The following is a 123,823-nucleotide window of genomic DNA, read 5'->3' on the forward strand; positions in this document are numbered from 1 at the left end:
CTTCGTTGTCCATGAATACCACTCATGTACCCACTACTTTGCAGTTCCTTACCCACCTCAACTGAAATGACCTTTGCCCTCAACTGGCCTACCATCATACCCTACACGTGTCTTCTCCCCAGTTGCTCCATTCTTGAAATCTTATATTCAGACAGCCCTCATGGACATTCAGACTCTTGCCCTCTCTGCATTCTCTCTGTTACAACTCCATCTCCACTTCAATCCCTCAGCAATCTGGACTCCATGGACTATTACTCTAATCACTTTTTGAGTCCTCAACATCTTTACTTTGTCATCCTTTTATTCACAAAGCAAAACCCCAATCCTGGGTCAACCATTTCCCATCTCTATTCCAACAACAAAATGCTAAGTGTTGCTATAGGAAATCACTCAATTGTTCTAAATGTAGCCACTACAAGTTCAGTCTCTTTTTACCTTAATACCTGCAAGATAATCATACTTTTCTCCCGACAAAATGTTAAGATACGCACTTCTGCCACCTAAGGCTAAAATCTCCAGTCATGTGCTTCATCTTATCCCTCTGGGTCTTCATAGGGATCTTGCTCCATTATATATTCCTTCTCCTGAATCTTCACATTGCCCTCCCTCCTTTCTGGCTTCTTCCTATAGTACTTCAACATGCTCAAATATTCCCCACACCCTCCCCCACCAAATCCTCACCACAATCTCATGTCCTGTCTTCTACCTCCAGCTTTAGCTTATTTTTCTCTATTCACAGCCAAATTTCTGAAAGAGGTGTTGTCTCCCATTTCTTACTTAACCCACTGCTAAATGGCTTCTACTCTCAATACTCTTATTAGTATGCTTGCTGCTGTGTCAAAAGTTTCCTTTTTGCCAAATCTAATGGCCTCAGGAGAGGCTCCTCTTCTGGTTCCTTTGAAAACTAAATACTCCTGGGGTTTCTGCCATCTTCTCATTGGGATCCCCTTTCTTCTCTGTATTAAGTACATTGGTGTGTCTCTGGCTTCCTTCCTCAGTCCTCTTTTCTAACTATACTTTCCATCAATAACCTTGTCTACTATCCTAACCACAATTATCATTTATTATTATTCCAAAACCTATATCTCTAGAACAAATCTCTCTCCTGAGCTTCAGACCTATCATCCAGTTCTCTATCCTTTATTTCCTCTTCCATATCTTATGGACTATTCAATATTAAAATATTATTTTCAGTAATCCTGAACTAATCATATTCCCACCTCATCTCCATATAATTTTTTTTTTTGAGACAGGGTCTCACTCTCTTGCCCAGGCTAGATCACAGTGGCATCATCACAGCTCACTGCAGCCTCAAACTTCTGGGCTCAAGCAATCCTCCCACTTCAGCCTACTGCGTAGCTGGGACTATAGGAGCATGCCACCACACCCAGTTAATTTTTCGTAGACACGGGGTCTCACTATGTTGCTCAAGTTGGTCTTGAACTCCTGGCCTCAAGCGATCCTCCTGCCTAGACCTCCCAAAGTGCTAGGATTACAGGTGTGAGCCACCATGCCGGGCACCCATATAACATTTATTGCTCTTCCTCCTAGTACCCTATCTCAGTGAGAGAAATATAGATTTCATTCATCTGCCTCTCTCTCATCTTCCAACACAATATCTGAGTCCTAACAATTCTATCTCCTAAAACCTCTGTAATCTATCCATGTTTGTCAATGTCCACTGCCACTATTTAGCACAGTGGTTAAGAATGCTGGTTCAGAAGCTAGACTTTTCTGGGTTTAAATCCTCATTCCACTACATATTATCCAGCTGTGTGATTCTGGACAAATAACAACCTCTCAAGTGCCTCAGTTTTCATCCCTCAAAATATGTTACTAGCCTTAGTTCAGATCACTACCATCTCTATCTTAAATTACTCCTACAGCCTCTTAAGAAGTCTCGTGGCCTCCAGCCTGGCCTTTCTCCAATCCAGTCTCCTCAGTGTAGCCAGCAATCTCTCTAAAATGTAAATCTAATCATGTTACACCTTATTTTAAACCCTTTAATGGTTCCCCACTATCTTCAAGAAGAGTTTTAAACTCCATTAACAGTGCATGTAAAGCCTTTAAAATCTGGTTGCTGTTAAATCTTTCTCTCTTATTCCTGTCCTCTGCCTATCACATGAAACCCTACTGAACTAACTAAGTCTTCAGACTTATGTTATTCTTTGCTTCTAGGTTCCACATACAACTTGTTCTCTCTGCCTACAAGCACTTTCCCTTCTAAACTCCCCTTCCCACCTACATATACATGTGGCTTATCAACTGATACTTCTGCTTTGTTTCTTTGTTACCACTTCTAAAAAGTCTTCCTTACTCCTAAAACTGGCTAGGTGCACCCCAACTAGGTCCTTAGCATTCCATACCTTCCACTGTCTTGGCCTTTGTTAATCTGTCCTAATTGCTTGTCTGTTAGACCGTAAGTTCCTTGAGGACAGCTATTATATCTTGTTCACAACTATATTCCCCAGTGATTAGCATAATGATGGACACATATAGTAGAAATTCAGTATCTGCTGAATACATTAATGTGTGTGCACTGCTTGCACACCCTTTTAATTATATTTCGAATTTAAAATGCTACACTTAATTAACCATGTCACCAGTTTATACAGCCCTTTAATGTAGAAGGAATTTCTTATTTTCTGTCACATAAGCTATGGAAGGAATGATCTGAATATAAATACACCACATTTTGTAAAATGCAAGTAACCTTAAGTAAGAGTAACTTGACCGCCAAGATTAGAAGAAATTCTAAAAGATTACATTCAGAAAATTCTTAACGCGTAGTAAAAAGAGACAATAAAAGGAGGTTTTTTTTATTCAAAGGTATAACTGGATAAGTAGATTTGTTTACAACCATTCTTGTGAAATACTTTTTAAAAAAATACGACCAACTTCTTTGCAAATAGCATACACATACCTCAACTATGATGACCTAATTTTTGGTGGATAATGTACATGATTAGGCAGAAATAGGCAAGCTCACACTGGTAGATTAACTATCCAATACTCAATCAAAACTCCGTTTGTGGCCCCCGCTTCTTGATCGATTTCTATTCCCACTTCGTCTTCTACCATCTTGTCGACTTCCTGAGCGACTTCCCTGTCGACTCTGTCTACCTGACCGGCCACCAGATCGACCACCTGACCGGCCTGACCGGCCCGACCGTCCACTTGACCAGCCACTCCTCTGTCTGGAATTAGAAGATGTGTTTCCATCATAATATTCTTCAATTTCAGGCAGTTTGGACGGCACTGAGAGTATCCAGTCTGAATCATGCCACTCTGCCTGTTAGAGGAATTTACAGGATTAATATGAATACAAAATAGAAACCATAAGCAAGCACATGAGTATGAGACACCTTTTTCATATCTGTTGTTTATTGGCTAAAGGCTATTTACCTGTTAAATTCAAAGTGTCTGGAACAAAAATGAAAACCGGAAAATAAGCAAAATAAAAACATGTTCAAAACTCATTCACTAAAGTTCCTACATTTTAGTCTCAGAAGAAACTCTCAGGCCCATTTCAAGACTTTAAATTCACATTTACTTTTTACATTCTCTTAAGATAGTACTACTATCTGGTTTCTCAGCACAAAGCAGATGGGCCATTAATAAGTAGTGCATTGTTTTCAGCAAGTGTACTGACAGAATCAAGAAGTAAACAAACTAATGATTGAGATTAAACACCTGTCAATCCCAGCCAAGTACCATAAAATGTAGCCATTGGAAATAATTTGGTACTGGAGTAAACAAACTCAAGATATACAAATTAGTAGCTCATAAAAGCATCACTTTGTTATATCTTGCTATTATATTAATACATTAACTGTTCTTCATTGTAATCATGAGTTGCCAAGGAAAGTTATATTAAGACAATCTGTTGGTAAAGATGGGAAGAGACAAACATCTACACACACTAGTGGTGGGCTTGGCAATATATGACTAAAGTCTTAAAAATGTACAAACCCAATTCCTCCACCTTGAAGCTGTGTTTCCTGAGGGGGACAGTACCTCCCACCTGCTCCCAAATTCTTGATCCTTCCCCCCACCCCAACCCTCTCCCAGTTTCAGATGGTAATATAAAACACAGGCAAAAAAAAAAAAAAAAATGCACAAACTTTTTGGCCAAGCAGTCACTTTTAAAAATTTATCTTAAAGAGATTAACATGGCAATGCATAAATAAGTAGCTATACCAATGTTCAGGGCAGTCCTGCTTATATAATATATATAAATTACATATATATTATATATAGGCCGGGCGCGGTGGCTCACGCCTGTAATCCTAGCACTCTGGGAGGCCGAGGCGGGTGGATCGCTCAAGGTCAGGAGTTCGAGACCAGCCTGAGCAAGAGCGAGACCCCATCTCTACTCAAAATAGAAAGAAATTATATGGACAACTAAAAATATATATAGAAAAATTAGCCGGGCATAGTGGCGCATGCCTGTAGTCCCAGCTACTCGGGAGGCTGAGGCAGTAGGATCGCTTAAGCCGAGGAGTCTGAGGTTGCTGTGAGCTAAGCTGACGCCACAGCACTCACTCTAGCCTGGGCAACAAAGTGAGACTCTGTCTCAAAAAAAATAAATAAATAAATAAATAAATTACATATATATTATATATATAAATAATATAATCTAAATTTCAGAAAATAGGACATTAGTTAAGAAAATTAGCCACCCATATGGCTAAATGCTAGGGAGTCGTTAAAATTAACCTTAGCGTGTCCCTGTAGTCCCAGCTACTAGGGAGGCTGAGGTAGGAGGATCACCTGAGCCCAGGAGTTTGAGGTTGCAGTGAGCTATGATGACACCACTGCACTCTAGCCCAGGCAACAGAGCGAGACCCTCTCTCAAAAAATAATAAAAGTAAAAAAAATAAGTAACCATAGTGGTGAGCACCTGTAGTCTCAGCTACTGGGGAGGCTGAGGCAGGAGGATCACCTGAGCCCAGGAGTTCCAGGCTATAGTGGATTGTGCTCATTCCTGTGAATAGCCACCACACTCCAGCCTGGGCAACATAGCAAGACCTGTCTCTTTAAAAAAAAAAAACTGTATAGTTGACACAGAAATGTGTCCTCAATATATTCTGAATTTTTACAAAGACTTCAAAAACAGAATAATCCCATTCTTGTTTCAAAATATGTACATAAATATGCACAGAGATGCAACAAATTCTTCACTATGGGAATCCAGGGGACAACTTCTTTAACATAAAATACAAGGAAATTTTTTAAAAAGAGAGTGAGAAAGGAGGGAGAACCTATAGATTAAAAGAGATAGAAACATCACATTACAATGTATGAGCCCTTGGTGCATGCCTGTAGTCCCAGCTACTCGGGAGGCTGAGGCAAAGGGATTGCTTAAGCCCAGGAGTTTGAGGTTGCTGTGAGCTTGACGCCACGGCACTCTAGCCTGGGCAACAGAGTGAGACTCTGTCTCAAAAAACAAACAAACAAACAAACAAAAAAACAATGTATGAGCCTTGTGGACCTTATATTAAAGAATATTTAGAGAACAATGAGAAATTTAAACACAAAATTGGATTATATTAAGAAATTATTATTTGAGGGAGTTCAATTATGGTATTGTGATTATGTCTTTTTTAAATTTTGTTATATTTAAAAAATTAACCAGGGATGGTGGCACATGCCTGTAGTCCCAGCTACTCAAGAGGCTGAGGTGGGAGAATCACTTGAGCTCAGGAGTTTGAAGCTACAGTGAGCTATGATTATGCCACTGCACTCCAGCCTGGGCAACAGAGTAAGACCCTGTCTCTAAAAAAATAATAAAATAAAATTTTTTATATTTAAATATGTGGAAATATTTATGGTTGAAATGATAGAATACTTAGAATTTGATTTAAAAGAATACAGAGCGGAGAAGTAAACAGAAGTTAAGACGAAACAAAGCTGGCCATGAATTGATAATTACTGAAGCTGGGTGACGGGTACATGGGGGTTGGTTATACAAGTCTATTATTTTTTAAATATGTTTGAAATTATTTATAATTAACAAATTTTAAATTGAGATATATTCACATTGGATATTTTATATTGACTTAGGCATGATAATAATGTGAATATATTTTTCAGAAAAATCCCTATTTATTAGAGAAACACACTCAAATGTTTAACAAATAAAATTTTTAAAATACCTGTAACCTTTCTGACTCGGCTGTGGGAACATCAAAGCAAACACCCTAAAAGCAAAATAAAAATATTTTTATTTAGATGCATGTGAGGTTTTTTTTTCCCTAATAAACTTATACTTGCTGATAATCTTATATTAGCTTTAAAAAAAAAAGGATTAAATGTGTCCCATGATTGCTTAGAGGACCAAAATAGATAACACAGTATATAATGCATGACAGAGAGTGACTGCTTAATGTATTGTCTAAATCTGAAAAGTAATTATAAACATAATATCTAAAAAGAAGCTACTATTACTAATAAAAATCTAGAGTATTCTCTACAAGAGTTTTTGTAGACACTATAATGTTGTGATACGTCCCTTGTAAAATGATCCTTCTAGTAGATTCCTTTGAAAATTAAATGCCAGAAAGTTTCTTGCCTGAAGAGCTGCAATGTTTATCAGATAATGAGACTGATGTAACCCAAGAAATTTCCTCTTTGGTCTCAGTTGCCAATAAATTGAAACTTAATTTAATACTCAAGTACAGCAACTAGTTTGCCTATTGATCTTGTTATATTTTCCTCCCCCTCTACAATTTTTCTGAATGTGTGTATTTTCTCATACTTGCCTCAAATCTTTTTTGAAGGGAAGTAATATTAAACATTGAGAGATGATTATTTCCAATAAACAATATAGCTAATAAATTCTAATCTAGAATGAACCTATGTAGTAAAGTTAGATGAATAAATATATCTTCACAAAACCATTAGAAGAAATCAGAGCCACTAAGATTACAGAGTTTTAATTTTGCTATACAAAGGTATTAAAATACTTATTTAATTCACATAATTATCCTCATTAACAACCAAGAGCAGGCCATTTAAAAACCAATACAGCATGTTCTCTAAGTTTTAGAGCTGTTTAATGTTGCAATCATAAGTTACATAGTCTTAAAGAATAAACACACACAACCACACATAATATGTATACAAGAGCAGAAACTTAGATAACTTGGGTATTAGTTAAAACTAAGCAGAATGACTTACAGCTCTGAGTTATATATAAAATTCCCCAAATTTATAAGTGGAAACAAATTAACACAAAGAGAAAACAGTATTATTCATCCTATTAAACTTCAAAAACAAGAACAATATTTGCTAGTCTTTACAAACATCTGTGATGGTTGATTAAACAGCTTTTTAATTGTCTAGAAAAGCCTACCATATTTCCTTTTAGGAGGCACATTCTGGTAATCTGGGACACAGCATTACTACTCAGCTTTCTGTTAAGTTCTTTCCACGCACAGCTGACATCCTGTATTTCTTCTAGGCTTTCCAGAGTCATGGTCACAAACCCCTTAAGGAATAAGAGTCATATTATATTCGGAAAAAAATCAGTAGCAGCAGGACAATGAAGTTCTAACTCTATAGCCCTTCATGATTTAACTGTGTATTTCTTATAAGCCAACAGTATTACATGGTTACTAAAACAAGTTCTTTGAAACTATATTAATAGAAGACTAATATTCACAGATCATTAAAAATACTATTCTTTTATGTATTACTGTAAAGATATTTAATTATAACCATCATGCTCTAAGAGAGAATTTAACCAGAACACTGAAGAAATAACAAGGTAGTGAAGAATTAAGGAAATATTAAAGAAGTCAAAGTTAGCTTGGAATGTCAACTTACAAGACGACATGAACCTATTTAAACTTTTGAAGGACTATTCAGAAGCAAAATTACTTGTTCTGTAAAACTTCACTGACAGAAAAACAGGAGGCACGTATAGTGAGGCATTCATCTAACAAATATTTATTGAGTGCCCCCTATACATGTGCCAAAGACTCTACTAGGTGCTAAAGATACAGCAGTAAATAGTCTTTTCTCTCATGGAGGTTACATTCTATGGGGGGCTAAGGGGTTGGAAGACAGTAAACAAATAACCAAATACATAAAATGTCCGATAGTATTATAATAAGCATCATGAAGAGAAATAAAGCAGGGCTACGAATAGAGAGTGGAGGGAGTGTCTATGGCCATACCACTCTGAATGTGCCCCAACTCATCTGATCTTGAAAGCTAAGCAGAGTCGGGCCTAGCTAGTACTTGGATGGGAGAGGAGTAAGCTATTTTAGAGTGATCAGGGTGATACTTGAGCAGAGATCAGAATGAAGTGAAGGAGGAAGCCACATGGTTATTAGAGAAGAACATTCCTGACAATAAAATTAATTGCAAGGAGGAGTAGGTTTATGTTTGAGGAACACCAAGTAGGTTAGGGTGGCTGAAACAAGCACGGGAGAGTGATAAGATACAAGGTAGCAAAAGGAAGACCCTGTGGGACATTCATTCACTGTAGGACATTTGTGATAAAGACTTTGGATTTTAGTTTAACCCATAAAAGAAATTTCAAACCACTAAAACCGTGTTTCTAAGATACTTAATCAGGTTAGATGATCCATCTGCCAAAGAGGGATTCTTTCATTGGACAAAGGCTAGGATTAAATGACCTCTTAGGTATTTCTTAGCTCTAAAATTCTATCTTAATAACTTCTTAAGAAATATGTTTTCAATACTGTCTTAAGAAGTATTTGGTAGATTATTAGGGATAGGATATTTGCTTGTTGCTAAAGTATCACCGCATAGCTTGCTTACTAATTACAGAGAGTGGAATATACCATTACAATGGGAATACATGGCAGTTTCCATTTTAAACAAATGATCAAACTAAGCATTACTAACTAGTACTGGAACATTCTGATGTTATATGCCTCCTAATATGATGCAGTATGAGGTACATGATACTACCTATAAACTACTCTTACCAGAAACGTTTAACCTGAATATAAAATCAAGCTCTGACATTAAACTTCTAGTTTACAGGAAAGACTCTGGATAAAGGCAAAAGTTAAATGATGCATGAAGAAAGAAAATTCAGACAAATCCAGAAGGTAGGATATTCTACCAGACAGCTGACCTAGACCCTTCACAAAATCAATGTCATAAAAACTAAAAAAGATGGGAAAACAGTTCCAGACTAAGAGACGTAATAGCTGGCAGGCATGGTGGCTTATGCCTGTAATCTCAACTACTCAGGAGACTGAGATAGGAAGATGGCTTGAGGCTTGGAGTTCAAGACCAGCCTGGGCAACAGAGCAAGACCCCATCCTCCCCACCCCCACCAAATTTTTTTAATAAGCCAGGCATGGTGGCACATTCCTGTAGTCCCATCTACTTAGGAGGCTGAGACAGAGGGACCACTTGAGCCTAGGAGTTTGAGAAGACCAACATGGGTGATACAGTGAGAACTCACCTCAAAAAAACAAAAAAAAAAAAGAGTGACATAATAACCAAATGTAACATAAGAACCTTAACTGGATCCTGACTTTTATTTATATTTTTTATTTTTTTAAGAGACAGGGTCTCACTCTGTCACCCAGGCTGGAACACAGTGGCATGATCATACCTCACTGTAGCCTCAAACTCCTGGGGCTCAGATGATCCTCCTGCCTCAGCCTCCCTAGTATCAAGGACTATAGGCACATGCACCAACAAACTCAGCTAATTATTTTGTTTTTTGTAGAGACAGGGTCTTGCTATGTTGCCCAGGCTGGTCTTACAACTCCTGGCCCCAAGCGATCCTTGGGCCTCAGCCTCTGAAAGTACTGGGATTCCAGGTGTGAGCCACCACACCTGGCTGAATCCTGATTTTTAAAAAACATATATACACATAGGTAGGGGTGTGTGTGTGGATATATACACACATATATGTATATATACGTGTGTGTATAGAGAGAGAAAGAGGGAGAGAGAGAGAGTGACAGAGAAGAAACAAAGTTAGGCCCCAGAAGTCACTCCCAGTAAAATGCCATTTGGCTGAACTATTAGCACATGCCAGGTGGAAACTATCAAATGCCCCATTGCACTAATTTGTGCTACACCAAATAAGTTATATGCAAGTTAACCTACCTGGCCCTTTTTGTTCCCTCTTCTCTGCCAAATGGGCTGCCCAAAATTAGTCTGTCCTGTCATTATTCCAAAATCCTGCCAGCAGGCTCTCATCTTATAGATGTCCCCAGGACTAGGCTTGCTCGCTCTCTATACACCCACACATAAAAGAGGTCTTTTATTGATAGGTCCCCTCACCCTGGAGCTCCCCTCACTTTTACCTGAATAAGTAATAAATCTTTGAATTATCTGCAACCAGTGACTCTGGTATGGTATGTTTTGACATCTGGTACCAACCTGGCAATGGGCCAGGTCAGATGGTGTTACACACACCCCTCCACAAATACAGGCAGTCCTTACTTTGCATGCTACTGTGTTAACTCTGCAGAGTCTATTTCTCACTTTGCATGGTTCCATGGCAACTTATAAAATGAAGAATAGGTTCTGGTATGTAAGTTTCAGTTAACAAAGTTCTGTGCAAAGTGAAGATTTCCTATATTTCTTTCCAGATACACAGACATACATTTTTGGGATGAGGAAAAATCTGAATATGGACTAAATATTAGATAATGATATTGACTTATTAATTTTCATAGATGAGATTATGGTATTGTGATTATGTAGGAGAATATCCTTATTTTCAGAGGATGCATGTTGAAATATTTAGGGATGATATTATCTTTCAACTTACTTTCAAATGGTTTAGCAAAACAAAGTATACACATATAAAGATATAAAGCAAGAAGAAATCTATCAAACGGTTCCTAACACAAAGAAATGATACATGTTTGAGTTGGATATGTTAATTAGCCTAATCGGACCACTGCACACATTGTATGTATCAAAAGATCACCATGTACCCCATAAAGATGTACAATTGATACATGTCAATTAAAAAAAATTTAAATTAAAATAAAAAACAAATTTTCAAAAAGCTAAAAGAAGTGCTATAAAGCAAATATAGCACAATATTAACAGCTATTGAGTCTAGGTGGATGGTATATGGTTATTTATCCCACTATTCTTTCAATTTTTCCATAGGTTTAAAAATTTGGAAGAGGTGGCTGTCAAAAAAGTATTTATTGAGGGGTCAAGGAAAATAAGGAGACCAATTTCTCATACAGCAAGTTTTTTTCTGCACAGAAAGCACAGTATATTGAAGGAGTAAATGCAGTACTCAGTAATTCACTATACAATATCTACTACGGTTCAATTTTAACCTTTTCTCAACCACATGCAATTTTCTCACAGATTTCTACCTTATCAGAGGTGATTAAAGATCGTGGTTCAAAGTTCGATGCACCAGAAATGTGGGCTAATGCTGCAGCCAATGCATCCACTGCCCCTTTCTCTTCTATCAGTCTCTGAGCTGATGGTCGGAAAAAATCAACAGCAGCATAAGAAACAGAAGCCAGAGACCTGTGGTTTAAAAACAGTAAATTTTTTTGGTCAAGATACAGGGAAAAAATGAAACATAGAATGAATGGGAAAAGAAAGAGTAACATTTTCATATTTTAAAATAACTGCTGATAAAATTGGTGATTAAAACTTTCTGATATTTCAATTAGGAAAGCTTAAAGATGAATTGCCTAATACAAAAGAAAAAATTATTCAGCAAGATCAGAAAGCATACCTGATGGCATCCATGCTTTTAGATTTAACTAAATCCATTGTGGAAGGAACACCTACACGTTTAAAAGTAATTCCCTGAAAATAAAAGAATTACATTAAAGAAAAATGGAAGTCATTACAATGAATTCCTAAATTAATATAGTTTGTTGAATTTCCATTTCTAGGACTTAAAGATTTCCAAGCCCTAGCACATTAAAAGATCTGCTTTATTTCTAATAAATCATCATTTACAAACTTTGGAAAGAGAAAAAAATTTCGGACTACAGGCACGCGCTACCACACCTGCCTAATTTTTTCTATTTTTAGTAGAGACAGGTCTCATTCTTGCTCAGGCTGGTCTTGAACTCCTGACTTCAAGTGATCCTCCCGCCTCGGCCTCTCAGAGTGCTAGGATTACAGGTGTGAGCCACCATGCCCACCCAGCCTTACACCAAGACAATGTTACAGTCACCCATTTACAATGCTGGACTAAGAGGTACTGAAACCACAATGCACTTTTGATTTTAGGCTCAAGGGAAAAATGAGAAAGTCAGCTCTTCTGTCTTCACAATAACAGCTGTATTAAAAAAAAGTCTTGCAGCTAATATAAATTTAGATCTCCACATGCTTCACATCCAAATGCAGCTTAAACTGAGAAGTTATAAAGACCTACTTGTAAGAACAAATATAAAAAGAGTTAGCTCTTTCCTAAGGCACCATTTAGATAATAAGCCCAAAATAATTTAATTCTACTTACTGCTTTTTGTTCCACATATCTTAGTTGACCTCTTTCTCTTGGTTGATAAAAACATATACAAATCCCTGTGCGGCCAGCTCTACCTGTGCGTCCAGAGCGATGGATATAGGACTCAACATCCTAAAGATAATAGAGGTAAAACTTTAAAAAAAATATGGCAATTCCAGTCATTCCAGCGCCCAAATAGTAATGCTAATAATAATAATAACATTTTTATTTCAATCCTATTGCTCTTTTCAACATCTCAAAGAATTTACATGTGTGAATTTTGGGGTAAAGACCACATGATTTAAAAACTTTTGATCTACTTCATCTTAGGGTTCTTTATATGGCAACTTTTTGCAATTCCCTTACATGATTTTGTTGTTCCACACTCCAAATCCAAACAATAAAGTTAATCATTTCCAAAGATTCTGATCAATTTAACACACTAACAAAAAATGGCTAAGAGCAAGAAGAGATGACATACTTTTCACATCCCAAGCAATACCTTGTAAATAAAATGGAAATTTATAAAATTACTCTTATTTTCCCCAAATCAAATCCCATTTCATACCTGAGGAGGAGAACTTTGGATCACCAGGTCAACCTCAGGAATGTCCAAACCACGAGCAGCCACATTGGTTGCCACCAAAACTTTAAAACTACCTTCTCTGAAGCCTTTCAGTGTAATTTCTCTTTGTGATTGTGCAATGTCTCCATGTAAACACTGAGCATTCTATTTGGAAAAAAGGGGAAAAAATGAAGTATATAGCTCATACTTACAATTCACAGCACCCTAACACCAGTCCGTGCCTTTCTGTATTGTTTTTTAATCTTGTTTTTTGATAACTATAACAGTGCATACTTATTGTTATTAAAAAAAATCAAACATTACAGAAAATATTTAACACAAAATGTAAAGGCTTCCCTAATACCAGCCTCTTAGAAATAATTCACTGCTAACGAGGATATTCTGTCAGATTTTTTAAAAAATATACACATACACACACATTATCACAGTACTCACAAATATTACTATATACTATATAAGTTTATGTACTCATGTATAAAAATGGGGTCATACTATATAGGTACTGTTTTCTAACCTACTTTATAAATTTAGTATATTTTAGCTATTTATCCACATCTGTAGATGTAACTGTTTGTTTTTAAGAGAGAGTCTCGCTCTGTCGTCCCAGCAAGAATGCAATGGCATGATCATATCTCACTGAAACCTTAAACTCCTAGATTCAAGCTATCCTTCTGCCTCAGCCTCCCAAGTAGCTGGGACTGCAGGCATGTGCTACCACACCTGGCTAATTTTTTCTATTTTTGGTAGAGACGGGGTCTTGCTTCTGTTCAGGCTGGTCTCGAACTCCTGACCGCAAGCAATCCTCCCGCCTCAGCTTTCCAGAGTGCTAGGATTACAGGTGTGAGCCACCATGCCTGGCTTTTTTTTTTTTTTTTTTTAAATAGGGTCTCACTCTGTCATCTGGGCTAGAGTGCCATGGCATCATCATAGCTCACTGCAACCTCAAACTCCTGGGCTCAAACTATCCTCCTGCCTCAGCCTCCCAAGTAGCTGAAACTACAGGCACATGCCACCACGTCCAGCTAATTTTTCTGGTTTTTTTGTAGAGACAGGGTATCGCTCTTGCTCAGGCTGGTCTCAAACTCCGCCTCAAGCAATCCTCCCAGCTGGGCCTTCCAAAGTGCTAGGATTACTGGTATAGAAGAATATGAACTTTATCCTGAGGACAATATAGAACAACTGAATGACTGTAAGCAGAAAAATACTATGAACATATTTACATTGTAAAAGGAATACTCCGGCTACAATGTATAGACTACATTAGAAAAGGACAAGATAAGGCAGGGGCACCTTGGCTCAGGCCCATAATCCCAGCACTCTGGGAGGCCAAGGCAGCAGGATCCCTTGAGGTCAGGAGTTCGAGACCAGCCTGAGCAAGAGAGAGATCCAGTCTCTACTAGATAGAAAAAATTAGTCAGGCATGGTGGCACGTCCCTGTAGTCCCAGCTACTCAGGAGGCTGAGGCAGGAGGATCACTTGAGTCCAGGAGTTTGAAGTTGTGAGCTAGGCTGATACCACGGCACTCTAGCCCAGGCAACAGAGGAAGACTCTGTCTCACAAAAAAAAAAAAAAAAAAAAGAAAGAAAAGAGAAAGAAAAGGGAGGTCAAGATAAAAGCTAGGGCAGGCATGGGGAACCTGCGGCCTTAAGGCCACATGTGGTCTTCTAGGTCCTTAGGTATGGCCTTTTGACTGCATTCAAATTTTACAGAACAAAACGTTTCATTTTTAATACATTTTTGTTTATCTTTTATATTTTTATTTTTTTAATGAACATATTTAAAATACCAAAGAATAAAGTAAGTTTCAATGAAATAATCCTCCCAGATTGGCACAATTACAACATACAGCATCAATTAGCCTTCAACCTAACAGTACAACTTCATGTAATACTTCAAAAGGAAAATATATATTATACAATCACTTTGGATGAATCAACTGCTGACTTTGAGCAGGTTTTATACTTCATTCGGGTCATAACAGAACATTTTTCTTTGCTATGAAGAGTTACTCGCTTTGGGCACTCTTGGAAACAGAACACAGGGAATAGATACCTTCAATAACTTTCAAGATAAATGTCCTGAAGTTGGACTGAATTTGGTAAATTTAGTGAGTGCATGTACAGATGGTGCACCTTCCATGACAGGAAAACATGAAGGGTTTATTGCACAGATAAAAAAACTATTAACAGATCCTGATGCTCTTCTTTCTTTTCATTGTTATCTTGCGTCAGCAAAATATCTGTGCTGAAGCTACTATTTTAAGTGACACTTTGCAACAAGTTATAAGTATGGTTAACAATATTTGTGCAAATGCAACATAGCATCGTCAGTTTCATAACATGCTGAAGTTGAACAATGAGGTATTCGGTGTGGATTTGCCATATCATTCTAAAGTGTGCTGGCTATCACAGGGACAGGTGTTGCCAAAATTTTATCTCTGTGAGAACAGATAGTTAAATTTTATGAAGAACAAAATCAGCAATGTGAATTATTGGAAGAAGATTTCTATAGGAATGCCACATTTCTGTGTGATATGTCAAATCAAAATGACTTGAATATTTCTTTGAAAGGTAAAATTGGGTCTATATATGATATGTGGCAAAAAATCCATGCATTTCAAGAAAAGCTATTTTTTCAAAACACTTCTTCAAAAGGAAATTTCCGATGAACATTTTCCCCAGTTAGGAAAGGTCACTGATAAACAGGATGATATATGAAAATCATTTGAAGAATATGCAGCTGTTATAGACCTATTAATTGGACAACACAATTCACTGACTTTGAGAATCATGACATCACACTCAAATTAGCATTTCAGCCTCACATAATTGATACCACCAAAGCATCTAAAGAACTACAGATGGAACTGATTGAGCTCTCAGTAGATGACATTTTAAAGTCATTGTCTGATGCTAAAAAAGATCCAACTGAAATACGGAAAAATGCAGAATACCCACGCCTTTGGCAACATGCCCAAAAAATGCTTTCTTGCTTTTCAACCACTTATTGCTGTGAATCTACATTCTCCTACCTAACCCAAATCAAGATGCCCTTAAGGTCACAAATGACTGATACCTATCTACAGGATCAACTGAAACTATAGATGTCCATGCTGTGACCAAATATTCAAATGCTTTCCAACAAAAAGCAGACAAAACAAAGTCATTAAAAGTAACTTTAAATTTAAATAGTTTTCATTTTTTGAAATTAAGTACACAGTAGTTAGATTTTTACAAAATAATGTACATTTTTAAGTATATCTAATTGAAGTTTCTTGAATGCAGCCTTATTTGATTACAGCTAAATTAATGCAGCCTTCCAACATGAAAAGGTTCCCCACTCATGAGCTAAGGAGACCCAGTAAGCAGGCTGGTGTAGAAAGTCAGAAGAGAGGGGAGTGGGGGCGGAGGGAGTCAGAAAAGATATCGACGGCCTAAACAAGGTAGTGGCAATGATGATCTATTTACTCAACAATATTTAGTGACCTATAGCATGTCAGACACTAGGGATAAAATGGTCAACATAAATAAGAATGCCTCTGTCCTCATGGTCTTTATACTCTGGTTGGGGAGACTGAAATTAATCAAATAATTAAGCTTGCAAATAAATTTAGTAAGGAAGTGTAACGGATGATGCATGGGTCTAAGCAGCAATGAACATCTGTAAGAGGACATCCTGACCCAGTTTTGGGCAAGAAAGGATTCCCTAAAGAGTGATGCTTTGGCCTAAGATCTGAAAGATGAGTAGGAGTCACTAGGCAAGGCAACGATAAATTCAAGAGCCCTGTGGTGAGATCAAGGATAGCATGTATGGGGAGAGGTCAGAACTATTCATTGATGAAATTGAGAGGACCTGAATGGGATGGAAATGAGGTGGAAAGGAAAGGGATATATTATACATGATTCCCAGATTTTGAGCTTCTGCAACTGAAGTAGGAAATAAATGGACCATTTTAAACCCTAGGAAATACAATCAAAAAATACTCTGTAGTTAACTGGATGGCAAGTGGTGAGGAATAAAAGGCAAGGGTACATGGCCGGGCGCGGTGGCTCACGCCTGTAATCCTAGCACTCTGGGAGGCCGAGGTGGGCGGATCGTTTGAGCTCAGGAGTTCGAGACCAGCCTGAGCAAGAGCGAGACCCCATCTCTACTAAAAATAGAAAGAATTATATGGACAGCTAAAAATATATATAGAAAAAATTAGCCGGGCATGGTGGCGCATGCCTGTAGTCCCAGCTACTCGGGAGGCTGAGGCAGGAGGATCGCTTGAGCCCAGGAGTTTGAGGTTGCTGTGAGCTAGGCTGACGCCACGGCACTCACTCTAGCCTGGGCAACAAAGTGAGACTCTGTCTCAAAAAAAAAAAAAAAGGCAAGGGTACATAAATTTCTGGCTCAGCCCATGGATAGATGTATTATTCAACACTAGGGAATGAATGGTGGAGACAGAGTAGGTATAGGAGTGTAAAAAAGGATGAATTTAGTTTTAGGAACATAATGGGTTGGTGTCTACGGTTAGAAGGATAAACACAATCTAGTATTCTGGAGGCAGATCTAAGTGGGAAAAAGACTTGAGCATCATCAGCATATTCAGAATGACTAGAGCTACACAAGTGATGAGATACATGTATCTGTATATACATAGCTATACTTCTATATTCCTATACATATTGACAGCTTGCTTTAAGAAAAGCACCATGCTAACTGCTTTAAATAATTTACAATTTTAACAGTATACATCTTAAAACTGTAAAAAAAAAAAAAAAAGTAATGTTTAATATCACTTAAAAAGAAGAAACACAGGCACAGAAATATGAAGTGATGTCTACAGCTATACCACCCTAAACACATCTGATCTCATCTGATCTTGGAAGCTAAGGAGGGTTGGGTTTGGTTACTACTTAGATTAGAGAAATATGAAGTGACTTGCCCAAGGTTACACAGGAAGTAAGTAACACAACTGGGATTTAAACTCCAACCTGACCTTAAAATCTGTGCTATTAATCACTATCCTTTTTTTGTTTCCAGGAGAAATATATAGGGTATAAATCAGAACTGTGAGGAATGCTTTAAAGCATAGACAAGAATACAAAAAGACCTATGCAGAAACTGGAAAAGGTTAGCCAAAGAAGAAAAAAAACTTGTGTCGTTATCAGGCTGGGCGCGGTGGCTCATGCCTGTAATCCTAGCACTCTGGAAGGCCGACGCAGGCAGATGGTTTGAGCTCAGGAGTTCGAGACCAGCCTGAGCAAGAGTGAGACCCCGTCTCTACTAAAAAGAGAAAGAAATTATATGGACAGCTAAAAATATATATAGAAAAAATTAGCTGGGCATGGTGGCGCATGTCTGTAGTCCCAGCTACTCAGGAGGCTGAGACAGTAGGATTGCTTGAGCCCAGGAGTTTGAGGCTGCTGTGAGCTAAGCTGATGCCACGGCACTCTAGCCCAGCCAACAGAGCGAGACTCTGTCTCAAAAAATAAAAATAAAAAAAAAAGAAAAAAGAAAACTTGTGTCGTCATCATAGAACCCAAGTTGAAAGGAGTATTTCAGGAGAGAAAACATTACCTTATTTTTTTAAAAAAGTTATAAGCAAACATATTTTTTTTATTTCTTATTTTTTTAGAGACAAGATCTTGTTCTGTCACTCAGGCTAGAGTATAATGCTGTGATCAGAGCTCATTGTAACCTTGAATTCCTGGGCTCAAGCGATTCTCCTGCCTCAGCCTCCTGAGTAGCTGGAACTACAGGCACATGCCACTACAGCCAGCTAATTTCTTATTTTTCGTCGAGACAGAGTCTCACTATGCCTGAGCTGGTTTCAAACTCCTGGCCCCAAGGGATCCTCTAGCCGCAGCCTCCCAAGAGTGCTGGGATTACAGCTGTGAGCCATCATGTCCGGCCAAGCAAACATACTTTAAATAAGTTGGATAGTTTTTCATAGTGAATTTTTCAAACTCATCTTTTTTTTTTTTTTTTTTTTTTTTTTGAGACAAGGTCTTGCTCTGTCACCCAGGCAAGAGTGCAGTGGTGTCATCATAGCTCACTGCAACATCAAACTCCTAGGCTCAAGCAATCCTCCTGCCTCAGCCTCCTGAGTAGCTGGGACTACAGGTACATGCAATCACGCCTCACTAATGTTTGTATTTTTAGTAGAGACAGGGTCTCATTCTTGTGCAGGCTGGTCTTGAACTTCCAGGCTCCAGTGATCCTTCCACCTCGACTTCCCAGAGTGCTATGATTATAGGCGTGAGCCACTGCACCAGGCCTTCAAATTCACTTTTTAAAAATTCAGTGCAACACAAATTTTTTACTTGACAATTAGTCCTAAAAGGAACATACTACATTCATGATATCAGTGATGGTTTATTTGTCTCCAACTTTTGAATAAAATTTTTTCCAAAAGTTAGTGTGCGTATGTGTGTGTATGAGTGAGCGTGAGACAGAGAGAAAAGAGAGAGAGAGATGGAGAGAGACAGAGATCTTATTTAAAATTTAGAAGGCACATTCCTGAGGAAATCAAGTAAAACTTGACCTTAAAAGTTAAATTAAAATTTAAAAATAAAAATACAGAAACTATTCAGATTCTCTGGTTAGTCCATAAAAATCCTGTATCAGTCATAATGAGATGTTACAACTTTCTACCTAAATAACAAACATCACCCAGCAGAGGAGAAATTCCATTATTCCCAACCACAGAAACTGATTATTATCTACTGAAAGGGGAATTCTCCCCCAGCTTTTGCAGCAACATTAATTCCTCCCTCTGTGATAAAGCTTCTCCAACACAGCTGCTACTGAGTGTAAAGTAATAAAAGGAAGGGTAAATCAACTACCCTCCAACTCTTTCATTCTTTAGCATCTGTTTATACTGGACATTTTCTTTCTTTCTTTCTTTTCTTTTTTTTTTTTTGAGACAGAGTCTCGCTCTGTTGCCTGGGCTAGAGTGAGTGCCGTGGCGTCAGCCTAGCTCACAGCAACCTCAAACTCCTGGGCTCAAGCAATCCTTCTGCCTCAGCCTCCCAAGTAGCTGGGACTACAGGCATGCGCCACCATGCCTGGCTAATTTTTTCTATATATATTTTTAGTTGGCCAGCTAATTTCTTTCTATTTTTAGTAGAGACGGGGTCTTGCTCTTGCTCAGGATGGTCTCAAACTCCTGAGCTCAAACAATCCGCTCTCCTCGGCCTCCCAGAGTACTAGGATTACAGGCATGAGCCACCGCGCCCGGCCTATACTGGACATTTTAAGTATCAAAGCTTATGCTACACGATTAGTTAAAATGACACTGGGGTAGATGGTGACAGCATAGTCTTTGAATCCCCAGTTCCCACATAAGAACATAGGGCATAACATGGATAACAAAATTTAAAATCCACAAACAACATATATGACAAATAAATGACAAGGTATTTTCATGATTTCTAAAACATGAGCAGGTAGATAAGGATAAGACCTGTATGTATGTGGTAGGAATGTGCTAGTCCTAAGTACAGATGCTTCCTGGAAAACATATTCTCAAATTGTTGAGAATAACAGCTAAAACTGGTGGATTTTTAGACACTCAAGGGTGATTATGAGGAGCCAGAGGAAAGGTGTGCAGGGACTGGAGCAGGCTGGGCCCTATATAAACTTTCAAAAGTAACAGCCAATGCTCCCATTCCTGGACAAAGCCCCATACTGAAGAGAAACTGCTGGGCCTAGAATCTAAACTAAGGATGCCAAGGATAACAGGATCAAAGAAAAGAAAAGATCCAGATAAAAGTGAAGGAGGACACAGCTGGAGTTCAGAAAGTAGGAGATCTTTTTTAAAAAAGTTTTATTGAGATATAATTTACAGACTACATTTTTAAACACTAACAAAAGTAAAAGAAGCAGCAGCTCTAGAGCAGTGAAGCTAGAAAACTAGATGCTTCCCCATCTAAAGTTCAAAAATATTAATTTCATCTAAAAATGAACAACAGAAAAGATCACAGCCTACTGTCATAGAAAGTAATTAGGAAGGGGAAAAAAAGAACAAGAAGTAGGATAACATCCCTGAAAATAATTGAAGTGATCTAGAAAAGCGTGGCCACAAAAGTGTAGCATTATATTTCTGAATGAACTAAAAGAAATTGTTCAAATGCTAATAAGAACAAAAATCAGAATAAGGAAAACTACCATATGAAGTGAAATAAATGACTCAGTAAAGAAGAAGAGGCCAAGCACAGTGGCTCACGCCTGTAATCCTAGCACTTGGGGAGACTGAGGAGGGAGGATCGCTTGAAGCCAGGAGTTCGAGACCAGCCTGAGCAACACAGCAAGACCTTGCCTCTACAAAAAACAGAAAAATTAGCTGGGCATGGTGGTGCATACCTGTAATCCCAGCTACTCAGGAGGCTGAGGCAGGAGCTTGAGACCAGGAGTTTGAGGTTTGCAGTGAGCTATGATGACACGACTGCACTCTACCCCAAAGAAAAGAGCAAGACCCTATCTCAAAAAAAAAAAAAAAAGAAAGAAAGAAAGAAAAGATAAAACCTTTTCACAGATGACTACTATACTAGAAGGAATACAAGATAGTATATACACAACAGAAGCCTTCAAAATAGGAAATTTTGAGCCGGGTGCAGTAGCACATGCCTTTAGTCCCAGCTACGTGGGAAGCAGGAGGATTGCTTGAGCCCAGGAGTTCAAGGCTACAGTGAGCTATGATTGCACCTGTGAATAGCCACTGCATTGTAGCCTAGGCAACACAGCAAGACCCTGTCTCTTAAAAAAAAAAAGGAAATTTTGAAAATTGCAATAAAGAGGAAAAAGGTTTGCGATAGAGTGACAAAGGAGAGTAGAAAAGGAGAGCCAACATATGCATAACAAGAGTCCTTAAAGAAAAAAACCAAAGCAATTAAACAACCCAAATACTAAAAATTATAATTCAAAAAATTTTTAAAATTACATCTGAAACTACAGATTGAAAGTGTAAACCTAAACTTTTGTACCCCCATAATAAGCTGAAATTTAAAAAAAAAAAGTGCACATTGTATACCCAGAAAAACTGACAAAGAACGTCACCAAAATATATTCTAGTAAAACTACTGATTTTTAAAGAAAGTCACTTATAAGCAAAAAAATTTTTCAAGAAAATCACTTATGAGGGGAAAAAAATCAGACTGGCATTTGACTTTTCATAGCAATGATTTATTCCAAAAACAGTGAAATAATATATTTATTTACCATACTGAAGGAAAGAAAAATGTGAACCAAGATTTTTCTTTTTTTTTTCTTTTTTAAAGAAACAGGGTCTCACTCTGTCACCCAGGCTGGAGTGCAGTGGCATGATCATAGCTCATGGCTTCCTCAAACTCCTGTGGTCAAGGGATTCTCCTGTCTCAGCCTCCTGAGCAGGTAGGACTTTAGGCATGCACCACCAAGCCTGGCTAGAAACAGGGTATCACTATGTTGCCCAGGTTGATCTTGAATTCTTGGCCTCCCAGAGTGCTGGGATTACAGGCATGAGCCACCATGTTTCCCGGCCTGTGAACCAAGAATTTTATATACAGCCAAAATAATTTTCAGGTATAAAGTCACAAACAAACAATTATCAATGGCAATATGCTTCCATAAGCCCCTTCTCAGGAATCTACTAGGTAACAAGTCATAGACAAGAAAAATGATTGGAAAGACATTGACATAAAGACTGATGGTGTTATCAGTAGATATAAGCATCACAAAAAGTAAAAGAACTATATAATACCTTCTGCTGCAAGTACACCATTATGAATCAGTTTTGCCATAAACAAATAATCAAACTTGAATATTCAGGAAATACAGAAGACAGAAGAACATGTTAAATGATATCATGCAGAAGCAATACTCTGTATTTATGGAAACTTAGTTTCTTAAACAATAATAAAAAGAGCTACCAAAAAAAACAAAGGAGAAATCCATATATTAAAAGAGACAAGAAAATCACATGATGTAAGAATCTTATTTGGATCCAGATTCAACAAAACAAATAAAAGAAAAAAGCATTTATAAGACAATTGAGGATTTGAATACTAATTGATACCTAAGAATATTAATTACTATTAATTTTTTAGATGTGATAACAGTATTATGGGGTTTCTTTTTAAATTCTTTTCTTTTGGAGATACAATATTCAAATATTTATGGACATAATATGGTATCTACGGTTTCCATCAAAACAATTCTGAAGGAGGAAGTAGGTGGGCATACACATAAAATAAGGTAATTATTAAAGCTAGAGGATGAATACATAGGGGTTCATTACATTATTCTGTCAACTTTTGCACGTTTAAAATTTTCTACTATAAAATGTTTTTTAAAAAAAGAAAAAAGACACATGGATTTACTATTCTGATTCATTCATTCAATAAATATTTGTAATTAGTTTTATTACACAATTTACTATTACCCTCCCTTACAAACAGAAATTCATTTTGTTTTTGTTTTTGAGTCAGGGTTTCATTCTGTTGCCCAGGCTGCAGTATAGTGGCCCAATCATAGTTCACTGTAGCCTCTAACTCCTGGGACTCAAGCAATCCTCCTACAGTTTCCCAAATAGCTAAGACTACAGGTACTTGCCACCACACCCAGCTTTTTTTTTTTTTTTTTTTAATTGGTAGAGATGGAGTCTCACCATGTTGCCAGGCTGGTCTCGAACTCCTGGCCTCAAGAGATCCTAGTTACCTTGGCCTCCCAAAGTGCTGGAATTACAGGCATGAGCCACCACACCTGGCCTAGAAACTCACTTTGTCAACCTTTGTATTTTCCAGATCACATTTTCAAAGACTTAAAATAATTTTGACAAAAAGTGATAGAATCCTATTCTGACTTAATAAGTCATAAGACGCTGGCTGTAACTTCTTTGTCAATTAGACCCAATTTTGAGAATGACTATCAAATTTGGTCCACAAAGGACAGTATGATTTTTGTTCGGTGATTCACCCCCATAATCTCAATTAGAGAAAGCATTAGAAAAGACTTACCTGTTTTATGTGTGGATTCATGGCCATTTCAGTTACATTCTTCTTGGTCTCGCAGAAAATAATAGCCCTCCCTTCAGACCCACTGTAGACTTGAAGGACATCTCCAATAACTGCTGGCCTCTGAGACCAATGACACTGGATTGCCAAATGCTTTGAGGAAAGAAAATGTCAAATATCTGCTTCATTAAAATGATTTAAGAAGATTTCTCTTGTACATTTTTTCTATCAGGTCAAGAATTAGCCTTCCTGGGAGACTTATACAAAGACTCTCCTCAACTCCATTTAAAAACAATATACAAATGACCATCAAATAGGTGAAAGGATAAACAAATCATAGTATGTTCAAATAACAGAATACTATCTAGCAATAAAGAAACCAACTACTGATACACAAAAAAAATGGATGAATCTCAAAATATATGCCCAGTGAATAAAGTCTTAGAGCAAAAGAGTAAGTGTAGTGTGATTCCATTTATATGAAGTTCTAAAATAGGGAAAACTAATGTATAGTGAGAGAAAAATCAAAACGACGATTATCTCCAGATGGGGGAAAATGACTGGGGAGGAGCATGGGTTGGTGGTAATATTCGCTGCCTTGATAAGGGTTTGAGTTAAAAACACACGTATGAACTTTCAAAACTAGGCAAATGTACACTTAAAATTTTGCATTTCATTGTATGTAATTTTTTTTTTTTTGAGACAAAGTCACCCAGGCTGGAGTGCAGTGGTACCATCATAGCTCACTGAAGCCTGGGACCCCTTGGCTCAAGCAATCCTCCTGCCTCAGCCTCCCAAATAGCTGGGACTATAGGCACACACCACCACATAAGACTGACTTTTTAAAATTTTTTTGTAGAAACAGGGTCTCACTATGTTGCTCAGGCTGGTCTTGAACTCCTGGGCTCAAGTGATGCTCCTGCCTAGGCCACCCAAAGTGCTAGGATTTACAGGTGTGAGCCACCACACCTGGCCTCACTATACATAAATCTTATCTTAAAGAATTGTAAATATTATATGGATGAACCTCAAAAACATGCTAAGTGAAAGAAGCCAGAAACAAAGTCACATATTATATGATTACATTTACAGTCACGCGTTGCTTAACGACAGCAGTATGTTCTGACAAACGCATGGTTAGGTGATTTTGTCATTGCGTGATCAGAGAGTGTACTTACACAAACCACCTAGATGGTATAGCCTATTACACACCTAGGCTATATGGTATGGCCTATTGCTCCTAGACTACAAATGTGTACAGCATGTTACTGTACTGAATATGTAGGCAACTGTAACACAATGGTAAGTATTTGTGTATCTAAATGTATCTAAACATAGAAAAGATACAGTAAAAATATGGTATAAAAGATAAAAAATAGTACACCTGTATAGGACAGCTCCATTATAATCTTATGGGACCACCGTCGTATATGCGGTCCATCGTTGACCAAAACATCGTTATGCGGCGCATGACTGTATATGAAATATCCAGACAGGCATATCCATAGAGACAGAAAGCAGATTGGTGGTTGACGGGGCTAAAGAAAGGAGGGAATGGGGAGTAACTGCTTAATGGTTATGGGGTTTCCTTTTGGGATGAAGAAAATGTTTTGAAACTAGATAGAAGTGATGGTTGTACTGTAAATGTACTAGGTGACACTGAATTGTATACTTTAAAATGGTTGGTATTAGTTATATGAATTTTGCCTCAATAAAAAAATTGTAAATATTGCGCTCTAAAGATGTGCATGCTAAAATACTTACGGGGAAGTATACTCATTTCTGCAATTTGAAATGAGTCAAAAAATAAGATGGATATAGGGATGGATAGACATGTAATAAAGGAAATACAGTAAAACGTAATGTAGAATGCAAATGACAGTGAACACTGTAAAATTCTTCCAACCTGTGTGTTTGAAAAGTTTTACTATAAAATGTTGGGAAAAACTTATATTGTATATTTTAAATCTGTGCATTTTAACATACACCTCAATAAAATTGTTTTTAAAATAACTGTAACATATATTAATTACAGAATACCTGAAAAGCAGAGAAAAGCACAAAGAAAACTAAGAATCACTTATACCACCTACAACAAAGTCTTGCTTCTTCCCCACCTCAAAAAAAAAAAACCCCAAAAAACCTGAAACTGATCAGCCCACAATCTAACTAACCATCAACTCAAAGGAAAATGAAGGCATAGCAACATGTCAAGTAACACCACAGGGATGCAAATAAGCAAAATTGAGACTATGGAAAACTTGTAAGACAAATAATGAGTTTTTTCAACAAAAAATTGCAAAGAAAAATAACTTGTAGATTAAAAAATATGTAAGACACATATCAAACAGTTGAAACGTAAGGATCTTATTTGGATCCAGAGTTAAAAAACTTTTTTTTTAAAAAAAACAAAAAGGCAGCTAGGGTAATGTGCACACTAGATATTTAATGATATTAAAGAATTATTGTTTTTCTTCTACTGTGATAATGACTGTGGTTGTTTTTTTAAAAGAGCCTTTATCATTTAAAAAATATAGACAATTAAATGAAGATGAAATGATGACTGGGATTGCTTCAAATGCAGGGGTGAAGAATGTATTAGGGTATAGAAAAGATCACTATTAAAGCCTGGTGATGGGTACATCATGTTCCTTATACTACTCAATTTTTGTATAGATTTGAAAATGTCCTCAATAACTTTTTTTCCCACTGATACATTTTACACCCTTAGTGTAAAACTTTCAACCATTACAAAATATACAAAGCTTCCTTTGACCATTCTGCACTGCAACAGTCCCCTTTTCTAGAAGTAATCATTATTTGATGTTTATTTTTCCAGCCTATTTTTGCACGTTTACATAAATACATAAAGAATCCAATTAGCATTATTTGTATAATTCTTTAAATAGTGTGATTTTGTACATATCATTCTGCAATTTGGTTTTTATCACTCACTGTTAATTCATTCTTTTTAAACACTACATTGTATTCTATAGATAATACTATTGTTCACTTACCCTATTTTTTCCTACATACACACATCTATGAAATGGAAAAGTGACGTATATGGTACATACCTGTCATAAATACTACAAATATTACCTTTAATTTTTTTTGGACATACTATTAGTTTGATTTTCATGAAGTCAAAATTATCAGCCTTTTCCCTTATGGATTCTTCTTCTGACTTCTGTTTAGAAAAGAGTTCCCTTTCCTGAGATCAAATAACTACTCACTTGCATCTGCTTTAGCTTATTTTATGGCTTAATTTTTAAATCTTTCAGAAATTTTTTTTTGGTGTAGGATATGGGATAAGGATCTTCTTTCCCTAAGCTTTAACAAATTATCCCAGCATTATTCTTTTCTAGTCAATATGAATCACCTTCTTTATTGCATTCTAAATACAAGTCTTTCTTTGAGCTGCTTTAAATAAATAAATAAATACTTTAAGTCTATCTCTATGGCTGCTTGTGTGTCTACTATTAGGATGTGCCTGTTGACATACCATTTTTTCCCTATTTATTCTATTCTGCTCTTCAGTCTCAGACTATAGAAACATACATAGTTATCTTATCGACTAAGAGCAGAAAAGAGAGATTAGGCCTGAATAGGTACCCAAAGCTTAAGTTTAGCTTCAACAAATTCCAAAAGTAAATACCAACTAAAAGCTAAAATCTATCATGCTGGAAAGCTACTTACTTCCACAGTAGTTGCAGCCTTTTGAGTCATTTTTCCAACAAGGTCAACCTGTTCATATCTGGATTTCATGTATTTTTTTGCAACTTTGTATACCCACTGTGGGCAAGTTGCAGAAAAAAGTAAAGTCTGAGGATTGTCTTCAGAATCTTAAATAAACAAAAAGAATTCAAATGTTTTCTTAATATCCCATGATGTAGCCAGCTCTTAAAAATCCCCCCAAGCTTCAAAGAAATAATGAAAAATTTAAAACTTGGGGTGAATTTTTAACATACAGACTTCATTGCAATTATTGAAACTTTAAACTTTCAAAACTAGGGGACAATATGAAGAGAACTGAACCCGGAAGGAAGGTGAGAATTTAAGGAGGAACAATGAACAAAGAAATCAATAAAATGAGTTAGTAAATCTAAATATTCACTATAAAAAATCATATACGGAAGAAAACATAGAAAGCTAACAAAATAGTTAAAAGTATGCTATAGTACTTTCTTTTTCAGTGAGAGAACAGATACTAAATAACTTTAGTTTTATTAGAATACCAGGGGACAATGTTATGTAAATTATGAAATAAAAAACTCATACATTTTTAAGAACAAAGAATAATTGCTAATGTGCTTATTTTGAATTAGGATATACCAGTTTTGTAGGATTCGTGAATAATATCTTCAACTTGTTCAGCAAAACCCAAATCTAACATCTGATCCACTTCATCAAGCACAACATGGCGCAGTTTAGAAAGATCCAATCGGCCACTCTGCAGATGATCTTTGATACGACCAGGGGTCCCAACCAAGATGTCAATACCATTTCGAATATGATTAACTGGAGAGGAGAGAAATGCCAATAAAACATAAAAATCAAATAGATACTTTCACATTATTTCTTTAGACTTAAGTAGCAAATACATCTTTGCATTACTGTCATACATATTTACTCACTTTGGCTTTGATATGACGTTCCACCATAAAAACACGCCACGCTGAGTTTCCTTGTTATATCTTTGAAGTCTTTGGCTACTTGGTTTGCCAATTCCCTTGTTGGAGCCAAAACAAGTACCTGAGCAAGAGGTTTAAAAATCAAAAAAGATACTTTTCTAAAGACTTATGTAAATTCAAACTGAGAAGACTTTTTTAAGGAGCATTTAAACTAGGAGTCTCAATATTAATGTCTTAAGTATTTAAAGTCAGTACAAATAACAACAAGAACAATAGTTCATATTTATTACATTCTCCCTTACTTCCTTCAGGTCTCTTCAAAAGTCACTTTCTCAGTCAGGTTCCCTAGCCTCTTCATATCACCCCTTTTTACTGTTTCTACTCGGCACTTATACCACCTAAGATATTTATACTTTACTTATTGGCTGATTATCTATCTCACCCCCTAAAATGTAAGCTACACCAAAGCAAGGACTTATGTCAGGTTGGGTTACTGTATTCCTTACACTTCAAACAGTGCCTGGTACAGAAGAGAAACTCAAAAATACCTGTTAAACGAATGAATGAATGTTCACCATGTGCCAGGCACTAATGCTTTACAAGAATTATCTAATTTTATTCTTACAAAAACCCTATGGGGCAGCACTATCATCTCAATTTTATAGATGAGGAACTTATGTCTTAGAGAAGTTAAAAGTCTTACCCAAGATCAAACAACTAGAAGTGTTGGAGCTGGACTCACCAGTAACATTTTTCTAGCACAAAAGCTTTTGAAGGAACTGTTGAGACTGTGTCCTATCTCTATTACTTGCAGTCTTTCCTAATTTCACCCAAGAAATACAACTCTCCAAAAAACATTTATCCTGTAAGCCAACAGAGCCAACCTGATTTGGGATAGCTGACCTAAGACCATTCTGATTTAATTATATTTATATATGCGAATTTGCTTTTATATCACTTAGGAGTCTTTCAAAGAACAAACTACTCTCATTTAATTATATTTATATATGTGAATTTGCTTTTATATTGTAATACCACTTAGCAGTCTTTCAAAGAACAAACTACTTTCAGTCACACACCTGTTCAAATTATGACGCCGATTTTTTCTTCTTCACTTTTACAAATCTTAAAGTTTGCACAGCTTCTAAAAAGGTCAAATTTTAGGCTAAAATTTTACTAGTCTCCTTTGTTAGCTGATTTCACTATTTATAAATTAAAACAGATCTCCAGTACCCCAATAATATAGAAACTAGCAATATAATTTCCGTAATACTCTTAAGAAGCCAACCAGTAAAATAAATGATACTGAACCAAATAAATTAACCTGTTTTTAGAAAATTCATTTGTTTAAAAAGTAAAGCTCAGGACTGAAAAAAGAGAAGAAAAGGGTCACTAAATATATTAACCCTAAATACTACTATATTAAGACCTGCTAGCTTCATAATACAAAGTTATCAAAGACACCTATGGATTTATACATGTTACATTCATATGCAATAACTATTTCACTTTAGCTTTACTTGAAATTTCTTTCTCTGAAAATCAATATATTTTTGCTTTATGCCACAGGGCTGACTTTTCTACCTTTGAGCTTAGGTACTTGAGCTTTGAATGAGTATAATTCTTTGTTTCCCTTTCCATTAATGTTTAAAGCTTTTACTCCCTATAGTGATTACCTTTGGTGAGCGGCTTTTTTTAATTGTTTCTTGATTTCTTTGGAGTCTTTCAATCAAGGGGATGGCAAAAGAGAATGTCTTTCCTGTTCCTGTCCGTGCTTGAGCTATTAAATCTTTTCCTTCATATACAGGACCAAAGGTCTTAACTTGAATGGGAAAGAGATATGTTACCCCTCGACCTGTAAAATGAGATTTCATTAAAATATTTCCTTAAAACTAGCATTAGGAAAAAACATACTCATCTAAAAATGACAATACTGATTCCTCAATGTCTGCCTAAAGATACACCATCTAGTGACATTTACAGTTATTCCTACCGCAAACAGGAATTATTAAAAAACTGGACTGAGTACAGTGGCTAATGCCTATAATCCCACCATCTTGGGAGGCCAAAGTTGGAGGATCACTTGGGGCCAGGAGTTCTAGACCAGCCTGGGCAACATAGCAAGACCCCATCTCTACAAAAAAATAGAAAAATTAGCCAGGCATGATGGCATGTGCCTGTAGTCCCAGCTACTTGGGAGGCTGAGGCAAGAGGATCACTTGAGCCCAGGAATTTGAGATTACAGTGAGCTATGACTGGGCCACTGCATTTTAGCCTGGGTGACAGAGTGAGAACCTGTCTCAAAAAAAAAATTACAAAAAAAATTGGTCTTAAGCACGGTGCTGTGGCTCACGCCTGTAATCCTAGCACTCGGGATGTTGGGATGTTGAGGTAGGAGGATCGCTTGAGGTCAGGAGTTCGAGACCAGTCTGAGCAAGGGCAAGACCCCACTTCTACAAAAAATAGAAAAATTAGCTAAGCATGGTGGCACACACCTGCAGTTCCAGCACACCTGTAGTCCCAGCTACTCAGGAGACTGAGGCAGGAGGATTCCTTGAGCCCAGGAGTGGGAGGTTGCAGTGAGCTACGATGATACCACTGCATTCTCACCTGGGCGACAGAGTGAGACTCTGTCTCAGAAAAAAAGCTGGTCTAAACTTTTGGCAAATACATATAATTCTTTTTTTTTTTTTTTTTTGAGACAGAGTCTCGCTTTGTTGCCCGGGCTATAGTGAGTGCCGTGGCGTCAGCCTAGCTCACAGCAACCTCAAACTCCTGGGCTTAAGCAATCCTACTGCCTCAGCCTCCCGGGCAGCTGGGACTACAGGCATGTGCCACCATGCCCGGCTAATTTTTTCTATATATATTTTAGTTGGCCAGATAATTTCTTTCTATTTTTAGTAGAGACGGGGTCTCGCTGTTGGTCAGGCTGGTCTCGAACTTCTGACCTTGAGCAATCCACCCGCCTCGGCCTCCCAGAGTGCTAGGATTACAGGCGTGAGCCACCACGCCCGGCAATACATATAATTCTTAAGGCTAAAAACAGCAGAATACTAAAAAAGAAGATGTAGAAATAACTGCAAGTAAGAAACTGCTATTTCTCTATGCTTTTTATATTCTCTTTTTGGTCAAAAGAGGCATGAGAGTTCTACAAAATCTATTAAATTTTCAATTACATGTCCATTAAGATTCACAGTACCTTTCAGAAGCTTTATAGTTTCTTCAGAAATAGGAAAATTGGAGAAGGCTCCCTCTTTCTGTTCACGTGTTAGGGTCTGTCAAAATGAAAGCAAAGTTTTAAATAATACAGTTTATATTCAACTCTTCCTTGTTTACCATTTTTAATTTTAATAAACAAATTAACTTTCGTTAGTACTTACAAAAATTGTATAGATTAACTCAAAAGGAAAATTAGTGGGAAATTCTTTTAATTTCAAATAAGTATCCCTTTAAATAGCAAGCTTACCTAATACATTTTCCCATAGTAAATTTTTTGTTTTGTTTTGTTTTTTGAGACAGAGTCTTGCTCTGCTGCCCAGGCTAGAGTACCGTGGCGTCAGCCTAGCTCACAGCAACCTCAAATTCCCAGGCTCAAGCAATCCTTCTGCCTCAGCCTCCCGAGTAGCTGGGACTACAGGCATGTGCCACCACACCCGGCTAATTTTTTCTATATATAATTTTAGTTGTCCAGACAATTTCTTTCTATTTTTAGTAGAGACACGGTCTTTCTCTTGCTCAGGCTGGTCTCAAACTCCTGACCTTGAGTGATCCTGCCTCCCAGAGTGCTAGGATTACAGGCGTGAGCCACCGCGCCCGGCCTCCCAAAGTAAATTTTTAAATGTTTAACTCACCCATAAAACTCCCTTAAGAAATACATCTACTGTATAAATTTATACCTCCATTTGACTAAGATATTATAAAAGTTATTTAATAATATTATAATAATTATATAGATAATATTAATTATAAAGATTAACATAAGCCTCTAAACTAAGCTAAATTACATAACGAGGAAAGTATACTTTTTCAAAAAATGAAAGTTAAAAATTTATTCTATGGCTTTAAAAAGCTTTTTTTTTTTTTTAGGTCACTAACATAGGGGAAAGTTCCTGTAAACTTAAAGACTTCCCTAACATATACTCAAGTTATCATGATGTTATCATTTAACATTTATTGAAAACTTTGTGTACTAGTCAATGTGTATACAGAACAAAGACATTATATCTACCCAGTAAACTTTATTACTCATGTGTTTAAAGAAAGTAGTTTCAGAACCACACACAACAGCTATTTTCAAACTGGGAACCAGATAAAAGAAATAATTTCAAATTCAAATTGTAAGCCATTTAAACAAACCTCAACGCTGTTATCTTTTTAAGATTAAAAGAAAAAAATTATTACAAAAATAATACATTTTCATTGTAGAAATTTTAGAAACCACAAACACAAACAAATTAAAAAAGTTGGCCGGGCGCGGTGGCTCACGCCTGTAATCCTAGCACTCTGGGAGGCCGAGGCGGGTGGATTGCTCAAGGTCAGGAGTTCGAGACCAGCCTGAGCGAGACCCCGTCTCTACTAAAAATAGAAAGACATTATATGGACAACTAAAAATCTATATAGAAAAAATTAGCCGGGCATGGTGGCGCATGCCTGTAGTCCCAGCTACTCGGGAGGCTGAGGCAGTAGGATCGCTTAAGCCGAGGAGTCTGAGGTTGCTGTGAGCTAAGCTGACGCCACGGCACTCACTCTAGCCTGGGCAACAAAGTGAGACTCTGTCTCAAAAAAAAAAAAAAAAAAAAAAAAAAAAAGTTATCTATTATATAATCCACTCAGCTAAAGCCACACATGAAACATACCCCTCTAATCCTTACTCTATCCACACAAAAAATTTTTCAACAGAAATAAGATCATAGTGTATACACTGTTTTATAACCTCCTTTTTAAACAAAATAGACGGAATATCTTTCTAACATTTTGGTATATCCCTTGGGATAGCTGTATTCTATTGTATAGATAGCATACCTTATTAAACTAATTGCCTACTATCAGACATTTAGAATGTTTAAATTTTTTGCTATTATCAACAATATTACTGTGATAAGAATACTTATTCATAAAGCTCTGCATACTTCCTGATTATCTCCGTAGGATAAATTCCTAGAAATAGAATTCCTGAAATCTAATACGATCTAAACAAAATAATAAAGTTAAACCTATTATGATACAGAACATTGGACCAGGCAAAATCCCAACAGAGCAAGCAGCAACCTATACATTCTACTACTAGCAATACAGATTTATAGGGCCTCATTTAGCTCAAATAACATAGGCACTTTCTGACAAATAACAAACTCCTACAAACAAAAAACACCACATTATCGGGTGAGAATTCAGTATCTTTTCCCAAAGCTCCCTAAAGATTACCCATTAAATTAAGCTCAAATGTATTTAAGTATCAGATTTAAAGAATTACTGCTTATCAAGAATTAAGAATATCAAAGTTCTTTGTGAAGACCTGAGTAATTTACTAACAATTTCTAACACCTAGACAAACCTGTGAACTTTCATATAGGAAAACTATTAAATACTTTTAAACAAATTCCGTACAAGAAAATATCTACTCTAACAGTTACTAGCAAAAGCAGTGGGCCAGGAATGCAGATTCTATACTAAGCATGTTTACTGCACCTTCCAAAAAATTAATATTCAGGAGGACAAATTTCTTTTTTTTTTTTGAGACAGAGTCTCACTCTGTTGCCCAGGCTAGAGTGAGTGCCGTGGCGTCAGCCTAGCTCACAGCAACCTCAAACTCCTGAGCTCAAGCGATCCTCCTGTCTCAGCCTCCCGAGTAGCTGGGACTACAGGCATGCACCACCATGCCCGGCTAATTTTTTTTTTTATATATATTTTTAGCTGTCCATATCATTTCTTTCTATTTTTAGTAGAGATGGGGTCTCGCTCTTGCTCAGGCTGGAGGACAAATTTCTTTAGATCATTTTTATGGCTTTTTGTTCTTGTGACAGAGTCTCACTCTGTCGCCCTGGGTAGAGTGCAATGGCATGATTGCAGCTCACTGCAACCTCAAACTCCTGGGCTCAAGGGATCTTCCTGCCTCAGCCTCCTGAGTAGCTGGGACTATAGGCTCATGCCACGACATCTGGATAATTTTTCCATTTTTAGTAGAGACGGGTCTCATTCTTGCTCAGGCTGGTCTTGAACTCCTGGCCTCCACCAATCCTCCCGCCCCAGAGTGCTAGGATTACAGACATGAGCAACCGCTCATTTTTATGTTTTATTCCTGTTTTAAAAATGCAAACAGCTTTACACTAAGATACAGTTAAGATCTAAAGATCATTTAACGTTGCTATTGTTACAGAAGCAGAAAAAGCAGAAGGCAAAATATGCAAAGCCAAGAGGATTTCTGTACCTTGTTGCAGGAAGTCAGAAGTCAATTCACAAGTACTGGTAGGGATTAAAATAACCATAAGAAATGCAAGTAGGTGACTATCAATAAGCAATTGAGAAAAACTGTTCAGGAACCCAACTGTACAGGAAGGGTTTAAATTTGACTATTCCCCCACTCTCACACCAAGAAAAAGGTAATACAATGAAAGAAACAAGGGCCAAAGTAAAAAGGGTCAGCCTTCACCTCCTCAGAGACTCTCCAGTCCAACTAAGAGTGCTGGACACTAAGCAGAAAATGTTATAAAATCAATTCTAGTTAGCCTAAAAAATCAAATCAGCCCGTATTTTGAGGATAATGTCAAATGCAAAATAAAAGTATCCATACCTCCTCCAGTTTATTATCACTTGATTTATGAGTAGAACTATCCAAGGACGATACTCGCTTTGATTTTTTTTCATATTCATCAATATCTCCATTTGGTAGATCTTTTCTTCTTGACTTATGAGATTTAGAGAATTCATCTGAAAGTCTATTAAATCCTTCCTCAGTGTCTCCATTTAGCTTCTCTTTCATTTTAGCTTTTTTGGGCTTGGGAGCATCCAGGTTATCCACAACACCATTTTCTCTTGCTTCTGATTTCTCATCTGAGTCATAATGGTGCCTTGACTTCCTTCTATCACTCTGTGGATAAAGAAGCAGTGACAAGAGGCTCAAAAGGTCTCTTTTTAAGACTCTAGGGAAGTTAGAGCATGACTTCCCCACCACTTAAAAGCTCATTCTACAGTTATTTTGAAAACCTACCTGGTAGAAATCCAGACTAGTTACTAAAAGCCAAGCTCTAGGGCTCACCTGTTGCTATCTTTTTCATCCCATCCCTTGCATTCTCAAGTCTCACCCTCTAGCCCCTCTCTAATACCATCATAAGATTTAAGGGAATAGCTTCTCAGGAAAAGAATGACAATCCCAGAATTATAAATTAAAAAACAAACAAAACTAACATTTCCAAGAGAAAAAAATTAATATTTATTGAGTACCTACCCAGTATTGCATAATGTGTTTTCAGCTTATCTTGTTTAAATCTTCATAACAACCCTATAAGGGAAGTACAGGTCCATAACCCTTATCCGAAATTCCGATATCCATAAAGCTCTGAAAACCGAAAGTGTTTTTTGTAACTTATTTGGAGGCAAAACCTAACCTGACCTGAACTGATCTGATGGCAAAATTTACTTTTTTTTAAAATTTGTGCAGTCCTTCAGAAATAAAATGGCAAAATTTAACTTGAACTAATGTGAGACTATAGTCTATATTAATCCCACTTAGTATGACTAGTCATATTTAATATTAAGGTATTTGATTGTAAGTTTCGGGTCCCAAACCCTGCTGGGGTGTTCCCCTCCTAAAAATTCCCAGAATTCTGAATTCCAAAACACATCTAGTTCCAAGGATTTTGGATAAGGGATAGTGAACCTGTATCACCTTTTTACGCATGAAGAAACAAAAGTTCTAGGGGGTTAAGTAACTTGCCAAAGACCCACATATGGGATTGCCTGCAAGTGGAAGTGCTAGAAATTGAATCTAGCACTGTCTGACTTGAAAGCCTACGCTCTTTGCACATCACGCTTTCTCCCTGAACTTAAGAATTGACAGGTTTTAAAGAAAAATAAAACTATATAATTCACATAAAAGTCCAACTGCTATACTTTCATGGAAGGACAGTAATCCTGGAAATTTTTTTAAAATTTTATTTAGTTAATACAACTTAAAAAAATAAAGCAGGCTTCTGCAACTTCAGTTTTAAAATGACAAACTGGTGACCTGTGTTTAAATATTTGCAGAACACAAGAAATGATTCGGAAATTTAAGCAATTCTTCAGAATTACTTTGCCAAGATAGTAGTGATTAGTGATAGCAAAAACTACTACCACAAAATTTTCACCATGACTTACACAATTTTTAGTGTTCTTTCACATACAATTTTGTCATCTTTAAGATAGGAGTTGCTGTAAAAATTGAATAACACAGTATGTGTGAAAATGCTTTGTAGTTAACATGTTACATCATTTGATCTTTAGTTAACTGCACTAGCGCACATCTCCCCAAACTAATAGGTTCTATAGAAACAAGATTATTTATAGAGTTGGCTTTGGGGTTTGAATTGCTCCTGGGCCCTGCACTTCAGGGAGAAGTTGAAACAAGGCAAAGTGAGAACTCTCAGTCCAAGCCCAGCAACATGCCAAGGTGATGAATTACATCATTCCACTTTGGACCCACAGCACTTGACACTCTCCGTTTCTTTGGTTTCTTTTACACTTTATACGTCCTTCTTATTCTCTTACCTTTATCACATCTTCTTCAATGGTTCCTCTCCCTCCTCCTTCTGTGGATGTTCCTTAAATCTTTCTGTATTCTTTCATACCGTTTTCATAGCTTCAACACACACTTTCAGACTCCCTTCCTCACCTGCATTCCAATTCTAAGAACCTAAGGACCAGTTCCATATCTCAACACATCTAAACCAAAGTTACCTTCATCTCAATACCAGACCACTATTCTCATGCTCTACTTCTATTAGTTGGTATTCCAATCCAATCATTTCCTAATCTCCAGTAATCCTTCATAATGGGCAATCAACAAGTATTTCTGGAGAACTGACAACATGAAAGCCATCAACTTACAAGAATATAGTGAAATGTAAGGATGGACAAAGATAAGGTCATTTTCCTTAAGAATCTTTGAGAAATATTTGGGAAAGATACACACAGGAAAAATGAGCTAATTTTACAAGGAAGCACATAATAAATGCCAACTAAATGACAAAGATAGTCACTGGAGCAAGAATTCAAAGGGGAATGAGATTACTGTACACTAGAGTGGTTAGAAAAGACTAGACCTTGACAGATGGATGGGATTTGGATGCAAAAGGAAAGACAAGTATTTCAAGATGAGCCAAAATTAAAATAACTGCTTGGTGATTCCACTTACACTCTACTCTAGGTACCTACAGTAGTCAAATGCATAGAGACAGAAAGTAGAATGATGGTTGCCAAGGGTGGGAAGAGAGCTAAATGGGAGTTAGTATTTAGTGGGCACAGAGTTTCAGTATGGGATGAAAAAATTCTGGAGACAGATGGTAGTTATGGTTGCAGAACAATGTAAATATACTTAATGACACAGAACTATACACTTAAAAATGGCTAATATGGTCAATTTTAAGTTATGTATATTTTACCACAGTAAAAGAAAACTGGTTGGCTGCAATGGCAAGTTTACCTTAATAAGGTCAGAGGGGTAGGTTCTGCTAAGGCTATACGAAATAAAGCTCATTTTTTTTTTTTTGTCAAATGTCAGCCTTCAAATACTGCCACCTTAGCCTCCTCAGGTCTGTTTTCTTTTCTGTAGGTTAAATACCTGACCATTTTTCAGCACCATGTGATCCCCTAATTATTCTGGGATTTTTCTCCCCCTTTTCTTTTCTTTTTTTTGGAAGGCAGGGGAAGAGAAGTCTCTACAACTCCTCTACAGGCACCTTGAGGGCAGGGACCATTTCTTATATTTATTTAGTTTAAACTCCTTGGTGCTCAGCAAACAGTATGATATAAATTAAGCTCAATAAATACCTGCAGACTGAATGAAAATACTGACAGTGTGGGCTATTAATAACACAACCCACACAATCTCCATCACTGCCAAATCCTGACAACACTGACTGACACTTTTCCTTAATCCTTTATAGACCAGTTATCAAGGTTTGTAAAAAAAATCTTTCCTCAACATTCTTGCACACAGGACGGGGTGACAGAGAAGCAACACATATTGAAGGCAATCATTTTTCGTAATCATCTTCTAAGGCGCCAGTGAGAACCAATGACAGGCCTTGCTGCTTGAGAAAGAGGAAAAAGATTTCGTGGTGATGGGAGCTTGAGTCTGCCCATCTTTTAGGAAAGATTCAGGCGCCAACGGGAAGGGATGAGGGGCCACGGGGGGCCGGCCCAAAGCCCAGGACTGTCCTTCTCCAGGTCGGGAGCGTGGAGGTGGGAATGGTCCCTGAGCGACCTCACAGGGCCGAGGGCGGCGCGAGAGGAGGCCCTCGGATGCTCCGGCCGGGTTCTGACAGGCCATCATCAGGGATAGTTTCCCTCCCCGCCCAAGCCGGCGCAGCCCAAAAGGAGGCGCGGCCCTTCCTCAGCGCACCTTTTGCCTCTCCTTCCTCTGGCTCTCGGACTCCTCCAAGGGTGCTTCCAGCTCCATAATGTCCCCCCAGAGGAGTTTCCCAGGCATTACTGGCCGCCGCCGCCGCCTCTCTCCAGGCACAGTGGCCACAACCACCTACGGGCAGCGACGGCGTGAAAGGAAGCGGGGGTAGGCTGGCCGCCCGGCCAGGGCAGTACGTCACTTCCGGGACACGCACCGCACGGCGGGCGGGGGAAAGATAATCCCGGAAACTCTTTCTTTAAACTCTCCCCTAGCGCCGCAACCTCCCAGCCAATGAGTGTAAGAGATCTCGATGGGCCCGCCCTTGTTCTGAAGTGATTGGCTTCTAGAGTAAAACCCTGGCCAGTCTCCGTGAAGGACGTGCACACTGATTAGCATAAATGGTTCGGTGTCTCTTCCCCTCCCCCACTCCGAACACTTCGCTTCGGGACCTCGGATACTCTTTGGGGCGTCCCAGTGTGCACTGCCGGGGCTGGGAAGGCCCTGACGGCGGCAGAGAGGGGCCGGCGCACGCAGCAGGCCCGTGCCCAAGCGAGCGCGGAGCGCCACGCGCTGCCCTGCCATTCGCCGCCGGAAGTTGCAGCCCTTCCTCCCGCCCATTGCGAGGGGAGGCGTTAACGTCCAACCGCTTCGAGCGAGGCCAGAAAGAGGCCTGGCTTTGGTGGGAAGGGACTTCGTGCGGTCTGAAGTGGGGCAGATGGGCTTGAAGTGAAGGCCGGGACCGGATGGACATCCGTCCCTGAAGTCTTAGGTTTTAGTCACGCAGTTGGTCTTTGGTTCCTTTTAGTCCTCACGCTCCCCATTTGACATAAGAGGATACTAAATCCGAGAAAGGAGTTTACTTATCTGAAGTCATACAATCAGTTAATGGCATAGTCAAGACTAGAGAATCGTTATCTTCTGAATCCGAGATCAGTGCTTTCTCTGCCACGTCAACCTGAAAACTTGAGTTTCAAAAAAAGCGTTTTGGGGAAGATGCTCCCTTGAAACGAATGGTAAAAACCTGAAGAAACCTAACAGTTTCTGCTAGAAAGAAAACAGGCCTAAATGCCTTCGACAGATTATGTATTGGCAGTGAACTAAAAAGGGCTTAATTTTACTGATGGGGATTCACTGCCCCTGCATCACAATCTTATACAAAACTGAAACCTTTTACAATACTAAGGGAAACTTCCTTGGCATACGTATGCCTTTTCTTACATCACCAGTACGGCTAGTTGGCTTTCTTTTCAGAGCCATTTCTTTGTCTCTTCATGATCTTTTCTACCCAGCCACTCTACTCTTGAGTGGAGAACAAGAAACTAAACTGAGGTGTAGGCTCAGGAGTATTCTCACAAACTACTTCATAATGTCTAACACACCAGCCTTACACAACCTGAGCATCAAACTCGCATCTTAGCAAAATTACAAATCGCTATCATGTCGTGAAGTTTGAGAATTGGTCCTGAATAGCTGGAACCACAAATGTTAAGTCTGTGATTGCTTCAGGCCTTCTCCATAAGTATGGATTGGCCTGGAGTCAAGGGCTGTATGTTTAAACATAACCTTATCGATTCACCACTTATTAACACAAGGAGTGTTCAGCTAATGATAGAAAAATGCACCTCTCTCCCTAGATTATGAGGATAGCTGTGCATCTCTAGATCTGTCCTTTTCTAAATCCTTTTGTCCCAATACCTCACACCTACTCCCAATTTTCCCATGGTAAAAGTCTTTATAGCCCTACAACAGGGTATAATTTGTGATAAAAACACAGAGTAGATGTGGCTAAGAATGCCACACATAAAATTGGGATAAAAGGAACAGATGTTAGTATCTTGTAGTTAAAGGTCAAACGAGGATGAAGTAAAGTTTTAGCTCCTCAGAACTCTATTTTTGGCATTCACTTGTAAGTCAGAAGTCCTGAGATCAGGTCTGAAGAAGGAAAGGACTAAACTGTTCCATTCTCCTTAATCAAGTGACTCACAAGTATACTTGTGTTTTTCAGAATGACCTTCTGTGACTTGCAACACTATAAACTCTGCCTTTCTAAGCCCTAAACTCACTGAACCAAATCTCTAGCTGCTGTCTGTGTCAAGTGGAAAGGGCAAGTGTAAACTGATGCCTGAGTTACTTGACCAAGGCGTAGCTTAGCTGAAAAAAATTTGGGTTCTGCACTATAGGAGTTCTCAGTGGATATCATCTTGCCTCAGTCAGCTAGAAAACTTGGGACTGGAATACAGGCATAGAGAATTTTTTTTCTTCATATTTGCTCCCTCTATAAATCTCAAGAGATTTGTCTGATGAGATTTGGAGGCATAGGGGAAGGCATAAATGTACATGAACAATTAAAATGAACAGGCCGGGCGCGGTGGCTCACGCCTGTAATCCTAGCACTCTGGGAGGCCGAGGCGGGTGGATTGCTCAAGGTCAGGAGTTCGAGACCAGCCTGAGCAAGACCCCGTCTCTACTAAAAATAGAAAGACATTATATGGACAACTAAAAATCTATATAGAAAAAATTAGCCGGGCATAGTGGCGCATGCCTGTAGTCCCAGCTACTTGGGAGGCTGAGGCAGTAGGATCGCTTAAGCCGAGGAGTCTGAGGTTGCTGTGAGCTAAGCTGACGCCACGGCACTCACTCTAGCCTGGGCAACAAAGTGAGACTCTGTCTCAACAAAAAAAAAAAAAAAAAAAAAGAACAGTAATTCAAAATGTAATCTTAATAGAACATCTTTATCTTCCAAATATCTTACCCAAGTCACGGATGTACTTCCTTTCACAAAAAAGTTGGGTGCTTTACCTGCTATTCTTTGTTCCAAGGTTGAATAAAGATTTTCTTTGCTTTTGGCCTCAGCAAAATTAAACTCTGTAATCTTTAAGATATAAAAACAAGATGGCTATTTCCAAATTTGCCTCTCTGATCATTTTCAAAAATAAGGCTAGATTTTTATTTTTACTCCATGATTTGAAAGTAAAAGGTAAAAACAGCCACCAAATACAACACTTTACATCTGCATGCCAATATTATGTGACAAGAGAACCATTATTTTTAAATGCTATGACATGGAAATAGTTTAAGGGGCAATTATAAATTGACTAAGACATTGGGGGCACAGAATGAGTGTTGAGAGTACAGAGGGAAAGGCAGAAAGTATTATAAAAACAATGAGAGGGAAGAGGGTGTTTTTCCCATTGTCATGTGACCTTGGCCAACTCAACTCTAACATTTGTTGTTAGTAAAGTGAGGACAATAATGCTAACAGTGTAGGAAATTGGATCATTTGCTATAACAGCACTACAGAAGTAATGTACAGAGATGCTTACCTTTGCTTGAGGTTTTGACAGCATTAAAAGCAGCCATCTTTGAGCACATTTATCACACATATATTTATGTACGTATCTACCTCCTAATTCAAATCTTTAGAACAGCTTTTTAAATGTTTAACCGTTGGAAGAGTCCTTAGTCAATTACTTTGTAGATGTTTTGAATCCCGTGGTAGGAAAGAGGGTTTCAGAGTTACATCGGTCATCCCAGAAGAGGGCACTATTACCCAAGAAGTGTTTGGAAGCTGCTTGTTAAAGAGGGAAAATGCATCTAAGCTTTCCAAAGGGAGGAAGATATATGAGATGCCAGCAAAGTAGCCATGAGTTTGTATTTGATATACCCCCATTCTTGTTTCATGACTCTGATGTCTCTCTTCCCCGACCCCTGTTAAGCAATAGCCTGTTTTCCCCATTTCCCAAAAACCTTCTCAGGTAGCTATACAATGCAGTGGATCCCAATCTTTTCACTTCTATAGGCTCTTTCCATTATTTTTTCCCACGGATTTGACATTTGAACTATTTTGTCTGCTAAATTGCATTTAGTAATAATTGATTCATGGTGATTCTTCTAATCTATGAATAAAACACAAATGCAGTTTAACAGTGTCACACCAGCACGGGATAGGATTACATTAATGAGCTGGTGTAATTTCAACCACTGGCAAAGAAACTTAATGCTTTAGTTAGCAAGAAGTTAGATTAGGCAAAAGAAATGTACGATTTCTATTAGGATTTTTGAAATATTGAAAATAGCTTACAAAGAACTCAGCTACTCTTTAGGGACTTCTAGGAGTCTAAAATCCCAGATGAGAGAGGATAAACAGTATCTCACATTGTATGAATGTCTACAATAAACCCATAGTTTGTATATTTTATTCCTATTTATAAAATAAGGTATTAACTGTAAACTTGTTAGCTAAAAGCATAATATCTCCCTCAAGCATACATGGATTTTGATGGAAGATATATTTTGTAATCTTTACCCAAAGGACTAAATCTGTAATGGAGGAATTCCAGACAAACTGATAAAAACAGGGGATCTGTATAGTGGGCCATGTATTTACCTATCAGGCAAGTTTTGTGTCTATATAAATATATTAAAATTATACACATATATATTTGTAATAATATTAGGTACTTCCTACATTGGACACTTTTGATAGATCATCCCCAAATCTCACAACAATCCTGTAAGGTAGATATCATTACTATCTCCCTTTTACAAATAAGAAAATTGAATCAGAGAAGTTTCACAACTTGCTCCATCACACAGCTACCCAAGATGGGATTGGGATTCAAACTTCTGTCTGAATCCTAAGCTCAGATCATCAAGCTGCCTCAAGAAAACAGTTTTCTCATTAGAGAATAGACTGCAATAGGAAAGTGAAATAAAGAACTAACATTTCCACAAAAAAAAGCAATTATTGGGGAAAAAATGCAGGTCACCTATTTTATAGAATAATTTCCCAAATGACAATTTAATAGCACATATTCTCATCTTTACTATCTGTGTTTTATAATGAGTTTTATAGGAGAATACAAGTTTGTATTCTTGCTTCATTTAATACATCTAATTAGAGAGTGTCATATGCATCCAATGGCAAAATTAGATGGATTTCTTTGGTACCTAGATGTGGCTAGAGCCCCAAGAGACTTTGGAGTCCTCACTCTACTAAGAAAGTTGTCCAGTCCAAAAATCAAAGATGAAACACAGTTGTTGGTGCTGCTTTTTCCAAGGGTTGGCGGGGATAGGTGCAGAAATGGAGACCTGGAAGCAATACTCAGGATTCTTGGATGAGTTCAATATTTCACATGACCCTCACTAAATATTATAAACATAAATCCTTACAGTTGGAAGGATTCTTCAAAATCACATAGTTCAATCTGTTAAACTAAATATTAGAAATTCCTCTGCAACATACCAGTGAAGATATCACCAAACCTCTGCTTGAATGCCCTAAATAATGAGAATTCATTACTTTACAAAGCTGCCTACTTCATCTTCAGATAGTTTTGTCTAACAGGAAGTTCTTTATACCGCATTGAAATCTTTGTCCTAACTTCCATTCATTGGTGCTGATTCCATGCTCTAAGGCCCCCTAAAACAATTCCCCCACTCCTACCTCCCCTATAAGTCTTTTCTATGCCAGATTACCCCACTTGGTACTCTGAGCAGGGTTTACAATGTCCTTGTGACCAGGACAAATCTTGGAATGCCATGGTAGGTTGGTTGGGGCCCACTGAAAACCAAGTCAGGAGTAAGTGGTCTCACCACTGCAAAATAGAGCAGTGACTCCGACTTCCACTCCTTTGCACTCCCATAGGGCCTACATGCAGCTCCTCACGGTCCTGGGCTTTACCCTGGCTGTCATTGTTATCAGGATGGTGAGAGCTGGAAAGAGGTACTCTAATTATTCAGTTATCCTTGAGATCTAAGGCCTTGACAATCCTTAGAAACCTCTTAGAAAAAATATCACCTCAACCATAATACAGCACCATCATCTACCCGGTGTGCTAAAACCAGTCTTGATTTCTCCATGTTCCCCAAACCAAAGAGAACTGACCATTCCAATACTTGGTCTGAAAAGGCCTGCTGGAAAAAATTCTGGCAAAGCTATCTAGGTCATATCACAAGCAGCAATGGATCTAAATGTGGATGAACTGCTAAACATGTATCAGCCATCTTCCATCTTTTCTCTAAATCTCTGATTCAGAACCTCCGTTTTACTCATAAGCCATTTGGTAACCATTGTGCTTCTCTTCTATCTTCACTTTCTATCTCCACCATCTGACTTTTCATTGCCATGCAATAGAGAGAGCCTGAAATGTAAAATGTAGGGAGGAACCAGAGTGGTAGAGCCAGATGTCTACTGCCACAGGAATTTTGGACATTGTCAGTCAGTCACATTTGGAGCCATTTGTTCATGTCCAAGCTGGTTGAAGAGAAGATCCTGGGCAGCAATGATTGGATGAAAGGAATTCTTGTTGCAAAGTAGCAAACACCATTTATACACATTCTTTCTGATAACAAGACTTCAGTTCCATCTATACAACCCTCAAACACACACAGTTTTCTAGACTTTGTGTTGAAATTTGGTAAGATCCACTTAACATAGAACTCAGTATTAGTGTTGGTAAAAAAAAAGTTCACTACTGGGTAGTAAGTTAGTATCCTATATATTTGAGAAACTAATGAATGTCTAAAAATTCAAGTCAATTTACATTTAATTGGAAGGGGACTAATGATTCCATGTTTTTTATTGCAAACAATCTATACATTCCCAATAAATTCATAGTAAAATAAGCTTTAAAACACTTTAAAATACCAAACAAGGAAAAAAAGCCAGTAATTAGAACAAAATATGTAATAAGGTTAATTGTATATATGTACTTAGCTTTTGAAGATTCTTATAATACTCGGTTGAAAGAGTCTATAGTAATGCTGTACATTAAAAAAAAAAGTTTCCAAAGAAAATTAAACATTAATGACTGGAGTTAGTTGTAGTAAGGAATTGGATGTGAGTGTTTGACTGCTCTTTGTGCCTTCAAAGTTCTGCAGAAAATTCTGTCTTCTTTTTAGTCCATCCAAAATGACTGAATTATTGGATGCCAGACTCTGTGTCCTAAAGGTATTAAAAATAACAGAATTATTGCCTTCAAAAGGGAACTGGATTTCTAATCAAGGCATTATACTTTCATTTGTTACTGTTACTTTGAAGTGTACATTTGCTCATACTAAGGTGCACTTCTCAAGCAAGTTAACCTTTAAAAATCTAAAGTTCTCTACATTTTAAAGGCTTCACAATAGCACCTCAATTATTAGACAGCTGCTTTCAAAGAAGTTCATATTTTCTGAACAACATCTGTTCTCAGATCCAATATCAAGTATATTCTAGGCAAAGACAATATGTTCCCTAAAAAACTTCTTCCATACATCTGAAGTGGCCAGCATCTTCCTGTGTAATTAATTTTTGAGAAATCATATGAAAGGGAAAAGCCAACTATTATACTTTTCGTATTGATAATGTTCTTTTTCTAGGAGCTATAAGCTATGTTAGTCCCTTACCCATACATTTGCCTTGCTTCAGCCAACTCACATTACTGTTTGGTTATTTTTGCTTTTAACATTCCTTTTTTCTCACCTTGTTCCTCTCCATCAGTTGTCCATTATATTAAGATATATCTCAAAAGTGTGTCCTCCAATAAGTCTTCCCCCACATGGCCTATCACTCTTAATTTCACATCTCTTTGACTGTTATGATGAGTTTCCACTTCGTTCTTACATTCAACCTGTTTGTTGGTCTCCTGAACTGGACTAAATTGTAATCCTGTAGGTAGCAACAATGTCTTGTTCATCTCTGTCCCCCTAATCCTTAGAAGAATTATGGCACATAGCTGATGTTCAAATGTTATTTTCCTTCCCTTTTCCTCTAAATGTCTTTAATGATTATAGATTATACAGTCTTTCAAGAAAAATATGTAGGCAACTTTTAAGAAATTAAATTTCTGGCCAGTAGTTGGTGGCTCATTCCTGTAATCCCAGCACTTTGGGAGGCCAAGGCAGGAGGACTGCTTGAGGCAAGGAGTTTGAAACCAGCCTGGGCAATATAACAAGACCCCATCTCTACAAAAATTTTAAAAATGAGCCAGGCATGACGGTGCACTCCTATAGTCCCAGCTACTTGAGAGGCTGAGGCAGGAGGATCTTTTGAGCCCAGCAGTTTGAGGGTGCAGTGAGCTATGATTGTGCTGCTATACTCCAGCTTGGGTGACAGAGCAAGACTTTATCTCAAAAAAAAAAAAAAAAAAAAACCAAAATTTTGCAAATTAAAATTCTCAATTACATGTTAAGGAGTAATTTCCCTAATCTGTTTTTTTATTTTATTTTGTTTTTGCCAGAGAGAAAAAAAAAAAAAAAAAAAACCACGGCTTGTTGGTTTACACCAACATTGTTTGCTTTTAATCTTTTTTTTTTTTTTTTAACTCTTTAGAGATGGGGTCTTTGTATATTGCCCAGACTGGTCTCAAACTTCTGGCCTCAAGCAGTTCTCCTGCCTCAGCCTCCCAAAGAGCTGAGATTACAGGCATGAGCCACTGTGCCTAGCCATTGTTTACTTTTGAAGACAACATTTTTTTATTTTTATATACTTGATATGAATCAAATTATTGTTTCAAGCCAAAAAGACCTTGTTGCTCCAATAAAGATGTGATGATATGTTTAGAAAATGTAAAGTTCTAGGAATTTATCCTATGTAAATAGTCAAAAATGCCCACAAACATTTATATGTAAAAATAATTCACTGCAGATTGATTTATTAATAGCCAAAAATTAGAAAAAATCTAAATGTCAAAGAAAGGCAAATAATGGTTATAATAAATAATGGAGTCCACATAATGGAGTACTAAGCAACCATTAAAAATAATAAGCTAGATCTATATGTATTGATTGCAGGATATCCATGATAAATTGGGAGAAAAAAGAAAGCAATAGCTGTATATGATTTGTTGTTGAAAGTACTTATATATATAAATGCATATAAAAAAGTCTGAAAGAATATATACAAAATGGTTAACAATGTTTTGGTCACCTCTGTGGAAAGGGGATAGAAAAGGTCAGGGAGTGGAGACTTCTGGTGTGGTGGCATATGCCAGTAGTCCCAGCTACCTGGGAGGCTGAGGCAGGAAGACCAGTTGAGCCCAGGAAGGAGTTCAAGGCTGCAGTGAGCTATAACCACAGCTGTGAATAGCCACTGCACTCCAGCCTGGGCAGCATAATAAGATCTCATCTCTTAAAAAAATAAGAAAATTAAAAATTTTAAAATATTAAAAAGCAATGTAAAAATATCTAGATAGTACGATGATTATAGGTGTTTTATAAAATACTTTCCAGTACTTCTTAAATGTTCTGTCATGACTATATTACTTTTATCCTCCAAACAATATTATTTAAACAAATTAAGTGAAAAACATTAGTGGAAAATACATCCCTTCCTCAAACTGGGTAGACCCAGGAATGTAATGAAAACTTCCAACCCTCAGTTCAGAAAGTGCTTGGTTTATAGCAGTTCCTTTTTATTTCTAAAAATAATTCAAGATTTATAAGTAGTGGAGCAGTCAAATTTGGTTCACATTAAAAAATAATTCTATCCTGCTATGTAAGAGATTTCACTGTAACTTTATGCCATTTATTCAGTAAAGGCGGGAAGAATTGTATCATTATAAAAGTTTATTCAGGAGTTTCTCACTTGAGTACTCAACATGCCCTTGATTTTAATAATTCCTGTGGGACAGTAGCTAATGAAATACTTTTACATGCACTTACCGTGGAGAGTCTATTCCACTATCTCCTGCCATGCTGTGATTTTCTGTTCCTTCCAAGTGACTGTGTTCATGTTGGATATTCTGAGCCAACACTGGCACATGTGAAGTGCTGAAAAGTTCCAACTTTTGTGTGAGATGTTTTCTCATTTCCTGATTCTGAGGACTCTGACTCCAGCTAGCTGGTGTCTTTTCTGTGTCACCAAAAGAGTCTTGCAGGATTTCAGCTTCAGAACTGGCTTTTCTTGCACTATGGTAATCAAATATACTTCCATCAGCTGCTGAGGCCTGGACGCATGTAGCAACGCTGGGTTCTTCTTCATAGTTAAAACCAAACCGGGTCCCTGAATTTAGGCCACAGCTTTCAGCAGAGAAATTAGGTTTTTGGCTTTCCCCTGGGTTACTAAGCAACCTTGTGGGTTTGTAACATTCATTTCTTTTAAGCACCTGAGGCTCAAACCTATCCATTTTGCTGTTATACTCAGTCAGAGATCTTTCAGTCACTTTTTGTTTTCCTAAATGATTCCCCTTGCTTCCACCTGTAAAGGAATACTGAACGTGGCCAGGCAGCATTTGAGATAATTCATCATTCTCAGAAAACTCATCCTCCTCTAGGTATAATGAACTGCAGGCACCATCATCATCTTCCACTTCATTCTGATACAAGGCCTGGTCTTCGTCAGAAAGCCCTTCATTTTTTAGACTCTCTGTCTCTGCATCCTGGACAAATGCCTTTCTCATTAATTCTTCTGAATCTCTGTCTTCTCTCTTAGGTTGTCTCAAATGGTTCACACCAACTGGGTAATCCAAAAGGCTAAGATTTTGAAACTGGTGTATTGTCTTATCAATTAACCTGCAAGCAGAGGATGTTTGGTCTAAAGACGAGGAACCCTGTGATGACAGGCTATGCAGTGTTTCTTGGGTCTCCCCTAATTTGTCAAAGTCCCTCAAGACTTCAGGGATTACCTCATTTTCTCCACCACACACTTCATATCCCAACATGCTTTCCCTAAAGGAACAGCGTTTACCATTATTTTGCAAAACACTACATTGAGGGTAATTTAAGAGGTGATCTCTGAAGTCATCACTGATGGGTTTGACAGTAGAATGATTCACAAAAATGGACTCTGCTTTAAATTTATCATTACATTGTTCAGCATATGGCTGTTTGGCTTCACCATCAAAGATTCTTGAGGAATCCAAAGACCTTGACCTTTGGAAAGGCTTTTCCTTTGGTCCAGGCTGAGTGGGTTTTAGATCACTAGTCTTCTGAATGTTGTGCCTTTTGGTTATTAGGCTTCTTCGGTGAGACAAACCCTGGAAAGGATTACTGATTCGCTTTTTATAAATCAGATGGGAACCTAGCACTGTCAGATTCTCACCGTCTGCTTTCTCAACTACCTCTTCATTAGGGCTTTTAGTTCTAGGGGTGGGCTGTGTAGTAGGGAGCTTGGGATGTTTTTCCAGTTTAATGCTTCCTGGCTGAAGCTCACTTCCCTGATTCCTGGCTTTGTGTCTTTCCCTATGAGAACGGCCCCGCCCTCGAGGCTTTGCAGACCGACCCTGCCTTTTCTTAACTCTCTCTTTAGAAGGATAGTTTTGCCTGATTGTCAGCATATCAGTGGAAGTGCCCTGGCTGTTGTATTTTTTCTGTTCTTCGTATTTTTGCATTAGGACGGTGTGTTTGGTTAAGTTGTCAACAGTCAGAATGGGGTTAATTCGTTTGATTATCTCGTGTTCAACATCTCGAGGGATATTGTGCAAGCTATCCTCATCTCGCACAGGCCATTCTTCAGGTGGGAACTGAGCGGAGAAACTGCTGTGTTCTGTTTTGGGTTTTTCTTTTCTGGATATGCCACGCCACAAGAAACTAAAACCAAACTTCTTGCCTTTTTCTCTGTCTCTTGTGTACAGTAAAGGTTTGGTGCTCTCACAGATGTGATTCTCCTCAGATACTGAAACTGCCCCATTCTGTGCCCAAGGTTTGAATTCCCCAAGACGTTTCTGGCCTTTTCTAGTCACTGCTGCAGCAGTGGGTGGTTCCCGAACCTCCTGGGTGCACACGTCAGGGCAACACCGGCAAGACTGACAATGAGAAATGGGGACAGCATTCTCTTGGGTTGACTCTGAGCAGCTCTCCACGCTCACCAGATATGTCATGGAAGTTGGCATTGGGCGACTTTCTTCTGATAGGAAGACTCTCTTATTTTCCTGGGTGGTTGTGTTTGTAATGAAGTAAGTCTGAGGGGTAACTATGAAGTATCCTTCTCCAGTGTGATAAATCTTCCTTTCTTTAATCAGAGTTCCCAGAGTAGTGTAGAGAATATCTTGAGATGGAATTGCAATGCCTAAAACAAATAAGCATTTTAATGAGTGAAATCAGTCACTCAGAAATGACCACATATTTGCTTCATAAACCCAGAGCTGATTGTAACACTATTAATATGTCATTAAAATGCCAACAAAACACAAATAATATTCATAATTTACTTATAATAAGAATATAATTTGGCCCACACAAAGACACATGGCTAGGTTAATGGATGATAAATAGAAAAAAAATCTGAATTCACTCAAATACAAGCCCATTATAAATTTAAATTTTAACTGAGGAAAGCATTCTTGATGAATAAATATGAGAGTTTTGAACAACCACAGTCTCATAGCTTAAATATTAATAAGAATCTAAAGAAAAAATGAAAACCTGTCTGTGCTTGGATGAGGGCAAACTACCTAATACCTGGATATAATAGTTTTTCAAAGCAAAAGGTAACAAAATGATTTTAAAAGAAATTCCCTTTTCCAAATACCGGGGTTCAAAATTATATTATGAAAACAATGTTAAGAATGTTTGTATAAGAAAAATACTGGAAGAAAATATACCAGTATGTTAACATTGATTTCCTTTGGGCTGTGGTACTTTTCTATATTTTCTGGATTTTTCTACAATAAGTATATTCATTGTATAATGGGAAAAATAAAAAATATCCTTCTTTAATCATGCATTAGGATATCATGCAGCTATTAAAAGAATGAGATAAATGAATATATGCTGGTATGGAAAGATCTCTAAGATTTTTTTTCTGTGTTTTTATTTTGAGACAGGGTTTCACTCTGTCACCCAGGCTGGAGTATAGTGGCATCATCACAGCTCACTCAAACTCCTCAAACTCCTAGGCTCAAGCAGTCCTCCTGCCTCAACCTCCTGAGTAGCTGGAACAACGGGTGCACGCCACCACACCTGGCTAATTTTTCTATTTTTTGTAGAGACAGGGTCTTACTCTTGCTCAGGCTGGTCTCAAACTCCTGGCTTCAAGCAATCCTCCTGCCTTGACCTCCCAAAGTACTAGAATTACAGGCATGAGCCAGTGTGCCCCACCTCTAAGATATGTTTGTAAGTTAAAAAGGGAAAGGTACAGAAAGAATGTATAGAAAATCCAATTTATGTTATAAAAAAGGAGATATATATTCAAATACAATTTATGAAAGTATACATATAAAAAATAGCAGTTGTCACCTCTGGAAAGTGGGAATGAACTAATGGGAGGTGAGGGCAGACGAACTTTTCCTTTTTGTTTTTTGCCCTTCTCTCTACAGAGTCTGATCTATTTGATCACTATTCATGACTAGAAAAAAAAAAAGAGACTGATCTATTTATTTATTGCCATTAGCATTTATTTTTGAAAAAGTTCATCTGGAAAGCAAAAGAAATACCCTTATTAAATTTGTTGCTGCAAGACTTTTACTGGCGGGGTCTGATATAAGATTCTATAGATATAAGGTTCCATCGAAGGAACCTTATTCAACCCAGAAATTCCACTACTGGGTATCTACCCAAAGGAAAAGAAATCATTTTATCAAAAAGACACCTGCACTTGAATGTTTATTGCAGCACAATTCACAATTGCAAAGATGTGGAATCAACCCAAGTGCCCGTCAATTCATGAGTGGATTAACAAATTGTGGTGTAATATATATATATACACACACACACCATGGAGTACTACTTAGCCATAAAAAGAAATGAATTAATGTCTTTTGCAGCAATTTGGATGGAACTGGAGACCATTATCCTAAGTGAAGTATCTCAGGAATAGAAAAACAAGCACCACATGTACTCTCTAATAATTTGGAACTAATTTATGGGCACACAGGGGCACAGGGAGAAGTAAAGGTCATTGGAAGTCAAGAAGTGGGGAGGGAAGGAGGGGAGGGGCAAAAACCTACCTAACAGGTACAGTGAACACTATTTGGGTGATGGGCACAATAAAAGCTCTGACTTAAGCATTATAAAAGCTATCCATGTAACAAAAACATTTGTACTCCCTTAATAATTTAAAGTAAAAATAAATAAATAAAACCCAGGTGAATTTTATATATAAAGGATATCACCCAATTTACTTAGGTGTTCAAGATTATTTATAAATAGAAAACAAACACATGCAATGAACTGCAAATAGAGAAAAATGTATTACTCTACCTGCGTAATGTTTCATCAAATGCTCCAAAAGTGATTCCTGTGTTACTACAGTCTGAGCCGCATTCATATCTGATATGGCACAGCAAAGAACTTCAGCCAAAGGTACAAACTGAGATTGAGCTATTGGATTCATTTGCACTGGAAAGACATCACCTATATCAGAGATTTAAAAAAACGGGGGTATGATAAAGTTGATGTAGGATAAAATGTTTGGAATTAATGAATCAAGAATAAAGACGGAATAGTAGGTGGAACTGCTATTCTTTCATCAGTCTTTACTCAGAATCTGTTAACATGACAAGCACAATGATAGAAACTATGGCAGAAAAAGGTTTACATTATAGTCTCTACTTTTAAGAAGTCTAAAGTATCTGTCATCATTTTACAAGCAAGAGACACTGAGTTTCCATAAGAAAGTATAAAGTGCTATCAGAGTTCAGGAGGTCAGACAACGCTTATATAGCAGGTCACATCTTTCTAAGCATTTTTTCACATTAAATGTCTTGAGAAAGGTAGACAGGGGATTATTATTCCCTTACTAAAGATATATAAAGTTAGAGAAAGTTCAAGTAATTGTCCTAAGTCTAAAAGTAAGTTAAAGTGAGAGAAATAGGTCTTTTGACTCCTAATCTGGTATTTTCACCATTCCACACTTTTCCTGATTGGGATGATCAGGAAGATTTTAAGAAGGGCAGAAGTGTTTTCCAATTAGCAAGAAGACATGGAGCAAAACCATGGAAGGAGGGAAGCACAAGGCACATAAGAGCATGGATAGAGTCATCCTGGTTGGATAGAGTTTAAGGCTTATATAATAAGTACCAAAGTGGAAGATAAGGCTGGAAATGTAATCTAGGCTATATTATCTTTTCTCCTAGCCAACATTAGTTGTTACTAATTAAATGTTCTTCTTGACCTGCCATCACTCGGGTTGAGTTTTAGATTCAACATCCATGGGAACCCCTCAATCAATGGAAATGAAAGACTAGGACTCAGGAAAGAGATTTGGGAATCAACTAACAGAAATGAGATCTGAAGCTAAGGAGTAGAATAAATTCTTTAATACGACAGTAAAGAAAAGATGCCAAAGAACACCTAAGAGACTGCCTACACTTAAGAGATAGTAGGAAACAGGAATGCACAAAGGAGACAAAGACACATACCAAAAGTATAAGAAAAATGGGCTTCAAAAGAATAGCAAGTCAACAGTGTCAAATGCTTGAAAGAGATCAAAAGGGTTGAGGAAGGAGAAAAGCCATTGTATTTCTTGATTGGAAGGTGGCTGTTGGTGACTTTCAAGAAAACTGTTTTAGTAACAAGAAGACAGAAATTAAAGGTCAGATTCAAGGCAAGGGAGTTGGTAAGAAAAAAGTGAAGTTAATGGGTCTTCCTTCTAGAGCTGGGTTTTTCAACTTTGACACTTTTGACATTTGGGGTCAAATATATAAGAGTGACCAATGATCCCAGTATGCCCAGGATTGAGGTGTTTCCTGGGACACAGGACTTTGAGCGCCATAACTCTATAACTGGGAAAGTCACAGGCAAACTAGGATGGTTAGTCACCTAGCCAGATAATTTTGTTGTGGGGGACTGTCCTGTGCATTATGGAATGTTTAATACCATCCTGGCCTCTATCCACTAGATGCCAGTAGCATTCCCCACAGTTGCAGTAACCAAAAATGTCTACAGACATTGCCAAATGTCCCCTGGAGGGCAAAATCATCCCAGTTTGAAACCACTGTCCCAGACCATTTGTATGAGAAATCTGATTGTGGAAGGGGAGAAACAGATCACAAACCAGAAAGGGGGGTAGGATCAAATGAATACAACTGTGTGAGTATGTTGAGATTTTCTTAAAATAAGATCTCTGCTCCTTTGGATGCAAAAAGGAAGGGCTTAGTGGAGGTGATGGAAATGATCCTGGGAGCAAGATCAGTAAGACAGCAATATCCCAGAGAACAGGAAAAGGAATGTGTACCAAAGGCACAGGAAGGGAAGCTAGCTCAGAAATAAGGAGATGTTACTTCATCTGAGACTTGAAAACAGAGTAGAGGGTGGCAGAAGGCCAAAAATATATTGAGGCAGAGAAGGAAAAAAATGTTAGTACAGCAAGGTCATTTGATCTCTGTAAGTTAGTCAGGAAAGGATGGGAATGGGAGGAGGAAAAAATGGGAGGAATGGGGGATGGAGGGTGGAAAGTGTTTTTTTTGTTTGTTTGTTTTGTTGTTGTTGTTTTAAAGATGAGGTCTGGCTAGGTCTCCTGGGCTCAAGTGATCCTCCAGATCCTCCTGCCCCAGCCTCCTGAGTAGCTGGCAATACAGGTGCTTGTCACCACGCCCAGCTTAAGGAGCTATTCTTGAAGTACTAGGAAATAAAAAATGAATAAGAAGATTGTGAGGGAACCTTGAGTCTCAAGGTGATTTAAGCACTATTTCTGGCAGACAGGTGGCAGTTTGGAAGGGAAAAAGGGAGGCCAACGCATGCTTCTGACACTTCAATGTGCATATGAGAATCACCTGGGCATCTTGCTAAGGTGCAGATTCTGATTCAGAAGGTCTGAGGCAGAGCCCAGGATTCTGCATTTCTAACAACCTCCCAGGGGATGTTCATACTACAGGTCTGGGGGGTGGTAGAGGGTTAGGGTATTAATGACAACAAAGTTAAAGTAGCTGACCATTCAACAAATAAACATGGTCCTGAGGCTGGACGGGGAGTCAAGTGTAGCCAGAAGGAGGCTAAAGGATTCAGAAAACTTGACTATCCCCTGCACTTAACTCCCAGTGACAGTGGAGAAACCACTGGTTGTTGAGGGAGGAGAGAAGGTGACAGATTGGTGGGGTTTCATGAAGGGTTGAAACCAAAGCTGGTAGGTGGCCAATACTGTATTCTTTTTATATCTGCCTGAAAATAAAGGACTTCCATAAGGAAATCCATAAACAGTTTGCTACTTATACATCCCGTTGTTCTGTTCCCTTGTTCACTTAGGCTTCTCTATCTGGCATTGGAAGGTCACATCACAGGGTAGAATTGCTGTCTGCTTCTGCAGGATCTCCTCTTGCTGTGGCTGTGGCTGTCCAGCTGGGTGATGCTAAGAGGCCTATAGCATTCTGAGAAGCCAGGATGAATGGCTAATCAATTAATTAGCATTTCAAAGGGTGGCGACAGATAATGCCCTGAAACTCCCTGTCCAAGTGGGACATTAATTTACCTAAAACAAAATCTTCCTTGAAACTCAATGTCTGAGCTAAGGATAACAAGACTTTCTCCCTATCCTCACTCTTGGCCTTTCTTTTTTCTTTCCACCTCTGAGATTTACTTTCTTCTCTTTCATCTCCCTCCTCAACCAGACAAAATGTGAAACTAAAGTACAATTTTAAATATTTTTATGCTTCCTTAATATAACTTTATGTGCTTCATTAAAATAAGTGACTTTAATTAAACTTTTATATCTCTCTTCCTCACCTCCAAAAAAAAGGTTTTTCTCTTGTGTGTGATCTTGAATTGATTACCCGTCCCCACTGCATTGGACTAGAGGCCCTTAATTTTTAAAAAGGGGAAGAAAAGGGTTACCCCTCCTTGAAAGACAAAGGCTAGAAGTGCAGGCAAAACCTAAAAAGACTTTGCTCAACTGCACAGTACCCATTCAAGCCTCGCCTCACCTTTTCCCTAAACCCAGGCACTCTGAACTTCGAGACGGGGTGGGGAAGGACACTGAAAAGGAAGAGCAGAGTGGCTGGACAAGTCGGTGTGCTGCTGTCTGGTGTCCCTGCTGCACCCACCTGCCATGGCTGCCCAAGTCTGTCCTGTGCTCCCACTGTGCCTTTGGGCTAGAAGTGAAGCAACCCATTTTCTAGTTCAATACTTAAGTATGTTTCCTCTTTTCATAGGAAAACCAATAGTCAAAATTGATTTTTCCTGGGCTGGGGGAGAGGTGTCTGGGGCTTCCTATACATTTGTTTGTAACCTCCTGTGAATCTGTAATTATTTCAAAATAAAAGTGAAAATACAGATCTTTCAGAAAGTGTTACTTTTAATTAACTTCTCGGAACTTTTTTCTTACTGTTTTAAAATCCCAAACAACTTTTTTAAAAGAACCCTCACACTGCTTGCCAAATCTAAAAATACTCTTAGAAAATTTATTTCTAATTTCTACCATGGTGTTGGGATGGGTATTTTAAAAGAGTAAACAAATGTACTACCAACTAGGAAGACTAATTGCCTTTTTTTCCCTCCTTAAAATTAATGCAACTATATGTAAACAGCACGTTAGAGGATACCTTAAATCGCTTTTAACCTCTGTGGTGGAGCTCCCTCTAGGCAAAGCCTACAAAAAATTAGTTTCTCGGTACATTTCCTTCAGAGCCATTGCTAAGATACGTCCTTCAGGTGCATAAATCATCAGGACCTTTCTTTGTGCAGGAAAGCAGAGTGAACCCTGCCATGAGAACACTAACGACAGATGTGGAAATCATTTTCAAGCTACAGCCATAGTCTGTTTCAGTTACTTTTTCACTCCTTTGGTTTTGGAATACATAACTCTTGGAGAGTTTTCCACCAAAAATTAACTTTCTATGCAGAAGTTTCCACTTATAGATATTATAGATGTAACCAGATTTCACAATAAGAGAAGGCCAGCCCTTTGGCTTTGTCTTCAACCACTATGGAGTAAATTGAAGAGTACCCTTAAGTGTAGGCCTGCCATGGACCTTTGACCCTTGATCTGGGGCAGGAATTAGAAGGCTAAGGAGAGACTGGGAGCCAGAGAGTAAACAGTTGACAACAATGTTCCCTCTGTTTACACAGTCTTGTACTCTTGTGTGCCTCAGAAATGGAAAAAGTGCTTAAGCTGCAAGACTGGTTTCACAAAAAATACCAACAAAGTAGAACCATATAGATGAGGCTATTTGTGCCTGCTACATTTTCCACAAAGGGTTTTTGTTCTTCATTTATCAATTTCATGGTCTACTCCAAAAGGATTTAATTGGTGTATAATTTTTTTTTTTTAATTTCCAAGTCATGATGAAAGCAAAGGATGAGTTTAAAAGCAATTTTTTTTTGAGACAGAGTCTCACTCTGTCATCCCGGCTAGAGTACAGTGACATCATCATAGCTCACTGCAACCTCAAACTCCTGGGCTCAAGAGATCCTCCTGCCTCAGCTTCCTGAGTAGCTGGGGCTCCAGGTGCACGCCACCATGGCTGGCTAATTTTTTGTATTTTTAGTAGAGCTCAAGCAATCTTCCTGCCTCGGCCTCCAGCTCCCAGAGTGTTAGGATTATAGGTGTCAGCCACCACACTGGGCCAAAAGCAATTATTCTTTTAAAAGTCCACTTTTTGAGGCCAAAAATAAATAAATAAATAAAAAATAACAGTGCAAGGCAAATTCAATGTATGTAGCATGTGGATGCCCAATCAGCAAAGGAAACTATTGAGCTCTTCACTATCAAAAGCTGATGACATCCAATAAAGTCCAGGGCAGGCGTTCCTGGCTGACAATCCCAGAATCAGCCTCCTGCAGGATGGACATAGATTCATATAACCCCAGGCAATCAGTCCCTTTCCCCCACTCTCCCCTGGTGCCTAATGACAGTGCCCTAGAAAGGCCCTGGCCAGTAGGATCAGACCCTTGGGAGAGTGTGACTTGCTCTTGGAGCTGGTGACAATAGCTCAACAATAGTCCTATTCAATCCAAGACTTCATCAAAGTTCTGAGGAAAACAGGTTGTTTCTTTATGCAAGAACACAGAGGCCCTCTCCGCAAGCCTCAGGTGGAAGGTCTCTAGAATACCCTATCCTGGCTGTTTTCTATGAGCAAAAAAAGTGGCTCAAAGAGACATTTCCTGGCTAGTGCAGAAGGTGTGAATACTCATACCCCAATGTAAGATATCAAGAGGAATGCCTGTGACAAATTCAGACACAGTGAGATTGCCTTTCACCAGACTGACCCAGCAGGGCAGCTGGAGGGACCAAGCAAGCCCTCCCCAAGAACTGTGGTACTGGAGAAATCGTCAGCCAGGACCGTAGACTCCTAAAATTTGCCAGTCACAGATTATCAGTGGGCAGCTTTAGTAAAATTAAAATAAGCCTAAACTTGGCACTCTTCTAAGTGGGAAAGTCGGCGTCAGCATACTTGTGAAGTCATTTTTCCCAGGGATGGTGGGTGCAAAGAGCACAGGCCAATGGGAGTGTGACTGTGACAAGGCCCAACACCCCGAGAAAAGGTCTGACACGGGGCAGCAATGCCAGGGTTCAAAGAGCACATTCATGCCATGTCTTGCAGGTGATTAAAAATCAGTTTAAGGTGAGGTTTGGTATCTTAAGCATTTTAGAGGAAACACAGCCAGACACATAGAAAGCTTGTGACCTCGGGTCACCAAGTAAAAAAAGGTAGACCCAAAATCACTATAATCTGCCTGGTCCAATCCTGTGTTTGCTCTGTCCACTGAGGACACCCTGGAAGTAAACGCATCTTTATCAAAACTGAGTGTATTTATTTTGATATCTGAATGCTTAAGTAAAATTTTAGGGACAAAATTAAAGTTTTACATAAAAACTGTACCTTTAAGGGAAAAAAATTAACTACCATGCTTATTTTACATTTATCTTACATTTTTTAAGGAACCTGAACAAATTCCAAGAGGGATCTGGAATTTAAATTCTGACGTTTTGATTTGAGACGCTTGAATCTGATTTTATTTAAGGTCCATAAGAGACTGTGCTAACAAATAGGCAAAAAAGAGGAAAGATTTCTTTGGAAATTTGGAAAGCATGCACATCCACACTTTTTTGTGTCATACTAAAACATGAATTGTCATAGAATTAAATTCTAGGCAAAACTAATCCTAATATTACTTATTTCATATTTAAAACACAAACCTTACTATAAAAACAGTCTCTATACAAATGTGTTTATGGACTCTGTGCCAGGCAGTCTGCCAGAAATTCATGCATTATTGACCTTCAAGTGGTTTAACTGAGCCGTTCTAACTCAGCTAATTACCCGGACACATGAAATCGGAGACCATCTTTTTGGGCGCCTGTATTGAATCACACTGTGGGAAAGGTATCTTCTATGTGCATTAGAGATGACAATAGAGTATGAATACAACAGCCTGCAAATACACTCAAGTTTAATAAAAAAGGATGTTTTGTTCAAAGTAATCCAAGAAGCTTCCTTGATTTTTAAACCGTTCTTTTATCCAGTACAGAATTTCCACCAAATTTTTTTTAACATTAAAATTAATCCTGCACTTTTAAAAATGAAAGCATTTTGTAACAACATGCTCCTCATCAGAGATAAGATGCTGTGCAAAAGCTTCGAAGGTTTTAAATAATTAGGTCTATTGTGCTATAACATCAAATAGCTTCAGAAAATCAAACGAAATGGAAACAAAAAGAAGAAAAGTTTCAGGCCAGCAAAACCAAGCCCCTTTCCAGGTCTCCCTTTTATTTAGGTAAAGTAAAAGAATGCAAACACTTTCCTCCACATTTAGAAACAAAAGAGTACCAAGACTCAGAACCTGGCTATAGATCTAAGGATAATTGGGTTATCTGCCATGGAAGGTGAAATTCTTTCTCAAGCACCGTGATGTTTATTTTGGACTCCTAGACAAATAGCTCCCTTCTGGGACATGCCCTCTGCTGAAAAAGCTAAAGGCTTCCCTTGAAAGCCTGGGCTACTCAACAGTAGGAGCCTTTAGTAATATCTTCTTTAATAATCACATTTCAACCTGTCAGGATTTTGTGAATTAGCAGCCTCCGTCTTTCCAAGTGATATATCCACTAATATCCACACTATCAGTTGAGTCACAGAGGCCCTGGACCAATTATAACAGACCTCATGATTTGGTTGTCAGACAACACATAGAAACAGAGAAGACTGAAGTGACTCAAACCAGTTGGTTTTCAAAAAACATTAAAATGATTCACACTCAGCCCAAAGCCCTTCAGGCCCTGAGGTACCTTTGCCTAAACACTTTTCCCTTCAAGACTTCCACTCTGAAAACAAAAAAAAAAAAAAAAGAGAAGGAAGACTTCCACTCTGGATATGTTACTGACTCTATCCGAGTGTGTTAGTTTTCAATGGTTGCCGAAATCAATTATTGCAAATTCGGGGGCTTCAAACAACACAAATTTATTATCTCACAGTCTATAGGTCAGAAGTCTGGGCAGCTTGACTGGTTCCTCTGCTCTGGTCTCAGAGCCAAAATCAGAGTGGTGGTCAGCCCGAGCTCTTTTCTGGAGACTCGAGGGGGAGAATCTGTTTCCGCACTCATTCTGGTCCTTGGCAGAATTCAGTTCCTTATGGTTGTAGGACTGAGGACTGAGGTTCCCATTCCTGTGAAGGCTGTCAGATGGGAGCCTCTCTCAGCACCTTAAAGCCACCTGCATTTGTCATCAGGTTGCCCCCTTTTTCCTCAAAAACAGCACTGAATGCCTCTCACACTCTGATTCTCTTTGACGCCCTTCTGTTGTGTCACTTCTGCTTCTAGCCACAGAAAATTCTCTGCTTTTAAGAGCTCCTGTGACTGGACTGGGCCCACCCAGAGAATCCAGAATAATCTCCCTAACTTAATGTCCATAACCTAATTACATCTGCAAAGTCCCTCAGGATGTGGGCATCTTTGGGGGACCATCCCACTTACTACACCAGCTATAAGGGTTGGGGGCAAGGAATAGCTAAGGAGAGAGGTACAGCTTATAAAAACGGTTACAGCAGGAGAACATCCTTTCTTTGCCCTACAGGAAAACCTGGGGAGATTAGAGGTAACTTTTCTTCCCAAGATTCTGGAGGCCACACAAACAAATGACAGTGACTGGCAGCTCATCTCTGTCAGTCAGGTGGTGAATATAAAATGCCATTGTACAAAGCTGGGGGGAAAAAAATCCAGCACCAAAGTTGTTATTTGAATAATAGGTAAATAAATGTTCCTTATGATGTTTTTCAAAGCTGTCCTTTCTATTCACATAGTCCTCACATCACAAATGCACCCCACACTGGGAGTCGAGCGATATGAACAAGGTACTAGGGCTCTAATCCAGATTCTGCTACGTGGCACTGAGTAAGCCAACACTCTTCTCTGGGTCTCAATTTCCTTGCCTCTGTGTGTGGGACTGAGCTAGCAGTCCCAAAAATGTGTTCTGTGCAACATTCATTCCATGAAATGCTCTGCAAGAAAAAGGGTCCCCAAGGCCAAATGTTTGAGAAATGCTACTTGGAGTCACAGTAGTATTGTTAAAGGCTCTGGAAATGTCTGTAAGGAGCAACAACCTAGCTTATTTAACCCAATGTTTTCTGATCATATTTGACAACAAACTCCTCAATGTGACTTTCCTCCATTCAAACTGGCCTCTCCCTGGATAGTCTGGACCTTCCCATATCTGTGACCTTGTCCCTATGGCCTTCACCTACAGCATTCATCCCCGTACCTCAGTGTTTCAAAATCCTCCCTGTCATTTAAGACTGACTCAAATGCTGAGTGACTCTACCATGAATATTCTCTGAGCCCACTGGCTGGAAATATATTCTCCTTCTTCACATGTGCCACTTAAGAAATATTTCATGAGTGGCCACCAAGGTTTGTCATTAGGCACTCATAGTACACTGACATTATAATGGCACAGTCACTCAATCATTCCTTATCCAGCAAATATTTATTGAGTATCTACTATATGCCAGTTACCAAGGTTACAATAGCGAACAGGACACAGTCCTGGCCCTCAAGGGCTTCAATTCTAGTGGAAGGAGCAAAGGTTGGAGGCAACATAACCCAATCTAAGGGCTATAATTGGGAGGACTGAGACTCAGTATTCTTGGGTCCCCTGCCTGAATACTGTTCTTACAAGTCTGTGGACATCTGGGCAGGACCATCATGAGGAAGAAGAGCCAGATTTATCCCCGTGGGGCTCTGGGTACTAAGACAACATAGGATAATAAAGAGAGTGCTGGAATTGGTCAGGCAGACCTGGGCTCAAATTCTCCACTTCCACTTACTGTGCACTCTTTGCATATTAATTAGTGACCTCAACAGTTTAAGATGAATAACAGCACCTGGCTCAAAGGTTATTGTGGGAAGACATTTGAAAATAGCTGGAATAAGATTTGACATGTTAGTCTTTCCACCGATATGAGCAGTCTTTAACTTTTCTTCCCAAGTTAGGTATATGAACTTGATTATCCTTTGTTCCATGTCATTATTGGTACTCCGAATTTTTCCTGTAGGGACCTGGTTGGGCCAGTGGATGGATTTCTTGGCCAATCTGTGATGAGGCGCAGTAATCACTATAGCTCTGTGAGCCACAGTGAAGCCATCTTGTGTACAGGCTCACTGCTGCTGTGTAATTCATGAGCCCGTGACCTATGAGCTGGGAAAGTACAGGAAAAATAAAGTGACTAACTTGTAATTAATTGTTTAAAATCACTAAGTGTATATAGTTAAATTTTACTATGCTTGGGAAATGTTCCTTGACTCAACTGATGCTATCCGCTTCTGTGAACTTGCTTGCGTATAAAGTATAATCGAAACAGGTGGTCTGGGGCTGGTCCCAGGCCCCTTGATAATGGAATTTATTGCAAAACTGATTTCACCTTGTGTACTCAGAGTCACATAAGACCCCAATATAGAATAATATAAAAACCCTTCCTCTTTTCTGGTTGAGTGCTGCTCTCTGTGCCGCCACCTTTGGCAGTGCAGAGGGTAGTCGCTGGCCAGCTAATAAAGACTCCTAATTTGGCTCAATTCGACTTTCAAGTGGTCATTTTCTCGCGTTCTAAACCATAACACAATCTTGACTTTTCCTTTCCCAACTCCCATAACCTATTTGACCAGACACCAGTCCTGACCATGACCTTCTGCTCACCTGGAAAGAAACAATTTATATGCTGGCAAAGCCTACTGCTAGCCCTTCTTTGCTTCTGAGAGGCATAACTTCATAGTCCATCCTATCCAGTGACATTTTATTGTGACCCCTTGTGGCAGATAACATAAATTGGCGCATTCAATACATGTTCCCGATCTCCTTTTCCCTTGCCTTCCTCTAGTGTGGAAGCAAGAAAGTTTAATAGTCAATTTCCCAGCCTCACTTAAAACTAGCACACGTGTGACATAATTGTGGTCAATGAGACTTTTTTTTAAAAGCCTCTTCATTCATCTTTTATCCTTTCTTCCTTGATTCTTTCTTCCTGCTTAGATCTTAAAGAGGATGCAGCCATCTTGTGACCATGAGGTGGTGGGCACAATGTCAAAAGGCCACCCTCCAAGGCAGGCACAGCAGAAAGAAAGTGCAAGCCCAGATCTCTGACAGCCTTGCTGTGCTGTGCTTGCTCCAAGTGACCTACTTCTAAACTTCCTGCGATGTGAGACAAACTATCCCTCATTTGTGCAAGGCATTTTTAGAGGGCTGCAACAAAACACATTTCTAACTAAAATACCTAGTCAAAGACATCTGACATTTATTGTCTCATTTTTTCGACTTTGAGCAAATGTTTGTCTTGCCAAGGGCTTGATTAAAGATTTTAGATCTGGCAACCAGTAGATGCTTTTTTTCAACACCTTAATTGCCAGAAGCTAGAATGCCACGCTGATGGGTATGTGCAGAAGTGGTATCGGGGCTCCTGCTGCTTTACCCGTGTCGCATCAGGTCTAGGAATGCAGAAGCTTGGGGATGAGGCACCGAAGCTTCCTCTAGTCCTGCTAGTTTTTACCTGCTTGGGGAAATCTGTACTGAAAAGGTAACAATAGGCACTCTCTTGGATGAGGAAGGATTTCCTTACTGCATGTAGAAATCACAGAGGGGACGATAAGAACCGTCACAGCTGTTCACAGAACAGTGCACTCTCAACATGGGTGTCTACAGTTACAGCCCTGAAAACAGGATGCCTTTCAGTGGCTCCTGAAAGGAAGTCTGGTGAAATGAAGACAATAAGCCAGCATCACCTTAGCATCAGTACTGGATTAACTCAGGACTTAAAGAGGCAAATACTGACTAACCTCATTTCTATTTCAGAAGTGGGTAAACCCTGCCATTTGTTGAAGAAAGTTGCCTTCCATCTCAAAAGAGCCTGAACCCACCCAGGCCCCAGGTCTCTGTGGCTGGGTCATCCTGGAGGTGGATTAAGCCCAGCAGAGGCCTCCTGCTCCAAGAGGACTGGGGCTCTGTGGTGACAAGAGCTGGAGACGGCTCCTCTTTGCGTCACAAGATAAACACCCCTTATGCTATCTTCTACCCCAGACCATACTCATATACACATGCCCGTGCCTCTCCTGCTGATGGAGGTGGGGGTCAGGTGACCCAGAATAATGAGCAGGAGCTGCCCCAGAGTCCAGGGAGGCCTTTGCATGTCCACAGGTGCCTCTTCGTGCCCCCTCAGCGGGGCTGCCCTGCCCTGTCGGACGCCCTCTCTCCCAGCCTCTGAACTGCTAGCGCCCCAATCTGAAAAGCATCACTGAGTTTCTGCATCAATGGTCTCTTTCAGTCTCCAGACTGTCTGCTGTGCTCCCACTGCTTTCAAGTTGATTACAGACTCTTTTGGCCTCTGAAATATTAACTTTAAAAGACAAAAGCCACTTCAGTAAATGTAGTTTTACTAAAAAGCATTTCCAGCCTGTTAGAAATTTTTAAGACACAAACTGTTCAACTTTAAGACTGTGAATTCCCTTTTCTTCAGCATAGAAGGCTTCATGTAACATCTGGGCAGATGTTGATTGCATCTCAGCAGGACTTCAGCATATTTTCACAAGGTCTCTCCCTTACAAATCAAATATAAAGGTCACAACCCCTGAGAAATCTTAAGAGAGGCTGTATAGGTCAGCGGCTCTCATCTCTGGATCTCTGCATCGATTGCTGCTTCTAGGAGCAACCTACTTCACACTAAGCCATCCATCACTGCACCTTTGACCCGGCCATCCAGAAGGTTTTCTCAGTGTGTCTAGGCAGAGCCTGCTAGGTCCATCTGCGGAGGTTATCTGACCTCCGCCTTGGCCTTGCACACTGACATGGCTCCCCAACCCACTCCAGACAAGCACTCGTACTGTTTTCCTCTCTCTTGGGCTTCAGCCAAAAAAGGAGCCCCAACATCTCGTTTAAATACACTCGCTTCCTAGCTTATTGCTTCCCTAGCCCCCTCTTCCTCCTTTTTAGGCACCTAAGACTGACATTCTCCATTTACTCATGAAATATCCCCTCTTCCAAGTGCCTACAGACAGCACTCCCACTCCTGAAGGTCTTCTCAACTCCAGCTCACTTCACTAGCCCTCATGCCCTGGCCACCTCCTCCCCTTCCTACCTCCACCTCAGGCTTTTTCCTGGCTGCCCAGTGCATGGTGCCTCAGCTCCAATTTCAGGGGGCAAAGCCAATTCCTGTGAGCCTAGAGCCACATAGACTGCTGGGTCATGACTCCTGTACCTGTCCTGCTTCTGCTGTGGTCTAATGGGGCAATTGTTAGCAAGAGAAGCAGAATCTTTGCCTTTGAAGGATCGGGGTGTTTTTGATGTGTCACTGAAAACTTGAGATGTTCAGCTAAGTTATTTTACAACTGTATAATGAGAGACTCTAGAGAGATTTACCTAACTCTGAAGGTGTGTTTATATTTCAAGGGAAAATGAGGCCCAAGACCTTGGAGACATGTCTAGGTCATAAAAACTGGAGCCACCAGGGCCAATCTGGTTCCTGGAAAATGTATTTATATTCCAAAAGGTTAAAGGGAAAACCCAAGTTCTTTTCCATTCTGTCTCCAAGCAGCAAAAAATTTTCCTCCCTCCTTTTAGAAGAGGAGAAGGAAGCAGTTGCCTTTTTCTCCTGAATATAAACAAAGAAAATCTATTTTTCTCTGTCCCTTACCTGTGGTGTATCTGCCCACTCAAGCCGGAGATTTTTCCATCTGGCTTTCATCATGCCACCTTGGGGTAAGCACTGGAGCAGGGGGTGCCCACACAGTTGCAATCATTCACACGATATTATGTTATCTTAGTATGTAAATAACTAATCTGTCTCTGACCCAGAACACCTCCTGTGTGCATTCAGAATAAAATTAATAAAGATGAATATTAAAAGCTCAACAGTTGTGGCAGCAAGGATGATGGAGTCTTATTTGTCACACGGTTTACGGATGAGAGCCCTGTGGCTGGCTGGCAGGATTTGAGCAATATCCATGGGAAAGCAGCACAGACCTACTGAAAGGACTGGGAAGTCTGTTAGCCAGGGATTAGGATACAGGCTTGGAAAATGCACCCCAAATGGTACTGTTCATTTTGCTCTCCCCTGCAGGTGGTAGGGGAAGGGGTCCAGGAATTCTTGGAGGTGGCCTTTAGGTGGGATAAAAAGTTTCCGTTGCTCTGTCCTACAAGGGAGACGAGAGTAGGTTCATTAGCTTCCACAGCCAGAGCGGCTCTAGGAGGACTGCAGAACCAAGATAGTCCACACACAGAATGTGTCTGGCTTACTTTCTCTGCTCCCCACTGTCCTTACTTCCCTCGCTACCCCAGCCCGTCTTCCTTTCCCAGGAGGCACTGCACTAGTCCCCTCACACAGGGGAAATGGGAGTGGAGGGGAGAAATTCGAATGCTGATGGTTCTGCTGGATGCTAGCAACCATGTGCCCACATGGAGAAGGGACATGGAACCTGGGGAGATGGAGATGCTGAGGAATATGGAGTGAAACCTCCATGAGGGGCAGAAGGAGTCCTGGAGCCTTCTCTCACAAGGGCCATACGGGGTGAAGGAGAGCTCTAAAATACCACCCTGTTGCCTACATTTCGCCTCCCTTTTTGCATTTCCTCCAGGAGGGAGGAAACAGCTTCTGCCTGCAGCTGTGATTTTGTCTCTGTAAATGCTGGGTTTAACTGTTCGGGGGTTTACTTTGCTGTGGGGAGAAAAGAGGAGTTTTAAAACAGCTTTGTACTGTTTTCTGTGCTACTGTGTCTAAATGTATGGCAGAAACTGATTTGGATGTTATATGCTTGTCATAAGTGCTAAAGAGGGACTGTCCCATCAGGGAAGCTGCAAAGAGTGAATCAATGTCTTTGCTGTTGCCACCTGTGGGTGGGATGAATGCCTCTTACCCCTGGGGTTCTGGAGGTAATCAGAAAACCTCTGGCTTCTTACTACTAATGGAAGCCTAAAATCTTATCAGACGCAAGGTGTGGGAGAGATTTTTGCCCTTCTGTTTGCCTAAAAAAGGCACTATCCCAAAAGAGCACAGAAAGGGAGCGGTTTCCAGATTGAGGTACACTTTTGGGAGTTTTGGTAATGGTTACTAGAAACATGTCTTTTTGAAAAGGGGCCCTTAAGCTTGCTAATGAGCTCTGGTGGAAATCAGATGTGCCCATTTTTGGGGCAGGTCAACCAGGTCTCTGTGACTGACAGGAGTGAAAAGAACTTCTTTAAAAATCCTCACTAGAAAGGCCGAGCTAGCCAGGCAGCCTCTCAGCTTTGCATGAGAAAGGGGCAGCTATCTCCATCTGCTGCCCGAAGCAAGGAAAAGCCAAGGGATCAGGGCAATCCTAGATTCCCAGGTTTCCCCCAATTGCCTGGGCCTGGCTCATCCATGCCTGTTGTAGTTTCAGGAATCCTAAACTGAAAACAAGTGTGTGGTCGCCCTGCTCAGTGAGCAGGACTCAGACTCTGAGACTGTTGAAAAACACCCCTTTGTGGGGCCATGAGCTGTGGAAGGAATCGTGGATGCTGGGGACCTGTCTGGATTGCACAAACATGCCCATGGAAAAGGCTGTTCTCTGATGAGGCCACTGCTGACAGAGCCTGACTCTTCCCTGGTGGAATTTCTATCCAAAGCTGCAAGGCAGAGAAGATCAAATGGCAAGAAGCATGGTCCCTCTGCCCACTCTGGGTAGACTGAGTCAGGTGGGACTTTGGGCCTCCTCTCGGGGAGATCTCATTGCTATTGGCTTTTTGTGTTTGGCCTTTCTGACTTGTGCAGTCTGGCAAGTTGTGCCTTTTCTGGTTCTGGCAGAGGTCATCAACAATCAGCTAGCGGCTAGCATGACTCAATTCCCTCACCTTTCTCCTGGTACACACACCTCAGGAAGGCAGTCTGATTATTCAGTGCAGCTGTCACCAGAGAGGGCTGATCCTCTCTCTAGGCCTTTCACTGGGTCATAATCAGGACGAGAAAGGCAACAGAGATCCATTTGGAAAACTTTTTAAAATTTAGAATTCCAATGCAAATCAAAACCACAATGAGATATCACTTAACTCTAGTGAGAATGGCCTTTATCAAAAAGTCCCAAAGCAATACATGTTGGCGAGAGACAGGAACACTCATACACTGCTGGTGGGACTGCAAACTAGTGCAACCCCTGTGGAAAGCAATATGGAGATACCTTAAACAGATTCAAGTAGACTTACCATTCGATCCAGCAATCCCATTATTGGGCATCTACCCAAGAGAACAAAAGTCATTCTATAAAAAAGACACCTGCACCCGAATGTTTATAGCAGCACAATTCACAATTGCAAAGATGTGGAAACAACCCAAACGCCCATCAATACATGAGTGGATTAGTAAATTGTGGTATATGTATACCTTGGAGTATTACTCAGCTATAAGAAATAACGGTGATATGGAATCTCTTTTGTTCTCCTGGAGAGAGTTGGAACCCATTCTATTAAGTGAAGTATCCCAAGAATGGAAAAATAAGCACCACATGTACTCACCAGCAAATTGGTTTCCCTGATCATCACCTAAGTGCACATTTGGGAATAACACCAATTGGGTGTCGGACAGATGTAGGGGGTGGGGGGAGGGGATGGGTGTATACCTACATAATGGGTGCGATGCGCACTGTCTGGGGAATGGACACGCTTGAAGCTCTGACTCGGGGGGCTGGGGGGGCATGGGCAATATACATAACCTGAACTTTTGTACCCCCATAATAAGCTGAAATTTAAAAAAAAATTTAGAATTCCCTGACCATTCTTCTGGGCACTATGTATTTCCCCCCTCCCCTAACACTAATCCCAAATCAGCTTGCCTGAAAGGGGTTTTAAGAGATTCAGACTTAAATAAATCTCTTTAAATTGTGTGAAAATCTTCTGTAAAGATGCTTTGTCTCTGTTGTACCCAAACCTTCTAGACAAAAAGTCTAGATGAGAGTGGAGAAGAACACAAAAAATCGGAAGTTATAATAATGATTCACAATGATTTTGTAACAATGGAGGGAAAGCAAAAAGCAAGGCCCCCAGGGAAGGAAAACTTTCCACCATGGGGTTGGGGTGGGAGGGGGATTAATGACCTTTGTTCCGCAGAATCTGCTCCCGGAAGGAAAGCCCTCCCACCCTGCTGCCCTGTGCCCCTCTTCCTAACTGCTTTGCTGGCTGCAGTGATCACTTTGAGTTCGAACTAATAGCTGACCATACTATTCCTACCTGAAAGCTCTGACCACAGACAGTATGGGATGGTCCCAGCTCCTGCATGTTCCAACCAGAACACCTCCTGATGTCATCCATGCATTGAGACAGATGAGCTGGTGTCATGAGCAAGCAGGACTGCTGGAAACTGACTACCTCCAGGCTGTCCCTCAGAAAACAAGAACTGAACTGACCAGGATTATTTGGAATGAAGTAGGGGACCCCAAAACTTATCAGCTGATGAGAGATGAGAGGCCACATTAAGAGTCCTGCCCACTTGTGCTGCCTAATGCAGGTATGTCCCACTTGGGGGCCCTAACAATTATAAACTCTGTTGTGCCCTGTGTGCCCTCTGTGGTTGTGTGTATGAAAGGCAGGCATTAACTTAACTCTGGTGAAAACACTGATTTATACCTAGAGGTGGTTACCAGAAACATTCAAGTGTTTAAAGAAAATGCCCAGGTAGACCAAGTAGCTCTTAGACACATACTCTGTGGGCAACGTACCTACAATGACAGTTATGCCATTAGAAAAGTGGTATGAAATTCTACGGAAGACAGAATTTGCTAGATTTCTTCCTTGCAGCCCATGGCAAAGTCTACCCAAATTATTAATATATCCAGCTATGCCTTGGGCCAGATTAATACAGAAACTTGAGGAAGCCACTAGGCTTTCTAAGGTAGACCTTTGTAGTAAATGAGACTTATTCAACTGACTAAAACCAGAAGCCTTGGAGGACAAAGCTAAGACCAATACAGTGGGTTGACCTCATCCTGCCCTTGGAGTTCTGCAGGCAAGAGCTGGATAGGTGCTATTTAAGACAAACCCAAAGGATTTGGTCTTAGCACCTGTAGGTCAAATTAAAACAAAATGACCAATGCAGTGACATATTATGGAAAATTTACTAGTGGCCAACTATGGAGAAATGCAAAAGGTGGAATGATGGGAGTGTAGAGTAAGTAGGTTTGTGTTTCTGCACAGTTGGGGCTTTCTGAATAAATTTCACTGAAAACAGGATCCTGGGCTAAAAGCAAGCCTTGGAAAATTAATTTACAACTGTATAGATGGAGAACTCAAGGTAGATTTACCAAACTCTGGAGGTATGTGTTTATATTTCAAGGGAAAATGAGGCCCAGGACATTGGAGACATCTCTAGGTCAGAAAGCTGGAGCCACCAGGGCTTATCTGACCCCTGGAGAGATGTTTTACATTCCAAGGTTAGAGAACCCAGAATCCTTTCCATCCATTCTACAAAGAGCAAAGGATTTTTTTTGTCCCCTTTGGGAAGGGGAGGGAGAGGTAATTCCCTTTTTCCTGTGTATAAGCAGAGAGAATTTTTGTCAGTCCTAGGCATATGGCACGTCCAGCCACTTGTGTGGGAGGTTTTCCCATCTGCTTTTCATGGCATCATCCCAGGGCTGACACAGTTATGTAATAATTAATCTGGTCCCACCACAGGTTGTCCGTGTGAGAAGCTCTGTGGACCCACTCCTCAGCAAAACAACGCTGGCAAAACCTATTTAAAAAACAACCATTTAAAGTCTCTGGAAATCGTTTTATGGGCATTTGCCAAATGAAGAACCATTCAAGAAAATCTACTAAAACTTGGTCAGAATAGTGAGAGTTGGTGGCCCTCGAGCCATGATCTGCTTCCTTCCCCACATACCCCCCACCTCTAGCTCAGCTTGACATAAGCTCCACTACAGATGGAGTGTGGTCCAGAATCAGGGCTGCCTCTCCCTCAGCTCCCCATGGAGGTTTACGGCATCTCCTGAGGAGAGGCAAGGCTCCAGTATTTTCAATCCCCTCCAGCTCAAAGCTGAAGGGGTTAAATTTCTGGTGAATGTGGCTGAGAGACTGGGGGCTCCCTTCCTCCACCCAACTCCTACCTATAGAATAAAGCTCTATCCCAGGAGCAGCAAGCCAAGAATACTGGAGCCCTGACCATTTCCATGCAACTTGCAGGACACAGGTTCCACCCTGGGAGAGCCAAGCTGAGAAGACCAGAGGCTACCATCAGGCCCAGTGCTCAGAGTAATGGCTCACTTTGCCCAGGAGGAGAGGTTACCATAAGGAAAGAGTTCCAAAGCACCCCGCCGCAGGGAACTGACTTTATTTGAAACAGTATTGGGGGAAGTTCAAGCCTAAGGATATTCCTGAAAACAACAGCTCCCCTTAAGAACAATGAGATAAACTATAAGCCAGATAGTTCACCAGAGAGAAACTGAAAAAGGGCCCTCCAGGGGTGAGAACAAATTTCAAAGACTAAATCTCAAAAACTACCCCAGCTAGAATTTAATTGGATCAGACTGCTGTGCAATTTTGCTCCAGGGCACTGTTGAAAACAGTAGAGTGATCAGCTGGCAACTGGTCGAGTCTAATGAGCATGGCATAATATCAAATGTGGCAGAGATTAGGGAAAGAGTCAAGGAGAGCCCTGCTAAAACCACAGCCATCCCAGGGTGACTGTGGGCATACCCAAGGCTGGGCCCTTTGAGGAGCAATATCAGAGGCTTCACACTACAGAGGAAAAAGACTTCGCTAAAATAATCTAGGCAAGTCACAAAAACAAACAAATACAAACCCAAGAGGGAAGAAAGAGGAATCAGTAACCAGAGTTGCTACAATATTATTACCTAAAATGTCCAGTTTTCAACAAAACATCACAATGTTAGGTAGATAGCGAGGGATTCCAAGTCTGCTAGGGATGAGAGTGGGTGCCACTGCCCCCATCTTGGTCCTGCCCCACCCTAATTCTCCATACCTGGGGGAGAAGGAAACACCCTACCAATCTGCCAATCGGAACTTGGCACACCAGCTGCAAAAGAATGCAGAGGACTCTCTAGCCCACGGGCCAAGCAGCATGGGTACCATAAAGTCCGGAAAGTGACCTAGAACCCACATGCACAGGAAGACTCAGGTCACACAACTCCCAACTGTCCGATCAAAGTAGTTCCATGGTGACCTCTGAACCACAAGGGAGGTCCCAATCCAGCACTATAAAACAAAACGCAGACCATAACCAGATCTCCCCCCAACCTTTTTTTTGCACCCTTCCTTTTGCTCTCCCTGTGCTGTGACAATGGGTCCGGTTGTCATCTGTGGTGTATGTACCATGCTCTGTAAACCTGTATCTTACTCCTGCCCTCCTCAATAAACCTCATTTTCGTGCTTACCTAACTTTGGTGCGTGTGGTCATTCTTTGGCCATGAGCGCACCAAGAACCAACATTTCAGACTAAAACCTGACAGCAAGACATGCAAAGAACTATTAATAGAAACCTGACCTATATGCAGGGGAAAAAGCAGGCAACAGAAACTGCCTGTGAGAGGGACAAGTTTTCAGACTTAAAGACTTCAAAGTAGCCATTATCTGCTCAAAGAACTAAAGGAAACCATGCTTAAAGAAGTAAAAGGAAGAAATGACCACAGTGTCTCATCAAGTAGAGAATATCAATGAAGAAAAATTTTATTTATTTTTTAATTTTTATTTTTTTGAGACAGAGTTTCACTCCATTGCCCCAAGTAGAGTGATGTGGCGTCAGCCTAGCTCACAGCAACCTCAAACTCCTGGGCTCAAGCAATCCTCCTGCCTCAGCCTCCCAGAGTGCTAGGATTATAGGCGTGAGCCACCGTCCCCGTCCTTTCTTTTAGATTTATTTTATTGATACATAATAAATGTACAGCTTTCTTTCAGCACGTGGGGAAAAAAAATAAATGTACGTATTTCCCAGGTACATATGATGATTTGATACATTCATATAGTGTGAAAAGATCAAAGCAGGGTAATTGGGATATCCATCATCTTAAATATTTATAAGTGTAAAGACTTTTTACCACTACAATTGGAGGATAACTATGTTAGAAAGTGGGGGGGGAGGGGAGTGGGTGAAAACCTACCTAACAGGTACAATGAACACTATCTGGGTGGTGGGCACACTTACAACCTTAACTCAGGCATAACAAAAAAAGAGAGTGAGTTAAGACACATGATTAAGTATACTCATGGAGCATTCCAACTTCCTAGATGCTGAGGCTTCCTCTTCCTCCTACCCTTTTTAAGGATGGAGTTCTGTTGGACTGTGTGTGAAGACCTGTTTCCCCACCACCACCCGCCCCATTCTCTCTGCCTCCACCCTGTGTGCTGGAAGCCAGTGGTCAGTCTGTAATGTCCCTGTAGACACAGCTCTTGCCACAGCTCCTATACTCCTAAAGGCCTGACAAACTACACAAAAGTCTGAGTACAAATAAACAAGGTGTCATGGGATCTCAGCTACTGATACAGCGTTAACTTTAAAATGAGTGTGTCCCATAGTATTCAACTCCAAAGAAACTTTTGCAAGACAAAACCCAACAGATGTTTCCTTATAGTTTAGGGAAGCTGAAAAGTTAGTGTCTTAGAAACCCTAACCCAATATTTCCTAAACTTCAATCATTTGGGTCAGCTTTGAGATCTGGGACCTCTCTGCACATGTAACATTTGTCTTCAGATCAATTTTATTGAAATCATTAAAAAGGAAACCTTATGTATGTACCTATTTTAAGTGAAAAATTAGTACCCTTTGCTATAACAGAAGGTACACCTTAGCACATTAAAATTTTTGTAAATGTTTAAATGTGTATCTAAATCAACTTGTGCACCACCTCAATGATATACTTGGGGAAATATTAATCCATTGTGTGGGATGAAAGGGTAGAAATAGAAATACCAGGCACTGTCTTTGTGAAATGCCCTGGGTTTGCGAACCACACTTCCTTCTGAGAAATATGTCTTCGACTTTTCTGAACTTTGTGCTGAAGGCACATGAGTAACCACTAACCTTTAACTCACTTTGATTTGGTTATAACAGAACACTTAAAAAAAAGAGGGAGAGGCAACTGCAGAGCTAAACAATTAGGCTCAGTTTAAAAAAAAAAAAAAGCCGGGCACGGTGGCTCAGGCCTGTAATCCTAGCACTCTGGGAGGCCGAGGTGGGAGGATTGCTTGAGCTCAGGAGTTTGAGGTTGCTGTGAGCTAGGCTGACGCCATGGCACTCTAGCCCAGGCAAGAGAGTGAGACTCTGTCTCAAAAATAAGTAAATAAAAACAAAAAACACAGCTCTGGGATTTCTGCAAAGCACCATCACCAAATGCTATTGCTGTTCAAGGACTGGTCATTTTATATGGCCCACAAATACCATTTAAAGGGCATGCCATTTTATTCCCTTTTATTCCCTTTATTCCCTTTCTTAAGGTTGTAAAGAGTCAGACGATAGCAAGTTTAAGAGAAAAGGATTCTGGCAAATGCTGTGACAAAAACCAAAACAAAACCAAAACAAAACCAAAACACCAAACACGAAAACTCCTCCTTGCGGGTAATTTTTCAACCTGTATTCCAACAGAAATCAAAATCTGGAACAGGAAAGAAAGAACAATCATAAAAGGCATTTGAGGAACATACCTCATCCAGAATTAGCACCTTCTAGTTATGGTCAATTAGCTTTCTGTTTCTGTGTACGGGGCCTTGGCCCAACCAGATGGGAGAGGCCTTGTGCACCAAAAGGCAGAGCAGGGTGTGCCTTCGCCTCTCTGGGCCTCCTCAGCATGATCCAGATAAACCTCCTCTGGTTGAGGTTTCCTTCCACAGCTCCCAGAGACGGAACGTGCCCCTCTTAGATGGGGAATGGACAGAAATCACAAATTTTCCATTTTTCAAAATATGTATTTTTCAGTCTAAATTAAAAATAATACATGAATCATTCCATATTTTTAGGAAACAGTGATTTATAAATTAAACAGTAGGAAGAGGTCAGGAATTGATGGCCTAAGAGAATCACTCAATGATTCACTGGGATGAGGATAGTACATTATAGCATGGAACAGGTCACTTCACAGACTGAAGCAGAACTCCAGAGACAGGAAGGGGATGGACAGCCTGGGGAGAAGTTGGGACTGGAATCCAGGTCTCACCGACCCATGGGGCCAATAAAGCCTGGTTGAATCTAAAAAAGCAAAGCCTGGGCCACACGAGTATAGTCCTAGTAAAAAAGAAAGTTGTTTCTATGTCTAACACCATGATGATTTTTCAGCACGTGAAATCAAGATGGTCAGAGGATATACTCCAGATTGATAGATCAAGGCCTCCAGGATAGTCTGAAATGCCAGACTCAGGTGCCACAACTGCCTGGCACCCTGTGAGGTCCACAATAAATAACTGCTAATATTTAACCATAGCTCACTGTGTGCTGGGCACTCTTCTAAGTGCTCTATATGTATTGTTTCAATTAATCCTTGCAACACCCTATGAGAATGGTAGTGTGATTATCTCTGTTTTACAGAAGGGGAAGCAGAGACATGGAGAGTTAAGCAAATTGTTCACTCTCTCACAGTTAGTGTCTCAAGCCAGACAGTCTGGCTACGGAGCTGGTGCTCGTCACCACTGATAAATATTAAGCACTATGTTCTGAAATCCGTCCTCCCCCTTCTTAAATATCTGACCTGACCAGTGGCATCAACGATTCCAAGCAGTGGCATGAACAGTCCAAGCATAGGCTGGGTCAAAGAAGGCCTCACAGGCCACCTGGCCTTAGGTGGCAGGAAGTAGTACAGCTGGATAGGCCTGACCTGGCAAAGGTCTGACCACAATTAGCAACTTCTAGTTATGGTCAATTAGCACGGACTAAGGGCCAGGCTCCTTGCCTCTGCCCTGAAGCAGACATAAGAAGAAAAATGACAGATTTGTTTTCCAGTGCAGGAAATGCTGCTCAGCTTATGTCCACAGAGCAATGAGACCCAGTGGCCCTCACTGTGCCCCACCTGGCACCCAGGTCAGGGCTGGTTCAGCATAGTTCTTGATTAATAACTAAAGGAAAGGCCTTGATCAGTTCCAGGCAGGGGAAAAGTTGAAAATACTTCTACCTTAGAACCCCCAAACCCACCCTCTACCCAACAAAACAACTGCCCCAAAACCCAAGCCACCACAATAATGTGTTTGCTGATACTTTAACATTTATATTAGGGTCATCTTTTGTTTCCTTTCAAAATATTTTCCCCTCTCAGTTGATGCAGATTTTCTAATTCTCCTCAAGGGATTTGTTTCTTTTTGATCCTCAGTGCCCCGTGCCTCTAGAGAATTTAAATGGGTCTTCTGAGGCTTCCATTTTCTCTGCTTCTTCAAGCACATGCACTGCTTATTCCTTGGTATCTGGAAGGTATTTTGTTTCACAGGAGGTGTTCAAAGACTCAGGAAATCAAAGGTCAAAATTTACATTTGTAACACAGTCAGAAACAAAGAAGATTTATGAGAGAGATATATTGCCTCCATGGATCAGAAGACCCAATATTGTTAAGATATGAATTCTCCCCAAACTGATCTATAGATTTAACACAATCCTAATAAACATTCCAGCAGGATTTTTTTTTTAGAAATGGACAAGCTGATTCTAAAGTTTATATGGAAAAGCAAAGGACCTACAGTAGCCAAACAAAAAGAAAAAAAGTTGGATTCATAATACCTGATTTTAAGATGCACTATATAGCTATAGTAATGAAGACAGTGTAGTATTGGTGAAAGCATAGGTGTATAGATCAATGGAAGAGAATAGTCCAGAAGTAGACCCATGTATATGTGGCCAATTACTATTTGAAAAAAAGCCAAGGTTATGCAATGAAGAAAGGACAGTCTTTTCATCAAGTGGTTCATAAAGAATTGGACATCCATATGCAAAAAATAGTAACAATAAACCTCACTCTATAACTCATACCATGTACAAAAATTAACATGAAATGCATCAGAGATCTAAATGTTAAATTTAAAAGTATAAAATTTCTAAAAGAAAACATAGAACAAAAATCTTTGTGATCTCTGGTAAGCTTAGATTTCTCAGATAGGACATAACAAAAACAAACAGTACAGAAAAAAATGATAAATTAGACTTCATTAAAATTAAAAACTTTCAGTGTTTGAAAGACAATGATAAAAAATGAAAATAAAAAGACAAGTCACAGTCTAGGAGAAAACATTTGCAAAACACATATCTGATAAAGGACTTTTATCTAAAGTACAGGAAGAACTATAATTTCATAAGGAAAAAAATTTTAATGGGCAAAAAATTTTAATAGACTTAGAAGATACAGAAGTGGCCAAAAGCACACTGTAAAGATACTTAACTCACTAGTCATTAGAGAAATACAAATTAAAAGTACAATGCACGCCTGTAATCCTAGCACTCTGGGAGGCCGAGGCGGGTGGATTGCTCAAGGTCAGGAGTTCGAGACCAGCCTGAGCGAGACCTCGTCTCTACTAAAAATAGAAAGACATTATATGGACACCTAAAAATCTATATAGAAAAAAATTAGCCGGGCATAGTGGCGCATGCCTGTAGTCCCAGCTACTCGGGAGGCTGAGGCAGTAGGATCGCTTGAGCCCAGGAGTTTGAGGTTGCTGTGAGCTAAGCTGACGCCACGGCACTCACTCTAGCCTGGGCAACAAAGTGAGACTCTGTCTCAACAAAAAAAAAAAAAAAAAAAAAAAAAGTACAATGAAATACCACTATCTACCTATTAGAATAGCCAAAAATAATAAATAACATGCTAACACTATCAAATGCTGAACTGGAACTCATACATTCATTCATAATCATTAAAAGCTGTAAGCAACTCAAATGTCCATCAACTGGGTGAATGGATGAACATATTGTGGAACATCTACAGAACTGAATACCACTCAGAAACAAAAAGAAATGAACTACCAATCCACACATTGATGAATCTCAAAAGCATTATCCTAAGTGAAAGAAGCCAGACACAAAAGGCTAAAGACTGCATGATTCATTTATGACATTTCCAGAAAAGGCAAAACCATAGGGACAGAAATCAGATCAGTAGTTGCCAGGGGTGGGAGCCAGGGTCCAGGAGTTTGGGGGGGAAACTGACTGTAAAGGGTCACTAGGGAACTTTTGGGGGTGACGGAAATATTCTATATCTTAATTGTGATGGTGGTTACACAACTGTTAATATTTGTATACAGTTCTGATGACCCAAGGGTAAATTTTCTGCGTGTAAATTTTACCTCACTAAATCTCCAAAAGAAGCCTAAATATTTCCATTTTAAAAATATAATTTACAAGTAACTGCAATTATGTAGGACCAGGAAATCATGGAAAAAATTTGTGTTGCTAGATCCTGCCTCCTCCCTTCCATCAAATGAATACAGTCACAATGATGGTGTTAGACCTGGGGGTGGGGTAGGGTCAAAGGCTGTTTTGGTTTGAAAAGAATTTCACAAGAGACTCCTGAGCCTTAATCAACTGCTAAAGAAATGGCACAGAGCCAAGGAAAGGCACCTGGCATCAAGAAAAAGGGACACTTTGCATATTTTTCTCCAAAAGAGTAAAGCAAAAGAAAAGAGAGCCAATTATCATGGAATAAGCTAAATATTGCAAGTGATCTTGGCAAGCAGTTTTAGTATCCTCATCAGTAAAGAGCTAGCTGATCTAGAGACTTCTCTGCATTCTAAAAGCTTAAGGTCTGGCTTTCCCTACCAGCACAGAATTGAGCTAAACCTTCAGGGGGCCTTTGGAAACCCTCAGATCTATGAAACCTGTGAACCCATGGGACATCCAAACCCTGCCCCTTCCTGAAAGCTCCATTGTGGGGTGGGGGATGGGGAGAATAACATTTTCAAACAAAGCCTTTCCACCCAATCCCACAGCTTTGGAGCAGGGCAAGCATGGTGGTTGTCATTTACAAAGGGCGGAGGATTCTGCCCCATGTTACATGGTTAGCACTGGGGAGAAGACCCAGAATCTATGTCCAATGCGTTTTCAAGGCCCAGTCTCAATCTTCCAACACACAGACCTCCCTCCGGCAGGGGGACTTGGGCAGTTTTCACTTTTCTCTCTTTTTCCACCTCACTGTCAAAGGGGCTCTGAGACATGGCGTTCTATAGGGTGGGCCCCAGGCTCACGGGACAAGCTGGTCAGCCCGTTCCATGGCAAGATGCTATAAAAGGACTTAGAGTTTCCCAAGAATCCCTCAAACATCTACCCAAGAGGAGTCTGGTAAAAAGGGGCTTCTGTAGTAGAATAAGCTTGGAGCACTCAGACTATTCTCCCACCTCCTGGATACAGACAATCAGCATACCAAGGTCTCCTGAAGTCTTTGCACTAATGAAACCTGTATAAACGTAGTTTATAGGAAACTCTCTTTTGATAAGAAAAACCCCCATCTATTACTTAGCACAGCAGCCACCTGAGACCCCCCCACCCCTCACGGAAGACCCACATTAGCATATTACTAACCTAACACGTGGCACATTAGCATATCACTAACCTAACATCTGGCACATCAGCATAACACTAAACCTATTACCTGGCAGGCATTAGTCACCTGAGACCCCTCCCCTTGGATCACCCCAACTTAATAAAAATGGGAAAAATTGGGCAGACGGGGCCAGAATTTGGTGGTGATACCCCTCTGAGCCCGCCAGCGAATAAACCTTGATTCTCTGACTCTCCGTGTGCCGCTCGGTTTGTCCTCGGGACCACTTGCTGTAACACTTGCTGTAACATTTTGGTTCCCTGACCGGGAAAACCGACCGTGCTGGCCCCTTGAAGCCACCGGTTCGGGGACGGGCGCAGCGACCAGCAGGACCTCAGTGACAGAAGCGAACCGGTGCCAACCGCCTTTTTGTGGAATATCTTCACTCCTCGGGAGCTCCCGCCAGCTGGGGGTCTGGAACTCACCCGGACACACCAGAAAGAAGGACAAGTCAAATCAGGTCTGGAGGCATCGGACCAGGTAGGGTCTCGGGACCCGTCCGAGTCAGGCCTGTCAGACGACAGAAGAGGAGCTTGATCACCTCCTGAGTGCAGGGAATTCCCAGGGTGGCAATGTGTAACCTCTGCCTGTCTGAGTGAGTGGGTGAAGGGTGACTGTTTGTGGTTCCACGGCTATTGGCTATGGAATCTGAGTGGGTCCTCACCCGAGGTTCTGTGGCGGCATCATACGGCATAACGGTGATTCACTCCCCTAAAAGGAGCGACCAGGCCCGGGGTTTATAGGGGCATACCTTAGCCAAGACGCGCCTAAGTTCCCGAGAGGGACGCAGCCAGGCGGACACCTGAGAGAACCCCGCACCCCCCCCCTCACTTTTTGTCTGTTAAGCTGCGACACCGTTCAAGGATCTAGGATGGGTAGTGTAGAATCTAAGCCTACAGTCCTTAAATGCATGGGGTTTTTTTTGTTTGTTTGTTTGTTTGTTTTTGAGACAGAGTCTTACTTTGTTGCCCGGGCTAGAGTGAGTGCCATGGCGTCAGCCTAGCTCACAGCAACCTCAAACTCCTGGGCTTAAGCGATCCTACTGCCTCAGCCTCCCGAGTAGCTGGGACTACAGGCACGCGCCACCATGCCCGGCTAATTTTTTCTATATATATTTTAGTTGTCCATATAATTTCTTTCTATTTTTAGTAGAGACGGGGTCTCGCTCTTGCTCAGGCTGGTCTCGAACTCCTGACCTTGAGCGATCCACCCGCCTCGGCCTCCCAGAATGCTAGGATTACCGGCGTGAGCCACCGCGCCCGGCCTTAAATGCATGTTAAAGAACTTTAAGAAGGGTTTCACGGGAGATTACGCTGTCACACTGAGTCCCAGCAGACTTAGGGCCCTCTGTGAACACGAATGGCCCACATCCGGGGTTGACTGGCCCACAACAGGAACCCTAGACCTCCCCACCATGCGAGCAGTTTGGAAGTTGTGACCAGGACTCCTGGCCACCCTGACCATTCCTTTACATAGATTCATGGCTAGAGATTGCTCAGACCATGCCCCCTTGGGTCTGGTTCTGTGCTAACAAGGGGCAGAACAGGGTTTTTGTGGCCCAAAGGACGAGAGACTCCAAACTGTACAAACCCATCCATCAGGAAGCTCCTGAAGAGGAGCCACCACCGCCGCCCTACAACCCTACCGTAACACCTCCTGAAGTGCCCCCGAATCCACCAGACACCCCGCCACCGTGAGTCTCCCCACCATCAGTTCCAGACCAACCAGGTGCCGACACTCCCATCACTCGCCAGCTACGGTCAGCTCAGGCCCCAACTTCAGCCCTCCAGATGCCCCTGCATGAGGTGCGAGGTCCGATGCAGGTTATGGAGGATGGGTCCATTCAGCCAGAGCAGCCAGTCCTGTACTGCCAGTCCTGTACTACCAGCCCTTCTCCACCACTGACCTTCTGAACTGGAAGCACCACACCCCACCTTACTCCGAAAAACCTCAGGCCCTCATTGACCTCGTAGAATCCATCTTTCAGACCCACGGTCCCACTTGGGAAGACTGCTGCCAGCTCCTTCTGACCCTTTTTAACACAGAAGAACGATGCCAGATTGTAGCTGGGACCCGGAAGTGGCTCCAGGACCAGGCTCCAGCAGGGACCTTAGATGTGGAGCAGTGGGCACTGAGAGCAGCACCCGAGACCAACCCGGATTGGGATTTCAACTCCCTGAGTGGACAAGAGGCACTCGGAAGGTATCGGGAAGCTCTCCTCCACGGGGGTCCAGGGGGAGCCAGAAAACCAACCAACATGAACAAAGTCGCTCTGATCACCGAGAAGCCAGAGGAATCACCAAATGAATTCTACGAGCGCCTTTGTGAGGCCTACCGAGTGTATACACCCTTCGACCCAGAGGCAGCCGAAAATCAACAGATGGTGAATGCTGCACTTGTTGGGCAGTCCTATGCTGACATCCGACGGAAACTCCAGAAACTTGACATGTTTGCAGGAATGAACATCACACAGCTGATGGAAGTGGCCCAGAAGGTCTACGTTAATCGAGACCAGACCGCCCAGAGGGAGAAGGACCAGAAAATGAAACAGAAAGCCACTCTCCTGGCCGCTGCCCTCAGAAGACCTGACCCAGCCAAGAAACCTGGCCCACCATGGGAAGGAGGACCCAGGAGACGAAGGACCCTGAAGCCTGACCAGTGTGCCTACTGTAAGGAGTTTGGTCACTGGAAGCATGAATGCCCCAACAAAAGAAACCACCCACTGCCAAACAGGAACCTGCCCAGGGGCTTCCAGCAGGAACCAGAGACCCAGGACCTCATCGGTCTCACTGGGGTCGACTCAGAATAGGACCGACTGGGTTCCCTGACTCTTGGCCCCCGGGAACCTACGGAAGTAATGGAAGTGGGGGACCGACCATTAATGTTCATGGTGGACACTGGGGCAGAACATTCGGTGTTAACAACCCCCGTGGTTCCACTTACAAAGCGGGAAACCACCATTGTGGGAGTCACTGGAACTCGAGTAGCTCGACCCTTCTGCCAATCCCGAATATGCCAAATGGGGGGGGCCACCAGATAAGACATGAATTCCTATACATACCAGACCACCCTGTGCCCCTCCTAGGTTGAGGTTTCCTGGGCAAACTGGAAGCTCAGATCACCTTCCACCCGGAAGGGACCGCAAGCCTCACGCTCGGTGCTCCAGAGACTCTCATAATGGCAGTCACCCTGCCTCGGGAATCGGAGTGGAAGCTACAGAGGAACAGAACCCACCTGACTTCCAGCAGGACTTTCCGTTGGTATGGGCGGAGGACAACCCTCCCAGTCTTGCACACCAACATGCACCCCTGGTGATCGAGATGAAACCGAGCGCCCAACCGACCAGGAGATGACAGTATCCCATCCCCAAGGAGGCTCGAGAGGGAATTCAGGAACACATCGATAGGCTTAAGCAGGAGCGGATTTTGGTGGAGTGCCAATCTCCATGGAACACTTCCCTCCTGCCAGCCAGTCAAAAAGCCCAACGGAGGTGGATACCTGCCTGTCCAAGACCTGTGACTGATTAATGAGGCCACAGTGACTCTCCACCCAGTGGTACCGAACCCATACACCCTCCTGGGCCTCATTCCTCTTGATGCTGCCTGGTTCTCCTGCCTGGACTTAAAGGATGCTTTCATCTGCATGCAGCTCGCTTCGAAGAGTCAGCCCCTGTTCGCCTTTGAGTGGGAGGATCCCCAGACTGGAAGGAAAACCCAGCTCACCTGGACACGACTGCCACAGGGATTTAAAAATTCACCAACTTTGTTCGGGGAGGCTCTAGCCACTGACCTCATCTCCTTTCCAAAAGAAGATACCCGCTGCACACTTCTACAGTATGTCGATGACCTCCTTCTAGTGAGCCCAACCAGGGAAGACTGTCAACGGGGAACCCAGTGCCTGCTCCAACTGCTCACTGACAAAGGATACAAAGTATCCTGGAAAAAGGCACAGATCTGCAGGCAACAGGTGAAGTTTTCACATCACTCAGGGGCGCCGGACACTGGGACATGAGGGTAAGCACACCATCTGTACAATTCCCAGGCCGACCAGACGGAGACAACTCAGGGAATTCCTCGACACGGCAGGGTTCTGCCACATCTGGATCCCAGGTTTCTCCCTGAAGGCCAAGCCTCTGTATGAGGCCCTACACGGGTCTGAAAACAAAGAATTGGAATGGGCCGAGAGTCAGGAAAAGGCTTTCCAGGAAATAAAAGACTAAAAAGAGCCCCCACACTAGGGCTACTGGACCTCACCAAAGACTTTAACCTGTTTGTACACGAGAAGAAACAAGTGGCTCTGGGGGTTTTGACTCAAACTGTGGGCCCCTGGCAGAGACCAGTGGCTTACTTGTCAAAACAATTGGATCCGGTAGCGGCAGGATGGCCACCTTGCCTCCGCGCACTAGCGGCCACCGTCCTGTTAGTCAAGGAAGCAGAGAAACTCACACTGGGACAAAAGCTCCATGTGCGAGTCCCTCATACAGTGATATCTCTAATGAACAGCTCAGGGCACCGGTGGCTCTCAAGCAACCGGTTAGTGCAGTATCAAGGACTGCTGTGCGAAAATCTGCCGGTCACCCTGGAGACTGTGCGTACCCTGAATTCTGCCACCCTCCTACCCAGTGAGCCAGGGCCCCTGGACCATGACTGCACCGAGGCGGTAGAGAGGTCTATGCCAGCCGGCCAGATCTGAAAGATAGTCCTCTTCCGGCACAAGACTTAGAACTCTACACAGATGGCAGTTTTATCCAGAATGGGCAACGACTGGCGGGCTTCACTGTCACCACAGTGGATGAGGTCATCATGTCAGCCCCTTTGCCCCAAGGGTGGTCAGCACAAAGGGCAGAGCTATGGGCCCTCATCCAAGCCTTCAGGCCTGCCCGGAATAAGAAGGCAAACATATACAGACTCTAAATATGCCTTTGCCACAATAAATATCTACGGGGAAATATACAGGGAGAGGGGACTGCTGACTGCAGGTGGAAAGGAGATCAAAATAGGGATGAAATTCTCCAACTGCTGGAGGCAGTTTGGGAGCCAAAAGAAATTGTGGTCATCCACTGTCGAGGGCACCAAAAGGACACAGGTCCAACTGCCACCAGCAATCGCCTGGCAGACCAAGCAGCCAACAACGCAGCCACCTGAGAACGTTCAGAGGACAACAATGCGACCCAATGCCAAATCTTGTTGGCACCCAAGTGGCCTGAAAAACCAAAATATACTCCAGAAGAGAACCAGTGGGCAGAGCAGGAGCAGGCCAAGAAGGACGCAGATGGGTCCTACGAAACCAAACCACCTACAAAACCATAACATCTTTATCCCCCGTAAATTAGCATACTCTATTGTCTCCCAATATCACAACCTGATTTACTTGGGGAAAACAGCCCTCACGCAGCCACTCACCCGGTACTACTACATTGCCAAACTTCCATCCATTGCTGCAGCAGTCAGCGCCCGCTGCCAGACCTGCGCTAAAAACAATGCAACGGTCAGGCCGAGACCCGCCCCAGGAATTTAGTACACCGGAACCTCTCCGTTCAAGGATGTGGAAGTTGATTTCACAGAAGTAAAACCATGTCGGGGCTATAAATACCTGCTAGTAGTGATATGCACCTTCTCAGGCTGGGTTGAGGTAGTCCCTACCCGGACCTAAAAGGCTAGGGAAGTGGCAAAGTTTCTGTTGAGAGAAATCATCTACCACTCTCATTTGGCAGTGACAATGGACCAAGCTTCACTGCGGAGGTCATGCAAACCCTCACCAAGGCACTAGGAATCAAATGGAAACTATATACAGCCTACAGGCCACAGAGCTCAGGGAAAGTAGAGCACATGAACCGGACCCTCAAGACCACTCCAGCAAAGCTATGTCAGGAAACACAATTACCCTGGGTAGACATGCTAAGCCTAGCCCTGTTCAGAGTCAGGTGCACACCGGAGCCCACAGGATATTCACCCCTTGAAATCCTGTTCAGTAGACCTCCCCCACTCATCAAGCGATTAAGGCGAGACATCAGACAACTAGGGGAATTAAATATAAACACACACCTCCAAGCCTTAGCCAAAACTATGTGCCATATTCACCACACTGAACTAGAAAAAAACCCTATTGCCCTGGGTCTCCCTGTCCACCCCCACCAACCTGGGGATCTAGTCTGGGTAAAGGACTGGAAAAAAATACCCCTAGAGCCCACCTGGAAGGGTCCCCATACTGTGATACTAGTTACTCCCACTGCTGTTAAAGTTGCAGGTATCACTCTGTGGATCCACCACTCCCGGGTGAAAAATGCCAAACCAGACGATGACACTCATCTCTGGACCGCACATCAGGACCACCAGAACCTGCTGAAGATCCAGCTTAACCATCTGCCAATGAGGACAGCCACACCCAGGACTGAACAGGAGTAAATGGGACCACTGGCCCTGACCCTCACTGGGGTTGTAGTGACTTTACTGGGGATTGGACTCTTCTCGGTAACTCCAGAAGATTGGACTGTACTGCAGAGGGCATCTCTAATTGTGATATATTGGCTCATTGTAGGATGTCTGCTCCTGCTTCAGTCCCTACAGTCCTCCTGGTTGGGGCACTCGCCCTAACAACTATGGCAGAAAAACCCTACCCTGAAAAACCCTACTTGTTATGCTAGGACTTGGATTCCCTCCACTAATGGGATTACTTGAGGCTTCTGGACCACGGGAAGTTTCACAGTCAGCACCTACATGCCAAACACATGTTATAGTGAGGCTCAGGTGTGCCACAGTGGAGGAAAGAAATATTGGACTGGCACCATTATAGGTGATACTCGAACCTGTATAGCCCCAAGGGGCAAACCAGCTTGTTGGACTTACTACACCCACTGGGGAATGTCCGATGAGGGAGGAGTCCAAGAGCAGGCTAAAATCCAACAGGTCGAGGATGTTAAGGGCCAAAAGCTTCAAGACTACTGACTGTTATAACTTTTGGCCATATAATGTTAAAAGCTGAAATTTTAACATTGTCAAAGCTATTTCTATAATGTCATAATGTGAGTTCTGTGCCGAAAAATCATTAACCTGCTATCTCGCTTCTGTAAAACTGCTTGCTAAAGACAGTGCCCCAAGTGTGGGAATACAACACCCATGTTCTGCATGACCAAGCCCTAAACTGCCCAGATCCTGTTGCACCAGGACATGAGAGTGATGTAATGCTGCGTTTTGCCCGTGTAAACATGCTTGCTCTGCCCCAATGATTTTCCACTCACAATAAAAGCTTTCTGCTGCAAAAGTTCACTGCTGCTCTCTGTGCTGCCGCCTTTGGTGGCGGCGCAGGGAGTAGTCGCTGGCCAGCTAATAAAGACTCCTGATTTGGCTCAATTCGGTCTTTAGGTGGTCTTTTCTCACGTTTCAGCCCATAACAGGGGACACAAGGGCTTAGCTAATTAAGACAGCCTCATTAACAGAGTCAACTTATAAGAGGCCAGATTTTACAGGCATACGGAAGATCACTGAACCCCTGGAAACCTCTCCCCTAATAATTTGGTTCCTCAGCATGGCCCTCCAGGCCCTACCCAACCATACTTCATGTTGGGTCTGTTTACCCCTCCAGAAACGAGTCTATATTGGGGTCCCTGTGCCTCCAGGCTGGAACTCCAGTATCTTAAACCCAGGCCCAAACAAAACATCCCTGATGGGCCCAGTAGCATGCAATGTCTATTTAGCCATAACTTCCCACATGCATATCACTTGCATTACTAACACGGGAGAAAATGAAATATTGGGATTCATCCCGGGTGAACTCTGCACAAATAACCAAACCTTACCCAGCAATGCCACTGCCACCTGCTCCCGGGATGGCATATTTTTTCTTTGTGGAGACATTGCCTACCTCTGCCTCCCAGGAAACTGGACAGGGACCTGCACCCAGGTCTTCCTCACCCCAGATCTTTCTATCTTTGAAACCCAGCAACTGGAAGCTCTACTAAGCCCCCACCCAAACACCCGGAAAAGGTGGGCCTTAGGAGCATCAGTCCTCATAGCGGGAGGAATTGCTGCTGGGATAGGAGCAGGAGTAGGAGGCCTAGGAACATCCCTGAGCATCTACCACAAGTTATCCCAGAACTAAATGAAGACATGGAACGAGTAGCAGATTCCCGACTGTCCCTCCGGAGTCAACTGAACTCACTAGCGGCAGTGACCTTACAGAACAGACGGGCCTTAGACCTACTCACTGCTGAAAAGGGGCGGACCTGTATATTCCTAGGGGAAGAGTGTTGCTATTATATAAACCAGACATGAGTAGTAACCACAAAAGTCAGGGAGCTAAGAGAAAGAGTCCAAGGAATTAGAAAGAAAGAAACAATTAGAAAATCCAAGGAAAGAAATAAGGATTTAGAACAAATCTGGTGTTTTGACTTGGGACAACAGACTTCATAGCTACTACCTCTGGCTGGGCCGCTAATAACTATTCTTCTCTTTGTCACTGTAGGCCCCTGCATACTCAGCACAGTTATTAAATTTATAGAAACAATTGTAACCCAGAGAGCAACAGTTCACATAATGGCCTTACGAGGCTTTCACCCACTGGGAAATGATGCCCTATAATAGACATATAAGGGCATCAAAGGGGGGAATAAGGAAAACCCCCATCTATTACTTAGCACAGCAGCCACCTGAGACCCCCACCCCTCACGGAAGACCCACATTAGCATATTACTAACCTAACACCTGGCGCATTAGCACATCACTAACCTAACATCTGGCACATCAGCATAACACTAAACCTATTACCTGGTGCAGTCACTAAACCTATTACCTGGTGGGCCTTAGTCACCTGAGACCCCTCCCCTTGGATCACCCCCAACTTAATAAAAATGGGAAAAATTGGGTAGACGGGTCTCAGAATTTGGTGGCGAGACCCCCTCTGAGCCCGCCGGCGAATAAACCTTGATTCTCCGACTCTCCGTGTGCCGCTCGGTTTGTCCTCGGGACCACTCGCTGTAACACTTGCTGTAACACTTTCATGTAACTCTATTTACATCCCATGGAACTAATATTTCTGCACACTTTGAACAATGCTATAAACTCCCTTGCATTTATACATTATTTTTAATGACTTTTTTATTAATAGATACATTTTGTTTCCAAGAAAAATAATATATGTAATACGCTAACATTTATGTAAAAATAAGGGTGGATATATCTATCTATATTGCTTGTAGATGTATAAACAACTTCTGGAAGGATTAGGGAACTGTCACTGCAGTTGTTTCCAGAAAAGGGCAATCGGTGGCTGTGGGCAGGGGAAAGAAAGATTTTTTACTATATACCCTTTTGTACTTTGTTACCTAAGCAATCCATCAAATTAAAATAATAAGCACTAACAGTAATACATACTCTAAAACTATAAAAACATTTACAAGTGCACATGCACACACACTCTCATGCCCTCATAGCCATAATCCACACCAGAGATAAAATACCAATGTTAATATTTGATGTTTGTCCCACCTGTCTATTTTTGCTTTTGTTGCCTGTGCTTTTGGTGTAATATCCAAGAAATCATTGCCAAGACCTATGTCATGAAGTTTTTTCCCTGTGTTCTCTTCTAGGAGTTTTGGTTTTAGGTCTTAGGTTTTAAGTCTTTAAACTATTTTGAGTTGCTATTTGTATATGTGTAAGAAAGGGTACAATTTCATTCTTTTGCATGCGAATATCCAGTTTTCCTAGTACCACTTGTTGAAAAGACTATCCTTTGCCTATAGTGTATTCTTTTGTTTGTTTGTTTGTTTGTTTGTTTGATACAGAGTCTCACTCCATTGTCTTGTGTAGAGTGCCGTGGCTTCAGCCTAGCTCACAGCAACCTCAAACTCCTGGGCTCAAGCAATCCTGCTGCCTCAGCCTCCGAGTAGCTGGGACTACAGGCACACACCACAATACCTGACTAATTTTTATATTTTGGGTAGAGATGAAGTCTTACTATTGCTCAGGCTGGTCTCGAACTCCTGAGCTCAAGCAATCCTCCCACCTCGGCCTCCCAGAGTGCTAGGATTACAGGCGGGAGCCACTGCACCCGGCACCCTCATGGAAGATCAGTTAACTGTATATGCCCTGTATATGCATGGGTTTATTTCTGGGCTCTGTATTCTGTTCCACTGCTGTATATTTCTGTATTTATGTCAGTAGCATGTTCTTTTATTTACTGTAGCTTTGTAATACATTTTGAAATCAGGAAGTATGATGCCTCCAGCTTTGTTTTCCTTTCTCAAAATTGTTTTAGCTATTTGGGATGTTTTGTGATTCCATACAGATTTTAGAATTGTTTTTTCTATTTCTGTCAAAAATGCCATTGGGATTTTTTAAATTTTTTATTGATACATAATAATTGTACATATTCATGGAGTACATGTTATATTTTGATACAAGCATATAATATATAATGATCAAATCAGGGTGCCATTGGGATTTTGAAAGGGATTGTATTGCATCTGCAGCTCTCTTTCCGTAGTATGGACATTTTTAACAATATTTAGTCTTCCAATACATGGACATGGGATGAAATCACTTCAACACAATAATGGCCATATATGAAAAGCCCACAGCTAACATGATACTCAATGGTGAAAAGCTTTCTGCTAAAATCAAGAACAAGGCAAGGATGCCCACCCCTGTCACTTCTATTTAATATAGTACTGGAAGTCCCATCCAGAGGAATTAGGCGAGAAAAAGAAATAAAAGGCATTCAAATCAGAAGGGAAGAAGTAATATCATCTCTGTTTGCAGATGACATGATCTTATATATAGGAAACTCTAAAGACTACACACACACACACACACACACACACACACAAAACTGTTAGAACTAATAAACAAATTCAGTTAAGCTGCAGGATACACAATCAACACACAAAAACTCAGTTGTTTTTCTATATATCTAGCAATGAGTTATCCAAAATCCAAAAAGAAAATTAAGAAAACAATCCCATTGACAACAGCATCAAAAAGAATAAAATACTTAGGAACACACTTAACTAAGGAGGTGAAAGACCTGTATGCTGAAAACTATAGAACACTGATGCAAGAAATTGAAGAGGACACAGATATATGGAAGGACATGCTGGTGTTTGTACTGTATACTTTCCAAAGTGTTTTCACAGATGGTATCTCATCGGAGCCTGAGGTCAACGCTGTGAAGGAGAGAGGGCAGGTGGAATGTTGTCCCACAGAAGAGGCAACCAAGGCCCCAAGAGGACTGGATGAGAAGTGGGTCACTCAGCTAGTTAGTGATGGAGGATTAGATCCTGGGTGTCCTGCACAGCCTTTGAGCTCTTTCTAGAGCCTTCCTAGGATGTCAGACCTGCCACTTAACAAGCACCAAAGGCATAAACACCGGTAAGTCCATGGGAGCTTATATAACCCCTTAAAGGCACCAGACGCCACTGCAGGCGACAATGTCAATGGAAGATAATGTACACATCAGGCCAGGAAGTATCTACTATGGACATCATGTAAACAGGACTATAAATGTAATCACATACATGCACCTTACTGCTTAACACTCTTCAGTGGCCTCAGGCTCAAAACCACACCCTTCAGTACAGCAGTCAAGGCCCACCCCAACCAGCCCCTCTCCAGGCTTTTGTGTCACTGCCCACCTCCTACTCCATGCTCTGTGACGCTCAGCTGCTTGCAGTTTCCCATGTGGGTCATACAACTGGGACACAGGCCCTCCCTCTCTACTTCAAGTGTGCTTCTCTCTAAGCTAACATCAACTCATTCTTTGTACCTGAGTTTAGGCATCACTTCTTCCAGTAAGCCTTCCCCAAATATACATGTACACATGCATGGGACCGTTGATCAGCTGTCCTTCTATTGCTCCCTATAACTGTGTATCATTTATTCATCCATCTGCCCCCTAGGCTGTGAGCTCCTTCAGGTTAGAGCATGACCTATTGCCCCTCTATATGAACTGACCATCCCAGAGCTGGGCACACAGAATATGCTCAATGCACACCTGACAAATGAGCGTGTGAGCAAGCGAGGCCCAGCATGCTGTGGCTGATTCAACAACCGTGTTGCCCTGGATGCTTCCCCAAAGGGGAATGGTATTAGAGAATTGAGATGTCTGGGCAGGACTAAGGGGAAGGTACAACCTCCCTGTTTATGGAAAATATCTTAAGAAACCTCAGTGTGAGCTTTTGTCTGTTCTTTCCTGGGCCTCTTGACACAGGTGGCTGGCAGGCTGACCCAGCCAAGGCCAGTGCCAAGCCAGGAGTTGGGAAGCCTCAGCCAGTCAACAGAGCCAAAGCAAGCAGGAAGCTGTTCACAGAGGCCTAGAGAAGTGAGATGACAGGCCAGACAGAGGGCTCCCAGCAGCGTAGCAGCAGGGCTGGTTCCAAACCAGGCATCCAGATCCCAGTGCAGGCTCCCTGTACAGCACCAGGTACTCTCGGGGATTCGAGCTGAGGAACAGGCAACCATGGCTGTGGGCCTGACCAGCACTAAGGAATCTGGCATATGACAGGAAGGACATGGCAAAAGGACAAAGGGCTTAAATATAAATATATGCCAGGCTAGCAATGATTAGCACAGGCCCCACTGGAGACAGGCTGTCTAGCGAACAAGAATCCAGAGACTGGTTCTCTTTGTCCCGCATGCTTCAAATTGCCATGTGTTTTATTGTTTTCCTGACATTGACTCTGGACCAGGCACACACTGAATGCTCTCAGGTACCTTATCTTCGATACAACCTGCAAAGGAGCTATTTATGTCCTCATTGTACCCACGAAGACAAAGGGGCAAAAGGGGTTTCCTAGCTCAAGGTCACACAGCTAGTAAGTGGCAGGGCAGGAATGTGAACTCGAGTTTTCTTCACTAACCAGAGTGGTTCTAGGTGATTTGGAAACTTTAAATTACAGTTTTCAATGGCGACTCAAGTCTGTTTTGCTGCCTGTAATTGGAAGCAATTTTGCACTGGTGTTCTTCAGTAGTAATGCCCAGATTCACAAGGATATTAAAAAGGCTCAGTTCATGTTACAATGAAAGAAGGAAGATTACTAATCTGTTAAAAAAAAAAACAAAAAAAGGCAAGGAGTGGTGATTTGCACCTATAATCCCGGCACTTTGGGAGGCCAAGGTGGGAGGATCACTTGAGGCCAGGAGTTCGAGACCAGCCTGGTTAACATAGTGAGATCCAGTCTCTACAAAAAATAAAAAAAAATTAGCCGGGCATGGTGGTGTGCCCCTGTAGTCCCAGCTACTGCAGAGGCTGAGGCAGGAGGATCACTTGAGCCTGGGAACTGGAGGCTGCAGTGAGCTGTGATCACACCACTTCACTCCAGCCTGGGTGACAGAGCAAGACTCTGTCTCAAAAAAAAAAACTTTGGAACTAACCACCAAACTTTCTGGGACATCCACCCATTAGCCAGCAGCAGCGGTAGGAATGGAAGCATCTAAAACTCACAGATGACTCTGAATAATTTGATTCTCCTTAAGTGTTTTTTTTTTTTTTTTAAAAAAAAAAAAAAGGCTTTAGGGCAGTAAACGAGAAGAAAGGAAAAAAAGAAGAAAAAAACACAAGGCTTGGCTTTAAAGTCTGCCATGGTGGCAAGTACTTGTAGTCCCAGCTACTTGGGAGGTTGAGAGGAAGATCACTTGAGGCCAGGAGTTCAAGGCCAGCCTGTGCAACATAGTGAAACCCCATCTCTTAAATAAAAAATCAACACCCCACATCCATTAGAGTGGCTATGCTCAAAAAATCAGGTATTGGTGAGGATGTGGAGAAATCACAACCCTGTGTACACTGTTGGTGGTAATGAGTTTTTTTGTTTGTATTTTTTCCTTGAGACAGAGTTTTGCTCTGTTGCCCTGGGTAGCGTGCAGTAGCATCATCAGAGCTCACGGCAACGTCAAACTACTGGGCTCAAGTGATCCTCCTGCCTCAGCCTCCAGAGTAGCTGGGTCTACAGGTATGTGCCACGACACCTGGCTAATTTTTATATTTTTAGTAGAGACAGGGTCTCATTCTTGCTCAAGCTGGCCTTGAACTCCTGAGTTCAAGCAATCCTCCCGCCTCGGCCTCCCAGAGTGCTAGGATTACAGGTGTGAGCCACCGTGCTCAGCCTGGTGGGAATCTTAAATGGTGCAGCCACTACACAAAACAGTATGGCAGTTCCTCAAAAAATTAAAATTACAATTCTCATATGAGAATTGGGTAAAAACCAAAAGGTTTGAAAGCAGAGACTGAGAGATTGGTACACCCATGTTCACAGCAGCATTATTCACAACAGCCAAAAGATGAAAGCAGCCCAAGAGTCCATTTTTGTTTTTTGGAGAGACAGTCTCGCTCTGTTGTCCTAGCTAGAGTGCAGTGGTGTCATCATAGCTCACTGCAACCTCAAACTCCTGGGCTCAAGCTATCCTCCTGCCTCACCCTCGTCAGTAGCTGGGACTACAGGTATGTGCCATCATGCCCAGCTAATTTTTCTACTTTTTGTAGAGACAGGGCTTTGCTATGTTGCCCACAGTGGTCTCAAACTCCTAAGCTCAAGTGATCCTCCTGCCTTGGCCTCTCGAAGTGATGGGATTACAGGTATGAGCCACTGCATCCAGCCACAAGTGTCCATTGATGCATGAATGGATAAACAAAATATGGTCTATCCATACCACAGAATATTAGTCAGCCTTAAAAAAGAAGGAAATTGCTGACATGTGCTATAATATGGATGAACCTTGAAGACATTATGCTAAGTGAAATAAATAAGCTAGTCACAAAAAGACAAATACTATATGATTCCTTTTATACGAGGTACTTGGAATAGTTACATTCTCAAGAGGCAGAAAGTAGAATGATGGTTAACAAGGGCTGAGAGGGAGGTGGATTGGGGAGTTATTATTTAATGGGTACAGAGTTTCAATTTTGCAATATGAAAAAGTTCTGGAAATATATGGAGGCAATGGCTATACAGCAATGTGAATGTACTTAATGGCACTGAACTATACACTTAGAAATAGTCAGAATGGAGGCTGGGTGCAGTGGCTCACACTTGTAATCCTAGTACTTTGGGAACGGGAGGATTACTTAAGGCCAGGAGTTCAGGACCAGCCTGGGCAACATAGTGAGATGCCATCTCTGGAAAAAAAAATTTTTAATTAACTGGGTATAGTGGTGAGCACCTGTAGTCCCAGCTACTCAGGAGGCTGAGGCAGGAGTCGTTTATGCCCAGGAGTTTGAGGTTGCAGTGAGCTATGAGCATGCCACTGCAACCCAGGCTGGGTGACAAAGCAAGATCCTTGTCTCAAACAAAACAAAACAAAAGAAACAAACAAACAAAAAACCATGGAGCTGTGGACACTTGTTAACTATCCAGATGCTACATAAAGATGACCCAGCTTGATAACAACAATATGCCAACAAGACATCCCATTGTGAGCCCTTTGGGCTCTTTCAGACTGAACCCTTCGGTGGCCCCTGAGCAGAATAAGGTAAAAGGCAACATCTGGCAGAACAAAACTAGGAAAACATGGCTGGGAAGATCCTGTGGGGGAAGGAGGGAGGTGAGAGCAAGGCGTGGTCAGAGCAGCTGTTTCTGCCATTTCCCTGGGGCCTCTGAGCGGCCCAAAGACCTGGTGGGAATCTGCCAGCCTCATGAGGAGCGTGAGTTCCAGGCACTGGCTGATGAGAACTAGCAGAGCCTTCCTGGGAAGCTGGGAGGACTGGTGGGGAACAGAGAGGAAGGCAAGAAACCCAAGCAGCACCAGCCACATCGCAGCCTTGATTCCATTTCCTGTCTGCAAAATGGGCAGAATTATTCCAGCTTGCCACCTAACCGAAGAAAAGTGATAATTGAGCTAGACAAGACTGGAGAGATGCCAAGATCTGTCCAGAAGGAGGACAAGATAAAACAGAGTTGTTGTTAAATGATCTTGTCATGGCCATTCATTTCTCTATGGCTAGAGATTTCTCACCAACAGAATGACGTTTTAAAAGGGGAGAATACGTGAATTTTTTTTTTTTCTTAAGGTTGTGAGGAGGGGCATTTGGTTGCCTTTGGTTATTGTCATTGTTGTGACAGAGTTTCACTCTGTTGCCCCGGGTAGAGTGCAATAGCGCAATTGTAGCTCAATGCAACCTCCAACTCGGCTCTAAAGTGATCCTTCGGCCGCAGGCTCCCGGGTAGCTGGGACTATGGGCATGCATTGCAATGCCCAGCTGGGTTCTTTTATTCTTTCACTCTTTTTTTGGTAGAGACAGGGTCTTACTGCTGCTCAGGCTGGTCCCGAACTCCTGAGCTCAAGCAATCCCCTGCCTCGGCCTCCCAGAGTACTCGGATTACAGGTGTGAGCCACCTCGCCCAGCTGAGAAGATATGAATTAAAAACATTCATGGAGTCCACTTGCTCAAGGATTCTTGGGCGTGACTCTGGGCCATGGTCCTCAAATTTGGCTCAGAATAAACCTCTTTAAATTAAAACAAAACAAAACAAAAAATTCATTCGTGGGATTTTTGTTCCAATAGTGGTAGACTAGATCCTTATTAGACCAACACCTTACAAATAACCATTATAAACTTTGAGCAAAATATAAAAAAACCATTACCCAAAAACCCAGACATTAGCACTGTACAATTCATCCACGTAACCAAAAACCACTTGTACCCCTAAATCTACTGAAATATAAATTTAAAAAATTTGGCCAAGCGTGGTAGCCCATACCTATAATCCTAGCACTCTAGGAGGCCAAGGAGAGAGGATTGCTTGACCTCAGGAGTTAGAGACCAGCCTGAGCAAGAGCGAGACCCTGTTTCTACCAAAAATATAAAAATTAGCCAGGTGCTGTGGTGGGTGCCTGTAGTCCCAGCTACTCGGGAGGCTAAGGCAGGAGGATGGCTTGAGCCCAGGAGTTTGAGGTTGCTGTGAGCTAGGCTGACGCCACAACACTCTACTCAGGGCAACGGAGTGAGAGACTTTGCCTCAAAAAAAAAAAAAGTATGGTAATTAAGACAGTATGGTATCACCTCTGTGTGATGTGATGAGGGAAAAAAAAAGACAGTGGTACTGGTGAAGGATAGATTCATACATCAATGGAACAGAGAGTCCAGAAATAGACGCTTACATAGACAGTCAGCTGATTTTCATCAAAGTTACAAGGCAAGTCTTTTCAACAAGTTGTTTTTGAATAGCTGGACACTCATGTGCAAAAAAATGAACCTCAACCTATACCTTATGTCATTTACAATAATTAACTCAAAATTGATCCTAAACCTAAGTATAAAACTATAAAATTTCTCAAAGAAAACACAGGAGAAAATCTTTGGGTTAGGCAAAATTTCTTTCTACAGGATGCAAAAAGTATAGGCCACAAAGGAAAAAAAATAGATGTTAGACTTAATAAAAATTTAAAACTTGTCTCCAAAAATACCACGGAAAAAACTGAATAGGTTAGCCACAGGCTGGGCGGTATTTGCAGAGCATACATCTAATAAAGGATTGGTATTCAGAATATATAAAGAACTACAATTCAGTAACAAAAAGACAAATAATCCAATTTTTAAAAATAGCAAAAGAGTTGACAGACACTTCACAAAGGAAGTTCATCAGCCCATGAAAAATTGTTCAACATCATTAGTCATCAGGGAAGTGCAAGTTAAAATTACAAGATACCACTACATACCACCAGAAGAGGTAAAATTAAAAAGACTGATATCAAATGTTGGCAAAGATGTAGAAAAACCAGAACTGTCTCACTTTGTTGGTAAGAGAATAAAATGGTACAACCATTCTGGAAAAAGTTTCCATACCATTAAGTATAATCTACTGTATGAGTCAGCAATTCCTCCTAGGTATGGACCCAAGAGAAATAAAAGCATTACAAAATTGCACATGAATATTCATAGATACGTTATTCCAGTTTATAGTCATGAACTAAAAACATCCAGGTGTTCACTTAACGGAAAATGGATAAACTGTGATACATTAATAATGGAACAGTACTCAGCAATAAAAAGGAACAAACTACAGGGATGAGTTTCAGGAACATTAAGCTGAGAGAAAGAATCCTCACACAAATGAGTACATAACATAATATGTGGTGTTATGATATATATATTGGTTTTCATCCACAGTTCCTATGGAGCTTTGTTAACACCCATAGTCCTTGTTACAATGTTGGGGCACTTTAGGCCTCAGAAGCAGGCCTGAGGAGACAGAATCTCTCTGACCTTCTCCTGTCCTCCTTTCACCTCCCCAAGGCAGGACTCTAATGTGATTGTGGGTCAAAAGATCCTCATTCCAGACGGGGTCCTGCCCCACACACTGGAGGAAGGAGTGCTGCACAGAGAGGCCAGGAAGAATCTGAACAGACAGGCCTCACTGGGTTTTAGATCATGCGCTTTTTGCCCAATCACATTTCTACACGGTTGTCCATCATGCCTATGTCATGAAACTTCCATAAAAACCCAAGAGGACTGGGTTTGGAGAGCTTCCAGATAGCTGAACACCAGGAGGTTCCTGGAGGGTGGAGCCCAGGGAGGGCATGGAAGCTCCACAACCCTTCCCCCATACCTTGAGCTACCCATTCTTTCATCGGTATCCTTTGTACTATCTGTTATAATAAATCTGCAAACATGTTTCCCTGAGTTTTGTGAGCCGCTCCAGCAAATTAGTTGAACCCAAAGAGAGAGGGGGTCATGGGAACCCCAATTTGATTCCAGTTGGTCAGAAGCTCTGGACGCAGGGACTTGTGACTGGTGTCTGGGGGGTGGGGGGGGGCCGTCCTGGAGACAGAGACCTCACCCTGTGGGATCTGACACCATCTCTGGGTAGACAGTATCATAACTGAATTAGAGGACATCCAGCTGGTGTCTGCTGCTTGGTGTGGGGAGAAGAACCCCAAATTTGGTCACAGAAGCCCTCTGCTGTGTTGATTGTTGTGGAGTTTAGAGGAAAGCACGGTTTGGGGAGTGTTTTTCTCAAAGTACCATATGATTCCATTTATGTGAAGTTCTTGAACATGCAAAACTAATTTATGGTTCTAAAAAAATCAGAATAGCGGTTATCTCTGAGGATGGGGGCAGAGCTGACAGGGAAAGGGCAAGAAGGAACTTTCTAGGGTAGCGGTAATGTTCTAAATCCAGTTAGAAATTTGGGTTACACACATATGCATTTGAAAAATTCATCAAATTAGTACACTTAATATTTGTGCATTTCACTAAACATAAATTTCACCTAAAACTCCACTAGCTACTAAGCCCTACAAGATGCCCTGCTGCCATCCAAGGTGGAACTTCAGAAACAAGGCAGAGTAGGAACTGGACCACTCTCTTTCTTTACTATCTCTATACGCTCCCCCATGACATTCCCCAAGTCACAGAACAAGTAAGAACAGCAGTTCAGAGATTTGCCCAACTCTTGCAGCACCAGGCACCAGGTACCCTGGAACTGAACCTCCTCTTCCAAACCAGGTCCCAGGACAGATTCTGAAATCAGTCGACATCTAGCATTGGTGACTGGTCTCTACACTCCTACAGCACTTGCAATTTTGCCTTGGTATCTCTCTGTGATTGGAAGCCTGTGTTCAGAGAGGCTTCCAGGAGCAGGAACAAGGGCAGAAGGAGAGGAAGGAAGATCCCTTTGGCCAGCCTGACCTACACAATCTTCGGTACCCCCCAAAGCACACATCAGGGAACTCTTGTCCAACTACAGGCAAACCTGCAGGGCCCACACATGTCATTGTGGGATGGAGAAGACAGTAGGAACCAGCCAGCTTTGGGAACACAGCCTCCCACTCAGCTATCCTCTCTTGAACTGAATGTGGAGGTAACAGGTTGACTCCACTTTCCTTGAGCATAAGCAAATCTGAATGAAAGATGCATTAAGACACAGAGGCACCTAGAATAAGTATGTGGCACATGAATAAATTCATGAAGCAAGTATTAAAAAAAGAAGCAGTGTGACAAATAGGTTTTCACGTGTCCACGTGAGATGTGCCTCCCTCAAACCTTCTGCACATTATCCTCTGACTTGAAAGAAAGAGAAAAACAGGCACAGGCATTTGGGGCATTTTTATTCAGTAAGAAAAGATGCAAGGCCCTGCTTGGGGTGAGAGGGTGGAGACACCTCAGCTATAAATTTCAGGAGAAGGAAACAAACTTGTTTAGCCAAGTGGCCTCCCTCCCTCTTCAGAAGCTTCCTGCCATTAACCTTTTGCATCCCAGTAGGTGTGGTCTCAGAGTAGCGACAGATTCTTCCAAACAAACGCAGGAGTCCCCCCTCACTAAACACCCCTACTGAGCCCACCCCAAGTGGCTCAGCTGGGTAAGCAGCTGTCTCCCCGGAGCTTCCAGAACTCACCCTTTCATTTGTTAATGTCATTGACCAAGGAAAAACAAAAAGCAAAACACTTGAGGACTGGAGCTCCAAAGAGTTAGCTCCTTGTTAATCAAGCTAAAGCTCCAATGTCCTTCTTTTTAAGGAAATACTCTACCTGGGAACTATTTTTCTCACTCGAGGAAAAATGAGGTGGGAAAAGTGAAGAGGGAAAGAAAAGGCACAAAACTCAGAGAAAACATAAACCCCTGCAGGCTTTAAAGCTGAGGTCTGCACCTGGGGCTCAAGTTACTCCTGTCTGCTCATGTCTTAGGAGGCCCCATGAGCCCCAGGCCCAGAAGCCCAGAAAGACCCATGGGAGAACAGCTGAGTTCATAAAGCTGGTGGCCATCCCTCCTCGCCTCCCTGCATTTCTGTCTGAGCTGGCCAGCACACTCCCTGTGCCCAAATTTTTTATGCAGGAGTAAATGAGCCTTTAAAAAAAAAATCTACAGCAAAGAGACCATATTGATCCTTTGTTCTTTTCTAGCATCTTGCTCTTTCCTGCGAAGTAACAGGGAGAATGGAGCACGAGCCTGCAATAGTCCACAGCAGCTCTTCCCTCCCCTTCTTGGAAGCCCATTTTGGTTTCTAGGAGCCAATACTGCCAGGGTAGGGAGAGCAAGCAGACAGAAACTTCCAATTCCATAGAAATACCATTTGATCCAGCAATCCCACTACTAGGCATCTATCCAAAGGGAAAAAGACATTCTACAATAAAGACATCTGCACTCGAATGTTTATGGCAGCACAATTTACGATTGCAAGGATGTGGTGGCAACCCAAGTGCCCAGCAATACATGAGTGGCTTAATGAAATGTGGCATATGTATACCATGGAGTACTACTCAACTATAAAAGCAATGGTGATCTAGCACCTCTTATATTATCCTGGATTGAGATTGAGCCCATCCTTCAAAGTAAGGTATCACAAGGAGGGAAAAAGATGTACCACATGTACTTGCCATCAAACTGGTACTAACTGACCAACACTAAGGTGTTCACAATGGTAATAATACTCATTGGGTGCCAGTCAGGGGTGGGGTAGGGGGGTAAACCCACAACTAATGGAAGTGGAACGCACTGTATGGGTGAGAGACACTCTTGTAACCCTGGCTTGGGCGGTGCAAATGCATTACATGTAACCAAAATGTTTGTACCCCCATAATATCCTGAATAAAAAACAAACAAACAAACAAACAAACAAACTTCCAATTCCTTTGGGGGAAGCAGCTTCTCCTGCCTTCACCAACCTCCGGGACTCCAAGGTGGCCCAAGAGCTGCTATGATGCCTATTCTCTTCTGATCTGACCCAGGGACCCCAACTTAGACCTCTAGTTAGCAATTGGCAACCCTATTTAAAACAAAAGCCGCCCTTCTGCTCCCCACCTGCACGTATCACTTGGCATCAATTAAGATCTTTCCCCATTTTTCACCTCAAAATTCAGAATGGGTGGTTTTGTCCAAATTCCAGCTAAATGTTCAAATTCTTGTCAGGACTCAGTTATTAAAAACCTCAAAATCATTCCTGCCAAGAGACCCAAGTCAAGAGTGATGCCACAGGAGAAAGACTACTGGGTTGTACACCCCATAGAATGTCCATTGCATCCTGAGTCATGTTTGAGGTACCATTACCCTGTGGGTGGAGAAAGGGGGCACCAGGTGACATGTGCTGCATCTTTCAGATACCAGCATTCACCACTGCTCACTGGACCCCCCGGGTAGGGGAGCAGTGGCTGCCTGACTTAGCACAGTCCTCTCTCATTTCACCCCCAGGTCTCGACCCCCACTGCATCCCACTCCCCGGCTGCAATATACTCTATGCTCACCCTTTGGAAGGGAGTGGGGGAACCAGAGAATGTAACCACTAATTCAAACCAGAAAAACTGAGGACACAGAACTGAAAAGAGTTTTTCATCCAGCCTGTCTGAAAGACCCCTTCCCCCATGAAGATTTTGGCTTGGCTACTTGCTTGGCTCACTGCTCGCAGAGCCAGAAACCTAGTTTCTTCACTCACTCCCGCAAGTAAAAGGAGATGAAACACGTGTATGAGGTTTTGTAACAAGCTCTCTTTTGCTCTTAAGGAAAGAAAAAGCGGGGTGGAGGTGGGGAGGGGACAGAAAGCATGGAGGTGAGAAGTCAAGGTTCAACCAGCGGCACTGGTCTGGGCTGCCTGGGATGTGGAGACACCATCTCTGAACAGATGAGACAAAGTATCAGGTGTCTCTTGCTGCCCTGTTCCCTTATCGCTAAGGACTAAAACAAATGTTTTTTATATGCTGTTCCTTCTCCTCAGATGGAAGAGGAGGAGAATTTATGGACTAAGACAGAGGAGTTCCTTGGTAGGAGTCAAAGTGAGGGTTGGAACAACTGGTGACTTGTCAACAACACACCATCGAATGACCCTCGCAACCCCACATAAATGCAGACACACAGAACTGGGCTGTTACAGGCAGCTGACATGCCTGCCTCAGTTTAGTGGCCAGAGTCAGAGACCACTGGTGCAGTGGCTTAGTTTCTCAAATGAGAAACTATTTTATGCAGGCAAAAAGCTGTCTGTTTTCTAACAAACCGGTTAGTCTGAAAAGACTGGGGAGGTGGAATTCTCTCTATTCAGTTAATGGGATGGGACATGTCCAGAGCACCACTTATTTCTTTTTCCCAAGCAGTGAAGGACCCCTTCTGCTAGGCCCTGATCCGAGACCAGCACACCACCCGGTACCGCAGGACATGAAAACCTCAGACTGTCATCTGCTCCAAGTCTGTAATTTAAAAAAAGGAAAGAAAGGAAGGAAAAAGAGAAAAGAAAAAGCTGCGGCCAGATTTGGCAAATTCTGGCCATGCCCCTGCAGTACCCTTCCTAAGCGCCCCATGGAGCGCAGCCTCTCTCTCCAGAGCATCATTTTTCTAAGTAGAAAGTTTCTCCTGCCAGGAACCTGAGCACTCCACGGGCTTTAAGAGTTGAGGAACAGAGGCTTCCTGGAGCTGGCCCTGGCAGCTGCCCCACACACCCTGGGGACTGTAGCTTGTGGCGTCCTAGCGGGAGGGAATGTCGCCGGGGCATCTTGGCAAGCCAGCCCTCCTCCAGAGACCCCGCCTAGCCCTCAGCCCCAGCTCCCACTCCCGCAGAGTGGCGCCTCAACTCTGTGGCCGGGAGCCGGGACCGCACTCGTCCCTGCAGCCCGGAGTTCGGACCCCGCAGCTCGCGCGGGCGCCCCTCCCGTTTGGGCCCCTCACTCACCCACCGCCCTGATGCGGAAGCCGCGCGGCGGGCGCAGCGCCCGGCGCCGCCAGGCGTCCCGCAGCACCTGCAGACAGGCGGGGGGCGCTTGCACCAGCAGCACCCCGCGCCGCAGCCAGCCCTGGAAGGCCAGCCGCGAGGCGGCGCGCGCCAGCCGCGCGTTCCAGAAGCAGCGCGCGTTGGCACGGCGGAAGGCGCGGAACACCGCGCGCCCGCCCGGCTCCTCCGCGCCCCCCGCTGCCTTCTGCGCCTCCAGCCGGCACAGCACCAGCGCCAGCGAGCCCGGAGCCAGCTGCACGGGCCGGGCCATGCTGCCGCGGGCGGCCAGGAGCCCAGAGCCTAGCGCACGGGCGAGCGCGGCAACCGCAGGCCGCGCGGGAGCGATCGGCCGACTGCGCGCGGCGCCGGCTGCCGGGGAAACGGGGCTCCAGGGGGCGGGGCCGGGGGAGGGGCGGCCGCTGCTCCGGCAGGCGGAGCGCCCTGTGGGGCTTCCAAGTGCTGAGCTCCCCGGCTCGTTCTCCACACCATGGCCCCAGGCGACTCCCTGCACTTCCCAGTCGCCCTGCAGCCCAGAGCTCCCCTTCTCCTGATGGGCGCGCTTGGGGCTTTTCCAAGTCCTAGGGGTGGTCCCGGAACCCCCTGGAGAGCCTCTAACCGCTGCGCGAACTGCAGGGCCAGGAGTCCCTAGAGCCGGGACGACCAGGGTAGCCGTCGTCGCCCTGGCCTTGGGGTCGTTCCCAGTGAGAGTCCACAAGGGGTGGACTGGGGTGTCGCGGACCTCGCTCAAACTGGAGGCAGGAAACCCAGGTTTGAGTCTTGATTATGCTCCCAACCCGTTTTTTTGAGACAAAGTCTCGCCATGTTGCCCAGGCTAGGGTGCTGTGGCTGTTCACAGTCGCGATCACTCCAGCGATCCTCCTGTCTCAGCCTCCAAGTTGCTGGGAGTACAGGCGCGTGCCAGCGCACTGGCCTGCTTTACACAACTTATTTCCCTTCTCAGGACCTCAGAACTGGCCCAACAACTCATTTTACAGAAGAGTAAACTGAGGACCCTTTCATCCATGACTTTCTGAAATTCTAGGCTCTGGCCCCTGGGGTATTTCATACACTTGAGTGGTGAGGAAAGGAAAGTGTTCTAAAGGTGTCACCCTGCTTGGTGAGGCGCAGTAGTGAAATCCGTGGGATTCAGCCCTGAGTTGGATATGGGAATTCCAAAAAAAACAGACACTGTCCTGCCCCGGGAGCTCCCAGGGGTGAAGGGAGAGAAGCTTGTGATCTGCTGTTTCAGCAGAAGGTAGCCAGTGCCTCAGCAATGAGGGACAACAATTCAGATGCTAAGAGAAAGAGGCCAGGCCGGGCGCGGTGGCTCACGCCTGTAATCCTAGCACTCTGGGAGGCCGAGGCGGGTGGATCGCTTGAGGTCAGGAGTTCGAGACCAGCCTGAGCAAGAGCGAGACCCCGTCTCTACTAAAAATAGAAAGAAATTATATGGACAACTAAAATATATATATACAAAAAATTAGCCGGGCATGGTGGCACATGCCTGTAGTCCCAGCTACTCGGGAGGCTGAGGCAGGAGGATCGCTTGAGCCCAGGAGTTTGAGGTTGCTGTGAGCTAGGCTGAAGCCACGGCACTCACTCTAGCCCGGGCAACAGAGTGAGACTCTGTCTCAAAAAAAAAAAAAAAAAAAAAAAAAAAAAAAAAAAGAGAAAGAGGCTGAAACCCAGATTTGGGCCCTGGGTGAGGGCTCCTTAACGAAAATGAAAATAAGCATTTGAAAAGAGAACATGGGGCCGGCGCGGTGGCTCACGCCTGTAATCCTAGCACTCTGGGAGGCCGAGGCGGGTGGATCGCTCGAGGTCAGGAGTTCGAGACCAGCCTGAGCAAGAGCGAGACCCCGTCTCTACTAAAAATAAAAAGACATTATATGGACAACTAAAAATCTATATAGAAAAAATTAGCCGGGCATAGTGGCGCATGCCTGTAGTCCCAGGTACTCGGGAGGCTGAGGCAGTAGGATCGCTTAAGCCGAGGAGTCTGAGGTTGCTATGAGCTAAGCTGACGCCACGGCACTCACTCTAGCCTGGGCAACAAAGTGAGACTCTGTCTCAACAAAAAAAAAAAAAAAAAAAAGAAAAGAGAACATGGGAAAAGGAAAGGAAGGGCATCGTGCTTAGTACCAGAACTCAGTACTATGAGGCAGCAAAAGTGCTTGGCAAAACCTGGGGCTCATTCCTGGTTTCCCACTCCTTTGGCCCATCAATCATCAATAACTATAATAATTTGAGATAATCTATACCTTGCCCCTAGTGAGCACACAATGAATTATAAATGATAATAACAATAGCTAACATTTATTGAATACTACATGTTGGCAGCATTAATTTCACAACTCTGTTTATTGTTATTACTATCTCTGTTTTGTTTTTTGTTTTTTTGTTTTACAGATGAGTAATTGCAGCAGCTGGATTAAGAAGTGTTTCCCAGTGACACAGGTAATAAGGAGTGGACTCAGACAACCATCAAGTCAGGCTTCTCTATGACAAATATGTCTGATTTCATCGTCAAATAAGCACGTGAACCTGAGACAAACATCTGACATCTGAATTCTGATTCTTGGATGGATGGGTGGATGGGTGGTTGGACAGATGGATGATAAACATGGCCCAGAGAACAAATGCAATAAATTCCTATGCCTGTATAATTTCGCTGAGGGGTAAGCTTCCTCCTCTGGGTCCTATCATGGCTCTCACCTTGCAGGATCAAGGGTGGCCTTTCTGCTGGGGAAGTGCAACTTCGATCAGCATATCTCTAGTATCTAGTACAGTGTCTTTCCCATAATAGTAAGGATGGTGATAATTTCCATTTACTCTCAGCTCACTTTATGCCTAGAACTGTATTAAGGATTTTACATGTATGATCTACTTTTATACAAAAATTAATCCTCTGAAAGGGATATTATAATTAAACCATACCTTCCACAAGAGAAACAAAAGCTTAGCAAGTCTAGGCAGCATGCCCATGAGGACAAAGCTACTAGACAGTGAAGCAGTGATCCCATTGTCTTCTTGCCCACATACCTGACTAAAGGATAAGCCAGGAGACCATCACCCTGACTCACTGGACCTGTGGCCTGGTGTGAAAAGTTGTCCTGAGCTTGAGTCCCTCTCCCAAGAATTTGAATTGGAAATACACAGAGACAGGTCTTTCTCAGTAGGGGCTATAGCTGCAAGGATGCTGCGAGGTAGAACCCAGCTATGAGATTTTATGGCCTGAAATTATTAGGTAGAACTGTCTTAGGCATTGGGACCGTTCGTTCAGATGTATGAAATTCCTCTTATCATTTTGCTTAAGCTAGTGCAATTAATAAAAGCACCCAGTTAACAAAAGGGGGAGAGAATGCAAGGAGAAAAAATTTAAACTATAGCCAAATACTTAGCCACATTTTTTTCCCCAAAGGATCAGCTACTCCCCAAACTCCTACAAAATGGAGCATGTCTTAAAAAGTTAAATGGAAAACTGTAGGCTTCTAACCTGAATGGTATTGTATTATTACATGGCAAAACCAGAGAAACAACTTTCAAGAGGTTGCCATCTTTGTGGTCTCTGGAGACCAAAGAAAGTAGAAAACAGAATTAACATCATTCTGTATTTATAGAGACCGATAAGTAGTCAAATCATATTTGTTTGTTTGTTTATTGATTCACTGATGGATTGAGATGGAGGTCTCCCTATGTTACCCAGGCTGGACTCGAACTCCTGGGCTCAAGTGATCCTCCTGCTTCAGCCTCCCCAGTAGCTGGAACTACAGGCATGTACCAGCACACCTGGTTCAAATCATATTTGTTTTCTTTTTCTTTTTTTTCTTTTAATTTTTTTTTCAAGGGAGGTGCTGTGAGGTAGTATCCTATAAAACCCAGCTCATAAAGTCTGTGACACATCCAGCGAGATTTCATCTGCTCTCAAGCACCTTGTTAACCCTTTTATTATATAACTTTTAACCCTTTTAACCTTGTTAACTTGTCTGATACAGGCCATAATATTTAGTTACCTGTCTCATCAGGCAACCTGAGATTCCTTGAAGGCCAGGCACCTGCCTGATTCATCTCTGCGCCCTGGCACCTAGCCCAGTGCCTGGTACAAAGATTTGTTCAACCTGAACAAATCCAATGTAATTAGTACTTGATGCAAACTAACACTGCTTTTGCTGTTTTCTCACTGGCCTGCTGACACCACACACAAGGACATTTCTGGTGGTGAATCTGGAGGGTAAATCACCTGGTTGTCCAACAGTCAAAGGCCACGGCGAAGCCTCAAGGAACAGGCCTCATCACATCAGGGGTTTCTCTGGAGCCTGTTTACAGCATACATGTTGTACTCAGGATGATGTTTGGATTATCTGCCTCAAAATTTTTTTTCACACCAAAATTCAAAATTCCCTTAACTCAGAAAGGGAATTGACACTTAAGGCTGGTTTAGAAAGCATTTCCTGTCTGGATTCTCTTTATTAAGACCATTTCCTCTTCTATAGTACCTTTCTTCCCTTTACAAGAAAACAAACAAACCTGGAGACTCCTGTGTCTGTCTCTCAAAAGGAAATGTGAGGCTTTGCCAAGCAACCGTGTTGACTCAAAGGGCAGAAAAAAGACGGTGAGGGGCAAGGGATGTTAAAGAAAAATTATTCATGATACTTGGTAAAGGAAGACTTTATTCAAGCCATGGCTATAGGTATGGGGACCACTGCAATGGGGAGAGACATTGGGTTCAACTCCAACTTCAACAAGGACAAATGGAGATTTATACCCAAGGAGCAGGGTAGGGGTAGGTGGATGGAAAATTACTAAGAGGAAACTTCAGGGGTGAGGGGCATTCTCACTAGGCCCGCTCAACAGAATTCCCACTGAAGGCAGGACACAGTGATAAGATATTGGGGGTAGCCGCATGAGGTGGCTCATACCTGTAATCCCAGCACTTTGGGAGGCTGAGATGGGAGGACTGCTGGAGGCCGGGAGTTTGAGACCAGCCTAGGTCAAAAAAAAGTCCTTAATCAGTTTAGTGAAAAAAATCCCCCACCGTTGGTATCTGACCACATTCAATTAATTTATTTATTCATTTCTTTCTTTCTTCCTTTCTTTCTTTCCTTCTTTCCTTTCTTTCTTTCCTATCTTTCTTCTCTCTCTCCCCCCACCTTCCTTCCTTCCTCTCTCTTTCTCTCTTTCCTTCCAGGCTAGAGTTCACTGGCATGATCATAGCTCACTGCAACCTCAAACTCCTGGGCTCAAGCAATCCTCCTGCCTCTGCCTCACAAGTATCTGGGACTATAGGAGAGTGCCACCTGCCTGGCTAATTTTTAAACTTTTTGTAGAGATAGGGTCTCACTATGTTGTCCAGGCTGGTCTGGAACTCCTAGCCTCAAGTGATCCTCACACCCAGGCCTCGCAAGGATTACAGGTGTTGAGCCAATCCCACCCCACCACCAGGCCAGGATTCTTACTCAAAGTGGATTCCACAAGGACAGAGAGGGAAGCCCAAGGTTGCACCTAGTCAGAAGGGACTCTGAGGAGCCTGATTAAAGTTTTGATCAAAGGAGACTTCGTTAGAGAAGGACATTTAATGCCATTTCTTTCAAAAAAAAAAAAAATGACCTTCACTCTACCTGCTGAAATTAGACAAGACAGATGTCTCTGGACCACAGTAACCCTGTGTGTAAAATGGAAGTAGAAATACCTAGCTTACCTGAAGGATTTCTTAGAGTCCCTCCCAGCTTCATGATTCTACAGGCTCCACTTTTATACCCCAGGATGAGAACTGTAAAGTAGCTTAAATAGCTACTGAGTCAAATGAGGTACTAAAAAGATGCAAAATCAGAGGCTGAGAGCCAGTTCTCCCCAAAGCTGATTCTGATTTGCCTTAAATAATTCATTGGCTTTGTCTTTCCAATGGCAAGAGGCCAACACAAAAATATTTATTGGAGAAAAAAATAAGGTGCTTAGCTGGAACAATTAAAAGTTAAGAATACTAGAAATCCTTTACTTATGATGTGAAGATCCAGTTCCCACTACCATGACCCTCTCGACTTTATTAAAGGAACTAACACCCATAAAGCATTTAAAACATCCCATAATCCCATTTTTGTTTAAGGGGGGAAAACTGGAATAATGATCAGTATGTTTAAGAGAAATTATTTCTGGGTGGTGGGATTACAAGCAATTTTATTTCTTTGAGTTTTTCTATACTTTCCAAAAATTCTACAACAAAAAAAGTCCCCAATAATTTTTGGTTTGAAAGAAGTTAAGGCAGCTGAGCACTTGGGACCATCAAAGCCAATAAGCTTTCTAACCAAAAGGAGGAGATGCCACCGCTCCATCGCCCCATTAAACTTGGGGTCAGAGGGCAGATCTCAGAGCCTGAAAATATTACTTCCTGAAAGAAAGCTGGAGCACCAGCCTGTCAAGAAGGCCTGTAACCAAGCAACCTTGCGGAGCAAGTCAGCAAAACTCCTATAATTTGAAACATGGAAAATTAGACTCACCTTTCTGGCTACCAGAAAAAGAAAAGAGTATGAAGGCCTAAGGCAAAATGCCAAAGCCAGTTTCAGGATTTTAAAGGAGAAACCACTTTTCTTCAGTTTTATTATAGCACTGAGTGTAAAGCTGGGCCTCATATCCCACTATTTACATGCAAATCCCATCAAAAATGAGCTGGCCCCACTCCAGGTGCCCAGATCTCAAAGGAACTCTGTTTCCAATGAAACCCCTGCCCTCTAGTCCAAAGTTTCTCTTCCCTGCTCTGTCTTGGGAGGAGGGGAGAAAAGATTCTTAAGGCGTCTCCTCCCTCACACCCTGAAATTATTATTGATCGGAACTCAAACTGTTCTTTCTCCCTTCGCACATTCCATCTATTACCAATTTTTTAAGCTTATTAATGGCAGGAACACAGGCATCCTCTCACTTATCCATGTATCTTCTAGAACACCCCCACAGTACTGCTCAAAAGCAAGAAAATGTTTCCCTTAACAAAATGGTAAAGAACAAAAGTGTGATACAGGAAGACTAGATCAAGTTGTATGAACCCTGAACCTGAATGAACTGAACAGATTTAGTTCATTCAACATTCCACAGAATGTAGAATCATCCTGGATCAGCCAGGCGAGGTGGCTCATGCCTGTAATCCCAGCATATTGGGAGGTCAAGGCCAGAGGATTGCTTGAGGCCAGGAGTTCGAGAACAGCCCAGGCAACATAGCAAGATCTGTCTGTACAAAATACAGGAAAATTAGCTGAGCATTGTGGCATGTGCCTGTAGTCCTAGCTACTGTGAAGTCTGGGGCAGGAAGATTGCCTGAGCCCAGGAGTTCAAGGTTGCAGTGAGCTATGATCAGGCCACTGCACTCCAGCCTGGGCAACAGAGAGAGACCTTGTCAAATAAATAAATTAGATAGATAGATAGATAAAGATGGAGGTATCTTAAGCACATATTCATTCTTCCTTTCATTCTCCTTAATATTAAATATCTAATTTTCAGATTTCTCTGTTTCTCATAAGTTGTTTTACATTTGTTCAAATTAGGACCCAAACAAGGCTCACACTTTTCCATTGCATTAGTTGACATGTCTCTTAAATCTCTTCTAATTTATAGATTCCTCCAACCAACCCCCACTCCTGCCATGGGTTTGTTTTTCTTGTCATCAATTTGTTGAAGAAGACTGTGCAGTTCTAAGAAATACTAGACCATAAGCTATTGGAACTAATGGAAATGCTTTATCTTTGTGTCCTTCCCTTTCTTACCCAAAGCAATACCTGGAATTTATAGACTCGATAAGTACTTATTCCTATTGTGTTACAGATATTTCTGTATGATCCTCTGTAGAATGTTTTTTGGGTTTTTTGTTTATTTTTCTTAAGAGATGGAGACTGTCACCCAGGCTGAAGTGCAGTTCAGGCTGGTCTTGAACTCCTGGTCTCAAGCGATCCTTCTGCCTCAGCCTCCCAAGTAGCTAGGACTATACACCACTGCACCTGGCTCCTCCACCTTTATTTTTTAAATATCAATGCATTGGATAAGTTTTGTGATTTTCTTTTTGGCTCGTCAGTAAAAAATTATTACTAACCCTCAGAAATCACCTTTTACAATAAGGTACATCTGGGTAGCAGAATGCTTATAAAATATACTTGCCAATACACAAAAACATGAAATTTTTAAATAACATCTTTGAAGGAGAAAAATGTCCGTTTTCCAATAAATTCTAGCAGGTACCCTCCCTCCCTACCTATTCCCTTCTCCTCCAAAAAATAGTAAAGAAAAAAAATCAGCATTGGAAACACAGAAAGAAGTGGTATGAGCCTTCAAATGATTAGGAGGTTGCAAATTCTGGTTTAGATGCCAGAGTATGGCAGTGTTCCTCACAGGACAAAGATTCACGTAGAGAATATTAAGATTTATTTGTTTCCTTTATGTAAACTAATTTTCATTGCACATACGTAACATTGTTTGGGCTGACATATGTTTCTATATTAATAGAATCAGGATCCTTGGGAGGCTTGACCTCAGGACTTTGTGACCAGTCTGGGCAATACAGTGAAATCCCATCTCTACAAAAAATAAAAATTAGCCAGGCATGGTGGCACATGCCTGTAGTCCCAGCTACTCGGGAGGCTGTGGCAGGAGGATCAGTTGAGATTAAGAGTTGGAGGTTACAGTGAGCTATTATCTGGCCACTAAACTCCAGCTGGGCAACAGAGCGAAACCCTGTATCTAAAATAAATAAAAAAGAAAAATAAAAACAATCAGGAAATCTAATAATACAGCCAAAAGGAATTTTGTTTCACCTATTCCTATTCCTCCCCATTCTGTCCAAACACACTTGATAAAGAAACTGAGGCCCACGGAAGTTAAGCAAGTGCCCATTGGTTCCACAGCTAGCAGTTGAGCCAGGAGTAGAAGTGAGAGAAATCTCTAGCTCTGGTTAGACAACAAAGGTCAGCAAACCATGGCCCAGTCTAGCCTGTTTTTGTAGGGCCCAACAGCTAAGAATAATTTTTAATATTTTTATTTATTTTTAATTTTTTTAGAGACAGGGTCTCTGTCACCCAGGCTGGAGTACAGTGGCCTGATCATAGCTCATTACAGCCTCACACTCCTGTGGTCAGGCGATCCTCCTGCCTCAGCCTCCTGAGTAGCTAGGACTATAGGTGCACGCCTCCAAGCCCAGCTAATTTTTAGATTTTTTGTAGAGAGGTCTTTACTATGTTGCCCAGTCTGGTCTTAAGATATCTTTCTGTTTAGGCCTCCCAAAGTGCTGAGATTACAGTTGTGAACCACTGAGCCCAGAGAGTTTTTACATTTTTACTTATTTTTTAAATTTTTAAAAAACTTTTATTAATATGAAGGTGGGAGAATAAAGTTTAATTTCTTTTTTTTTTTTTTTTTTTTTGAGACAGAGTCTCACTCTGTTGCCCTGGGTAGAGTGCAATGGCATGATCACAGCTCACTGCAACCTCACACTCCTGGGCTCAAGAAATCCTCCCGCCTCAGCCTCCAAAAGTAGCTGGGACTACAGGCCTATTCCAGGACATCTGGCTAATGTTTCTATTTTTAGTAGAGATGGGATCTCGCTCTTGCTCAGGCTGGTCTCGAACTCCTGAGCTCAAGCAATCCTCCCGTCTTGTCCTCCCAGAGTGCTAGGATTATAGGCATGAGCCACTCGGTCTAAGTTTTACATTTTTAAATGGTTGGGGGAATAATAAAATTTCTTGACATGAGAAAATTATATAAAATTCAAATTTCAGTGTTTATAAAGTTTTATTTTAATACAAGCACATTCGTTCACCTATGTATTCTCAATGGCTGCTTTCATAGGCAGAGGTGAATGATTGCAAAGCCTAAAATATTTCCTCACTGGCCCTTAATGGAAAAAGTTTGCCTGGTCTAGAGCCCTGTCAGTTTGGGGACTGCTTTACAGAAAAGGGCCAGACATATGGAAAGCATTGTTGTACACAAATGGTGGGCCTCCTGGTCCAACCCAGTTGATTTCTATGTTAGATGCTGCTGGAAGACAGAACTGGTAGCTCCTGTGTGTGTCCTCCAGCCAACATGCAGAGCAGAGGGGGGGCAATTTAGTTTTTGTTCTCACTGCCCATTCAATCTTGAGCCTCTCAGCTAAACCAGTCAACTGGGAGACCAATTAGTGCCAATTTCCATGTGAAAAGCATTTCCTTAAGGCAGGCTGAGATCACCATCTCATTTCACACAAACAATCCAGGGTCACAAGGTTCACCTGGGTTAGATTCAAACCAGGGCTTAAAAAGTGAAAGGCAGCCCTCTTACCAATCCCCAGAGCTCTCCAGACACCTTAGGAAAAATGTGTCAAAGAACCCACCTCGTTTACCAGGAGGGGTTCTAACACTATAGGAGTCAACCGCCAACAGGTCCTACAAATTTTATATCCCTCTACAGTTTACCCTCAGATTTCCCACAGATATTTACGGTAAAACTTTATTAGGGCCATGTGTAGTAATCAGCGTCCCTAGAATTCAATTCAAGCACCAGATAGCAAGCCCTCCATTTAAGAGTTTTGAATTTTTAGGGAACCAGAGACCCATTTCCAAGAAACAATGAATTCTCAAAACACATTTCTTATAAGTGAAAATATTCTTTTTTTTATGGGGAAAAGATGCATTTATAGTCAACCTTATTTTATACCAGATTGCCTAAAATCTATTGTAAGTAAATTTTATGTATATGTTGGAATATTTTAATAGGATGAACACAGCTTACTACTTAAATTCTTGGGTGGATCATTACATAAAGATAATAAAAATCTCTTTTATTGAGAGCATATAGTTTGTCAAAGAACTGTATAATTTTAAAAATTGAAGTGCCATTCATGTAATATAAAATGTGTCCTTCTAAAAGGGAACAACTCAGTGGCATTCAATGCATTCACAATGCCATAGTTTGTCTTTTATGTCAATAAAGTCTTTTCACATTTGCATAAATTTTAATATTTTGAATATTAAGAGGGCACATATACCCCTAGTGTCCCTGTTCCTTTAATGAATTTGAAGTCAAGAATTGTTTTTTAAGGCCTGGCATGGGCCGGGCGTGGTGGCTCACGCCTGTAATCCTAGCACTCTGGGAGGCCGAGGCGGGTGGATCGCTCAAGGTCAAGAGTTCGAGACCAGCCTGAGCAAGAGCGAGACCCCGTCTCTACTAAAAATAGAAAGAAATTATATGGACAACTAAAATATATATAGAAAAAATTAGCCGGGCATGGTGGCGCGTGCCTGTAGTCCCAGCTACTCGGGAGGCTGAGGCAGGAGGATCGCTCGAGCCCAGGAGTTTGAGGTTGCTGTGAGCTAGGCTGACGCCATGGCACTCACTCTAGCCCGGGCAACAAAGTGAGACTCTGTCTCAAAAAAAAAAAAAAAAAAGGCCTGGCATGGTGGCTCATGCCTATAATCCTAGCACTCTGGGAGGCAGAGGTAGGAGGATCACTCAAGGTCAGGAGTTCGAGACCAGCCTGAGAAGAACGAGACCCCCGTCTCTACTAAAAATAGAAAGAAATTAGCTGGACAACTACAAATATATAGAAAAATTAGCTGGGCATGGTGGCGCATGCCTGTAGTCCCAGCTACCCGGGAGGTTGAGGCAGGAGGATTGCTTGAGCCCAGGTGTTTGAGGTTGCTGTGAGCTAAGCTGACGCCATGGCACTCTAGCCTGGGCAACAGAGGGAGACTCTGTTTCCAAAAAAAAAAAAAATTAAGAATCGTTTTTTAAACTAATAAATTATCCCTCTTGGACATTCAACTATTGCCAAATGGTCATGAGTGGTAAATCACACTAGTGGACGACAGGAAAAGAGAATTCTTTTAAACCAATTATGATCACTCAGAAGAAGATTGTATTTTCTAGGTTGTAGACCTTTCTTTGGACTTTTTTTTTTTTTTTAAATGCCTCCTCTTTTTGGTGTGGTGGCACATGCCTGTAGTCTCAGCTACTCGAGAGACTGAGGCAGGAGGATCCCTTGAGCCCAGGAGTTTGAGGCTGCAGTGAGCTATACTGAGGCCACTGCACTCCATCCTGGGAGACAAAGCCAGACCATGTCTCAGGAAAAAAAAAAAAAGAATGTCTCTTATGCCTCTTTTGTTTTTGGACATTCATTGTTTTTGAATAATGACATACATTAAAAATTCACTTGAAATCCTACTACCTAGAAATGTTCATCTTTAGGTGAACATTTTGTAGGTAAACATGTAAACAGGAAGTAAGATATTTCTAGAAAAATGGAATTGTGATACTTTAAAGCTATTAGACTTAGTTTCAGGAAAATGTAGTAGACATACTTTTCCCTATTCTTCTCATTTAATAAAACTAAAAAGCTTAGGAGATATATCTATTTTTATCTCAATCTCTATTTCTGTATCTCCCAGGCATAAGACTCTGAAAGGTGGAGAGAAGGCTAACTGCCTGGCTGGCTGGCTAGGGACCCTAGGACCAGAGAACACCACCTCCCAAGACGGGAGGATCTCTTGAGCTCAGGAGTTCGAGTCTAGCCTGGGCAACAGAGCAAGACCCCCATCTCTAAAAAAAGAAACAAAAAACTACTCTTGAAACAAAAAATAGTCTCAGCGAAGAAATAAAAAACCTGAGCAAAGAAATAGAAGATACAAAAAAAAAAAAAACTCAAGCTGAAATATTAGAATTTAAAAATATAACAAATAAAAAACTCAATTGGCTGGGCGCGGTGGCTCACGTCTGTAATCCTAGCACTCTGGGAGGCTGAGGCGGGAGGATTGCTCGAGGTCAGGAGTTTGAGACCAACCTGAGCAAGAGTGAGACCCCATCTCTACTAAAAAAATAGAAATAAATTATCTGGACAACTAAAAATATATAGAAAAAATTAGCAGAGCATGGTGACACATGCCTGTAGTCCCAGCTACTCGGGAGGCTGAGGCAGAAGGATTGCTTCAGCCCAGGAGTTTGAGGTTGTTGTGAGCCAGGCTGATGCCACGGCACTCTAGCCTGAGCAACAGAGCGAGACTCTGTCTCCAAAAAAAAAACCTCAGAGGATCACCCAGCAATTCTATTCATAGGTATATGCCCAAGAGAAATGAAAATATAATATCCACATAAAAACTTATATATGAATATTCATAGCATTATTCATGATAGCCAAAAAGTGGAAACAACCCAAATGTCCTTCAACTGAGGGATGGATGAACAAGTTTTATCTGCAACTTGGAACATTATTCAGCCATAAAAAAGAAATAGAAGTACTGATACATAGAACAAACAGATGCATCTTGAAAACATCATGTTAAGTGAAAATGAAAGCAGCCAGACACAAAAGGTCACATGTTGAATGATTCCATTTATGTGAAATGTTCACAGTAAGGCAAACTCACAGATGCAGTGAGTATATCAATGGTTGTCAGGGGCTCAGGAGAAGAGAGGAATGGGGAATGATACACTGCTAATGGGTATGAGTTTCTTTTTAGGGTAATGAAAACGTTCTGGAATGTGTCCTTGAGTATACTACAAATATTAATAAAAATCACTTTAAAATAGTGACTTTAATGTTATGTGAATATTATCTCAATGTTAAAAACTGCAAACAAACAAGAAAAACCCTCCAAACGTTTCAGAGCACCAAGTACTTATGAGGCCCATAGAGCCTGGCCTGAAATGACTCACTGAGATGCCAGGGCTCCCGTAAGTGGGCAGAGATTGGCTGTTGTGGGGAGTGTCTGAGCCTATCTTTGGGGGGAATTTCTTTTGTGAATTCATATCTTTCATCTGACTTTTGTTTATACTTCTTTAGAGAGAGGGCTTTTTTAATACTTAGGTCCTATGTTTTAGGGGAACTTCCCCTTTACGTTATCTCAAATGCCCTTTGTCCAAATCTGCTGCTTCCTTTGTTCTATGGCTACATCTCCCTTTAGCTCTCAGGACTCAAGAGAATTGACACAAAGTCCTTTATGCCACAGGCTGTCTGCTTATTACTACCATACCACCTCCTTCACCACACTTCACCTCTAAGTCTTCTCCCTTAACAAGCTAGGTAAGAGAGCATAAAAATGGCTGGGATGGCTTACTTTATTCCCAGCTCCACCTCCTGGACAGAAACTGGGTCTCCACAAGAATATTCTCTGCTTCTCCTGTGGCTTGACCTTGCTGTTTTCTGGGATTGCTCTAAGAATCCAAGAATACTCCTTTTAAGATTCTTCAGGGTCTGAGAGGGGACGTGTCAACTCTTAGCATGCACCTTCACTTCACAGTAGTTGTGACTGCTTTTTCTTTGCAGGTGGGAGTTTTCCCTCCATTTCATTATTTTTGTATTTTTAATGATGTTCAATAGAAGATAATGCCAAAAATGACTTTATTTCACCATTTTTATCTTGATATATCATATCCCAACCCAAATGTCTAGAATAGCCCCCTTACCAGCCGTGAAATGAAGATGTCTGCCCTCTTTGCTTTCATTCATCCACTCTTCACCCTCAAACAGTTTATATATGCATTTTTTTTTTTTTTTTTTTGAGACAGGGTCTCGCTTTGTCTCCCAGGCTGGAGGGCAGTGGCATCATCATAGCTTACCATAACAGTGACCTCCTGGGCTCCTAAGCAATCCTACCACCTCAGCCTCCCAAGTTGCTGGGACTACCCCTATAGGCCACCATGCCCAGCTAATTAAAAAAAAAAATTTTTTTTATAGAGATGGGGTCTCACTATATTGCCCAGGCTAGTCTCAAACTCCTAGCCTCAAGTTGCTCCTTCCACCTCGGCATCCTAACATGCGGAGATTACAGGCGTGGAATATAGGTATATCAATAGAATAACGGCCACCTCTGGCAGATATAAATATGTGGCTTCATTTTTTATTTTTTTGCTGGCTGCTTGGAGTTTATTTTCCACTTGGTGCACGGCGAGGAGTTACAGGTGTTAGGAAAGCTCAGTGTGCTTGGACAGTAAAGAGCAGGGTTTGCTCGATTTCCTGTTGGTGTCTGCAGTGTTGCTGCCAAAGAACCCAACTTCTTTCCTGCTTGCCGCAGCCTGCTCTACAGGACGGGCGGGGCTCTGCAGCCCGGAGCCTGGGCTGGTGGTGGCGGCTCCAGTGAGGACCGGGGCCCAGCACCCGCTGTGCTGGGCTGGCTGCAGGGCTGCTTCTTCGCGGCTTTCGGGGCCAAGCCGCAGGTGGTCATGCTTCTGGAGGCCTGGGGGGCTTCCGAGTGCTCTGGGGACTTCACAACTGTGGTCATGAACGGGAGAGTGGACTTCCCGAAAAAGCTCACCCACCAGTGACCTGGGTCAGCCTTGGGCAGACCCGGGTGGTGGGGGATGTCTTCCCCAGGGCGCTGGGCGCTCCCGCACGAGCTGCTGCTGGAAGCGGAGCCCAGGCAGCGCCGGTTAGTAGTCCTGGGGGGCCGCGAGCGAGCCGCCGGAGGGGATGGCCGCCGTGCTCTGGCTGCAGGCGGTGGGAAGCTCGGCGGCGACCCCTCGCGGGCCTCGGCGCGTGATCACGGGTGGCAGGGACGGGGGCGCTAGGCCATGGAGTCCATTTGCAGGAGACCGCGGGAATCCGCTTCACGACCTATACGCGTGAGCGCACGGGGTCTAGGGCAATTTATTCTAATGAAGTAAGGACTTTATTTAAAACCTTTGCCTTATCCAAGCAGATAAAGATTGGCTCCCAGGAAGCAAGAGCTGGCTTGCTACTTTATTTTTCCCCAGACAGGGCCTCACCCCGTGCCTGGGCTAGAGTGTAGTGGCATCATCATAGCTCACTGCAACCTCTAACTCCTGGGCTCAAGTGATCCGTGTGCCTCAGCCTCCTAAGTAACCGGGACTACAGGTGTGTACCACCACACCTGGTAACTGGCCTGCTATTTATTAAAGAAAATTCTTTAGGTGGTAACTTATTTACAAGAAATCCTTAATAATTTAAAATAAGACTACTGCTGAAGTCCTCACTGTGACTAAAGAGTAAGGGGAAAAAAGGAGGAAGAAAACCAAGTACTGCTGAAGCAACACCAAATGCCTGGGAAAGCAAGAAGTTTGTGATCACAGATTTACTTTTGAACCTGTTTCCTAAAGTGATCTTTATCTGTAGACTATTGGAGATCCTAGGCAACCAAGAACTAAATATGACCATGCCTTAAAACAGAAATAAATTGTGAAGCTGAAGGCTTGGCTTCAGAATGGCATATTTTCTTTTTCTTTTTTTTTTTTTTAAGAGATGGTGTTGCTACGTTGCCAAGGCTGGAGTACAATGACTATTCACAGGAGCAATCATAGCGCACTATAGCTTTGAACTCCTGGGCTCAAACAATCCTCCTTGCCTCAGCTTCCCAAGGGGCTGGGACTACACGTGTGCCACCGCACTTGGTTGCAAATTCAAATTCTTGCAATGATTGTTGGTTGGCTGGTTCTCTTCTGGAAATAGCAGCTCAAAGTTTAAACATGCATCTCCTGGCAGCATTTCTAACTGCTAGGTGAATGCCTTCTGGGTTTGTAAAGCTGGTAAAAACCCTGGGATAAGTAACAGATGTATTTGGGAAGTGGCATAATTGTAGCCCAAAGCTAGTGTACTTTATGCTTTATAAAAGAATGGTTCAAAGTAGTTTTCCTTTAATTAAATATTTATGTTATAGCCAGAAACAGCAAGTGGTCTTTGTGTGGCCAGGGACTGGCTTCCAACATGTTTATCTATCTAATAAAGAAAATGAATGGCCATTAGACATTAATTCTTTACATGTTAAAAGATTCTGCTTTTTCCCTGCCTGAAGGAAGACAAAAAGGCTACAGATAATCTATGAGCTGCATTTGGAAACACACTCTTATAAAAGGACTGGAGGACAGGTTCAACTAGGAAGTGGATCTGAAGTTTTACTGAGGCCAGATGATATATATGAAACAACCCTTTACCATAATCTGGAGACCACAAAAGAAAAACTTTTTATTTTAGTTGCATTCTCTCACCTTTAGAATGGGGAAAGTAAGACCATTTTTTAATTTACTTTTTATATTTTTTATTCTTTGCCATTAACTAGCTGTGTGAAAGACCAATTTTTTGATGAAGCTTAGATTACTAACTGCTATTAGCAACTTTCCAAACTGTTATATGACCCTCGCAAATAATAATTTGTCAAAGCAAATTAATCCTAGGACTAATTTACATTTTTAGTTTATCTTAAATTTGGAAATTTAGAATGATCATGAACCAGATAATGCAAATTCCTCATATTTAGTCTCCCTTAGATGTGAGAAACTTTTTTTTAGAAGTTTCAAACTCCAAGATTAGTGTTTTAAAAATCTCCATTTAATGGTTTCCTATAGATCACATTTAAAGTTATTCCCTGCGCTTTATGAAGCTTCATTTGCTTGAACTGCTAGAGCAACACTACAATATTGATTATTGTTGGAACCAAATAAATATGTATACAAAGGCGAAATCTGCACCTGATTTTGGAGCACAGACAACTTCAGGGCAAAGGCCATGAAAACACAAATAAATGCTGATTAACAAAAACCAAGGAGGGGTTTGGAAAAAGTTTAATTCTAAAGTTAAATGAACTCCCCAAATTTGAGAACCTAGAACAAACTTCATACAAGGAAGCACCCTATTATCCACATGTTAATAATGAAACTGCAGTAGTGCAATAAAGGAGAAAAAGTGATTATATGGTATCCTTTGATGTTAGGTCTAGGGCACATGGGTTCTAAAATCAGTGAATTGGAAAGCCATATGTTCTCAAGACATTGTAAAACAATACCAAGAGCTAAATATTTAAAAGGTAATTGAGATATCTAAACCCAGATTTCAAAATATTTTAAAAGTTTAAATACCTTAGTAAAGAATAAATGTTTTAAAATATCCACTTAGAAAATATGAGGGGAAAAAAATCCAGTGAGACTTAAGCCAGAAACTAGTTATCCCAGCTGAGGCCCACTGTCTGACTTTGTTACCATTTGAAGGAAGCTCTCCTGACAGGTTCATGCACTTTACATGAACAAAATTTCTCAACACACAAAGATCCATCAGTTTAGGATCTCCTACAGAAAACACATGGACTCTTTAAAAATTATTAGTTTTGCTTACTGGTCTTGACATCACTTCTAAGCAAGAGTACTGCTGGAGCAATGCTGAATGAGCCTGGCAAAGCAAGAAGCTCATGGAATAGAGCTATTACCTTTGAGCCTCAGTTTCCTAAGGTGATCTTTATCTGCAGACTAATGGGGAGGTTCCAGGCAACCAAGAGCTAAACAGTACCAAGCCTGAAAACAGAGATAAACTGCAGAGCTGAAGGCTTAGCTGTATAATAGTAGGATTCTTATTTTACTCCAAATCCAAATTTACTCTGGATTTGATTTCAATTTGAAATTAGGCTGGCTCACACTAACAAAACATATTAAATACATTAAAATGCTTTGGTTTTTTTGATTAATAAATGTGTGCAAAAACCACTCAAGTTAAACCTCCATTTCAGCCCTGCATAGTTTAAGTATCTGATATCATCAAACTGTAGACTTAGGTTCACCAGGTTCCTGAGCTAATCAAAACTATGTCCAACACAGTTTGGAGTTAGGAGTTCATAGTACCAATGGATTTACAATTAGTTTCACTGTGTTAAATATGGTGTGAACCCAAATGGCCTCATGTTCACCAAGCTCTTCACTCAAAATCTGTATGGTTGAGAATATGTGGAGAAAGGAAAAAAAATTTATATGGATGAGGCACTTCAGTTCCTGGCCTCTGTCCAAGTTTTTTGCTGAAATGGGGGCCCAGGCTTGAATCTTGCCTCTATGGTTGGGACCCTGACAATTTCCAAATCCTCTCTACTTTGGGGGCTGGACTCTGTCTCCCTGACCATAACTCTAACTGATAAACTTCCCTGGAAATAAGATTACAATCTGTGGGATTTTTAGTAATACTGATAATGCCTGGAGGACTACCCTCTCCTCACCCTCTCTTTCCACTCACAAGATTGGACCTTTGGATAGTGAAGTTAGCTTGTACACAACAATCTGGACTGTTAACCACCCCTGGGTAGGGGAGAAGCATCATCAGTCCCACTGATTATGGGCATACTTGAGTTTCTTAATTCTTACCCCTTGAAACTCCAATATGCCTCAAGGGATGCCTACGTAGCATTCTAAAAAGTCACCATCCCAGAAACAGTTCTGGGAAAAGAGCTCCCTTTTTTGACACATAGTAAAGGTATTTATGA

At 41.6% G+C, this 123,823-nt stretch overlaps 2 protein-coding genes across 4 annotated transcripts; both read right to left on the reverse strand.

Annotated features, from left to right (window-relative positions):
• Nucleotides 1-2,792: 2,792 nt before the first annotated feature.
• DDX50 (DExD-box helicase 50) lies at nt 2,793-39,398 on the reverse strand. Its single transcript, XM_069459956.1, has 15 exons — nt 39,239-39,398; nt 35,429-35,725; nt 31,838-31,913; nt 30,315-30,493; nt 28,642-28,759; nt 28,340-28,525; nt 27,704-27,849; nt 24,008-24,157; nt 13,011-13,172; nt 12,455-12,574; nt 11,720-11,793; nt 11,346-11,505; nt 7,358-7,492; nt 6,159-6,203; nt 2,793-3,292 (listed from the first exon to the last, which is right to left on the reverse strand). The coding sequence occupies exons 1-15, from the start codon at nt 39,323-39,325 to the stop codon at nt 3,014-3,016; spliced, it is 2,214 nt and encodes a 737-aa protein (XP_069316057.1). The 5' UTR covers nt 39,326-39,398; the 3' UTR covers nt 2,793-3,013.
• A 6,327-nt stretch (nt 39,399-45,725) lies between these two features.
• Nucleotides 45,726-104,990, reverse strand: STOX1 (storkhead box 1). Of its 3 annotated transcripts, none has more exons than XM_069460656.1 (4): nt 104,595-104,990; nt 53,363-53,515; nt 51,031-51,230; nt 45,726-46,187 (listed from the first exon to the last, which is right to left on the reverse strand). In XM_069460656.1, the coding sequence occupies exons 1-4, from the start codon at nt 104,902-104,904 to the stop codon at nt 46,164-46,166; spliced, it is 687 nt and encodes a 228-aa protein (XP_069316757.1). In that variant the 5' UTR covers nt 104,905-104,990; the 3' UTR covers nt 45,726-46,163. The 3 variants fall into 3 exon arrangements, with proteins under 3 accessions (XP_069316757.1, XP_069316756.1, XP_069316758.1); XM_069460655.1 differs by having other exon boundaries at nt 48,887-51,230; XM_069460657.1 differs by lacking the exon at nt 51,031-51,230.
• Between the last annotated feature and the right edge of the window lie 18,833 nt (nt 104,991-123,823).

Source organism: Eulemur rufifrons, chromosome 28 (genome assembly GCF_041146395.1).
Source record: "Eulemur rufifrons isolate Redbay chromosome 28, OSU_ERuf_1, whole genome shotgun sequence".
In the NCBI taxonomy this organism is placed as follows: Eukaryota; Metazoa; Chordata; class Mammalia; order Primates; family Lemuridae; genus Eulemur; species Eulemur rufifrons.

Excerpts from the sequence above, each read along its gene's own strand:
- DDX50 (XM_069459956.1), bottom strand. The coding sequence starts at position 39,325 with ATGCCTGGGAAACTCCTCTGGGGGGACATTATGGAGCTGGAAGCACCC. Across the intron at positions 12,575-13,010 it reads TCCAAAGTTCTCCTCCTCAG|GATGTTGAGTCCTATATCCA; the intron begins GTATGAAATGGG and ends TATTATCTTTAG. Across the intron at positions 6,204-7,357 it reads GCCTCCTAAAAGGAAATATG|GGTGTTTGCTTTGATGTTCC; the intron begins GTAGGCTTTTCT and ends TTTTGCTTTTAG.
- STOX1 (XM_069460655.1), bottom strand. The coding sequence starts at position 104,904 with ATGGCCCGGCCCGTGCAGCTGGCTCCGGGCTCGCTGGCGCTGGTGCTG. Across the intron at positions 53,516-104,594 it reads CTTCCGCATCAGGGCGGTGG|GTGATGTCTTTCCAGTGCAA; the intron begins GTGAGTGAGGGG and ends TCTCTGATATAG. Across the intron at positions 46,188-48,886 it reads AGTGGAATAGACTCTCCACG|GACACAGAGTCTGGCATCCA; the intron begins GTAAGTGCATGT and ends TAATACCTTTAG.